The following is a 114,640-nucleotide window of genomic DNA, read 5'->3' as shown; positions in this document are numbered from 1 at the left end:
CCATCTTTATCATCGTCATCCCAAGGCCCATAAGCCTTGTAAATCACTGTAAATCAGTGACAATCACAGGTATCTGCTAGCTGGATGGGAGGATTGAGTGACAGAACCTGGTGTTGGGGACTCAGAGTTCTCTTGCTCCTCCCAGCCAATCAAAAATCCATGATGACAAAGACAGAAGGAGCCTGTAGGGTAGATCCGAGGGAGTTCTGTTTTTGATGTAGGTGGGTTGTGGAGGGTAGAATAACATTTTAGTCTGGTCAGGTTAAGAGACCATCTTCCCAGGAACATACCTGGATGTATCTTCAGGTGCTTGCACACACAACACGCACACATCTTCGTCAACAATTTCAGCAGTTTCTCAGGCGGTTTAAAGATCATCCACAGTGGTTCAAGAAGCCAAATTAAGAAACTCTAAATTAGGACATTTAGAAAAGGGCATTTGCTGTGTAGCAGCCAGAAATCTTCAGTGGATCCTGATCTCTGCTCTGCCACTGAATAGTTGTTCCCTTTGGACAAATCTCCTTTTCCTCTCTGAACTTCATTTTCTCACCTGTTTTAAAAAGCAAGGGTTGGGGCTGGTGCTGTGGAGTTGTGGGTAAAGCCGCCACCTGCAGTGCCGGCATCCCATATGGATACTGGTTCGAGTCCTGGCTGCTCAACTTCTGATCCAGCTCTCTGCTATGGCCTGGAAAAGCAATAGAAGATGGCCCAAGTCTTTGGACCTATGTACCCACATGGGAGACAAGAATGAAGCTCCTGGCTCCAGCCTAGCCCAGCCCTAGCCATTGCAGCCACTTGGGAGTGAACTAGCAGATGGAAGATATCTCTCTCTCTCCCCTCCTTCCCACTAGCCCCTCCCCTGAACTCTGCCTTTCAAATAAATAAATCTTGAAAAAGCAAATAAAAAGCAAGGGTTAGATAGATGGAGAACTGCCAAATGCAAGACAGCATGCCTGGTTAAATTTGAATTTCAGAGAAACAAGGCTTGTTTTTTAACATGAGTATATTCCAAACCCTGACTTTGTCATGAACTATAGTTAGCACAGGACATACTGCTATTAAGAAGGATTCATTATTTAGCTGAACTTCACACTGGATGGCCTGTATTTCTATTGCTTACACCTGGCAACCCTTTCCGATCTTGAGGCCTAAGATTTCTGGTGGTGGAGGAACCCTAACAGCAGGAGATTGGAAGTCAGAGAATCACTGAGGCTGTTTAAGGCAGACGCGCTGAGGTCCTGTGAGCAACTTTAGTCGGTTTGGATGATGCCGTTTTGAATTCCGGCTGGAAACAGCAAAACACTGGGTCCCAACTGGTCGAACTGCTCAGCTGTGACTGCCAGATTTCTAGCTTTTTCTGTCACTCTAAAACCTTCCATGGAATTCCCAATGACCTGGCCACATTACCCTGACGGCCTGCAACTCGCTAGCCACCTGCTGAGTTACAGTCCCTGTCACCTCTGTTTGGCCACAGCAGGTGTGAAGCGCATGACTGAAAGGCCTGTAAGGACGGCACAGCCCCTCGGGCCCTTGCTGCATTCTAGTTGCTTGTTTCTATCTCCTGAGCTTTGTTCCCACAGCACACGGTTTCACGAAACCCACATGTACACAGAGCCAGTCCCTCACAGGCAACTCTGGCCACTCAACCCCTTTTGCAGTGGAGCTCCCAGCGTGCACCTGGAATTTATCTCCAAGTGGGCATCCTGCCCATTTCTCCTTTAGGCCAAAGTTTCTTAAGTGCCCACCATGCACTTGGCACTGAGCTGGATTCTTCCCCTTAGCAGAAGGCTTTCACCTTTATCACCTTGGCCAATGAGTGGTTCTGTAGTCTGTGGTTTACAAAGGGAGATCACCACCCACTGTCAGAGTTACTTGGAAGGATTGCTGCTGTTGTTTGAAGATTTACTTATTTGAAAGGCAGAATGGCAGACAGAGAAGGGGAGACAGAGATCTTTCATCTGCTGTACACTTTGAAAACACCTACAATAGCCAGGGCTGGGTCAGGCTGAAGCCAGGAGCCCAGAACTCCATTAGGGTCTCCCACATGAGTGACAGGGACCCATGTCCTTGGGCCATCATCTGCTGCCTTCCCAGTACGTTAGCAGGGAGCTGGATCAGAAGTGGAAGAGTCAGTACTTAAACCAGCGCTCTGATAAATGATGTAGGTGTCCCAAGCAGTGGCTTAGCCATCTGCGCCGCAGCACCCAACCCAGGAGGAATGGTAAAGACGAGCTTTCTGAGTCGCCTCAGACCCGATGAGAAAAAAGTGCCCAGAGACTTCCTGAGGTGAGTCACAGCCTTCTGTTACTTTCCCAGAAGCGCCTGGGCATGGAAGATGTGGAGCAGATGGGTCTGTATCCCCCAGGGATTTTCAGACTCAAGGCTGCCTATCTTCTCTTCTGGGCTCAAGCTACTTGTGGACGCTTTGGAATGTTGAACTCTTGGTAATATGGCATCCAACCAGCCAAACTAATTAGGCTTAATGGTTAACTTCATAGGATGAAATACTTAAGGGAAAATGATTTCTCAGCTGGGGAAGGAAGAAGGTTCCAGGGATTGGCAGGACCTTGGACAAGTCACATCACTTCCTTGACTCTCCAGAGGAGGTGCCATTGCACCATTTCCATGTGAAATCTCTCCCTGCACCTCAGGGCACTCTTCAGGGTTCCTGACCGTCATTTTTATCTTTCCACTCTAGAAGGTAAAGACCCATGAAGGCCAGGAGGTTTACTCATCTAGGTATCTCCCAAGGTACCCACTTAACCTGGAAATCAGGGTGCATCATTCACTTTGTAGACCTCATAGCTTTGTGTAGTTATTACAAGTGTCCACAGATGGCAGTAGAGTGACTTGACAAGCCATCTTTTCCTAATTCAAGACAGGGGCACTGTATGGCTTGGAAGGAACTGGTATCCCCAATACTTGCAATATTTAGCACAAAGTAGATACTCAATAAACATCTACCAACTACACTTTAGCCATGAACAATATAAAATATTGAAATAATAATACAATTAAGATCTCTATATCCCTATTTAGATTGAGTAAATGTTAACATTTGCTGTATTTGTGTGTGTGTGTGTGTGCCTTTATTTTTGCTGAATCTTTTGAAAGGTACTTATGATCAATGGGACACTTAACCCCCAAATATTTCAGCAGGCATCCTCCAAGAATGAGGACACTCCCTTCCATAACTACAATACCTAAGGACAATTAACCATTACTTCCTAATATCATCTAATATCCAGTAATAGCACTTGCTATCTGTGCCCTGCCCACATCCCCTTGGCCTACATAGAAGTTACCAGCAAACAGTTGCCATAAAGCAGGTGATTTCCTGAGCGTCTTTGCCTGGTCGATCTTAGCCAGCCTGAGAGAATACACTCCTCCCTTACAGGGTGGGCTGGAAGTGCTGAGGAGACAACACTCCAAGAATATCCCCCAACCAATGGTGCAGAGAAGCTGGTGGGCCAATGCTCAAGCTTCCTCCCCCTCAGGAGTTGATTGTGAGGAGCATTCCACAGAACTTGCCAGAGGGGCCAGTCCTCAGCAACAGCTGCCCACAGCAGAGACCTGTTCATTAACGCATTCTTCATTAGTTTCCTCCCTTCCCAATCCTGCCTCCTTATTGTGGTTCTAGGGATCACCTTTAAATAAGTTTTGTCTCAAGATCTGCTTTGCAGGGACTCGGAGCCAAGACATGAATGCATTGATCAATCCATTTAGAAACAGTAACAGTAAAACACATTACTCACCCATAGGGGAGTAAACTCACAATCTATTTTGCAGATGTTTTGATCCAGCCAATAGGGGCTGCTCTTACTTATGATTCTTGCTTGAACAATGTTATGCCTGCCCAGCCTATATTAATAGTAACAGCTATTGCTTACTAAGAGCTGCCTGTGTGCAGCTTCCGTGCTTCATTTTAACCTCACAATGACTCTTTGGGGAGGGTGCTATCATCGTTCCATTGTATTGATGAAGCAGTTGATGCTCATAGAGGTTAAACAACTTTTCAACCACTTAGCTGGTAAGAAGCAGATCTCTTGCTATGCTTAACCAGTGTGTTCGTTAGGTGTGGATAACCCTAGCTACCCTTCTAGTCTAGTTTTGTATAAAGGAGAGTGATATTATTTGCTTGGAAATAAAATTTGCAGTTAACAGTAACACAAACGTTTTTTACCCATGAAAAGAAAAGGCTATCCTCAATGGCTTGTTCTTGAAAGTGTAATTCAAGGATTCTCCAATCAAGTGAGAGCCTTAAGGGGATCAAGTTCTCCCCTGCTGTGCCTGCTTGGCACAGTTTCACCCTGGGCTGTGTTGCAAGTGGTTGACCACACCTTTCCAGCATTGTTTAATTTGTGTGGAATCTTCTAGTGCTTTTGACTATTGTGAAAGGCAAACCCCTCCTTGGACGTGTCCTATCACAATCTGCAGACTATCAGATTATCACAGCACAGGCATCTAACTTGAGAACAGCAGGAGTCGATGAGACGTGCTACAAACTGCGGCACAAGTTGAGGCTTCCTTGCAACAACACATCCCTGTTCGTAATACCTGGCCCCACCTAGTGACCCAGGCAGTCATGAAAACTTAGATGGGAGGCAGATGTCCTCCTTGTTATGTCTTCCCTAAGAATCCATAAAGAGAAACAGACTTTGAACCCAGTTTATCTCAACGACATGACCCTACTGTCATAAAGTACTCAAATTCAAGTATTATAAAGGAAAGTACCAGGGAAAGGATTCAGGCCTCCTAGACCGAGGAACAGTGGGCCGAGGAACTCAGCTCCTCCAAGCTCTGCGGGTGAGTGTAAAACTGTCTCCTCTAGCAGGTAGAGAGTCAGGAAAACTATAAGCAAGTCAAGTGAGGGGCGTGCGTTTGGAAAAGTTACCGTCTTGGTGGAGTGGAAGGAAAGAGAAGAGCTCAATTCTCCCCATTAATAGGGTAGCAAGAGGCACACATTCTCTTTTTATTGAGCACCTACTGGGGAAAGTGTTTGAGAAAACTCTGTTAATGACCAAATTCTGAAATCATCCCCGTTTACAGTGCAATCTATGGAAATCTTTTTGACAAAAATTTAAAATTGTGAAAGAATCCATATTCATACTAATTGCACCTTACTTAAAAAATGATGTAAGCTTACCAGCCAGAAAGGCTGAGCCTGGCAGGAATGGAACTTGCTCTTGTCAGGACAGGCTTGGCACAGGAGAATAGGAGGAGGTATGTTCCAGCTCTTGAAAAGTGGCATTTGTGTTAAGGGGGAAAAAAATCTCCCAAGTTACTAAGATCTATGGAATGGCCAGGGACTAGAGGGATTACAGGAGCTTCTTTTTGTTATTGTTTAATTTTTATTTATTTATTTGATAGGCAGAGAGATGGAGAGAGAGAGAGAGAGGGAGAGTGCACCCTCATTCTCTGGTTCTCTCCTCCAGTGCAACAGTAGGGAGAGAGCCATGGCCAAAGCTGGGAACTGGGAATTCAATGTATATTTCCCACGTGGTGGCAGGAACCCAACAACTTGCATCCTGGAATCTGCATTAGCAAGGGAGCTGAAACCAGGAGCCAGAGCTGAGTATTGAACCCAGGTGCTCCAATAGAACCCAGGTGTCTGAACTGCTAAGCCAGATGTCTGCCCCAGCAGCTTCTGAAGAGGGAGAGTAGTAATCCAGGCTGTCGGGTGGTTGAGAGTCAGTCTTGGGAGTCCTGAATTCAAATCCTAGCCTTGACATTTGCTGTCTTTGTGATCCAGGGCAAATGACCTCATCTCTCTCAGCCTTTAGAGACCACCTCCGAGGGAGGTTGTGGAGGCTACTCGATTGAAAATCACAGTAAAGTGTTCAGCACGGTGGCTGCTGCCTAGAAAGCATCCTGCAAGCGTCTCTACAATATTTGTAACAGTTCTTTTGAAAAGCAGTAATGAATATGTTTTTTCCCCAGATGAAAGGAGAGTACCTTAGGGAGAGAGATGGTAGGAGACCTTTATCATTTACTGTTGTTAGTCCATACTGGGTCAGTGGAAGGAGTGCTATGAGGGGGAAAGCAAACAGATGAGCTTTTAAAACTAGAGGCTGCATTTCCACTGAATCTCAGTTCTAAGTATACATCATTTGAATCTGTGGGATTTGGAATAATCTCAAAAACTCTGTTATCGGAGGACAACATTACAAAAATGACCCAAGAGGCTTTCCAAACAAGAATTAAGTTTGTTCAGTAGGGACCATGAAGAAAGTTTCCTTTCTCTTTTTGGCTAAAACGACATTTTGTCAATTTCTCTAAGGAAGACTGCTTTTATCTTCTCTGGGGCTGCCCTAATGCTGCCCTATATCTCATAGCCTATTTCCTTGTGGTTTTCTTCTTGTTGACTTAAAAACACTCCTTAATGCTAAAGGTCCTTTGAACACCACCAGATGAAGGTTGTTTAATTAAAAACTAGAGGTAGCACCATCATAGCTGGGCTGATTCATCTGGGCTTTATTTTAAATGCATAAAGACAGGAGGAATGTTCGGAAACTCCTCGTAGACCAAAGTACAGAAGCAATTACACTCTTTTCCCTCGGTAGATCCATTTGAATTCATTAAAGATGGCCTGGATGAGCACCGGTCTGTTGCGAGTGTGCACTTTTCTCCTCTTACTGATCTTGTTTCTGCCATGTGAGATGATGAGTAAGTGAACATTCTTTTTTGGCCTCTTTTTAGATAAGCCTCAGATTAAAAACGTAATCAGGGGGCATTGGGTACATCCTTAAATTCCAAATTGGAGCAACAACACAGTTGGTAGGATTCAAGGATAGGGGTCAGAAAACAGAATACAAAATTTAGCGAGAAAATAGACGTTTCATGGTTCTGCATGTACAAGGCAGGGTTAAGTATTCTGTTTTCTCCAGAACCACAGCCAGACGTTTCCCACATTTTAATGTGTTCCATTACGAATCCCACCCCCACTCTTCTGTTGATTCGAACATACCACTTAGCTGGAAATTTTTCCTGCATTCGCTCCCACCCCAGCCTGGGAGTGGTTTCCTCTCCCCAGATTTGAAAAGTAATACACAGTCTTTGTGGAAGCAGACAATCTATAAAACAATAAGGAAAAGAGTAATCCCCTTCCAAGTCCCCTCATGCAGAGATAGCTACTCAACATTTCAGTGTGTATTCTTCCAGATTTTGAAGAAAATGCTAGGCAACAATTCCATTACTGATACTAGAAGTTTATGCTTTTAGAAAGAAAAGGTACTGGGATTACAGAATACACGAGTCTTAGCAAATGTCACCTGGGAGGCGGGTTTTTGTCAGCTAAAGTTCTTCTGTAGCTTTCATTACTTGAATCAGAAAAACAAAAACTGAAATTCCACTACACTACTATGAATGGATTTCTAAAAGTCAGAGGTAAGAAAAATTCTGCCACACCTCTTAACTATCCACTCCATAAAATGTTACCTTCTTGCAAACCACAGCTACTTAACATCTTTTTGTTTTACTACACTGGCAAAACTTCAGAAGGCAAGACACAATTTGTCTAAAATCCTATCATCTAACCAGAAAACTGTTTTCAAATCAGTTTTTGCCTATTGGATTATTATTGAATTTTATTATTATTAATCAATTCTGATCCATATTTAATTGATAGAGATGTAATTTATATTCTGCCTTTTCAGCTAATGTTATGTCTTAAATATTTTCCCTATTTGCTGTAGTCCTTTCTTTTTATTTCCCCTTTCCAATCCCTGGCTTTCCTACTTCCAACCTCTTAAAGAATATACATTCAGTCTGGTAAGTATTTTTCCACTTTTTTTCTCTATTTTTACATTTTTATTGATCTATCTACTTGAGAGGCAGACAGACAGAGAGAGCTCCCATTTCGTGGTTCATCCCCCAAAAGCCCACAACAGCCAGGGCTTGACCAGGCTGAAGCCAGGAGTCAATAAGTTAATCCAGATTTTCTGTGTGGGTGGCAAGGCTTCAACCATTCGAGCCATCACCTGCTGCCCAAGGGTGAACATTAGCAGGAATCTAATTGGAAATAGAAACAGGACTCAAACCCAGGTACCCCAATATGGGGTGCAAACATCCGAACCAGCAGGTGGGTCAAACGCCCACCTGTCTATTTTTATAAATCTTATTCTCTACATATAAGCTCAAGCCTTTCCCTCAGAATTTATATTTAAGCAACCTGGAAGCTTAAAAAACCAAAACAAAACAAAAAAAAAACACAAAAAACCCTGATGCCCAAGTTGCATTCATGTCAGCTAATGAATGTCTGGGGTCGAGAACCAGTCACCATTTCTTTTTGAAAGCTATCCAGGGGATTCCAGTGTACTGCGAAATTTGGTAACTAGTATTTTAACTTTTTTTAAAAAAGTTAATAATTTTGGGATATTTTCATTATAAAATCATATAGATCAATATGACTGTGGTTTGTTGTACTTACGTAGCATAACTCATTCAATCAATCCCCGCTAGGGAATGGACCTCTAGGTGATTCCCTCTGTGTTTTGTTTTGTTTTGTTTTTTGACAGGCAGAATGGACAGTGAGAGAGAGAGACAGAGAGAAAGGTCTTCCTTTTTGCCGTTGGTTCACCCTCCAATGGCTGCCGCGGCTGGCGCACAGCACTGATCCGAAGCCAGGAGCCAGGTGCTTCTCCTGGTCTCCCATGCAGGTGCAGGGCCCAAGCACTTGGGCCATCCTCCACTGCACTCCCAGGCCACAGCAGAGAGCTGGCCTGGAAGAGGGGCAACCGGGACAGAATCCAGTGCCCCGACCGGGACTAGAACCTGGTGTGCCGGCGCCACAAGGTGGAAGATTAGCCTGTTGAGCCACGGCGCCGGCCCTCTCTGTGTTTCTTAATAGTTTCTCCCCATCCTCCCAGGTTCTGTCTTAACCGTGAATGGTAAGACTGAGGACTTCACGCTGGACACTCAGCCTGGTGCCCTGGAATCTCTGGAATGTGCCGTGCAGAACCACATTGAGGCTGAAGAACTTCTCTGGTACCGAAACGAGGGGAGAGTGGATTTGCAAGCAGGAAACAAAATCAACTCTAGCTCTGTCTGCGTCTCTTCCATCACTGAAAACGACGACGGAGTCAGCTTCACCTGCAGGCTGCAGAGGAACCACACTGTGTCCGTCTCAGTGGTGCTGAACGTCACTTGTGAGTGAGGGGCGAGGAGCTGCTGCTCAGCCGGTTACATCCCACCACGGAAAGTCATTGTTCGCTTTTAGCTCTTGCTGTTGACACATTGCTCCGTAGGTGCTCCCACAACAAAGCACAGAAGTGCTTACTTATTTCCCCACACCGTGAGCACTGAATAGCCTCAAATTCTAAGAAGTCGCTATCCTCATCTGCAATTTTATTTTCATTTTTAAAGTTAAAAATGAAATGGTTCACATCTCCCTAAATGAATCGGCTATTCGTGTTTCTTTCTTTCTTGTAAAATATCTGCTCCTGCTCATGTCCTTTATCAAGTTTTCTATTGGGCTATTTGCTTTTTTTTTTTTTTTTGGTTCATTTGTAAGGATATTGTAAATTGAGGAAATTAGCTGTCATTTAGGATTCTAAGTATTTCTCGTATCTATGTTTTGATTTATTTTTTATTTAAAATTTCTTAAATGCTTGCTCAATTTTTATATATTCATTTATTTGAGAGGCAGACACAGAGAGAGAGAGAGTGTGTGTGTGTGTGCGTGCGTGTGTGTACTTCTATCTGCTGGTTCACCCCCTAAATGCCTACAATAGCCAGGGCTGTGGAAGCTCAAAGCCGGGAGCTGGGAACTCAGGCCAGGTCTTCTGCGTGGCTGCCAGAAATCCAGCTACTTGAGTGATCACTGTGGCATCCCAAGGTCTGCACCAGCGGAGAACTGAAATCAGGAGCCAGAGCTGTTTTGGAACTGGGTATTGTGATATGGGATCCAGCAAGTTAACAAGGCTAAATCTCTGCCCCTATTTCTGAAATTTTAAATTATTATTTTTGTCATACTGGAATTTTAAGCACTTTGATATTTTAAATTACAAATATTTTTTAAATAAATCTTTATTTTTTAAAAGATTTATTTATTTATTTGAAAGTCAATGTTACACAGAGAAAGAAGGAGAAAGAGAGAGAGAGGTCTTCCATCTGCTGGTTCACTCCCCAAATGGCCACAATGGCTGGAGTTGGGCCGATCTGAAGCCAGGAGCCAGGAGTTTCTTCTGGGTCTCCCACACAGATGCAGGGGCCCAAGGACTTGGGCCATCTTCCACTGCTTTCCTAGGCCATAGCAGAGAGCTGGACTGGAAGTGGAGCAGCCGGGACTCGAACCGGCGCCCATATGGGATGCTGGTGCTTCAGTCGGTGGCTTTACCTGCTATGTCACAGCATTGGCCCCGATATTTTAAATTACTATCTCTCCTTCTGTTTCCTAACTTTTGTGTTCTATTTAGAAGGTTCTTCATTAGATGATCTTTTAATTACCTGAAAATCAAAAAGGTGAAGTTCATCATTGACTGTGTTTTTTTTTTTTTAAGATTTTTATTTATTTATTTGACAGGTAGAGTTATAGACAGTGAGAAAGAGAAAGAGAAAGGTCTTCCTTCCGTTGGCTCACTCCCCAAATGGCGGCCATGGCTGGCACTGCACTGATCCGAAGCCAGTGCTTCTTCCTGGTTTCCCATGCGGGTGCAGGGGCCCAAGGACTTGGGCCATCCTCCACTGCCTTCCCGGGCCACAGCAGAGAGCTGGACTGGCAGAGGAGCAACCAGGACCGGAACCTGGCGCCCATATGGGATGCCGGCGCCACAGGTGGAGGATTAACATAGTGAGCCATGGCGCTGGCCCCTTGACTGGGTTCAAAGTATTGGTAGCTCATTGATGGGACTACATGGCATTTGCAGACCATCAGATGGTCCTGTGTCAAATGTCAAGTGATTGTGTGAGCTGTTTGGGTAGAAACCTGGTTCTGTACCAGGGAGGTGTGCACGGTGTGGTGAGGGGTGAGGTGGGGTAGGATGGTGGTGTGGTATGATTTGGTATACAGAGCTCTTGGCTTGGAACCTGGTCCTAAAAGTCGAAACCATTTGACCCCAGGGAGCTCAGCCAACTTCCCTGTGAAGACTTGAGGCTGTTGCTCCTGAGACACGGCATGGAGAAGCTGCTGAGGAGCCCAGCTCTGCAGAACACTGAACCCTGCAGGCCAAGCTTCTAGAGGGAATTATTTGCGTGTTCCCAAGCAAAGGAGCTTTGTGCTTCATTTTCAATGACTTTATTTTATTTTATTTTATTTTTTTAACAGTCAGAGTGGATAGTGAGAGAGAGACAGAGAGAAAGGTCTTCCTTTTTGCCATTTATTCACCCTCCAATGGCCGCTGCGGCCGGCGCATCTCGCTGATCCAAAGCCAGGAGCCAGGTACTTCTCCTGGTCTCCCATGCAGGTGCAGGGCCCAAGCACTTGGGCCATCCTCCACTGCCTTCCCGGGCCATAGCAGAGAGCTGGCCTGGAAGAGGGGCAACCAGGATAGAATCCAGCGCCCCAACCGGGACTAGAACCCGGTGTGCTGGCGCCACAAGGCAGAGGATTAGCCTGTTAAGCCACGGCGCCGGCCTCAATGACTTTATAAAATGTGAGTTTTAGCAAGTTCCCTTTGACTACCCTGGTAGAATACAGACTATCAGAGGGCCACAGAGGTCTTGTACGAAGGCAGATGAGGAGACTGAGGCCCACACTTGGAGCTGAAACAGAGCCCAAGCTCCCAGGCTCCTGGTTTAGTGCTCTTCCCACAGTACCTTCTTAAGGGAGATATGGCAGAAACACCAATAATGTGATTGGGTGGCTTAAAGGAATTGTTTTGTTTTCCAGCCTCAATCTACTGTGGAAATCACCTTTATAGCAAGCTCTTAAACATCATTCTTGCTAAGCACATAGAAGGGTATACATACTCATATGGAACCAATTGGTCAGTAATTCACAGTAATGATAACTGACAGCAACACATCAATTAATAGACAAGAATGAGCTTATAAACGGGATGAGTATCATGTACAATCCAAGTGAAGTATTATTCATGTTGTAAAGAACAAAGCAAAAATAAACTTAATGGGAGCTTGATGCTATGCTGCTTGGGGGAGGGCATAGACAAGCAGGTTCTCTTGTTGACTGTTGCTAAAGGTAGAAACTAGACCATCTGTTTCATATCCTATCAAAGTCCAAAGTGTGCCTACTCCATGACCCTCATTTCTCCTAGATGTTAACCTTGGAGAAATGCATGCCATGTCATGTGTATGCAAGGATGTGTATTTTAGCAGTGTGTGATATTTTTTAAATAAAACAGCCTAATGCTCATCAAACTAAAATGATCAAAGAGTCATATATTAAATGATCGCACTCTAGACAATGGGATAGATATTTATGGTTCAATGTAGGTACATCTCAAAAATAGCCAGAATATTGAGGGAATGAGGTCTTTTATGTAAACCCTTCCTGTGCTCCTCAAACAATACCATATATTTCTGATCGAGAACATATACTCTAGGTATAGAAAGCTTAAACAAAGTAAAAGACCTGGAAGAATTAGCTGCAGTCTCATAGCAGTGTCAATCACCGGAAAGTCAGGAAGTAGCCAGGCTGCAGCCAAAGAACCTGATTTGAACTTTACTGATTTTTTAAAAAGGGAATATTCAAGTACACCTGCTGCAATTAAACATCAATTTTAAATGGTTAAAGGGAGCAATGAGTAGGATCTGTCCATAAGTGTAACTGTCTATTGGTTACTGTGTCCTCTCTTCCAGCAGCTTCCTACATATCTGAATGCCATAGAGCATCCTCGGTGGGAATGGGTGCAGAATTCAAGCTCATTCCAAAGAGCAACAAAATGTCACTCTTCTGGGAAAGTTATTAATAGCGCAGCCTACTCAGGGTCTAATTATTCAGTGTGTAGATTACACAAACTCCTCTCTTCCTCCGTCTCCACCTCTCCCTCCCTCTCCCTCCCCACTCTGCAACCATTTTATTACTCTTCTGCACCTTTGCAGGCAAACACAAAGGACGTAGAGAAGAGGGGAAGCCAGCTCAGCCATTTCTCCCCTGCCATGTTGGAAAGTGTTGGTGGAGGCTGAGGGTTGTAATTATTTGGTGAGGATCAGTGTGTTTGACTATCCATGGGTCTACCACTGTCCGTATCGTGGAGGGAGTGGGTAGCTGTTTGCATGAAGGGGAGCAAGGGACCCACTCACCTTCAAAGATGAAAGTTGCCACGGTTAGGAAACCTTGTGCAAGGGGGAAATCATTCACTGATGAAACCTTAGTGTGCCTTGGTAAGTAGGCGGCCAGGGAAAATGTGACTGGATAAAATGCCAAAATAGAGTGTGTGAGTGACCCTCCACCACCACAGGGATAATAGTAGTTGGCACCATGGTGGATTCTCTACCAGGATTTTCTGGTTTAATCTTCAGGTATTACCCCATTTTTTAGATCAGGATACTGAGCACGTGGCAAGTAGAGAACTGTCTCAAAGGCATCGTAAGTGGTGTAGATGAAATTAGGCTAACGGCAATGCCTGCTTTCCTGTTATTGTGCTCTTATGTTTAATTTTACTTTATTAATTCTCAGAGATCAAGGACCCCAGGCTCATAGTCTTGGGAAGTATTACAAATTGCCTCCTTGGGTGTTAATTGTTAAATTAACAACAGGAAGCTGGCGCCGCGGCTCAATAGGCTAACCCTTCGCCTGTGGTGCTGGCACAACGGGTTCTAGTCCCAGTTGGGGCACTGGATTCTATCCCGGTTGCCCCTCTTCCAGTCCAGCTCTCTGCTATGGCCCGGGAGTGCAGTGGAGGATGGCCCAAGTGCTTGGGCCCTGCACCTGCATGGGAGACCAGGAGAAGCACCTGGCTCCTGGCTTCGGGTTGGCGCGGTGCGGTAAAGGAAGACCTTTCTCTCTGTCTCTCTCTCTCTCTCTCTGTCCACTCTGCCTGTCCAAAAAAAAAAAAAAAATTAACAACAGGAGTCACTATGCACTTACTTCCCATGCAGGACCTCTGTCCTCAATAAGTTGTATTATGAGAATTAACTGTAAAACTTGTTCTCAAATTGTGTGTGTGTGTATGTGTGTGTAAATTGTTGAAATCTTTACTTAGTATAGAGTTGATAGAGTTGGTCTTCTGTGTATGAAGTTAACTGAAAATGAATCTTAATGGAGAATGGGACTGGGAATGGGAGAGGGAGGAGGAGGTAGGGTGGGAGTGGGCATGGGAGTGCGGGCATAGTGGGAAGAATCACTGTATCCTAAAAGTATCCTAAAGTACAACAATCCTAAAGTTGTACTTACGAAATTTGTACTCCTTAAATACAAAATGTTTCTTTAGGAAAAAACAAAAAAGCATAAAAAAACCAAAATTGTCTCCTTGGTACAGATTCATTGTCGTATCTATTATGTTCACAATCATGTGCTGCTTCCTGGTTTGTCTTTACCACACACTGAAAGTTCTAGGAGCTTTGGAATCAGATGTGCTATTTACCCTTGCCTGCCTAGCTCCCAGCCCAGGGCCTGGCACACAGTAGGCACTCAATACTTTCCTGTCCAATGAATGAAAGACTCGTGCCAATGGCAAATTAGTCAAATGAGCCATCCGAACGAGACGGGCCGGAGGCAGGTCTTGAACATGGACAGTGGACTGCCGCTGTGCTCTAACCCAGCCTGAACTTTTGCCTCTTGCAGTCGCTCCTCTCCTAAGTGGAAATGACTTCCAAACAGTGGAGGAAAACAGTGACGTGAACTTGGTCTGTAATGTGAAATCCAACCCCCAGGCCCAGATGATGTGGTACAAAGAAGACAGCATCATTAACCTAGAGAAAGACCATCACCGGATCCAACAGACGAGTGAGTTTCTTCAGCTGTCAATCAGCAAAGTCAAGAAATCTGACAATGGGACCTACCGCTGTGTTGCAACTTCCCCTCTGAAAATGGAGACCAAGGACTTTCACCTGGTTGTTAAAGGTAACTCTTTGATACTCAGTATAGTACAAAACTTAGAATAGATGTCCTGTGTATTTTCACTGACAACGAATGATGATGACCATTACGATTAGTAGCTAGGGTTTTCTTTAGATAATTATCCCTACCCCAAGAAGTTTCCACTAAGAATTCTACTTTTTGGATACATATGCCCAGTTCACATAGGATACTCCTTCTGTTCTTAAGATTTGTTTCCAATTTTAGTATATGTGTTACCGAAGCAAGCACAAGATTTGTTTTTTATTTGAAAAGTGGAGAGAGAAAGAAGTCTTCCATCCACTGGTTCATTCCCCAAATGGCTGCAATAGCCAGGACTGGGCCAGGCTGAAGCCAGACCAGGGACTCCCTTTGGGTCTCCCATATGGGTGAGAGGAGCTGAAGGACTTGGGCTGTCTGCTGCTGCTTTCCCAGGTGCATTTGCAGGAAGCTGGATTGGAAGCAGATGGACTGGGACTCCAGCTAGCACTCAGATATAGGATGTGGGTGTTGCAAATATCAACTTAACTTGCTGTAAGCAATGCCAGCCCCTGGACACTGCTCTTTGACCCAAGAACCTTTTCTAGAATCAAATGCAGAAAGCAACTCTGGTTGGCTTTTAGAGAACAATGCTTTCATGAATTTTCCTGGGTAATAAGGTGTGTAGGAACTGAACTTCTGAGTTCACAGCCTAACCACAAACAGAAGTCAGATGTTAGGGAAGAAAGATGCAGACTGAATACAAAAATAGATCTCTAAAATTGCTCTTAACTCTGAAATTCTAGCCTGTCACCTAATCAGATGAGGGCCTGGAAGAAACTAAGGAAAAAAAGATCTTTTTCTTGGCTTCAGATTTCCTCTCTCCAGGTTTACCACCTCTGTAATGACAGAAAACAAATGAGGCTCTGAGCGTTTTCCCCTTCTCATGTTTCCTGTTCATACAGAAAGAGAAAGGTGAGATACCTGGGGTAGCAGATGCAGAGTACACTCACGCACACATGGCCTGGGCCTGGGCCAGGGCCAGTACCGGCAGAGCAGCCAAAACAAGCTGCGGCTCTCATATCTTGTTAGAACAGTACTCACTTTGTCATTGCCTCCGGTACCCACTCATCGCCTTGCTTGCCAGTCCACAGGAAGCCAGCTGAACCCCTGTCAGAAGTGCTGGATGGTGGGACCCTGGGCCATCCTGTTTTCTCCCCTTTGGAGGGGTCTGGGACATGAAGAGAGCGTCTTATGGGGAAGAAGAGGCACTGTTGGTTGAATGCCCATCGCTGTGATTTCTAGCATGTTCTGTAACTCACCCTGCAGAGCAGTGACAGCTTGCCCAGGGGCTGCTTGCCTTAAACGCCAAACCCACAAATATCCCAAGTCCTTAGGGGACAGAGCAATGGATGGGGCACCCCGTGGAAGCCTGTGGCTTTTCACCTCTCCCAGGACCAGGAAAGTGTGATAAGGTAGCCTCTCCTGCCATGCCTCTTGATTGGCTGGAAGAGCGCACTTGGGGACTGGGGAGTCCTATCACCCCTCTTGGTTAAGGAGAAATCATAACTGCTCCATGTCACACACAAAAAAGCAATTGTGTGGCAATCAGCACATTGCCTTTTAGGTGGGCAGAAACTTGTTTTGGGTGGAGCTCTTCCAAACCAACTTGTTTTTCTGATTTCTCCTGGCTTTGTTACTTCCTGGACTGTTGGCTGCCTTCATGACATCAGCGCTCTCAGGCAGAGGGCCAAGCTTCCCACGAGCCTCTCCCAGCCTCACTGCTCAGTGGGATCGCCTCCAAATGAGGCCACGCAGAGCCGGAAATGACATCATGGATCTTTCCTGAGCATACAATTTAGCCCACGTGTTGAAATTAGTGAATAAGGTGGTCGGGGTCGGGGTGGCTACCAGGTCTGATTAAAAATAAGCACACCAAAGAGGACAAGAGGAGCCGTGCAGTTCGTTACATTTGGCAAAGTCACTTTCAACACAAACTTGGACTCCAGAGTGAGCCAGTGGCTCAGACAGCTTATTTCAGCTTGTTTATGGAAGGAGAGCTGTCACACGTGGCTTCATGGTATTCGGCTCGGTAAACATATTCCAGCGTGTGACTGAGTTCTGGTTTCCTTTCCTAATCATCCCACCTCGGCTCCGCTTTGTTTGACAGCTGTCCTTGGCGTGCAGGTGGAGAAGGCTCCCAGGATGGTGAAGACCCTGTAGTGTGTCCCAGAGCTCACAGCTACTGGAGATCCAGGGTTTAGCAAAAGAGGGCTCATGGAGCAAAACTTCTCCAAAGGGTTGGCATGACCCACTTCTTTGCAGGAATCACTTTGAGGAACAGCGTAGACAGAGAAGAAATGTAGGCTGTTCACTGTCTCCAACTATCCTGAGTAGGAGCTGGACACAAAATGATTTCATGACAATTGACTGGTGTGTTGTGTAGATATGGGGGATGAATTCTATTCCGTAATCTTGAGGCAGGGCTTGAGCTTTGAAGTTAGATTGATCTCAAAGAGGCTCCTCTTGGCCTTTTGTCCCTTGTATGACCCTGTCTTCGTCAAACAACTGATCTCGGTCTTTAGGTTTTGTATGTTTTATTTCTGTCCCCGACACCAGAATATGAACTCCACGAAGGCAGAGGAGGCTTCTGGGTCTGTCCTGTGGTTTGCAAGGCTGACCACAGTGCCTCACGCCCATTAGTCACTCAGTAAATATCTGTGTCTGTTCCTCAATCCACAAACTTGGTGGTTCACGCCTTATTTCCTTTAAATTCTCAAATGGTATCTAAGCCGTGATTGCAGCCCGTGGCCCCCTTCCTTCAGTGGCATCAGATCCCAGGTAAGGTCGTTGAAAAACTTGGACAGGTGTTGTGGCACAATGAGTGAAGCCTCCGCTGGGAGACCTGCATCCCACATCCTGGTGCCGGTTTTGGTCCAGGCTCCTCGGCTAGGCTGAGTGCCCGCCCACCAGGCAGCCCCCTTCCCTGATATCTTCTCATCTGCTTAAGGCACCATCACAACACAGGTGCCAGGGACTCCACTGCTCCCTCAGCCCTGGAGACGCCTCTCTCCTGCTTAGTTGAGAAAGCTCTGCCCCCTTTCTCTTGTTGCTTTCAAAGCCTTCCTCCCTCTCTTTCCCTATCTGGGACATCTCCTAATATCTTTCAGGCTTTTCGAAAGATAAGAAAAATACATTGACTCTGACCTACTTCTGGTTTCTGTGCCACAGAACTTGTGGATGAAGAAAACATCCATGGCCTGCTAACTTGCTTTGGGGGAGCTATTTGTATTAGAACTTAGTCTTCTGTAAAAGAGTGAATTGAAAAGCTGCCTCTGCCAGTGACTGGTTCTGTATCTTTGGACAAGTAGCCTAATCTCTCAGCCCCTAATTTCTCACCTGTAAAATGGGACAATAATACCTACCTTTGGGGGTTGTTGGGAGCACTTAGTTAAAGAAGATGACACAGGGGCCGGTGTCGTGACGCAGTAGGTTAATCCTCTGCCTGCAGCACTGGCATCCCATATGGGCGCCAGTTCCAGTCCCAGCTGCCCCTCTTCCAATCTATCTCTCTGCTATGGCCTAGGAAGGCAGTGGAGGATGGCCCAAGTCTTTGAGCCCCTGTACCTGCATGGGAGACCAGGAAGAAGCACCTGGCTCCTGGCTTCGGATCGGCGCAGCTCTGACCATTACGGCCATGTGGGGAGTGAACCAGCAGAAGGAAGACCTTTCTCTCTGTCTCTCCCTCTCACTGTCTGTAACTGTAACTCTCAGATAAATAAAATCTTTAAAAAAAGATGACACAAATACAGGTAGAGTGCAAGGTACTGTGTCTGGGACAGAGTAGAAACAAGGAAGTTAGAAGCATATACATATTTATTCTTGTTCTCTTGTTTGTCATTTCCAACAGATAAGACGGCGAGAGTACCAATAGAACCCATTATTGCTGCCTGTGTTGTGGTCTTTCTGACATTGTGCTTTGGAGTTATTGCTAGAAGAAACAAGATATTGAAGGTATCAGTATTCTAAGCTATTTAGGTTAAAAGTCACCCAAATGAAGGCAGAAACGTGCTGTATAAATAGCTTGCACTGGGAGTCATTCTCGGGCAAAGTTGAGCCTGATCTCTATGGTGGGAGCTAACATGGACTCACTCAAGGGAATAAAACTTGCACATATATGATGAGTATAGCTTCACAAAGAATAGAAGCACATATGGTCATGGCCTGAATGAAAACAGCTGTGGTGGTAGGGGTAGGGAGCTGGGGCTGGTGTGTAATTCCTTGTGCATTTCCCTTTATTGGTGCTGTGGTGCCTGTGGATCAACAAATAACTATAGGGCGGGCCCAACTGCTCTAAACTTGGACACCGGCATGCTCCGCTCCTGACGCGGCCACGCGCCCCAGCTGCAGTGGGCTGGTGTTTGGATTGCTGAGCGGCTAGCCTTGCTGGCCAGCATGATTCAGGATAGGGACATGCACAGGTTAACACCGTGCCCTTGACTCTGCCATTAGCCCGGGGCCAAAGGAAGGCAGAGATGGCAGGGAGCCTCACAGATGGCAGTGACAAAGATGTCCCAGGCTGAGCTCCCCATTCAGCAAAGGGCACTTGCTCTGAAACACATCACCCGATGTTATTCAGGGCAACAGCGTCTCCCGAGGAGAAACTCATCCTGCCTTCTTTTCCAGTACAGAGCCATGTTTTTCACATAAGAAGGAAATAGCCAACTGCCTACGAATCCTGGAAGCATCCTGACTCAGAGTTAAATCTTCCCTAAGATCAGTGAAAACTATTAATGTGGCCAAAGCAATGAGAGCTGAGCCAATGCCTGTCCCTCAGCCACCTCGGTGCATTTGGAATGTTTATCCACAGGCCTTGGAAGATCCAGCAAACTCATTGCCCTTGTTCTGCTTGTTTTCAGCTCTTCCTAAAGGAGAAAGACTCTCAGAAGGAAACAGCTCTGTGAGTACTCTGGGGCTGGCATCATTTCTATAATAGTGGGGCGCAGCGGTGTGCGGTGTGCGTTACCAAGCCTATTCCAGGCAAACTCCTCCAGAGATGGGAGGTGCTGGAAGGTGAAGGGGTTCAGAGGAGAACGCGAGGCAGAGGAAAATCGGTCTCCACTTTAGAGAAAGACAGGTTGGAAGGTTGCCCAGAACTGAGAACACCTTTGGTCTCACGCCCACTCTCTAAGCCAGTTTGTCCAATGCTTGTGCAACTGCATTGCCACACAATGCAAACAACTGAGAGGGCCTGCCCTGGGGGAAGCCGGGCATCCTCCCTCACAACAAGGTCAGGAGCCGCATTCCTCCTCTGGAATCCTGCCTGCTCTTTGCAGCTCTCTTTAATCTGTCTGCTCCAGCACAAGGGAAGTGTGCCCTGTTGGAGCCTCCAAGAAGACAGAGATCTGTAAACTACAGTGCCCAGCAGCAGCAAGAACAAAGGCGCTCTGTCAGAGAGTGTGGGTCTGGTCCTGAATTGTCTTCCTTATTGCTACAATCATCATGACAATTAATTTCTTGGTTCATTTCAGATGAGAAGGCTGAGCTGCCATCTAATACAAGAAGAGTATGACATCAAGACACACAATGTGTATAGTCCCATCTGTATTTGTTGCTATGATTAAATTCATCCCTGTCAAATTGTCAGAGGTTACGAAGAAGAAGCGTTCACTAATCACTTCCCAGTGGTTGTTATGACTAGCTTGGTATACGCATGGAACGTTTTTATGGAGACAGATGCTCGGAATGAAAAGATTTCTTTACCTCTTCTCCTTGAAGTATCTATTAATGAACTGAGATTGTTCCAAAGAGATTGGTAATCATTTACTATCTGGTATGGACTTTTCTAGGTAGAAGACTCACAGACATTGGGGTTTCACAAATCTGTGCCATTTCCTCCCAAAACAGAGGAGGGGACAACACAGAGTGATCAACTTTTTAAATTACCAAGAAGGCAAAAAAATAAATAAATCAACCAATTATCCTCCACTCCCACTGTCATTTCATAAAAGAAATGTTCTCGGACTAAAAAAAGAAGGTAGGATAGAAACTCCAGATATAAGGCACTTCTTTGGAATAAATTTAGAATCATGAAAAACTCCGCATATGTCCTTATTTTTCTCCTCTCATTGTGGTTGACGTGGTCAGGAGATTTGTGAGCTCTGTGCACGGTGAATGTGCGTGAGGCAGGGGAGGTGAGCTGGCCAGGGTGTTCCCCCTGAGTCGCCTTTGCCACTTTTTCAGTCGCTTGCACAGCTCTTTCTGTATTGATTATGAGTCAGCTTCCACTCTTGGGAAACTCGATGTTAAGCTGCAGCTCTCACCGTTCAGCAGTGACTTTCCCTCTCTCCCTTCTTTCTTCCTTCTTCCCCAATGAGAGCCCCCGCTTCTCTTTCCCACACAACTGGGATGAGTTGCGGGGAGAGGCAGCCCTGGCCAGAACTACCTCTGATGCTTTGCTCCTCCTCTGTCTTCTACTTTAGCAGTAGCTAAATGTGCCACAGCAAGCGAGAGCTCTGCTGCCAGACAGGTGGTTAAAAGCCTCTTATTGACAGAGAGGCAAAAAGAAGAAATGAGCAGAATGCATGAAACCTCAACAGACTTGTTTCTAAAAAGAACAGGCACAAAGCTCCGGGTAGGCTCCTGTTGCTTCCTTGGGAACTGCAGCATGGGATAGACAGAGATGGGGAGAGAGAACTCTCAAGAGTGGTTTTTCCGATTTCTCTGTCTTCCTAGGGGAAGATGGAGTTTTGTGGGGAAGCCTCCAGCCATAGCCCTGGATCCAGCGATCTCAAAGTAGAATCTGGGAACTCTGTGAAAATGCAGTGAGGATAAAGACTGCAAGAAATCTGGAAGCTTTGGCAATGAAGTAGAAGCTGGGAGACTGCAAAGGAAAAACAGATCTCAGGCAGTAGTGAGTCCAGGCAGTTTAAAATGGTAAGGAGACAGGAAAAATGCATGTCTCAAGGTGGGCTTGGGATCCAGGCACCTGAGTTCTGCTGTTGGCTGTGCTGCCTTGAGTGAGTCTCTTTCAGTCTCTTGGGCCTTGAGGTTGGATTAGGAGAGTTGTAAAGTACACGGTAGCTTGAAAAAGCTATGATTCTCAAAAGATTCTCCCATAGTTGAGTTGAATGCAGGAAGGTGTTGGCAAGACTGAAAATGTCCTATCTTTGCCCTGCCTAGCAGAATTGAGTCAGCTTTGTTCAAGGACTTAGAACAATCCTCGAGAATGACAGGTCATCAGTAGAGTTTCTTCACCCTTGCAAATTACAGTGGCCTTGGACATCAGTGCTGACAGATGATAACTGGTTTGAACAGAGCAAAGCCATGTCATAAATGGTCATTGCATTGCGTTTTGCCTGCTGGCTTAGAAAAAACAGAGCCTGTATTTAGAACTGTGCCTGCTATTTACATTAAAATCAGAAGTGAGCCTGCCTTAAAAGGACATGAAACTCTGGATCTCGGAAGAGGATCTTGTTGCCTTTCTCCACATGCCTTCTCCACTTACGAGACACCTAAAATTCCAAATTCGTTCTTCCCGATCTGACTTTAGGATGACAAACACCAGTGGAGGGCTCGTAAAGCTAGTGGCTCCATTCTCAATCTTTCCACTAATAAGGACACTTTCGATTATTTTTCTCCTTTTTGGGCCCCATTTTTTTCCCCAAGAAAACTTTTATTTAAGGAATACAAACTTCATTCATTTCATAAGTACAATTTTAGTGATTCTTCCCACCCCTCCTCCTCCTTCTCCCCTTCCCAGTCCCATTCTCCACTAAGATCCATTTCCAATTACCTTTATATACAGACCAACTCTATACTAATTTTCAGGCCCCATTTTTTTGGAAAGAACTGGTCTATTGAGCAAATTTTATTAAATTGTAATAATCTGTCTCCCAATTTTAAAACCACTTATCAATGATATCTACTTGATAATCTGAGCTTTTTTCTGACAATTTCCCAGTTGATATAACTCCATCTGAGAGAAAAGAAAGCAGGTGCTTTAATTAAGCTGTGCAGTCCTTTTTAGAGGTTATCATATAATCATGGCCATTGGCTTTCTGAATCAATGAAAACCACTAGCAAACTCCCTACCTCACCAGCTTCATCCCTGTCATCGCCATCATCACGACCGTGTTCTTGAATTGGCTGTCCAGGAATGATAAACTCAAATTCTTATGAGAGCCAAGCATATCTATAAGGGAAGTAGGCTGCTTGTAGGGTAACAAGGAGTGGTGGGGACTGGGGCAAACAGAGAGCCTATGTGTGTCTAGAAGAGAGCTGATCGTTACCAGCAGGCACAGTTTTCCAATTCTTTAAGAGAAGTCAGAAATCTGCATCTCGGTGTGTAATCCTCCTCCCTTTGAAATGGTGCGTGTTTGTTTGATTCTGTACATCTAGGAGCAGAAGAATCCTACCAACCCCTGAATATGCCCGACTGGCAGGTGCATTAAAAACCCAGCGTTGACTTCAGCTTTCATTGTCTCCTGCAGACTTCTGTGAAGGCGATCTTGTAATTTCCATCCCTCGTCTCCTCTCCCCCAGAGCTCAGGCCTGAGTCAGACAACAGTTATGCCACACTAAGGGCTTCACCTGCATGACCGTGAGAAGTGCTCATGCTTGTCCCGACTTGCAAGAGGAAGACACTTGGGTTCAGAGTGCTGGACTAATGATAGACAGCGGCTAAGCTGGGACTGGCGCTCAGGCTCTTCCCAAGCCTGGAGACTGGGCTGGGGAGAGGATACCCCAGAAGGGACAAGCACTGAGTAATGAAGAAAACCTTTGCCTGTCCCAAAATGTGCCAGGAGTGAGGTCAGTGTCAACTCTGCAGCTGATGATCTGTAGAGAATCTGCTTTAAAGAGTAAAGAGAGTTTACAGTAATCTTTGTCGGACTGCATTTGGAAGATGTTACAGAACTCCCTGAGGCAGAGGCCATATTCTGGAGTTTTGCAGCAATTTGCCCTAAATATTTGCTTGCCCTCCTGATAAAAAGGATCACCAACTACTACTCTTTGCCAAAGGGTTTGCATAGCTTATTTCTTATCCTTGCGACAACCTAAAGCTGTTGGAATCTCCATTTCACAGCTGAGGAAACTGGATGTTAGAAAAAAATGACGTGTTCCAAGTCTGATAACTAGAACGAGGAAGAGCTGGGACTCGAACCCAGGGTAGTCTGATGCTACAGTCTGCGCTCTTTGTCTACACAGCATGATTCCAGGGCGTGGGGCAAAGGGAAAGGTCATTGAACGTGACTGAGACCACCTCACTGCTGGAGGTTGCCTGGAGATTTGGTCAAGATGTTCACCCTTCACTGGATACTGTGCCCTTCACATGTTGCCCTCTTGCCGCCGGGGGTCCGTGGGATCTTCTAGTTCCAGGCACTGTGGATGGAATTAATGATGTTGCTGCTGGGCAGAACAAAGCAGAACAGGTGCCTGTTCCATGTTCTTCAGTTCTTTCTCCCCTTTACTTTCTTTCTCCCAGCTATGGGGGCAACATCAGCGCATCCGTCAGCCTGGGGTTGTGAAAGTAGTTTCCGGCTCGCAGGTAAGAGAAAAATAGACCCTGGATTTCAGAGTTAATTTGTTACTGCTGCATAACTTAACCTGTTCTAACAAAGGCAGGCATTGTGATTACAAGGAGAATTCAGGAGGAAGTTTCATCTAGCTTAATAAGGCTTAATTTAATGGGGCAACTTCCTTAATAACCCCCATCCCTCCCACCAGGGACCCTGAATCCTATACATAAAACGCTGATGAACCTGCTGCAAAATCATGTTTTCCCATTCGAATAGACTAACAGCTGTTGACAACACATTTTTGAGGAGATAGGGCAGCAACAGTGCAAGCAAGAATGAATTAATTGGTCTTATTTAAAAAAAATCCAAATAATACTTGATCTCATGCCAGTGACTACAGAGAACAAAATCTGTGTGCTAACTGCAAATTTTTTTTATCATTCAGGTAATTTTTTTTCAAGAGTTGATCTCTGCAATATCAAGGTTGTTAGTGACAAATAATTTACAAGCATATTGTTTTTACTTACATAATTCTGGAAAACATGGACACACGGCTGTGAATTCGCCCTGAAAAAGTGAGTTTTCAGAGAAAAAAAAAAATCTGGAGTTCCTGCCAACAGATTCCTAAAATGTTGCTGTGGAAACTCATGAATTATTTGTCCTCATCTCCTCTGACGTTCTAGATGGCAACAACAGTGTTATCCTCTGCTTAAATTAAAGGTAGTAGGGTGGCATCTGGTGCAGTGGTTAAGATAACATCTCTTGGCACACCCATTTCATGGGAGTGCCTGGGTTCGAGTCCCAGCACTGCTTCCAATTCCAGCTTCCTGCTAATGCACACCCAGGGATGAACAGGTGCTGGCTCAAGTAATTGGGTCCCTGAGGGATACTCTGATTTAGGACTCCTGGCTGTTGTGGTCTGGGAGTGAACCAGCAGGTGGGAGATCTCTGTGCCTTTCAAATAAATTAAATATATAAGTAATTTTAAAATAAGTTAACTAAAGTTAGCAATAGCAGTCTCCTCCGTTTTCATGTTACTTTATAGAAATATTTTCAAGTTACTTTATAGAAACATTTTACACGGATGTTGTTTAAGCCTCCCAACCCCTCTGTGAGATGGATAACACTACCATTGATGATGATTTGCAGCTGAATATACTAGCGTTCAGAAAGTTTAAGTGATCTCCCCAAGGTCACACAGGCAGTAAGAAAGGTCACTTCCCCTACCTTGCCTTTCAGCCCTGAGCAGCTCTCTGTTTGACACAGCACAATCACTCAAGCCTTTTGCCTTATAGGTGATGGTGGGATCATGGTGGGCATAGAGACAGGAGTAAGAAATTCAGCTGTTGTCACACACACCAGCTGTTTTCACTGGATACCATCAGGGGTCATCAGAATTGAGTTCTCTGAGTTACCTGAAGCAGAGAGGCATCAGTAACCATCATTGCACTCCTATAAGCACTTACCATGCTGCCCTAAGTGCTTTAAATATGTTACAACTCACTCAATCCTCATAACAATCACAGAACAGAGGCCCAATTTTTATAATACCCATTTAAAGGAGGATGAACCGGAGGTGCAGAGGATTTAAATCACGTGTCCTGGGTCATACAGCTGCGCCAGGGCAGTAGGGCTGCTGGTTTCTCCCTCCCTCCCTTCCTTCCTCTCTTAGATTTATTTATTTGAAAAGCAGAGTTACAGAGAGGCAGAGGCAGAGAGAGATCTTCCACCTGCTGGTTCACTCCCCAAATGGCCTCAATGGCTGGAGTTGGGCCGATCCAAAGCCAGGAACCAGGAGCTTCCTCCAGAAGGTCTCCCACATGGGTGCAGGGGCCCAAGCACTTGGGCCATCTTCTACTGCTTTCCCAGGCCATAGCAGAGAGTTGGATCGGAAGCTGAGCAGCTGGGACTCGAACTGGCACCCATATGGGATGCTGACACTGCAGGCGGTGGCTTTACCCACTTTGCTACAGCGCCAGCCCCATGGGGTGCTGGTTTCTTAATCTCTAGGCTAAAATGCTTGTTCCACAAGGAATTATTATTTAGGGGCAGTCATTGTGATGCAGTGGGTTAAGCCACTGCTTGCAACGCCCTCACGCATATTAGAGTGCTGATTTCAGTCCCAACTCCTCTGCTTCAAATCCAGCTTCCTGCTAATGCACCTTCGGAGGCAATGCATGATGGCTCAAGTGTTTAGGCCTTTGCTGCCCACATGGGAAACCCAGATGGTGTTCTAGGCTCCTGTTTTGGCCTGGCCCAGGTATCTGGGGAGTGAGCTAGTAGATGGAAGAAATCTCTCTCTGCCTTTCAAATAAATGAAAAACATTTTAAAAAAGAATATCAGGTACATTAAAAAGGAAATTAACATTCATATGGTCCTTCCCATATGCCAGGAACACACATATACAGACTTATTTAATCCTCATTTTTTTGCATATCCAAATGGAAAGCAGATAAAGGGAGATGGGTGGATGTAGGACAGAGAGATTGAAAGCGCCCTGAGGAGGCTGCTACTTCCTTCAAAGAACACACATCCTGAAGGAAGCCTGAGCAGCCCCGAATCAGCCCTCAGGCTGTCCCCTCGGCTCCCTGAGGATGAGTCTGGGCTTCAGAAACTTGCACTGTATTTTGATGGGGGGGGGTGGGGTGGGGGGGATAATCAATGATAACATACTTACAATGAACAGACTTAGAACCTTACTTTCATACTAAGTAGTCATGTTATATAACCAAATTCATATTCTCTTTTAATGGTTAAACTTGAGAGTTTGAAGAAAAATAAAAACTTGCATTTCTCTCACTACATGGCTCCTAAACACAAGGCACTTGCTTCCTTTGGTTCTCAATCCATCAGCCGTTTCTCCCCTTCCTCAACGAAAAGCAGCCTTGTTGCACTGACTACCAGAAGCCATTTGGTCTCTGGAGATGCCCTCATATTCAAGAAGAATTTTGACTATAATCAATCTGTGCATGGTTTTGGACTCTAACCCCTGAATAAGCCACACTCCGTTTACATGTTTGAACATGGTCAGAGTCGAAGGGAGTAGCCAGATTCCTGGGTTTGAATATGACTCAATGAATCATGGGAAAATTGCAGCTATTAGACATACATGGAATTGCTAGATGGATGAGGGCACTTCAAAACATTTGTAAAAAATGCAGTTAAAAGGTAAGTTTATTTTGGTGCAAAAAGTTCTGAAAGCCACGCATTTTTTATATGCAGTTTCCATGACCTTTTTGAAGCTCACATGTATAAACTGTTTAATAAAGAAAACAGGCTCAGCATTGTGGCTCAGCAGGTAAAGCCACCACCTACAAAAGCAGGCTTCCCACATGGGCACCAGTTTGAGTCCTGGCCACTTCACTTCCTATCAAGCTCCCTGCTAATATCCCTGGTGGGGGCCGGCGCTGTGGTGTACCAGGTAGGGCCGCCGCTTGCAGTGCCAGCATCCCATATGGGCACCGGTTCGAGTCCTGGATGCTCCACTTCCAATCCAGCTCTCTGCTATGGCCTGGGAAAGCAGTGGAGGACGGCCCAAGTCCTTGGGCCCCTGCACTCATGTGGGAGACCTGGAAGAAGCTCCCAGCTCCTGGCTTCAGATCAGCGCAGCTCTAGCCATGGTGGCCAATTGGGAAGTGAACCAGTGCATGGAAGACCTCTCTCTGCCTCTCCTTCTCTCTCTGTAACTCTGACTTTCAAATAAATAAATAAATCTTTTAAAAATGTCCCTGGAGGCCGGCGCCGCGGCTCACTAGGCTAATCCTCCGCCTTGCGGCGCCGGCACACCAGGTTCTAGTCCCGGTCGGGGCACCGATCCTGTCCCGGTTGCCCCTCTTCCAGGCCAGCTCTCTGCTGTGGCCCAGGAAGGCAGTGGAGGATGGCCCAAGTGCTTGGGCCCTGCACCCCAAGGGAGACCAGGAGAAGCACCTGGCTCCTGCCATCGGATCAGCGCGGTGCGCCGGCTGCAGCGCGCCTACCGCGGCAGCCATTGGAGGGTGAACCAACGGCAAAGGAAGACCTTTCTCTCTGTCTCTCTCTCACTGTCCACTCTGCCTGTCAAAAAAAAAAAAATGTAAAAAATGTCCCTGGAAAGCAGCAGAAGATGGCTCAAGTCCTTGGACCCCTGCACCCTTGTGGGAGACCTGGAAGAACCTCCTGACTCTTGGCTCTTGGCTCCCGGCTTCAGCCTGGCCCAGCCCAGGCTATTGCAGCCTTTTGGGGAGTGAACTAGCAGATGAAAGATCTCTCTCTCTCTCTCTCTCTCTCTCTTTCTCTGTGACTCAACCTTTCAAAAATTAAATAAATCTAAAAAAAAAAAAAAAAACTGAGCAGTAGTTTAGCCCACAATTGAGATGCTCATGTCCCATATCAGAGTGCCTGGGTTCAGTACTGGCTCCTGACTCCAGTTTCCTGCCATTGCAGACCCTGGGAGGCCACAGTGATGGCCCAAGTAAGGTTCCTGCTACCTATCTGGGAGTCCTAGATTGAGTTCCTAGCTCCTAGATTGAACCCAGCCAGGTCCTGGCCATTGCAGGTATTTGAAGAAGGAACCAGTGGATGGTAGCATTCTCTCTCTCTCTCTCTCTCTCTTTCCCCACCCCTCATCCCCCTTCTCAAAGAAACAAACACAAGTTAAAAAACTGTTCTCTCATCCCAGCTCAGCCACTAGTGAGCTGCTGACTAATGAACTACTCATACATTGATTCAAAAAACTCAGAAATTAGATCAGAAGACAATCTGTTAGATCCTGTGATCCTCATTTTAAATGATTGATATTAAAAAAGTCAACGATAATGAAACAACTGTTAGGAGATCTTATTAAGTCCTTGTGTGTTGTGTTGGAAACTGTTTCTTTTGAAACAAATTCTTAGCATCAGAAAGGTCTTTTTCACTCCAGCTATTATTTGTAGATTTTATAAGCAGTTCAAGGGCGTCATTAAACAGCTCCACCAAAGAGGATATAAACTTTGTTACTGAAATGGTTTTACAGTTATAGTACTTCATAAAAGTATTTAATAACAAACCTGGCTCACTTAGAAATTACCAGTCTGAAGGACTTTGCCCCAGTTTGAGATGTGAGTCATGGTGGATTTTCAGAAAATATTTAGTGATTTATTAACAAGTTTGTATTTCTGCTAAGGATTCACAATCTCTTGGAACACTCTAAATGTAGGGATAATGCTTTTATGATCCCACGGTGCTATTAATCATCTAATTAAGGCTCCTGTCATTGACTCCTTGTTTGTTGTGTTGAGTGGCTTTCGTTATTCTCTACCTATGTTCTAAAAACATTAAAATGGGCCAATGTGAAAACTTTGTTGCAAACATAGGTGCCAGAGAAAACCTTCATGGTTATGTTTCACTTGTCAAAGCCTAGGAGGAAGGCACCAGGACACAACCCACAAATGCTAGCTTTGTGTTGATTTAAAAAATGACACATGCCAACACTGTGCATTTTCTAAATCTGTAGACTTATTATTTAAACTGTCACGTCTAAAGAACTTGACTTTCAAAGTACTCTCACTTATGTTGTCTCCACTGGGGCCGAGGGAGCTGGAAGTCTCTGGAATCGGACTCCCTGGGTTTCTATCCTGACTACCACGTTCCGAGCTGTGTGATGTTGCACAGATTACCCAGCCTTGCTGTTCTTGCATCTCCTCAGCTGTAAAGAGGGGCTAATGACAGAATCTTTCTTTTGACTTAGTGTTATTGTGGGGATTAAGTGAGCTAATACTTGTACAGATCATAGGAAAATGCCTGTGGCATGATAAGCACTCACAGATTTTGGAGTTAGTATTTGGAATGCCATTTTTCGGAAGAGGCAACACTCAGAGGTTAAATGGCTATACACACCTATGACTAATAGAACTAAGACTTAAAACAAGGACTCATAAACTTCAAACTTTGGCCTCTTTTCCTAACTCCATGTTGCCTGTCTTATTTAATCGCATTTTCTAATTCAGGGTTTGTAGGGAACAAATTCTTTCTCTAAGTCCTAAAAAGAGAGACCAGCTTTGTCACCCACTTTCAGGGTGAGATGCGTGCTGTCCTTTTTTCTGGTTTCCATTAGCGACGTGACTGTGTCCTAGCCTATCTGATGAGTCACTCTCCTTGGAATGGGAAGGAAGAAAAAGAAAAAGAAAGTGAGAATAGAAAAATGCAAATTGAGGGGCAGGCATTTGGCTCAAGAGATAGGACAACAGCCTCCCATACCAGAGTGCCTGGGTTGGATCCCCAGCTCCATCTCCCAGTTCCAGCTTCCTGTCAGTGCCCACTCTAGAAGGCAGCAGGTAACGGCTCCAGTACTTGGATCCCTGCCATCATGCGGGAAGCCTGGTTGGAGTTCCGAGCTCCCAGCTTTGGCCCACCTGAGTTGGTACTGGCCCAGGGCTGGGGTTGGGGGGGGGCTGGGCGGGGAGTGAGCCAGTAGACTGGAGCGTTCTCTATCTGTGTCTCTTGAAAACAATTTTTTAATGTTTATAAAAAGCAGAAATTGATGAGGAAATATTGCAAAATATATTCATTGGAAAAAGTGGAATTAAATTACCAACTTCTATCTATTAACTTTATTTTTTTTGAGTTTTTTATACTTTGTCTAGAAAAGGACTTCAAAATGATGATAATAACTCCATAATCACTGTACTCAAATATTTGCTTCAGACAGTAAAGAATGTCGTCCCGAACAAACGAAGACATGTCGTCCCGAACAAACGAAGACGTAAAGAAAGCGCTGGTTTGCAGCTGGAAGTCAGCCAGTCCAGCAGCATTCCTAAGGGGAGAGCAGGGTCTGTGAGCGCCAGTGCTGTTTAGTTCTTATTATCTCTCAGGTCCACGCTCTGGCATTTTCTCTTCCATTCGCCCTTCTTCTTCCTTTATTGTTCCAACTTGTCTGTGTTTCAACAACATGCAATTTTTAGTGAGTACGGTGATTGTTGTATAAGAACCCTTAGCCAAGAGAAGTATTTTCCGAGTGGCCCAACCAGGATCTCCATATAACTACATCCAAAGAGGATCAGTTCCTTGTCTTGCTGTTTTTCAAATGGATCTTCTTTCCTTTCTGACAGAGTGTAAGAAAAATAGAGGCATTTCCTTCTTTCTTTCGGGATAAGGTCTCCGCTTTTCAGTGGGCATGGTTAGTCTTCCATGTTTGGCCTCTGACCTCTCTTTTATTTATTTGAAAGAATTATTTATTTATTTGAAAGGCTGAGTGATGAGGGGAGGGGAGAGAGAAATTTTCCATCTGTTGATTCACTCCCTAAATGCCTGTAACAGCCGGGTCTGGCCAGGTCCCCCAAGTAGGGACTTAACCCCCAATGCCACAATACCCGCGGCTCTGCTCTCTCTTCATTCCAGCTAAACACAAGTGTTCTGTTTCCAAACAGACTTGCAGCCTTAAGATCACTGTATAAGCCATGACTTACAACTGTATTCCTTTTGCCTAGCCATCATCACTGGACAAATTCCTAATTGTGCAAAACCTACATGATCTGTCACGTCTTCCAAGCTTGCCCTAAAGCTCCCAGCTCCCAGTCTGACGAAGATGGTCCTTCTCCATGTGACACATCACACTGCACAAACCTCCACCACAGCACAACAGGCAGGGCTAGGCTTGGGCTGATCCACCTACAAAACAGATCCCACATTTGTCCCTTTTTTTTCATTGCCACTACTGCCTTTTTGATCCAGGTGACAACTCACCTCCTTCTTGGACAAACGGGAGTCTCCTAAGAGGTCTTCTGCTTACATTTCTCTCTCTTTAGTGCATCATTTACACTGCAGTCACATAATTTTTTTTAAAAAAGATCTAGGCCGGCGCCGCGGCTCACTAGGCTAATCCTCCACCTTGTGGCGCCGGCACACCAGGTTCTAGTCCCGGTCAGGGCACCGATCCTGTCCCGGTTGCCCCTCTTCCAGGCCAGCTCTCTGCTGTGGCCAGGGAGTGCAGTGGAGGATGGCCCAAGTGCTTGGGCCCTGCACCCATGTGGGAGACCCGGAAGAAGCTCCTGGCTCCTGGCTTTGGATCAGTGCAGCTCCGGCCATTGCGGCCATCTGGGGAGTGAACCATTGGATGGAAGACCTCTCTCTCTCTCTCTCTCTCTCTCTCTCTCTGCCTCTCCTCTCTCTGTATAACTCTGACTTTCAAATAAATAAATAAATAAATAAAATCTTTAAAAAATGTCACAAGTATCTTCAAGGTATCCTTTAAAAACATAAATTGAATCATGTCCTTTCATCCCTTAAAACCCTACAATGCCTTCCTGTCATACTTAGAATAAAATCTGAACTTCTTGCTACGGTGCAGCAAACAGCAAGGCTAACTCTCAGTTCCTGCTCCTCCCCCGCAGGACTGGGAAGCAGCCGTGCAGGCTGGGGTACTGGCCAGCGCCCGCCCTCCCCACCCCCCGGAGAAGGCCTGGTTGGCATGAGAGTAATTGCATTCCCCTTGCCAATGACCAGAACAAGAAAAGTCTCATGACCTCATTTTGGACAATGAAATTCAGAGAGAGAGAGTGGCCAAGAGCTCCCAGGAAAGTTGTTCATAATCTTAGGAGAGACAGAGAAAAAATCAGACGTTTTCCCACTGGACTTGAAAAACCATGCATGAGGAGAGCCGGAGGTTGCTGCTTCCTCCACGCGAGGCTGATCCTGGAGCTGGGAAGAAGCCGGATCCTGTCCTTCCCTGGTGAGTGCTGCGTGCTGTGTGTTTCTGTTAAGGCCTCCACACGCTTTTCCTTCTGGCTGCTTTCTCTCATAGACCCTTGCGAGCCTGGGTCTTTTCTCTCTCTCTAAAAAAAATTAATGCTTTTTAACTTGAGAGGCACACACACAGACAGATCCTATCTGCTCTTCCGCCCTGCCAAATGCCTACGACGACTGGGACTTGGCCAGGCCAAAGCCAGGCACCAGAACCTGAACCTGGGAACTCAATTCAGGACTCCCAAGTGGGTGGCAGGAATCCAATTACTTGGGCCATTACCTGCTGCATCCCACGGTCTGCATTAGCAGGAAGCTGGTATCAGGAGCCAGAGGTGGGAATCAAACCCAGGGACTCTGACCTGGAACGCAGGGCGTCTCACCCGCGTTCGCCTCAGGCTGGCTCCTTACTGAATTCACTCTCAGCCCAAACAGTCCCCTCTTCTCAACGGCTTTTCGAGTGACCACGACCCCTGGCCAGTCACTGTCACGTGAACCTGTTTTATTTCCTGTAGGCCACTGATGTATTTGTTTATTGTTTGGGTCCCCTAGGATGTAAGCACCAGAATGTGGGGGACCTCGCCTCGCTGTTTTCCCTGTGTATTTCTCTACCCAGCATAGCTTAATCAATAATTTTAAAAATTGTCTGTTTATTTGAAGGTCAGAGTCACAGAGAGAGAGAGGGAGAGAGAGAGATCCTTGGTCTGTTGGTTCCCTCCCCAGATGGCTGCAACAGCTGGGGCTGAGCCAGGCCAGAGCCAGGAGCCAGGAACCTCATCCAGGTCTCCCACATGAGAGACAGGGGCCCAAACACTAGGGCCATCCTCCTGCACTCTTCCCAGGCCACCAGCAGGAGAGCTGGATGGGAAGTGGAGCAGCCAGGACACGAACCGGTGCCCACATGGAATGCTGGCATCACAGGCAGTGGCAGTGTTACCTGCTGTGCCACAATGCTGGCTCCCCAATCAATATTTTCATCTTATTTTTTTAAATGATGAATTTTGTTGCTTATTTTCTGCACTAGATTGGAGCTCCTTGAAGTCAGGGAGTACACCTTACTAGTCTTTGTGTCTCAAGTGTCTAGTTCACTTGCTGCCAGACAGTGGGTGTTCAGAAAGCATTTGAGTGAATGAATCAGTTGCAGGGGAGGGAGAGAGATTGGGGAGAAATAAATGCCAGTGTATTGCTTTTGGACAACATCCGCTGAATACAATTCTCTTTCATTTGTCTCACTCCCTGTAGGTATTCTAGTAGCCCCATAAATAAAGGATGCATGAATTTCAACATGCTTTGCTAGCTGGTAACCCTCTTCAACCTCATATCTCACCTCCTACATTTATGACATTTCTTTTTTTAAAAAAAATTATTTATTTATTTATTTATTTATTTTGGAAGTCAGAGTTGCAGAGAGTGAGGGATCTTCCATCTGCTGGTTCACTCCCCAGATGGTCTTAATAGCCAGGGCTGGACCAGGCCGAAGGTAAGAGCCAGGAGCTTCATCTGGGTCTTCCACGTGGGTGATAAGAACACAAACACTTTGACAATCTTCCACCGCTTTTCCCAAGCTATTAGCAGGGAGCTGGATTGGAAGTGGAGCATCCGGGATATGAACTGGAGCTCACATGGGATGCCAGCATTGCAGGTGGTGTCTTTACCCACTGTGCCACAATACTGGCCCCTGTATATAGCATTTCTCACCCCAAATGTTGCAGGCATTCGGGGAGTAAGCCAATGGATAGAAGATCTCTCTCCTTATCATTTATTCTACACTCCTACCACAGCAATGTCTAGAAAAATTGACTTTTTTGATAGGAATGCAATTCTGAAGCCTTCACACAAAATTAAAAACTTCTATAATTTAGTGCTATTTTTCTCATAACACACAATGTAGATTTACTGAGGGAAAGATATTATTTTTCTAGCTGAAATGGCTCCGCCATGTGGCAGTAACATAAACGGTTTCCAATTCACTTCAGTACCTCCAGCCCTGAAAGTATGCAATTCCTGAGAAACACTAACTCTTGTGAGGGCTGAACGTTGCTTCAAACGTGCTGCATATAGTGAGGCGTTAGTAATGGTTTATAACGAACCGTTTCAAGTGCGTGTACTGCCAATGCAGTTGTCTTTCCTCTCCATGAGTTCTGTATTTGCACATTCAATCAATTGCAGATCAAAAATAATGGAAAAGGGAGCAGGCATTGTGGCACTGCCAGGAAGCCCCTCCTTGGGATGCCCATGTCCCATTTCAGAGTGTCTAGGATCAGTTCTCACCTCTGCTTCCTATTGATGCTCCAGGAAGGCAGCAGATGATGGCCCAAGTACCTGATTTCCCACCACCCACATAAGAGATTCAGATGGAGTTCCTGGCTCCTGGCTTTGGCCTGGCCCAGCCCCAGCTGTTGCAGCCAATTGAGGAGTGAAACTGTGAATGGAAATCTCTCCATCTTTCTCTGTTTCTCCTTCTGTCTTTGTCACTCTGCTTTTCGAATAGAATAAATAAGTGAATAAGAAATGCAAGATGCTTTAAAAATACTAGGAGAAAATTGTATCCATACAGAACATACACAGCCTTTTTTCTTGTCATTACTCACTAAACAATATGGTATAACAACTGTTTATCTAGTACTTATATGTACTAGGCATTATAAGTAATCTAAAGACGATTTAAAATACACTGGGGGATGTGTGTAAGTTAGATGCAAAGACTATACCAGTTTGTACAAACAACGTGAACATCGTTGGAAGGCCCTGGAGCCACTCTCCCTTGGATACTGACAGAAGACTGTACTCAGAAAAGCTGACCATATTTTCTCATTGTTCCCAAAGCACACTTTCAAGCCTGTCCAATTCTCTGCCTTTGCACGTGCTGTGAACTGCCAGCACCTGGGAAGCCCAGGATGGGCAAAAATGCCACATCCGGAGGCGGGAGCTGCACTGTGGGTCCAACAACATCATGTGAGAACACTGCGTAAGTTTTTCTTTAAGAGTTTTTTACTTATTTATTTAGTTGAAAGGCAGAGTTACAGAGAGTGAGGGAGGGACTGAGAGAGAAAGGTCTTCCATCCACTGGTTCACTCCCCAAATGGCTATAATGGCCAGACTAGCCAAGAGCTTCTTCCAAGTCTCTCCATGTGCGATGACCCTCTTGGGCTATCCTCTACTGCTGTCTCAGGTGCATTAGCAGGGAGCTGGATCAGAAGTGGAGCAGCCAGGACTCGAACCAGTTCCCATATGGGATACTGGCACACAAGCATCCATGAAGCAATATAGGCTCCTGTGGGCTCAGAAAGTTCCAGGATCCAGTATCTGGAAGACTAGGCAATTCGACTCCTAATGGGGTTACTCATCCCAGGAAAGCAGGAATTAGGAGGGTAAGGGTAAGGATGAGGGTGGAAGGGGAGAGGTAATCTTCCCTGGGTTACTCTAAATCAGGGGTGGAAAAACTCAAAAAGCCACAGGCAGTAAATGTAAATGAGCAAAGCTAACTAGATACACAGTAGGCAGGCCCCTCTGGCCTAGCTGTTGTTTCTTCTCTTGATGGTAAAAAGACTATATCATGGGCAAACAACAATATTTTCCTTTTTTTAAAAAAAAATTATTTATTTTATTTGAAAGGCAGAATTACAGAGAGAGAGGGAGAGAGAGAGAGAGAGAGAAAGAGAGTCTTCCATCCACTGGTTCACTCCCCAATTGGCTGCAATGGCTGGAGCTGCGCCTATCCAACGCCAGGAGCCAGGAGCTTCTTCCAGGTCTCCCACGCGGGTGCAGGGGCCCAAGGATTTGGGCCATCTTCTACTGCTTCTTCTACCAGGCCATAGCACAGAGCTGGATTGGAAGTAGAGCAGGCAGGACTCAAACCAGTGCCCATATGGGATGCTAGCACTGCAGGTGGCTGCTTTACCAGCTACGCCACAGCACCGGCCCCAAACAACAATATGTTCAAGAGAAGCTAGCTACCCAGATTTGTGAGTAAAACTTCCTGATTCTAAATATTGGTTCAAAAAAGTTTAAATCACCGTGCAGGCACAATAGAACATTTAGCAGCAGAATGTTGTTCCATAGTCTGCCATTGTATGAACTCTGAAGTTTGCTGTCAGGTCTGATGAGATATCAGGAGGTCTTCCCAAAGCAAATTTCAGTTGGAGCAACATGTAAATGTGAATGAGTTCCATAGATTTGCAGAATGTTTATTGTAGATTCTAGACTTTGATCCAACATAAAAATCTGGTCTTATCCATCAATGCAGGAAGAGGTAGCCAACACATATGAAAGATGGATAACAAAGGAGGGCCCAAAGGATGAAGAGTTTGCTTTGAGACTGATCCTGTGTGCTTTAATTGGGTGGAGCTTCCTGGGCACAATAGGCAGAAGACATGTTTTCAATGGCAGATGGTGCCTCTTTGCAGAATTTATAAAGATTTTCTAATAGTATGGGTTTCACACTAAAATGCTGTTTCTGGTTGCTTTGTCCCACCAAGTGTCCCTGGGCCTTCTGGCTGGAGTTCAAGGAGCAGGTCCTAAGAATTCCATTCTTGGGGGACTGTCTTCCTGGGTGGATCATTTAGGATGGACCCCCTGGGAAATCAGTGCTTGCTCTTGTGCCCATATGGGGGTTGAGTGTGTGGGTGTGAATTGCTGGGTGGAAAGCTGGTACAAAGGGTGCCACCCTGACAATGAGGGCAGAGCAGGAGATGTGGCAAAGAGGTGCTGATAGGAATCTCTGGGCATGGGGTGGGGAAGTGCAATTCCTGGCATGAAAAGGGTGGCAGCAGTTGTAAAACTGGTCCCCTCCACCTTCCTCCTCCTGTTTTCCTGAGCTCTTGTTCAAACAATTATACCCTCTTTGACACACGTTTAATCTCTCATCTGTCCTGGCTCCTTCCTCTTATCTTCCGGTAGATGTAAATTTTCCCTTTCTCCCCAGAGAGCTTCTCTAGTGTGCACCTCCCTCCCAGCTTCCTGCAGCCTGGCTTCTGTGCACCCTGCCCCTCCACGGAAACCGCCCAGCTCAGGCTGCCTCTGGCCTTAATGGGCTTTTCTGTAGCTTGAAGTCCCATCCCCCACCTTCCCCTGTTCCCTGGGGATTCCAGGATGCATCTCCCCAGGTTTCCCCATACTTCTGTGGCTGCTCTTTGTCTCCTAGCTCCTCCATCTTCACCCATGTTTTAAATGTTATCATTTCCAGAGCTAAGGCTACCCACTTTAAGAAGCAGCAAAAGGGCTGGCGCCATGGTTTAACAGGCTAATCCTCCGCCTTGTGACGCCTGCACACCGGGTTCTAGTCCCGGCGGGGGCGCCGGATTCTGTCCCGGTTGCCCCTCTTCCAGGCCAGCTCTCTGCTATGGCAGTGAGTGCTTGGGCCCTGCACCCGTATGAGAGACCAGGAGCCAGGTGCTTCCCCTGGCTTCAGATCAGCACAATGCGCCATTGGAGGGTGAACCAACGGCAAAGGAAGACCTTTCTCTCTGTCTCTCTCTCACTATCCACTCTGCCTGTCAGGGGTGGGGGGGTGAGGAGGGGGGGAAAAGCAGCAAAAGGTACATCATACTCTGATTGGGCCAGGGGCCGAGGCTTAGTCTATGCCCTGTGCTGTGAACACCCCGCACAGGTGCCTGCTGCAGCCCCAGGTAGCATCCCTGGCTCTCACCAACTTCTTGCTCTGTCTTTCCTTCTGCAACATCCTGACTTTCATGGTTCCAGCTATAACCTATATGTTTACCTAATCTCCTTGCCATGGTTCAAATTGAACCCAGACCTGAACATCCCAAACTCCAAAATAATGATGTTAAGGACGTTCCATCCTCTCATTCAGTTAAACACTTATCTATGCCTCTTCCGTTTCCACAGTTGAAAGCTTTTGTCATCTCCCAAGTACACAACTGGAATAGCCTTCTTATTAGTTTCCTTATCTTCAGGGTCTATTTCCTCCTCATTGCCACCACATTTCTTCTAAAGATTTTTTAAAATATTTATCTATTTATTTGAAAGAAGAGAGAGAGAGAGAGAGAGATCTTCCATCTGTTCGTTCACTCTCCAAATAGCCTCAACAACCCAGGCTGGGTCAGGCCGAAGCCGGGAACTAGGAGCTTCTTTCAGGTCTCCCACAAGGGCTCAAGCACTTGGGCCATCTTTTGCTACTTTCCCAGGTATATTAGTGGGGAGCTGGATTGGAAGTGGAGCAGCTGAGACCAGAACCAGTGCCCGTATGGGATGCTGGCACTGCAGGCAGAGCCTTCATCTGCTACACCACAGCCCAGATTTCTTTCTTTACACAGATGTGAGCACATTGCTCCTTTATTTAAACATCTATTTTGGTTTCTAATTAATGATAAGATAAAGTCCAGATGCTCAGATGTAGCACATAAAACCCTTCATATCCTGGTCTAAACTTATTTTTCTAGACCTACACCTTGCCTCGGAACCCCACACAGCTCTTGCCCTTAACCACATCACACTATGATGCAGTTTCTTGAACATGACTTTGCTATATGCTTTCATGTCTTTGTGCCTTTGCTGGTGCAGCAAATACCTTGTAAAATCCCATCCACTCTTTAAGTTTATGCCAACTTTTCACCTCTTTTTTGAGGTGCCACTGGCCCTAGTTAACTCTCTTCATTGTTTCTACATATAACACTATCGGTATGCTAGTATGGATTGTCTAGAAGTTGCTTTGTGTCTTTTTCCTATTATATTACAAGTTTTTTAAGGGCAAGATTAGGCTTTGTGAGTCTCCATATTATCAGCAACTTGCCCCGTGCCAGGTACATTGTATATCTTGAAAAAAAAAAAAAACATGATTGGAATTGGGCAGGATGTTTGAACATTGTTTTGTGAAAGGATTGATAATTTCTTTCAGTGTAATTTCCAGCCTGCTCATTTCTTCAGGTATTGGAAGAAGCTCCCGGTAAAACAGTGGGTGAACCCTGTTGGAGGTAGTTTGTCACATTCCCAGTCCTTGGCTAAGTCTCCCTAGCGACATAAAGATTGCAACTTGTCTAAGGACTGATTGGTGTCTAAGTATGGATTTTCCCAGATGTCAGAGTTTCTTAGAACCACTGATGATTTTCGATCTCAGACCTACACTCCAGGTTCCACAGTAAACGGATGTACGACTCATCCTGGGCACTGCAGCATGGGATGCAGAGTTATGCAGCAGCTTAACCTGCGGTGCCCACTCCCACACACACACACACACACACACATATTTATATATATTTTTAATCACCTGTGGTTCCCATCCCACTCACTCACTAGGGTTGAGATTTCAGGGCACAAGAAATGATATAAATAAAAATGAAGTGTTCACTACCTCAAAACCTCGGAAAATCACAGAATTATCTTGTAAGCTTAGAGTGGGGAGTGTGGTAGGATCAGGGAAACCTTGCTTCCGCCAGGGGCCATTTGGATAGCTATCACATCATTCGGGGGCCACACAACAGTACCAACTTAAAAAGCAGCCTGCTGTATAAATTTATTGAATTTCCATTTCTGCTGCAGTTGCCTTGGTAAGGCCAGAACAAATGATTTCTCAGGCCGTATACCCCCGCGTGCCGGCCGGTGCCCACCAGTGAGCCTGCACTGAGGCCTGAGGCTGACCGTCGCCTTGCCCAGACTGAAGCCCCAGAGTTCGAGCTGGACTGTGCTGGAGGCACACCCACACTCGGTGACACCCGGAGTACGTCGTCTTCTTGAAATGAGCAGACACACGGGGTAGCAACTTCCTAGTGGGTGGCAGAGAGCGAACCATGCGTGGATTTCATTTTCATTTTTTTCTTGCACTAAAATAAACCTATCCTGGAATTGCATTTTCCACTGACTTTTAAAACTTAGCTCCGACGAGTTCGAGCAACACGTTGCGGCGGAAAAAACGCAGCCAGCGGTCAGCGAAGGATGCCCGCGGGGAGAGTCTCCGGGGCATCGCTGGTGGCTGTCAACCCACTCACTGTAAGCACTCGGCTTAATTTGGGAGCCGCTCCGCGCCTCCCTGGGGCCTGGCGTCTTAACGAGGTCAGTTCTCCGATGCCGGAGTTTTCCGGGTTCGGGCCCAGCACACAACCCCTCACGCTCCCTGCTCGGAGCGACGGCCCTGAGGCCACGAAGCGGGAGCACCTATGGCCGCGGGCGCCCGCGCCGCCCGAGCCGCCCGTGGGCAGCGCCGGGGCACGGGGCCGGGGCACGGGGGCCGGGGTGGCCTCTGGACCCGCCCGGGCGGGGGCGCCGGCCGCACGGAGCGCGTCAGCCCGGCCGCCCCCGTCGGCCCTCCCCCGGGCGGGGCCAGCCCCGACGGCGCTGAGTCAGCAACGCGAGGGGGGAGTTTTGTCCCTCCGCGGACCCCGTTTCTCAGGGCCTCAGCCTCCCCGCCGCCACCGAGCCGGTTTCCTTTTTCCGGCGCTCCGGGTGCGAGAGGCAGGTCCGGCCACTTAGGCGGCGAGAGCCACAGTGCAAGCCCGGCACTGGCCTGCGGACCCCGAGAGCTAGCGTGACCCCGCCGGGCAGCTTAGGCGCCATGAGCAACGCGGGTGAGGCGCCGCCGTTCCCCGCCGAGGGCTGGCCGGGGTCCTCCGAGGGGGCTCCGAGGGGGCTCCGCGGGGCCCGTGAGGGCCCGGCGGCGGGGAAGGCCGGGGCCAGGGGCGGTGGCGGGGATGGAGCGGCCTGCGGAGCGGGACCCTGCGGCGTTGCCCTCGCGAAGTTCGGCCCCGGGAGGTGGGAAGCCGGGAGCGGTCGTCTCCAGCGTCTTCTTGGCGTTGAAATCCCGTTTGGTCTTCCCGACAGGACTGAATGTGGAGAGGGTGGCCGCGCTCATTCAGAAGCTGAATGCCGACCCCCAGTTCGTGCTTGCCCAGAATGTGGGGACCACCCACGACCTGCTGGACATCTGCCTGCGGAGGGCCACGGTGCAGGGCGCGCAGCATGTGTTCCAGCACGTCGTGCCGCAGGAGGGCAAGCCGGTCACCAACCAGAAGAGCTCGGGTGAGCGCTGCCGGCCCCCGCTGGGGTGTCTTAGAGGAAGCGTGGGCTTAGGGGAGCCGAGGTTTGTACCGAAGGATCCTGTCCCTCCGCTTGGAGACTAGGTAAAGGCAGGTGTCGGACGGGACCCGTGTGGCTGCTTCTGGCGCTCTCCGTGACTAGTTAGCACATTTGGTCGGAGCCAAATGACAAGTTACAAGAGTGTAAACTCTTCTGTGGCTCGCCCATGGCAGTATGCTCTTGGTCACAAAACAGAGCGTGCCACCATTGTGCCTGCCCCACAGGACTCCCCAGAATTGCCCTGAGAGCCCTGCGCAGATGGATACAACAGAAGAGACACGATGTGATTACATAAAAATGTCACCAGATATTTTAAAGTACGCTTCTTGGTTACGACCCGAGCTCATGGGCTCAGTTCCCACCCGTAGACCAGGCCTTGCTGTTTGTTGACAGGCTCTCGTCCTGCCTTCTGTTATTGCACACTACTGTCAGAAAAAAGGCTACCGTCAAAGACTGGTTGTCCCAGAAGCTCGCTAAGGAGAACGTTATCACAACGAAAGTGTGGTAAAAGGGTTTTTAAAGACGTTTTTTAGCCATTTAGGAGCGCTGTTCTCAGTGTGTGGACAGAAAGCACACTGCGCTTTCTCAGAGCCAGTTGACACCCGTGTGCATCAAGCACGAGTATATTTTACTGTATGTCAGTTATGCCTCAGTAAAGTTGATTTTTAAATTTTAAGGAGAATCCTAACGTTATAGTAGTTAATATTTTGCCGTACTAGAGAGCCCGTGGCATGGTGTGGGCTGTCAGGCCACAAATGAGCCACTTAGTCCTGTCACAGTGGTCCTAGGTAGTTCAGAGTGCAGTGACCTCGGGAGAAGCCTGGAAACGATCGTCTGGAGCAGGTCAGGTCTTCTGCTGGTAATTCTGTAGCGTCACTTTTATTTACAGAAGATATAAATAGCAGATGAACTGTGGAGTTTCTTTTCGTATTAACAGTTCATCCAGATTCCCTCCACTAAAAATATGTAGTGTGTAGGAGAAACCAGGCACAAAGATAAAGATGTGCGACGCTAAGGCATTGATAACTTTGGGAAAACATTATTTTAAAATTGTTTTTCGTGTTACAAAATTATTCTTGTTCAGCACGGGAAATTTTCAAAATACCAGCACGAGAATATTTTTTCTGTGTATCTGTCAGGTCTTTATTCTATATGTATGCATGTTTCTGTATAGCTTACACATTACTGGGTAACCTACTTTTTTCACTTACCCTAATATATTGTGTATATTTCCATATCAATAAAAAAGTTATACCCAAATATAAGTCAAGGTTTTTCCCTCTGAATTTTCCTAGAAAAGAGAGAGTTACTGTATTCAAGGCCTTATTGAGACTTAAGAATGGTACTTTCTGTTAATTATTCTGAAGAAGAATACAATTTGGCAAAGACATTACTCTGAAATAACTTTGGTCCACACAGGTTTAGGAACTTATAGTGAGCATTTAATTGGATCATTTTTTAAAGGCAAAAACTGGACACAGTCTATTCATAGGATTTGACCTAATGTGGAAATGTTGTACATTATTATAAATAGGTCATTAAAAGATCACTTAAGTCTGTACGGGAAGTAGTGACATAGGGAGTTTGTGATTATACACATGTAGGACAAATGAAGAGTATAATTGTACAGTTGATTGTTGGCATCAGATTTTCAGGGACAACATCACGCGTGGACTGAAAACTTTTCTGTGACTGAAACACTAGATGGAGGAAGGATGATGTGTTCTGACTAAAAGAGTGGATCTAATGGTGGGAGAGGCACTGAGGCATGTGCAGAGTATGCATCTGTGTGAAAATGGGAATCTCCATCTGTTTATTATGTTAACATGATTGTAATGGGTGGATAATTTAGTTTCATCTATTTTTTTTTTTAAAGATTTATTTTATTTATTTGACAGAGTTACAGAGAGAGAGGGAGAGAGAGGTCTTCCATTGCTGGTTCACTCCACAGATGGCTGCAACGGCTGGAGTTGAGCCAATCTGAAGCCAGGAGCCAGGAGCTTCATCCAGGTCTCCCACACGGGTACAGGGGCCCAAGGACTTGGGCCATCTTCTACTGCTTTCCCAAGCCACAGCAGAGAGCTGTATTGGAAGTGGAGCAGTCAAGACTCGAACCAGCACCTATATGGGATGCAAGCCATTGCAGGCTGGGGCTTTAACCCTGCTGCACCACAGTGCCGGCTCCCATCTATATCTTTAAATGTGTACATAATCCAGTAGACTAAATACCTCCCTTTTTTTTTTTTAACTCATTGGGAAAATAGGAGATTGACTTATGTTAAGGTCATCTTACATTAATCCATATTAAAAGAGAGAGATTTTTAATATAATGTTTACCATTTCTATTTGAGAGGAAGAGAGAAAATCTTATCCACTGGTTGATTTCCCAAATGCTTTCAAGAAGCCAGGAACTTGAAATTCAGTTCAGGTCTCCCATGTCGGTGGCACAAACCCGGTTACTTAGGCCATCATCACTACCTCCCCAGAGATCTACATTAGCAGGAAGCTGGAATAGGAGCTGAAGCAGGGGTGGAACTCAGGCACTCCGAAGTGGAATGTGGGCATCCTAACCAGCAACTTAACCGCTAGGCCAGACACCCGACGTGGGTATGGACTTGTTAAAGCTTTAGCTAGCAGCTGCCAAACTGTGTCAGGTATTTTGCACCTATTTAGATCCTTATCCAGAGTGATAATACTTATTTCCCTTAGTCCTTGCCAATTTTGGGCATTATCAGTAAAAAAAAAAAAAAAAAAGAAATTCCCCACTTAGCAGGTACCTCATGATGAGCTTTTTAAAAAAACGTTTCTTTGGAGGCCAGCGCTTTTGTGTAGCAGGTTAAAGCCGCAGCCTGAAGCACTGGCATCCCATATGCTCTCCGGTTCAAGTCCCAGCTGGTCCACTTCTGATCCAGCTCTCAGCTGTGGCCTGGGAAAGCAGTAGAAGATGGCCCAAATGCTTGGGCCTCTGCACCTGTGTGGGAGACCTGGAAGAGGTTCCTGGCTCCTGACTTCAGATCGGCACAGCTCTGGCCATTGCAGCCATTTGGAGAGTGAACCAGCAGATGGAAGATCTCTCTCTGTCTCTGTCTCTGTCTCTGTCTCTGTCTCTACCCCTCTCTGTAACTCTGTCTTTTTTTTTTTTTTGACAGGCAGAGTGGACAGTGAGAGAGAGAGACAGAGAGAAAGGTCTTCCTTTTTGCCGTTGGTTCACCCTCCAATGGCTGCCGCGGTAGCGCGCTGTTCCGATGGCAGGAGCCAGGTGCTTCTCCTGGTCTCCCATGGGGTGCAGGACCCAAGGACTTGGGCCATCCTCCACTGCACTCCCTAGCCACAGCAGAGAGCTGGCCTGGAAGAGGGGCAACCGGGACAGGATCGGTGCCCCGACCGGGACTAGAACCTGGTGTGCCGGCGCCGCAAGGCGGAGGATTAGCCTAGTGAGCCGCGGCGCCGGCCTGTAACTCTGTCTTTCAAATAAATAAAAAAAATAAATCTTTAAACAAAAAAAGTTCGTCATCTGTATCTATTTTAGCCACTGGATGATCTGTTTGTGATTTCTGCTCATGTTTTTCTAGTGGTGCTTCCTTTTCTAGTATGATTTGTAATGGATTCTTTACATGATATGTAGAGTTTTTATATACATTAAAGGTATTGAGCCTTTACACATACATTGCAAACAGTGATTGCTACCTGTCTTTTGTTTTTAATGTTTCTGCTCTTTCTGATTTAGTCATAATTGTCCAATTTTCCAAATCTCCTCTTGGGATCAGTGTTGGGAAATACAGTTGGAATAGTGTAATCTCATGTGAGTGTGAACACTCATTATGATTTCTTGTTTTGCTTTCTTGTTTCAGGGCGATGCTGGATCTTTTCTTGTCTGAATGTTATGAGACTTCCATTCATGAAAAAATTGAATATTGAAGAATTTGAGTTTAGTCAATCTTATGTGTTTTTCTGGGACAAGGTACGGCACTGAGCTTGCATAACTTTATTTTCAGTAGCATTCTTGGTAGGGATGGCCTCTGTTTTTCTTGCTTTTTCATCTCTAGTCTACCCTTGCATTGTAGGTGGGACACCACTTATACTGAATTTCAAAACATCAGAAGTTGACTCTTTGCAAAGGTAGAACTGCTTTTAGTTAGCAGGTGGTTGCTCTTTGCAAGGAAATAAGATGTCTACTGACTCGCCTTGCTACTTGCTCATGTATATTTTAAATTTTGTTTTCTATAATTTACCTTTTAATCGTCTTCATTGAGGTTTTTTGGTTATTCTAGGATCTAATTTCCTTTCTATAATTTTGTAATTTCTGTAATTTACTTGTTCTTGAACAAGTGACTTTTTTACTTGTTCAAGAACAGTAATAACTTTACTCCATTTTAAATTCTGTAAGATATAAGTGTCCCTTTGATATTTGTTGGTTGAAAACTTGAAATACGTTTCACTTCATTATTGGGATGTGTAAACATACACACTGTGTAGGAACATGTACACAGGTGTAACAGACTTCAGCTGGTCCTACAAACTATTTGCTGATACTTATTCACCAATTTTAGTTTTAAAAAGCCTGTTATGTTGAGTCCATGGTAGTTCCAAGGCTCTCATTCCATTGATAATGCCAATAAAGTTATTGACTCTGTTTTCCATTCATTTTATTTAACTTCCTTTGTTCTAGGTTGAACGCTGTTATTTCTTCTTGAATGCTTTTGTGGACACAGCACAGAAAAAGGAACCTGAGGATGGGAGGCTGGTGCAGTATTTGCTTATGAACCCTACAAATGACGGTGGGCAGTGGGATATGCTTGTCAACATTATTGGTAAGAGCCTCTCACTAACAGAACTGGTACAGCACAGTTGAGCGTGGCTTGATAGTTAGGAATAGGCCATTTCTTTGGTAGGTAAGTACAGAGTTAATTGGTTTTCAAGAAATTGATATAGTTGGGTATAAGAACCTTTATTTCCCATTCTTACCAATAAATTGCCTTTCTCAAATGAGAGATCGGGAGATAGGTACTTTGATGGGTGAGTTGGAGAAGAAAATACAAACTAGAACTAATTTTTCGTGAAAAAGCTTATCTCTTGTATTATTGAAGCAATCAGGAAACATTAAAACAGCAACTGTTTAAAAATGTCCTCATCCAAAGCAGTATCTTTTGAGAAAACTTTATCATGCTAAGCACTTCACTACGTGAAGTAAAAAGAATAGAATTAATTCTAGGATAGGTGTATAAATATGCACATTTAAAATCTATTTAATAGTAAGAAGCAAAAGATTTTCTGAATTAAAGTCAGCAAAATATAACCTGTTTTTAAATATTTAGATATTTTTTTTTTTTTATTTTTTTTTATTTTTTTTTTTTTTTTTTTGACAGGCAGAGTGGATAGTGAGAGAGAGAGATAGAGAGAAAGGTCTTCCTTTTGCCGTTGGTTCACCCTCCAATGGCCGCCGCGGTAGCGCGCTGCGGCCGGCGCACCGCGCTGTTCCGATGGCAGGAGCCAGGTGCTTCTCCTGGTCTCCCATGGGGTGCAGGGCCCAAGCACTTGGGCCATCCTCCACTGCACTCCCTGGCCACAGCAGAGAGCTGGCCTGGAAGAGGGGCAACCGGGACAGGATCGGTGCCCCGACCGGGACTAGAACCCGGTGTGCCGGCGCCGCAAGGCGGAGGATTAGCCTAGTGAGCCGCAGCGCCGGCCAATATTTAGATATTTTTAGCAGAGATCCTAATACTGACATATACTTTTACCTTATTGAACGCTAACATTTGTTTTCTTCTAGAAAAATATGGTGTTGTGCCAAAGAAATGCTTCCCTGAATCACATACAACAGAGGCAAGCAGAAGGATGAATGACATTCTGAATCACAAGGTATATACATGGAACAGGGCGCAGCTGACTTTACAGTACTTGCCTGAAAATTTCTAATTGGGTTCTTAAAGGGAATGTACAAAGATTTATGTATGGAGTAGCTGTTGTTGCCAGTGTCTATCAAAAGCAGTGTAGCTACATATTAATTAAAAATAATTGAGGTTAGGGTTAGGTTTTTTTTCTTTTTAAACGCTTTCACTTAAAAAAAAAAAGTCTTTATTTTCATATACTTGAAACGCAGAGCAACAGAGAGAGAAAATGAGAGATCTTTCATCTGCTGGTTCCCCCCACTAAGGGCCCCACAGCAGCCAGGGCTGGGCCATGCCAAAGCCAGGAGCCTGGAACTCCATCCAGGTCTCCCATGTAGGTGGCAGGGGCGTAAGCACTTAAGACATCATTTGTTTGAGCAAGAGACTGGGTGGGAAGTTGAGTAGCCAGTATTTAAACCAGAACTCTTTTTTTTTTTTTTGACAGGTAGAGTTATAGACAGTAAGAAAGAGAGACAGAGAGAAAGGTCTTCCTTCCATTGGTTCACCCCCAAAAAAGGCCGCCATGGCCGGAGCTATGCTGATCCGAAGCCCGGAGCCAGGTGCTTTCTCCTGGTCTCCCATGCAGGTGCAGGCGCCCAAGTACTTGGGCCATCCTCCACTGCCTTCCTGGGCCACAACAGAGAGCTGGACTGGAAGAGGAGCAACCAGGACTAGAACCCGGCTAGAACCATATGGGTTGTGGGTGCTGCAGGGGGAGGATTAACCAAGTGAGCACTGGCCCCCCTAAACCGGCAGTCTTATGTGGGGTGTGGGTATCCCAGGAGATAGCTTAACCCATTATACCCCCAACACACATCCCTGAAATCTTCTTTTATTTCTGTTGATATTAATGTTTTCTTATGGGTACTTGCTCAATTAATATGGGCTGAAAGTATGAAAGTACACCAGGTGCTGTGCCTCTTGCTTGGTTATTGTAGTGATGGGCTGGGACAGCTTTATGTCTGAGGGAAACAAACCAGACAAAACTACTTCCGAGACATCCTTGAAGAGTATGCTGAGTTCTGAGACTTCCTGGACCACATCAATGGGCCTTACCCACCCGCTGGAGACTTGATTTAGTCACTGAGCTCTTTTTATTGCTTTAGTTGCCTTAATGAATCATTTTTTCTACATAATCTATTTTCCCAAAGAGGATTATAAATCCTGTAAGGATGCTGCTCTGCTACCCAGATAGCTTTCTGGGGGGAACTGGAAATTGGGAGAATCTGCTATGAGGCTGAAATGAAATCTTTCATCCCAGGGAGAAAAATTACATTTTAAAGTAGATATAGTTGTATTTCCACAATACTAGAAGTAGGTTATTTTCAACCCTGGGGATTCTTAACAAAGACTAAAAGATCACAGATAGTATAGCATTAGATTCCATTTTTAATGGGAGCAAATCTTCTTTAGCACCATAGTAAATTTCAGATTTGCCTGTATATTGAAATTGAAAGCAACAAAAGTAGAAACTGTTGGAGATTGACGTAGGCATGGTTATAGTGAGTTGGCAGAGAAAGTGCTGGGGACAGCTAATAGACTCTAAGTGAAAAATCTGGAGTGACTCAGTGTCACAGTCCCCTTGTCTTCTATGTTTTCTAAAGGTGACAGGCATTACGGAGTCAGGCGTTTTCCCCACACCCAGACACATAATGTCACAGAAGAAACTATCAGTTGGAGAGCAGTAACCATTCCATTTAGTGTTCTTTAGGAACAAGCCATGTCTCTTCTCTCTTCACGGACAGTATTTTGTGCTGTGTATTTAAGTGGACTGCTGGGGGAAATACATTTCCTTTTTTTTTTTTTTTTGACAGGCAGAGTTAGAAAGAGAGGGAGACAGAGAGAAAGGTCTTCCTTTTCCGTTGGTTCACCCCCAAATGGCTGCCACAGCCAGTGCGCTGCGCCAATCCAAGCCAGGAGCCAGGTGCTTCCTCCTGGTCTCCCATGCTGGTGCAGGGCCCAAGGACCTGGGCCATCCTCTACTGTACTCCCAGGCCACAGCAGAGAACTGGACTGGAAGAGGAGCAACCAGGACAGAATCTGGCACCCCAACCAGGACTAGAACCCGGGGTGCCGAGTTATAGACAGTGAGAGGGAAAGACAGAGAAAGGTCTACCATCCACTGGTCCACTCCCCAGTTGGCTGCAATGGCTGGATCTAAGCCGATCCAAAGCCAGGAGCTTCTTCCAGGTCTCCGATGTGGGTGTAGAGGCCTATGCACTTGGGCCATCTTCTGCTTTCCTAGGCCACAACAAAGAGCTGGATTGGAAGAGGAGCAGCCAGGACTCAAACTGGCATCCATACAGGATGCTGATGCTGCAGGCAGAGGACTAACCTACTGTACCACACTGCCAGCCCCCACATTTGCTTTTATAAACTTTGCCCTGGGTCTCGGTGGAGTTATCTGCAGAATGGTACTAGCATTGGTCTGTTAGGTTCGTTTACAGTTTGTGCAACTGTTGGAGTGCTGAATACATTTCTCCCGTAGATGAGAGAATTCTGCATACGACTGCGGAACATGGTGCACAGCGGAGCCACCAAAGCAGAAATCTCAGCCACGCAGGATACCATGATGGAGGAGGTAATGACAATTAACTGGATTTGTGTGTGAGACCTTTCTAAAACACTCTCAGAATACTCCATTGATTAAACTTATTAGGAAGCATAGTCATTGTAATGAATGTTAAATTGAATGAAAACTACTTAACAGTGCAAGTGAAAAAGCTGAGGCTTAAACTTACTTTGCATTTTAATATGGGACTTAGGCTTGAGTTTCTGTTTCTAATTCCTGGTTTAGTGGTCCATACATAATTTATTCTTTTATTTCTTTCTTAAATACTGAGTAGTTTCTGTGAGTTTCCCACCTAGGGCCACCACAGAGAAAAAGTCTCTGCTGTCAAGGAGCTCAGTGTCTGGGAAAAAGAAAACATGTGAATAATTACAGTAAATCCTACACTACGTGTGGGACAAAGGATTTGGTGATCACAGAGAATAATGAATTCAGTGAGCTGATAGTTGCACAGGGAAGAAATCTGGACGAGCTCCTGAAAGAACAGTAGGACTTTATTCAGTAGATAACAGAAAACCATTCCAGGCAAAGGGAATTGCATGTGCAGTGGCATGAACGAAGGAAGAACCTTCAGAGAATAGGGTGGCTGCAACGAGCTTTTTGTGGGTGTGATTGGTAGCCAGTGGAGCTAGAAAGGCAGAGATGTGAGGGATCGGGGGTGGATGCCAGAACTTTAGGCTTCATCTTGTAGGAATAAAGATGGGAAGCTATTGATAGTTATATCAGTCAAAATAATGGATTTGAAAAATTTTGGAATGCTTAAGAAGTGCTGAACAAATACGAGGTGGTAACAGTATTTATTATCCAAAGCAGTTTAGAATCTAATACTATCCAAATCCAGAATGAGTGTGCAGAAAACTGTGACGTTGCTTTAGAAGAGAACAAGCAGTGTCCTCTTTCAGCCAGTGGGCCCATTACTAGGCCTCCTGTGGATTGTGGAGTGAAACTGGCCTAAATTTTGTGTGTTTACTATAATGGAGAACACTAATGTTTCATGTTTTCCTTTAAATTGCAGAGGCAGCATTGTGGGGGAGTCGAGAGCACGGTCTGTGGAGTCAGACTGAGCTTTAGTCTTCTTACTTAGGGGTCGTGTGACCTGGGACAAGTCCCTGGAGTTCTCAAGTTTCCGTTTGTTCATGTGTGACATGTCTGGCTCAGTACTTGACACAATAGCTGTTTCTTAAATACTTGTTGAGTAAATGATTTTATTTGGATTATCTCATATTTACCTTGTGTTGAAGAGACTTAGTGTAGCAGGAAAAATAGACTTCGGAGTCAGAGGTACCTGGGTTTAAATTCTGCCTGTGTCAGTAAATAGCCTGTGGTCTTGGGTAGGTTACTTAACCTGAAGTTTAGTTTGGGATTTAAAATACCTTCCTCATTGGGATGAGGACTGAATAAGGTAGTAAATACAAAAATGCAAGGCATAGTGCCTGGCATTAGTGGGAATCCCGTAAATGTTAGTTCCTCTCCCTTCCTGCTCGCAGAGACCTTTCTCCTACATAATTTGCCTTTATTTATGATTAGATAAAGATGGTGTGGTGTAGAGGTGAAGGTCCTGCAGTGGTGCATAAGTTTCCAGATAATACTTCTAACGGATTACAGGCATCCTATTGGCCTCTGATGTTTGCTTTAATGATCCTGGGATTAATGGTGTGTCTAAAATCCAAGTCCTGACCATGAGGTTGGTAGAGGGTGTTGAGTGGCTGGTAAGAATTAAGGCAGATCTATGGCCGGCACTGTGGCTTAACAGGCTAATCCTCTGCCTTGTGGCGCCGGCACACTGGGTTCTAGTCCCGGTCGGGGCGCCGGATTCTATCCCGGTTGCCCCTCTTCCAGGCCAGCTCTCTGCTATGGCCCGGGAAGGCAGTGGAGGATGGCCCAAGTGCTTGGGCCCTGCACCCCCGCATGGGAGACCAGGAAAAACACCTGGCTCCTGGCTTCGGATCAGCACGATGTGCCGGCCGCAGCGGCCATTGGAGGGTGAACCAATGGCAAAAAGGAAGACCTTTCTCTCTGTCTCTCTCTCACTATCCACTCTGCCTGTCCAAAAAAAAAAAAAAAAAAATTAAGGCAGATCTAGTTTATGTTTTTTTTTTTTTTTTTCCTCTTGTACCCCTACCTTGGAGAAATAGTAAGATACTACCAAGTCGTTAGTATGGATGTTTTACAGGATTATTTACTTAATGACTGTGCCTAAGTTGCTCACTGCAGATTTCTGTGTGGTAGGTTTTTAAAGTTTTACAATCTCCCGAATGACTCCTCTTTATTGGACCTGACTCTTTGGTAATGAAGAGTCTAGCTGTGGTTTGAAAACCACAAATTAGTACCTATGCTTTGCCTAGCCTTGTAGGCAAGATAAATGATGACTGAAATGCACAGCCATGAAGCTCAGGTGGCTTTGAATGAAATGTGTTTATGCTAAAGGCGTTCTTTTTTTAAAAAAAGACTTATTTATTTATTTGAGAAGTAGAGTTAGTTACAGACAGAGGGAGAGAAAGAGAAAAGTCTTCCATCCAATGGTTCACTCCCCAAATGGCCGCAACTGCCAGAGCTGGACTGATCTGAAGCCAGGAGCCAGGAGCTTCTTGTGGGTCTCCCATGCTAGTACAGGGGCCCAAGGACTTGGGCCATCTTTCACTGCTTTCCCAGACCATAGCAGAGAGCTGGATCAGAAGAGGCATCTGGGACTCCAACCGGTGTCCATAGGGGATGCCGGTGCTGCAGGTGGAGACTTAGCCCACAATGCCATAGCACCAGCCTCCAAGGCATTCTTTTTGAAAGAAGAGAATTGTAGGTTGTGTTTTGGGTTGAAAGTTGAGGCAGATCTGTTTTGAAAATGTGTAGTCACCTCTGTTGCAGTGCTTTCTCAATGTGTCCCCTCTACTTTTAGCCTACAGATCCTCTTAGAAATAATGTATTCTCTACTAAAACAAAAAGGAAAACCAGTATTTTTCAGTGCTGTGAAACGGATAGGAAGCTGTTGCGATTGGCTTAGGAAATTATTACAGTGGCCCTCAGCTGAAAAAAAATATATAGGCCTAGGCGCACCCCTACATAATCAGTTTCCCTGGAAATGGAAACTAGTTATCTGTATTTTTATTTTTTATTTTAAAGACTCCTTTGATTACCTGGTTGCCCCTCATCCAGGCCAGCTCTCTGCTGTGGCCAGGGAGTGCAGTGGAGGATGGCCCAAGTACTTGGGTCCTGCACCCCATGGGAGACCAGGATAGGCACCTGGCTCCTGCCATCGGATCAGCGCGGTGCGCCGGCTGCAACACGCCAGCCGCAGCGGCCATTGGAGGGTGAACCAACGGCAAAGGAAGACCTTTCTCTCTGTCTCTCTCACTGTCCACTCTGTCTGTCAAAAAAAAAAAAAAAAAAAAAGACTCCTTTGATTAAAAAAATTTAACATCAAAAATATAACAAAGTATACAGTAAAATGTAGCTTTTCCACCCTGTGCTTCTTCCTTCCGGTTCCTACCACACTACCAAAGGATTAGTTTCTGTTAGTAGTAGTAGCTGCTGGTTATCCCTCCACAGATCTTTTTTTTTAAATCCAGTGCAACTACATACTCTCTTCCCATCTGTGTTTGTACAGATGTTAGTATATTAGTCACGTTATTCTGTACTATATTTTAAAAGTTTTTTTTTTTTTTAATTTTTTTTTTTTTTTTGACAGGCAGAGTGGACAGTGAGAGAGAGAGAGACAGAGAGAAAGGTCTTCCTTTGCCGTTGGTTCACCCTCCAATGGCCGCCGCGGTAGCGCGCTGCCGCCGGCGCACCGCGCTGTTCCGATGGCAGGAGCCAGGTGCTTATCCTGGTCTCCCATGGGGTGCAGAGCCCAAACACTTGGGCTATCCTCCACTGCACTCCCTGGCCACAGCAGAGAGCTGGCCTGGAAGAGGGGCAACCGGGACAGGATCGGTGCCCCGACCGGGACTAGAACCCGGTGTGCCGGCGCCGCAAGGCGGAGGATTAGCCTGTTGAGCCACGGCGCCGGCTTATATTTTAAAAGTTTTTATTAATATGTTTTGAAAATCTTTCCATGTTGGTACATCATGAGTTTCTAGATTTAAAAACTATTTTCAGACTTTTGCATTGTCTAGAGGTTCTGAAATTTATTCAAAAGACTTATTTTTTTTTACTTTTTCTATTAAAAAACACTGGAATACATAATTTATGTCATGTACATATGCACATTATAAGTATATACCTGTTAAATTTCTAAAAATAGAATTTTGAGTCAGAAATATTATGCATTTGTAATTTTTTTTTTTTTTTTGACAGGCAAAGTGGATAGTGAGAGAGAGAAACAGAGAGAAAGGTCTTCCTTTTTGCCGTTGGTTCACCCTCCAATGGCCGCCGTGGCTGGCACGCTGCGGCCGGCGCACCGCGCTGATCCAAAGCCAGGAGCCAGGTGCTTCTCCTGGTCTCCCATGCGGGTGCAGGGCCCAAGCACTTGGGCCATCCTCCACTGCCTTCCCGGGCCATAGCAGAGAGCTGGCTGGCCTGGAAGAGGGGCAACCGGGACAGAATCCAGCACCCCGACCCGGACTAGAACCTGGTGTGTGGGCACCGCAAGGCGGAGGATTAGCCTGTTAAGCCACGGCGCCGGCCACATTTGTAATTTTGATATATAATGCTAGATTATTCTAGAGATTGTTATTTATACCATGATCGTCAGTGTTTGATAGAGCCTTTTTCCCTTTAGCTTTATCAAGATAAAGTATTTATCAGGCAGTTAGATTTTTGCCATTATGGTAAGTAAACACGGCTCTCTCACAGTAGTTTCAATTTGTATTTTTCTAGTTGTAAGGCTGAGCATCATTTCTCTGAACTATATTAACATCAGTTACAAGTTTTTTCCCAGTTTGTTGTTTATGACACATTTTTTTAACCTATGAAAAGTTTTTACTTCTAGTTGTATTTGAAGTCTTTTAGAGTTTTTAATTAGACTCTTCCTACTCTAATTACTAAAGTTGTCTTCTATTGGAATTTAGGGTTTTGGTTTTTAGATTTGATCTGATTCATCCTGGCCTAGAGTATATGGTATGGATCTGACATTTTTCCCAGTTGGCCTCCTAGTTGACGCATACCTTTCCTGAATAGTCCCTCCTCTCCCTGCCCCTCAGTCTGATAGGCCATGCATAGCATGTCCAGAGCCTTTGGATTTCCAGTTCTTTTCTATTAGCCTGTTCATTCTTGTGCCAATAACCCTATTTTAATCATTGAGGCTTTTTATAATGTTCAATATTTGTAGGACTTGTCTCTCATTGTTTTCCTGAGTTATTTTATATTGACATTTGTCTGAGTTACTGCATCTATACTTCTACAAACATCTGTTTGAGATGTGGCTAAAATTGTGGTAAAGACACACCGTTGCTAAGAAATAACATTTTCTCTTTTTTTAAATTAATTTATTTATTTGAAAGAGTTACACAGAGAGGAGAGGCAGAGAGAGATAAAGGTCTTCCATCCAATGGTTCACTCCCCAGTTGGCCACAATAGCCGGAGCTGCGCCAGTCTGGAGCCAGGAGCTTCTTCGGGTCTCTGACGCGGATGTAGGGGCCCAAGGACTTGGGCCATCTTCGACTGCCTTCCCAGGCCACAGCAGAGAGCTGGATCGGAAGAGGAGCAGCCAGGACTAGAACCGGCATCCATATGGGATGCCGACGCTTCAGGCTGCTGTGCCATAGCACCGGCCCCAGAAAGAACATTTTCTAGTGTGATCTTCTCTGTTGTCTTCCATGAGAGAAGAGGATCATCCTTGACACCGCATCTGCTTTGAGAAGGTCCAGCTTATGTTCAGGGTGGGTGCCAAGGCAACATAAAGTTGTAGGAATTCTCTGCAAGATCCAGGCAGCCCAGGGTTCTGTTGCTGGTGGTGGCACCCAAGGGGCATGCTGTGTAAAGCATTCTGGACCTCTGCAGCGTTAACTCAAATAGTTCTCCATGTCTGGTATGCAGGAGGAGTCGCAAGGTAACACACGGCAAGTGGCTTTTGTCCAGCAGGGCAATAAAATAGATAATACAGACAGAAGTAAAGTGTCTTCAGAGATGTACAAGCAAAATATCTAACTTCAAAGGTGGGGTTGCTTCCTGGAATCAAGGCTTCCTGGAGTGATTTGCATTTGAGATGAACTTGAGATGAAGGGAGGTTGCAGTGGGAGGCATTCTAGATGTGCTCCAGGCAGATTTGGTGTTCAGTGAGTAATTTACCTGGAGCGAATCTTGGGAGGCTGATTTCTCAGAAAGAGGTCTGAAGTCTGTGTACATTAGAGTCGCCAGGTGCTTGTTAAGATCGCAGATTCCTGGCCGGTGCTGTCGTAGCTCCGCCTGCGGCGCCGGCACCCCGGGTTCTAGTCCCGGTCGGGGCGCCAGGGTCTAGTCCTGGTTGCTCCTCTTCCAGGCCAGCTCTCTGCTGTGGCCTGGGAGTGCAGTGGAGGATGGCCCAAGTCCCTGGGCCCTGCACCCGCGTAGGAGACCAGGAGAAGCACCTGGCTTCTGGCTTTGGATCAGTGCGGTGTGCCAGCTGTAGTGCACCAGCCTCAGCGGCCATTGGGCTGTGAACCAACGGCAAAGGAAGACCTTTCTCTCTGTCTCTCTCTCTCACTGTCCACTCTGCCTGTCAAAAAAATAAAAATAAAAAGATCGCAGATTCCTGATCTCACTCCAGATGTCCTGAATCTGGGTCTCTGGGTGAAGTCTCTATAATCTGCATTTAAATTAGTGATCCTGAGGAGTAAGGTTTAAAACTAGAAGAAAGTGGCCGGCGCCATGGCTCACTAGGCTAATCCTCCGCCTTGCAGCGCCGGCACACCGGGTTCTAGTCCCGGTCGGGGCACCGATCCTGTCCCGGTTGCCCCTCTTCCAGTCCAGCTCTCTGCTGTGGCCAGGGAGTGCAGTGGAGGATGGCTCAAGTGCTTGGGCCCTGCACCCCATGGGAGACCAGGAGAAGCACCTGGCTCCTGCCATCAGAACAGCGCAGTGCGCCGGCCGCAGCGCACTACCGCGGCGGCCATTGGAGGGTGAACCAACGGCAAAGGAAGACCTTTCTCTCTGTCTCTCTCTCTCTCACTGTCCACTCTGCCTGTCAAAAATTTAAAAAAAAAAAAAAAAAAAAACTAGAAGAAAGTTAGAATTACTCATACAGAAGAAGAGTTTTAGGCCGGCGCTGTGGCTCAATAGGCTAATCCTCCGCCTTGCGGCGCCGGCACACCGGGTTCTAGTCCCGGTTGGGGCGCCGGATTCTGTCCCGGTTGCTCCTCTTCCAGTCCAGCTCTCTGCTATGGCCCGGGAGTGCAGTGGAGGATGGCCCAAGTGCTTGGGCCCTGCACCCCATGGGAGACCAGGAGAAGCACCTGGCTCCTGGCTTCAGATCAGCGAGACGCGCCGGCTGCAGCGTGCCAGCCACAACGGCCATTGGAGGGTGAATCAACGGCAAAGGAAGACCTTTCTCTCTGTCTCTCTCACTGTCCACTCTGCCTGTCAAAAAAAAAAAAAAAAAAAAAGAGTTTTACCAGCACCATAGTTTGTCCTAATTCAGTGTACAATAAGCAGTTAAGGTTTTTGAGCAGAGGGGTCACATGAAGCAAAGCTGCCCTGTGGGAGCTTATTTTATTTTCTTAAAAATGATTTTTTTTAGTCCCACTGTTTTATTTTGAGAGGCAGAGACAAAGCTGCCATCTGCTAGTTTGCCCCCACCTGCCAGCAGCCAGGATTAAATAAACAGGTGAAACTAGAGGAGCGAAGGTGGGAGGACCAGTTGTGAAGTTGTGGTAGTTTAGGTGGTACTCACATGGCCTGGAGAACGATGGTGCCAACAGAAATGGAAGAGGGAAGAAGTGTGAGAGACATCTTAGAGGGAAAAAAACCTGTCAGACGTCACAGCTTGTTATCTGTAGGGTACAAAAGCGGATTCATCCTGAAACAGAGCTGAACGCTTTCAGCTTGGGACCTGGCAAGTCAGAGAAGCTCTCTTCAGAGGCCACTGTGAGGAGGAGGAACCCTGGCTTCAAAGTGAAGTCCCAAGCCACTGTCCAGCTGGAAGTGGGTTTCAGGGGCATGGCCACAGTTCTGGGACCCCGGAAAGAGAATGATGTAGAAATACCGTAAGAGTGAGCGTACGGATGGCTGGAGCCTCAGGGAGAATGGAAGGGAGGCCGTGAGTCTGGGCACAGAATTCTGGGAACCATCTGTTGTGATGCAGAGGTTGGTCGTCAGTGTCAGGTGCTGCACAGGCCAGAGAACATGAAGACAGGGTAGCTGCTGGGGTTCCTGAGCAGGAGTTTGTAGAATCATGTTGGTGGAGTGGAGGATGGAAAGGAAGGTGGATTCACTTGACTTGGCATTGAAGAAAAGGAGGGGGAAAAAATGATAGTTGAGTATTTACTGAGTACATCCTAGACATTGAGCATTGTTCCAAACACTGGGGATACAGTGTTGACCAAGACAGACAGACATGGTCCCAGCTTTCGGATTTTACATATTCATGGAGGGAGTAATATGTGTTCTGAAGAACATAATAAAGTAGGATGATTGGTAGCGTGGTCAGGAAAGGCCTTTCTGAGGTCAGATCTGAGCTGAAACATGAATAACAAGAGGAATCCAGCCTTACAAAGATCTGGGTGCAGGGCCTACCATGTAGAGAGACAGCAAATGTAAATAAATGCCCTAAGACAGGAGAGAGCTGGATTTTGTTGTTTTAACATAAAGGGAAGCACTGTGTAGGACTTCGTGGGTTGTTGGGTTTTTCTTTCTTTTTTAAAAATTTTTTATTTACTTGTATTATTTGAAAGGCAGAATGATAGATCTTCCATCTGATGGCTTATTCCCCAAATGCCCACAACAGTTAGGGCTGGGCTAGGCTAAAACCAGGAGTCTAGAACTGCAGCTGAGTCTCCCACATGGATGGCAGGGACTCAAGTACTTGAGCCATTATCTACTGCCTCTTAGGGTGCACATTGGCAACAAACTGGATTGGAAGCAGAGGAGCCAAGAATCAAACCCAGGCACTCTGATATGGGATGCAAGCAGCCCAAGGTGTGGCTTAAGTGCTGTGCACTATGCCTGCCTCACAGTGGTATCTTGCAGGGGCAGAAAGAAGGTAGTGTGGTTTGAGCTTGGAATGCAAGGATGAGCATGATTTAAACAGATCTTGTAGGGGAAGTAGGAAGCAGGTTATGTATGCCTATATGCTATCGTAAGGAGTTTGCCTTGTATTCTAAATAAGATAACCATTGTTTTTTTTGTTGTTGTTGTTTTTTGTTTTTTTTTTTTTGTTTTTTGTTTTTTGACAGGCAGTGTTAGACAGTGAGAGAGAGAGAGACAGAGAGAAAGGTCTTCTTTCCGTTGGTTCATCCCCCAGATGGCCACTACAGCCAGTACGCTGTGCCGATCTGAAGCCAGGAGCCAGGTGCTTCCTCCTGGTCTCCCATGCAGGTGCAGGGGCCCAAGCACTTGGGCCATCCTCCACTGCACTCCCGGGCCACAGCAGAGAGCTGGACTGGAAGAGGAGCGACCGGGACAGAATCTGGCGCCCCAACCAGGACTAGAACCTGGGGTGCTGGCGCTGCAGGCGGAGGATTAGCCAAGTGAGCCGCGGCGCTGGCTGGGTTTTAAGCTGAAGAGTGACATGGTTTTAATTTTTGTTTTCAAAACCTTCACTCTGGGAATTTTGAGAATGGATTGTAAAGCAGTAGGAAAGGAAGCAGGGAGAGTGGGTAGGAGCCCTTTGATCAGTTGATGATTGTCGTTTGGGCCAGGTCAATGAGAGGGAAGATGGGGAAATGTGAATGCAGTTCAGATGTATTTTGGAAGTGAAGCTCTCAGGATGCGCCAATGAACTGGATGTAGAAGACATGGAAAAGGGACTATGGGCTGATCTTGTGGCACCTTGAAAGTGGGACGTGGCAGATGTGTGAGGAGCTTTTTGGCAGGTAGGAACCAGTGTTTGGAAAAGAACAGCAAATGTGAGAGAAATTATTAAAGAAGCATGATTTTGGAAGATAGCAAAAACAGATGTGCTCTGCTTTCAGGCGTTAGTGGGTGTGGGATCCCTGGGAGGTCTTGTTGGAAAGCAGACTGACCCCACAGGTCTGAGGTGCAGCAGTCTGCATTCCTGTTTCTTTGATTCAAACACCTCTCCAAGAGCCGGCGCCACGGCTCACTAGGCTAATCCTCCACCTGCAGTGCAGGCACACTGGGTTCTAATCCCGGTCAGGGCGCCGGGTTCTCTGTCCCAGTTGCTCCTCTCCAAGTCTAGCTCTCTGCTGTGGCCCGGGAGTGCAGTGGAGGATGGCCCAAGTGTTTGGGCCCTGCACCCGCATGGGAGACCAGGAGGAAGCACAGGCTCCTGGCCCTTTCTCTCTCTCACTGTCTAACACTGCCTATCAAAAAAAAAAAAAAAAAAAAAAAAAGATCATTATTGACTATTAGTTATCATATATACGAGCTCATTCCTTTTAACATCACAGAAGGGCACATACCTTATAAGTGTACCTTTTATGTCCTTCTCTTCTAGAAAATATATTTAATACTCCTTGAAGTTGTTTACTTCTCTGCCTGCTTTTGCAGGCTCAGATGACTTTAAGACAGATTCTTGTCCTTTTGGTCTCCAGTAGAGAGCAGTAGAGAGCTGTCTTCTCCCCTTCTGCTGATGAGCAGTCACCCAGGTCTCCTGCTCCTCCTCGCTTAGCCCTGAGCTTTCTTTGAGGTTCAGCTCTTTTCCTTGATCACTTTAGTGATCTCACAGCCACCTTTTTTTTTTTTTTAATATTTATTTATTTATTTGAAGAGTTACACAGAGAGAGAAGGAGAGACAGAGAGTTCTCCTATCCACTGGTTCACTCCCCAATTGACTGCAATGGCTGGAGCTGTGCCGATCTGATGCCAGGAGTTTCTTCTGGGTCTCCCATGCGGGTGCAGGGGCCCAAGGACTTGGGCCATCCTCAGCTGCTTTCCCAGGCCATAGCAGAGAGCTGGATTGGTAGTGAAGCAGCCGAGTCTCGAACCGGTGCTCATATGGGGTGACGGAGCTGCAGGTGGTGGCTTTACCCACTACGCCACAGCGTCTCATGGCCACTCTTTTTTTTTTTTTTGACAGGCAGAGTGGACAGTGAGAGAGAGACAGAGAGAAAGGTCTTCCTTTTGCCGTTGGTTCACCCTCCAATGGCCGCCGCGGTTGGCGCGCTGCGGCCGGCGCACCGCGCTGATCCGATGGCAGGAGCCAGGTGCTTCTCCTGGTCTCCCATGGGGTGCAGGGCCCAAGCACTTGGGCCATCCTCCACTGCACTCCCTGGCCACAGCAGAGAGCTGGCCTGGAAGAGGGGCAACCGGGACAGGATTGGTGCCCCGACTGGGACTAGAACCCGGTGTGCCAGCGCTGCAAGGCGGAGGATTAGCCTAGTGAGCCACAGCGCCGGCCTTTTTTTTTTTTTTTTTTTTTTTAATGATTTTATTTACTTATTTGAGAGGTAGAGTTACAGACAATGAGAGGGAGAGAGAGAGAGAAAGGTCTCCCTTCCATTGGTTCACTCCCCATATGGAAATAACAACTGGAACTGCGCCAACCTGAAGCCAGGAGCCAGGAGCTTCTTCCAGGTCTCCCATGTGAGTGCAGGGGCCCAAGGACTTGGGCCGTCTTCTACTGCTTTCTCAGGCCACAGCAGAGAGCTGGATCGGAAGAGGAGCTGCTGGGACTCGAACCAGCGCCCATATGGGATGCTGGTGCCACAGGTGGAGGATTAATCTGCACCATGGCTCCGGCCCCCAGGGCTACTCTTCTTGATAATTTTACCTTTGGGCCTAGTTTTCTTCTTCAGTAAAACTGAAAAGTGGGGGTAAATTATTTCTTAAGGGCATTGCAGCTTTCTATTTTTGTGAGAATAGAAGTAACTAATATTTTTATATTGTATTAGACTTTACCACACATTCTCTCAGCAGTTCAGGATTGCAAATACTTGTATGTACACATGAAGATTCTAAGATTGTTTCAGTCCTGCAGTAGCTTGGTTGTTATCTTTGAACTGCCTTCCATTCAATAACCTTTCTTCCATTCTGTGACTGCCTATTAGCTGACTTTAAACTTTTTTTTTAATGAAACAGTTGAAACTTTTATTAAGTTTCTTATTTTGCTGCAGAGCTGTAGCTTCACTGTATAAAATAGCACAGGCAAATGCATTGTATTGCAGAATTTAAGATACTGTTGTTCTTTATCTGTCACTATACAACTAACAAAAACTATTCTGTATTCCCAGTTATTTCCAATGGAAAGATCATTACATATTTTGATGCCAATCCAGGGACGGATGTAAGCAAGTTACAAGATTGCATAAGGCTTAAGATAACAATGTTATCCTTGAATTACATTATTTATATAACTTGTTTTTACCACAGATAATTTCATGCGTCCTGAATACTAGCACCTAGAGCCTAGTGTAAAAATCACAAGGGATTTTCTTAGGGTAATCGGGTTCAAAGTAGGGTCTTTTCCCACCCACATTGCTAACAGTTCCTCTTTAAGTCATCTGTCACTCACTTAACTTTATTTATTTATTTATTTATTTATTTTTGACAAGCAGAGTGGACAGTGAGAGAGAGAGAGACAGAGAAAAAGGTCTTCCTTTTGCCGTTGGCTCACCCTCCAATGGCCGCCGTGGCTGGCACGCTGCGGCCGGCGCACCGCGCTGATCCAAAGGCAGGAGCCAGGTGCTTCTCCTGGTCTCCCATGGGGTGCAGGGCCCAAGCACTTGGGTCATCCTCCACTGCACTCCCGGGCCACAGCAGAGAGCTGGCCTGGAAGAGGGGCAACCGGGACAGAATCCGGCACCTCAACCGGGACTAGAACCCGGTGTTCCGGCGCTGCAAAGCGGAGGATTAGCCTGTTGATCCACGGTGCCGGCCTTGTCACTCACTTAAGATACCTGTGCTGGATTAAGTTATTCTATACCAGTTCATGTAGAGGTTGCACTTTCACTGCTCGGCAGATCTTGTGTATTTTTCACAGGCGGCTTCGCTCATTAGCTCATCTAGTTCTGCAGGGCTACTCAGGGTCATCCTGATGAGCCAGCTGTCTTCACAGCAAGATGTGTGATGAGTCCTGGATTCTCTACAAGGGCTTCATTGATTTCAGTTGCTTCTCTTGAGAGAGATCAAAGTTCTCTAGCAGCTTTCACACTTTGCAAAGCGCCAGACTCCTCTTGTTTTTTCAGTTTTGTCCCAACTTCAGGCAGGGTACAATAAACAACATCTCCCCAAGCCTCCTGTGTAAAATTGTGGATTCCCACTGTTCCAGTGCCATTTCTGTTGTTATCCGTTCGTGTTCCCTGAATGTACAGTGAGGGAAGAGCGGTCCTGACGCTGCCAGTGTGAGGCAGCAGGGCGGGGCAGGCGTGAGGCTGCGCACAGATGCAGCCAGTTGCAGCAGCCTGTGTGCAGGGCCGGCCTTACGCTTCCGAGTCTCACCTTGGGAGTGCTTGTGGCAGGCTTTCACTGCTGCAGCCTTCCTCCCCTCTCTTACTGTCTCCGCACTGAGCTGAGCGTATGGGAATTGACTCAGCTCCACGTCGTTGGTCGTTAAGTCGTGAGCCACACGTTCTGTCCCCGTGTTAAGTGTCTCATGCTGGGTCGTTTTTCCTTTCCTTGTTCTGATTCCATTATTTACTGCTTTAGGCCTGAGAAAATCACTTAAAACAAACAAATCTCTTTGCTAGAGGACAGTATCTTTAGAGACCAGTTACAGTGGAGCTCCTTTGAAAAAGTAGGCCTGAGAGACAGAACCGTCTTTGTAAATCACACTTTTCCTTCTTACACATGTATTTAAACTGGAAACAGGAAAAGAAACTTTCTGACACCACTTGCAGCTTTTCTTTTTTTAAGATCTTTATTTGAAAGAGTTATAGAGAGTGAGAGACAGAGAGGTCTTCCTCTCTGATTCACTCTCATTGCTGATTCACTCCCCAAATGGCCACAGTGGCTGGGACTGGGCCAGGCTGAAGCCAGAAGCTTCTTCTCGGTCTCCCACATGGGTACAAGGGCCCAAGCAGTTGGGCCAACTTCCACTGCTTTCCCAGGTGCATTAGCAGGGAGCTGAATTGGAAGTGGAGGAGCTGGGACAATAATGCTGGCCCCCACTTGCAGCTCTTCTGATGCATTATAAATGAGTAGAAAGGGTCTGCACAAATCTATATTGAAAGGTTGGTTTGGCCAGCGCCGCAGCTCACTAGGCTAATCCTCCGCCTTGCGGCACCGGCACACCGGGTTCTAGTCCCGGTCGGGGCACCGATCCTGTCCCGGTTGCCCCTCTTCCAGGCCAGCTCTCTGCTGTGGCCAGGGAGTGCAGTGGAGGATGACCCAAGTGCTTGGGCCCTGCACCCCATGGGGGGCCAGGAGAAGCACCTGGCTCCTGCCATCGGATCGGCGCGGTGCGCCGGCCGCAGCGCACCAGCCGCGGCGGCCATTGGAGGGTGAACCAACGGCAAAAGGAAGACCTTTCTCTCTGTCTCTCTCTCACTGTCCACTCTGCCTGTCAAAAAAAAAAAAGAAAGGTTGGTTTAAATTCCTGATTTATGGGGCCAGCACTGTAGCTTAGCAAGTAAGGCAACTGCCTGCAATGTCGGCATCACATATTGGCTGGTTGGAGTCCCAGCTGTTCCAGTTCCCATCCAGCTCTCTGCTATAGCCTGGGACAGCAGCAGAAGATGGCCCAAGTCCTTGGGCCCCTGCACCCATTGTGGGAGACCCAGAAGAAGCTCTTGGCTCCTGGCTTCAGATCGGCCCAGCTCCAGTCATTGTAGCCACCTGGGGAGTGAACCAGCAAATGGAAGACCTCTCACTCACTCTCTGCCTCTGCCTCTCTGTAGCTCTGCCTTTCAAATAAATAAATCTTTAAAAAAAAAAAATCCAAATTTAATTAGGTCCATAAAATCACAGTCAGAGGCCGGCGCTGTGGCTCACTTGGCTAATCCTCCACCTGTGGCGCTGGCACCCCGGGTTCTAGTCCTGGTTGCTCCTCTTCAAGTCCAGCTCTCTGCTGTGGCCCAGGAGAGCAGCGGAGGATGGCCCAGGTGCTTGGGTCCCTGCACCCACATGGGAGACCAGGAGGAAGCATCTGGCTCCTGGTTTCAGATCGGCACAGCGCCGGCCGTAGCAGCCATTAGGGGAGTAAAGCAATGGAAGGAAGACCTTTCTCTCTGTCTCTCTCTCACTGTCTATAACTCTCTTTCTGTCTCTCTCTCCTCTCTCACTGTCTAATTCTGCCTGGCCCAAAAAAAAAAAAAAAAAAAATCACAGTCAGAAGCCACATTACCCCAAGAAGCTGGTGCAGATGCAGCTTCCCTTGGCAGCCCTCCCACAAAGGGAACAAGGGAAGGGTCTCAGTGGGCCAAATTGTTGAGCTCAGTTTTGGGCAGTGCTACTTGAGGCTTGTATCACAATTTTAGGACAGCTTTCTCTAATGATCTATATTTAAGGGAATAATTACAAACATTGGCTTCTGCTATTTTTTTTTTTAAGATTTATTTATTTGTTTAAAAGGCAGAGTTAGAGTAGAAGAGTCAGAGAGAGAGTGCTTCTACCCACTGGTTCACTCCCCATATGGCTGCAACAGCCAGGGCTAGGCCAGGCTGGGTCTCTGACACGAGTGCAGGGTGCCCAGGCGCATAGCCGGGAGCTGGATGGAAAGTGGAGAGCTGGAACTCAAACTGGCACCATATGGTGCCCAGACCTGCATCACAGCTCTGGCTGCAGCTTCTACTGTTTTTAAAAAATCAAATGGCTGTAGTAGCAGAAGCAGGTCTCAGGTGTCACTGTGTTGTGTGTGTCTCTGTCTTTAGGTTTCTAGTGTTTTGGAAAGCCCATATCTGTGAGTCTACCTTCTTGACTTTATTTTAATACCTTTTAACCGGCTGTGCCAGAGTGCTGGCTCCAATTTTAGTAACTTTTAAATCAGATTGGTTCTGACACTTAAGTTTGGTCTGAAATCACAATTTCAACTTGTGTGTTGAATAAATATTTCTTTAATATATATAAACCTGGCACTGTTCTAGACTTTAATAATTCAGCAATGAATAAAATAGATAAGGATCCCTACTTTAATATAGTTCACTAATAGGGAGAGACATTAAAAATATGTAAGAAGTATTACATGCCACAAGGTAAATGCTATGGAAAGAAATAAAGGAGAGAAAGATCAGAAGAACTAGAATGAGAGTGAACAATTTTTTTTTTTTTTTGACAGGCAGAGGCAGAGTGGACAGTGAGAGAGACAGACAGAGAAAGGTCTTCCCTTTGCCGTTGGTTCACCCCCCCCAATGGCCGCCGTGGCCGGCATGCCGCGCTAATCCGAAGGCAGGAGCCAGGTGCTTATCCTGGTCTCCCATGGGGTGCAGGGCCCAAGCACCTGGGCCATCCTCCACTGCACTCCCGGGCCACAGCAGAGAGCTGGCCTGGAAGAGGGGCAACTGGGACAGAATCCGGCGCCTGGACCGGGACTAGAACCCGGTGTGCTGGTGCCGCTAGGCAGAGGATTAGCCTGTTGAGCCACGGCACCGGCCGAGAATGAACAATTTCAAGTCAGAAATACATTTTACTGAAAAAACTGTGTTCTACTAGGTGATTATATTCTGAGGATTATGATTGTACTGTTATCTTATTCAGTTCTGAATGACATGTGTACAATGTCCAGCATCTTTTTCTGTCCTGAATGCTGAGTGCATCCTGTAAGAATCAGGTGACACTCCCACCTTGCCCACCAGAGAGCAGGCTGGGCTATCCAAAGCTTGCTGCTGCTTTTGTACCTCTGGGAACAGGGACTGCTATTTCAGAACGTCAGTCTCTCATCAAAAAAAACATACTAGCAGGGACCCTTAGAGATTATGCTTTGGAGAATTTTTTTCAATTAGAGCTCATTTAACTAACTTTAATTATTTGGCTTAGAGCCAAATACTCCTTCCAAAGTGTTGCAGACTGACTTAAATGTGACTGACTTTGGATAATTTATAATCATGGTAAACAAATAGCATAAAACATGCCTCAAATGATAGTTTTATTAAAATCTAAGATAAAAGAGATGTCACCTTTACCCTCATTTATGTCTTAAATGTGTATTTGATAAAATTCAAATTTATAAAACATGAGCAAGAGGGCTTAAGTATTGTTTTGCAAAAAAGATTCATCACAGAATTCATTTAGATAACAGAAATGCAGATTTCCTCTAGTGTATTTTTTGGGAGAAGGAGGGAATAGTTTAACACTTTTTACTTCAGATAGAGTCAAATGTACAGTTAGGTACTATGCAACGTGTAGCATAAAACATTCATGTTTATCTCTAGACTATGCTTAAAAGTAATCCAAAATTCCTCTTGTTATCTTAATGTTCATTGGACCCAGCTGCCTCCTTTTTTGTTCTGGGCCTTCCTGTGCTGGATTCACCACCTCTGGGTAACTGAGAGTTGATCAGCATGGATCCACTGGTGTATGTACAGACACACGTGATAACAGTTACTAGTTGAAAATACACATTACTCAAATCTGTAAACCTTCCTAATCTCAGTATCCTGTGGCTTCACTGTGATTGTCTTGCCCATGATCACCAGTGGCAGTATCCTTCTGATAATGGCAGATTCCTGGAGTTACCAGTTGTAGCCTTGGTGCTAAGCAAACAAAAAATGCCTCTGGTTCATGTGAATCTCAGACTCATTCATCTATGCCCATAATCAAAGCTCATTAATCTATGACCAGAGTAACTCAATTAAGATCTCTTCTGTGTTGTCTTGCCTTTTTCTGTGCTAGACACAAACCTGCCAGTGATACATCATCAGTAGAGAGGTGGTTTAAGGACCAGCTCTTCAGGCTTATAAAATAAATAGTAAATCCAAGTGAAGAGAGATTCTCTCCTAGAAAACAACAAAGCAAGAAATTAAAGGCAAGCATAACCTGTTTTGTAACTTAACCTACTTCTGTTAAATAGTTGAATCACAGCAATAAAGAAAAAAATTGTTCATACCCACAGCAATGAAAATGAATCTCATGGATTTTGTGTCAGCCAAAGGCAGCCAGACACAAAAGAGAGTATGCTCGATGAATCCATTTATATGAAGTTAAAGAATAGGCAGAACTGATCAATGGTTTTAGAAGTGAAAATGGTGGTTACCTTGGGGAGATTGTAGGTTATTCTCCTAAGGGGCCAAGGAACCTCTGGAGTCCAGGAAGTATTCTGTATGGTGATCTAAATGGTATTAATTATGTGGATCTATACTTATATATTTTTTAAAGATTTTATTTATTTATTTGAGAGGTAGAGTTACAGACAGTGAGAGAGAGAGAGAGACAGAAAGGTCTTTCTTCCGTTGGTTCACTCCCCAAGTGGCTGCAATGGCTGGAGCTGCACCAATCTGAAGCCAGGAGCCAAGAGCTTCTTCCCGGTCTCCCATGCGGGTGCAGGGGCCCAAGCACTTGGGCCATCCTCCACTGCCTTCCAAGGCCATCCTCCACTGCTTTTCAAGGCCACAGCAGAGAGCTGGATCGGAAGAGGAGCAACCTGGACTAGAACCAGTGCCCATATGGGATGCCGGCACCGCAGACAGAGGATTAACTTATTGCGCCACTGCGCCAGCCCCCTGTACTTATATTTTTAAAAGTTGAATTGAGCACTTAGGATTAGTGCATTAGTGCATAACAAATGTTATGCCTAAGTAAGAAAACGGAAATTAGGTCATGAGATTGGGTTTATTGTAGGAGATAATGGGGGAGAATTAATGATCTTCAACGGGGGAATCACTTGAAGAAAGTGGTGCTACTAGAATGATCCTGTGATAATGTGGAGAATAGAAAATGTTCAGATCAGTTGGTATATCTAGGGCCTGTGCCCAGAACTGTGCAGATCCCATAGAGGAAACAAAATAATCCATAAGGTCCTTATCCTTAAAAAGTTTAGAATCTCTTGTAGAGGACAAGCTATATGAAACCCCAAAATCCAGAAAATACATGATATTTTGGAAGCAGCGTGGAAGTCAAGCCTGAATTAAAATCTTTATTTTTCATTTACTGGCTTTGTGACTTCAGACAGGTTATTTGTTTCCCTGATTGTTGGTTTTCTTGTCTGTTAAATGGGTATAATATGTATCACAATTTGTAACAGGATTAGCACATGATACAGCTTTTAGTACAGCACAGTAGGCATTCAGTAAATGTTTCCTTTTAAAAACCTGTAGCCAAGGGCACACTTTTTTTTTTTTCAGTATGTGACCTCAGTTCAGATCCCATTCTGCCAGTTACTGGCATGTGATCTTAAGTAGATTATTTAATTTCTTTGGGTCTTGACCTCTTCTGAAAAAGAAAAGGGTGGAGGATGGGGACTGTACCTCGAGGGCGTGTTTTGAGAGGTAAACCTAGCAGACTTACAGTATCTAGCACAAAATAAGTGCCTTAATACATTTAAGATACATTTGTCTTGAATGTAATAGAGTATCCAAACGTGTGGTACAAATAATGCAGGTACTAAGTGATGAGATTAAGTCAGGGTAGTGACTGTGGAGGGGAGAAAAAGATTAGAATATTACATCTTTTCAAAGACACAAGGAAATTTAATATAGAAGAGAAATACTTTATTTTTTCTGATCTCATATAAAGTATATCTCTTTATACTTCTATTTTTCTTTGTATAAGATGAAAATACTATAAAAGATATTCTTGGAATGTAATGATGGTAACCTGAAAGTATTGTGACTTCATTAGAAAAACAGGTTGTTTTTGTCTGACAACCTAAGAATTAGTACCTTATTACCAAAAATTACTCCTCTTCTAATAGTACTTTTTCTCTAATAATAATCTACATAAAAAACATTTTACATAAAGACTCTTGTCACAATAGAAGGAAAACCTCAATGCATAAAGGGAAGGAAATCCATTTATAAAATATGTCATCCTTTGTCACTTGAAAAATAACCAGCCAGGCACAACCCAGATCTTGTTGGATATCAGTGGTGGGCAGTTTCTTGCCTGAGGAAGTTTAATTTGCAGGACAGGTGCTAAGGACTAAATATTAATAGATTTGCATTGTTCAGTGTTTATTTGAGAACTCACAGCTGATTGGTGTCAGACCCTGCACAACTTTCTGATTTTTGGAGCCATATTAGATTTCTTGTAAAATTTCTGGATTGAGTTCAGCCGCTCATTTCTTAGGTTTCCCAAGCTTGAGAAAAATGAAGAGGTACAACAGAACACGTCCCTTAACCATTGCTCATCTGTCTCTCTGCAGATATTCCGAGTGGTGTGCATCTGTTTGGGCAATCCACCAGAGACATTCACCTGGGAGTATCGAGACAAAGATAAAAACTATCAGAAGATTGGCCCCATAACACCCTTGGAGTTTTACAGGCAACACGTGAAACCACTCTTCAACATGGAAGATAAGGTTGGAGACTGGCGTTGTCAGCCACTGTTTACTTTCAAATGCCTCTAGATTGTATGGAAGGGTATCAGATTCCTGGGTTAACACGCATGATCATCAAACTAGACACTAAACAAACTTTTATTTTCCCCTCCTCTCAACTATTTTCTGTACCTAATGAACAGTTGATCATGCCAGGATCAACCTTCTCCTAGTGTTCCCCTTTGGAGACTTCTGACTGTAGGCCAGCAATCTTTTTTTTTTTTTTCTTTAAAGATGTATTTATTTTTGAAAGAGCTACAGAGAGAGAGAGAGAGAGAGAGAGAGAGAGATCCTCTGGTTTACTCCCCAAATGGTTGTAGCAGCCAGGGCTGAGCCAGGAGCATCATTCAGGTCTCCCATGTGGGTGCAGGGGCCCAAGCACTTGGGCCATCTTCTGTTTTCTCACGCCACTAGCAGGGAGCTGGATCAAAAGTAGAGCAGCTGGGATTCAAACCAGTGTGCATATGGGATGCCAGCATTGCAGGCAGTGGTTTACCCACTGTGTCATAATGCCGGCCTCCAGCACTCCTCTGCAGACTTGCTTGTGTCCCCTCTGGCTTTTCCTATTCCCTTTGAGTCTCCCATCTGCTGAGCCAGTTAACGAGAGCTTCTTCTTTTGATTGGCTTAGTGACTCTTCCATTGTCAGGTGTTGAGACTATGTTGTAACAGGGTTCTTACAGTGATGGCACTCCTCTTGTCTTACTCAGTGAATGCAGTTTTTCAGAATTAGTTTTGGAGCAGCTCTTACCTGTGGGAAAAACAGGTAGGTACAGCAGCCAAAGGTATCCCTCTTGCTAATTAGGGTATGAAAGGACCTCTCTCGGGGACATTTTGCCACATCTTGTTTCTTTTTTATTTAACAGTGTGGCTGTAGTGCTCCTTTTCTTAGGCAGAGGTGAGAAGCTAGACACAAACATGAACCTAGAGGAGAGGTGTGTACCTTGTTTGACATTCGTGGTTTTGTGTTGTAACCAGCATGTTCTTGATCTCAACAGATTTGTTTTGTGAATGACCCTCGGCCCCAGCACAAGTATAACAGACTTTACACGGTAGACTACCTAAGCAATATGGTAGGAGGGAGAAAAACTCTATATAACAACCAACCCATTGACTTCTTGAAAAAGATGGTTGCTGCTTCCATCAAAGATGGAGAGGTTGGTTGGTTTTTGTATCTTCCACATTGGGGTTAAAATGCCTTTTTTTTTTTTTGCTTCTTTGGTGTAATAGGAAAATAGGGTTTATGTTGACTTTCTTTTTTCCTCTTTCCTTTATTTCTAGGCTGTGTGGTTTGGCTGTGATGTTGGAAAACACTTCAATGGCAAGCTGGGCCTCAGTGACATGAATGTGTGAGTGTGAGAAATTTGAAATAGACGTCATTTGTGGGTTGTTGCTGTTGGAGCTCACTCTTGGTATGAAATTATTCTTCTGGGAGTCATCCAAAGATTAAGGGTGGATTTTTTTCTTTGCATACTGTAGAGTTTGCTCTAACCCAAGAAATCAAGATCATACTTTGTATCTGAATAGAAATTGTTGGATATTCCTAAAAAGCATCCTGTGTGAGAAAGGTGCTTTAAAATATAATTGATTACTGTGTAAATTTACTTAGTGCATTTGAGAATGCCATGGAATGTTTTCCAGAATTCTTGTTTGCTATTTGACCTTTCTTAAACTGCTTTCTTAAACCCTCCAATGGCTGCCGCGGCCAGTGCGCTACAGCCAGTGCACCGCACTGATCCGGAGCCAGGAGTCAGGTGCTTCTCCTGGTCTCCCATGCGGTGCAGGGCCCAAACACTTGGGCCATCCTCCACTGCACTCCCGGGCCACACCAGAGAGCTGGACAGGAAGAGGAGCAACCGGGACAGAATCCGGTGCCCCGACCGGGACTAGAATCTGGTGTGTCGGCGCCGCAGGCGGAGGATTAGCCTGGTGTGCCGCGGCGCCGGCCTTTTTCTTCTTCTTTAAAGTTAGCAAAATGACAGGACAAACTCATCAACTTCTAATACTATAAATTTATGTTTAGTCATTTCATATTTCCCTGCATACTCTTGCGACACATAGAGAACAGAGCCCCATTGAGAGACTAAATTCTCCACAAACCATATTCTCCTTTAAGAGCCACAGCTACAGCCCATATTTATTTGGAGTTGTTGAGCCACTTCATTTTCTTCTGTGTTCCTTTTATAACCAGGATTCAGTTTTCTTCCTTGATTGTGTTCCTTTATTTTGTGCTGTAATTCTTTTTACAGGTATGACCATGAGTTAGTGTTTGGTGTCTCCTTGAAGAACATGAATAAAGCTGAGAGACTGACTTTTGGTGAGTCGCTTATGACGCACGCCATGACCTTCACTGCCGTCTCGGAGAAGGTATGACCCTCTGCATGCCTGCCGCAGTGTTTGCACAGGTGGACCTCCATTCTTCTGCAGGCTGTTCACCCAGCAGAGCTTCACGCCTGGTGTGCATGCTTTCTGTTCAAACTTAGCTTCCCATAAGACACTGTAGTGCATCACTGGGGCGTAGCTGCATGTTCAGAGGAAGTGAAAACAGGAACTTCTCATGAGGAGCAGAATTTGGGTTAGCAGAGAGACTGATTTTCTGTTAACTTTGGAAGGTCTTGGTGAGAAGAGAGGTCAGCAAAGGCACTTCAGAGGAGATAACTTCTGTTTTATAAAGAAAGAAAATGCACCCTAAGAGTGCTCACGTCTTGATGACCCATGTTCGGGCTTCCCTTCCTTTATTATCAGCTTTTTTCTATAATAAAATGGCAGTACTTTGCAGATTGAATGTGCATTACTGGATTTATGCAGAACTTCTGGAAACTGGATGTAAAAGGTATTTTGAATTTGCTATGAAATACTCTGAATATAAAGATCACAAGTTAGGACCCAGTGTTGGATACAACAACTGAAATTTTATCTTTCACAAATAAGTGTCCCACCTCCAGGCTGTAGAAAGGGTAGCCAAGCAAACCCTCTACTCGGAGGTCTTAAGAAAGAGGAACTTCTTAAATTCTTTACCACCACAGGCTTCCTGCCTAAGTAACTACCTTGTGTAGATTGTTTTAGGAAATAATTTGTTAGAAAATTGTTTTTGCTATGTTACCTACTAGATTTATGATCATTAAAATGTTTAGGAATATCTTAGCATGTCATTGTGCCAAATTTTAGGCAGAGAGAGAGCAGAGAGCTCCCATGTCCTGGTTTGCTTTCCAGATGCCTGCAATGACCAGGGCTGGACTGGAGCCAGGAGCTGGAAACCCAATCCAGGTTTCCTACATGGGTGGCAGAGACCCAGCTGCTTGAACCATCACCTGCTGCCTCCCAGGATCTTCACTGTCAGAAAGCTCGAATCAAGAGCCAGAGCTAGGGTTGAATCCAGGCACTCCAGTATGGGACACAGATGTCTTAACTGCTAACCCAACTGCTCATCCCAAGGCTAGGTCTTTAGTAGAACTTGGAGAAATTCTGTTTGATGGGGAATCAAACACAGGACAACATTAAAAGTACTCTGAACTAATAAGGCCTCCTGTGCTGATATTCCTGATGGTGAGGTAATTTTCGTATATAAATAGAAAGACTGAAATCTTGGAAGTGAGCTGCTTTCCTCATTCCTTGGCAGTCTCAGCTCTATAGTTAGTGAGAGTCCCACACCAAGAAACAAAAGAATATGTGAAGTTTTATTGGTATTACCTGGGTAGAATAGGAAACACCATTGCATGATTGCACAAGATGATTTAAGTTTTGGGACCAGTTTTGTAGCACAGCAGCTTAAGCCACTGCTTGTGATGCTGGCATCTCATTTAGGAAGGTTGGTTTCAGTCCTGTCTGTTCTGCTTTTGATCCAGCTTCCTGTTAATGTCCCTGGGAAGGCAGTGGTAGATGGCCCAAGTACGTGGGCCCCTGCCACCCACATAGGAGACCAGGATGGAGTTTCTTGCTCCTGACTTCAGCCTGGCTATTGTAGCCATTTGAAGAGTAAACCAGCCGGCGCCGCGGCTCAATAGGCTAATCCTCTGGCATGTGGCACCGGCACACCGGGTTCTAGTCCCGGTCGGGGCGCCGGGGTCTAGTCCTGGTTGCCCCTCTTCCAGGCCAGCTCTCTGCTGTGGCCTGGGAGTACAGTGGAGGATGGCCCAAGTGCTTGGGCCCTGCATCCCATGGGAGACCAGGAGAAGCACCTGGCTCCTGCCTTTGGATCAGTGCGGTGCGCCGGCCATTGGAGGGTGACCCAACAGCAAAGGAAGACCTTTCTCTCTGTCTCTCTCTCTCACTGTCCATTCTGCCTGTCAAAAAAAAAAAAAAAAAAAAAAAAGAGTAAGCCAGCAGATGGAAGATCTTTCTTTGTCTCCCTCTCTCTCCATTACTCTGCCTTTCAAATAAATAAATCATCTTTATAAAAGAAAATTTTTGTTACCTTACAGGTGGACCTTGTGGTGCAGTGGGTCAAACCCCCATGTGGGACATCCACATCTTAGAGTGCCTGGTATCTAGTCCCACCTCTGCTTCTGATCCAGTTTTTGCTAATGCTCCTGGGAGGCAGTAGATGATAGCCCAAGTACTTAGATTCCTGCCACCCATGTGTGAGACATGGGGGGAGTTCCTGACTCCTGGCTTCAGCTTGACCCAGTCCTGGCTGTTTGGGGCATTTGTGGAGTAAACCAGTGGTTGGAAAATCTCAATATGTCTCTTACTGTGTCATTCTGCCTATCGAATAAATGAAAAATTTTTTTATCACTTTAATTCTCATGCTTGAATAAACAAAACATAAAATTAAGTGATAAGATATTTTAAATGAGAGTGCCTTTTTGACATTAGAAGCAAAACACTGGGAGGAGTTTTTCATGAGTAAGCGGAAAAATTTGTTCATATTTATGTTTGGGCCAGCTATATTGTAAAATTCAGTGGATTTATAATTATAGGTCTTTAAAGTTAAACTTTTAAACTATATTTAAGGCTGTTTAAAAAAAAGATTGATTTATATATTTGAAAGATAGTTACGGAGAGAGGAAGACATGTGGAGTGAGATCTTCCAGCCACTGGTTCGCTTCCCAGATAGCCACAAAGGCTAGAGCTGGGCCAGGCCAGAGTCAGAAGCTCTTTCAGTTCCCCCATGTGGGTGGTAAGGGCCCATCTTTGACTGCTTTCCCAGGCCGTTAACAGGGGGCTCGATGGGAAGTGGAGCAGCCAAGGTACAGACCAGTGCCCTTATGGGACGCTGGCATCGCAGGCAGCAGCTTCACCTGCTGTTTCACAGCACTGGCCCCTGAAGGCTAATTTTTTAAAAAGATTTGTTTTATTTATTTGCAAGTCAGAGTTACACAGAGAGGCAGAGAAAGAAAGAGAGAGAGGTCTTCCATCCACTGGTTCACTCCCCAGTTGGCCGTAATGGCTGGAGCTGCACCCATCCGGAGCCAGGAGCCAGGAGCTTCCTCTGGGTCTCCCTTGCGATTGCAGGAGCCCAAGGACCTGGGCCATCTTCTGCTGCTTTCCTAGGCCATAACAGAGAGCTGGATCGAAAGTGGAACAGCTAGGACTCTAACCAGTGCCCATATGGAATGCTGGTGCTGCAGGTGGCAGCTTTATCCACTACACTACAGTGCCGGCTCCCCAGAGGGCTATTTTTAAAAAAGCAAAATGACCTCTTGTGATTTGCAGAAGACATTCAGCTTTTTGCTATTTTCCATCTCTGTTGTAGAGTATTCCTATTTTTCAGAAATAAAAGTCATGAATACTTTCTGTGATTTTTTTCTGGAACTTCCATTCTTTGGCACAATTTATTTCCTCAGGGAAGTAGAATGACTTTACATGCTAATAATATAAAGCAGAATTTATATCATAGCTAGGATTTTGTATTGAAATCATTCCCCAAGAGTTTTGACCACTAAAACTAGTTTGAGCTACGTTTGAATAATAATATAAACATATACTAGTAGCTGTATTTCTACAGTGTTCTTTCTTGTTGCTGATTTCATGAAGTACCTGCAAAGAGGTCTGGTATTGTCATTCCTAACTAGTGGATGACTCAGAGAACAATTTGATCCAGATCATGCAGGAATTCACTGGCCAGGGCAAGAATAAGAAGCATTTTCAGACTTCTTAACTATAACAAGTAAATGACTTTAGGTGATATAGATTATAACAGTGATAGTAAAAAGGGATAATAAAGACAGACTACAATGAAGGGCATGAAAAAACCAGACATCTAATATGCCAGCCCTAGAATGTATAGTTCAAGGTTGTTTGTAGAGTTAAGAGTGTTTGAAACTTGGGACTAGGTTTGTTGACTATTTCCAAGACTGAAGATTGCTGAGATCCTAAGAAACTGCCCAGAGTAGAGTGTTCTGGTCAGCAGAGCCAAAGGGAGTCAAAGCCCATGCAGAAGAGACTCGTCAGGCAGTGATATGCAAGTGGGAGTTGACAGATGAAATCATTAGGAGATAATACAAGGGTCAGCACTCTCTCATGCTACAAAGATTTAAGTTGTTTTGACATCAGCCACTGTCCTGGGTAGACATGAAGGAGGGGAGTCTTTTCCCAAATGGAGCTTCCTCTTGTAACTCTCTGTGCTGCTGTAGTAAAGGCTGTAAGTGAAAGCCATCACGATAAACAGCACTCTTTTTAAAAGACAGTGAGCTTCCATTTGCTAGCTTACTCCCCAAATGCTCTCAACACTTCAGGCTGTCCTGGACCAAAGCCCAGAGCCAGTTCTCCCACATGGGTGATAGGAACCCAGTTATTTGAACCATCACTGCTGCATTTCAGAGTCTGCATTAGCAGGAGTGGAGCCAAGTATAAAATCAAAGTACTATGTGACATGGGTGTCCTAAATACTGGGCCAAATGCCTGCACCTCACTGTCTCTTTAAGGAGATGAAAATTGAGCTTATTTTATGAATGAAGATAGAAGAGGGAGAACAAAACTGCCTGTGCTTTGTTTTGAAATGCTCTTTTTACTTTTGCTTTGCCATTCAGTCTCTTTTATATTAAATTCAGTATTTGTGTAACTGAGTTAAGTAAAGGAACACATTTGGAGGGTATTATACTTGGTTTCCCTAAGTAGAAAGTAAGGCACGGCCGGCGCTGTGGCTCACTAGGCTAATCCTCCGCCTGTGGTGCCGGCACCCCGGGTTCTAGTCACAGTTGGGGCGCTGGATTTCGTCCCAGTTGCTCCTCTTCCAGTCCAGCTCTCTGCTGTGGCTCGGGAGTGCAGTGGAGGATGGCCCAAGTCCTTGGGCCCTGAACCCACATGGGAGACGAGGAGAAGCACCTGGCTCCTGGCTTCAGATTAGTGCAGTACACCGGCTGCAGCAGCCATTGTGGGGTGAACCAACGGAAAAGAAAGACTTTTCTCTCTGTCTCTCTTTCTCACTGTCCACTCTGCCTGTCAAAAAAAAAAAAAAGTAAGGCACTATGATGAGAAGGTGTTTGCTTTGTTTTTTTTGTTTGTTTTTTAAAGATTTATTTATTTATTTGAAAGGCAAGTTACCCAGAGTCAGAGAGAGAGAGACAGAAGTCTTCCATCCACTGGTTCACTCCCCAAATAGCTGCAATTGTCGGAGCTGTGCCGATCCAAAGAGGAGCCTCCTCTGGGTTTCCCATGCAGATGCAGGGGCCCAAGGACCTAGATCATCTTCCACTACTTTCCCAGGCCATAGCAGAGAGCTGGATTGGAAGTAGAGCAGCCAGGACTCGAACTGGTGCCCATATGGGATGCCGGCACTGCAGGCAGTGGCTTTACCCACTATGCCACAGTGCTGGCCCCTTGCTTTGCTTTTAAAAAGTCAGACTAGATCTTTGACTCATACCTAAAATAAATACATTGGGATGCCTTTGCAAAAAGTACCAAATGATGAAAAGTGGGTCCTTGGCTTCAAATGGCATTCAGTGCCTTTGGTAATTTCAAAGATTTCATTTTCCTTTGCTAAGTAGCATTTTTACTTGCTTATTTTCTGTGTAGGTTAGAGTGTAAGGAAAACATGTTATTTCCTGCTGTGTTGTATTTTACCCCAGGAGATTCAAACTCTGCTTTATTGAAGGATCCCTTCATGGTGGTAGGGGATGGAAGGCCTCCTCCTGTGCATGAGGGCCGTGCGGAGCAGGCTGTGTATTCTGAGTCGCTGCAGACGAGCTGGTTACATGATGGCCCTCAGGGGCACTGTAGCTTCAGACTGTACCCTGTCGTCCACTCTCTTGCAGGATGATCGGGATGGTGTATTTGTGAAATGGAGAGTGGAGAATTCATGGGGTGAAGACCATGGCCACAAAGGTGAGCTTGATGTGGTAATACCAACTTCAGCTGACTTGGGTCAGCTCCACCACCTGCCTCTCTGAGTAGAAGCCGCTCCAGCTTGGAGAACTTCTCACTAATTGATGCCTTTCACTAGATTATTTGACAGGAAAAAAAAGTGAGTATCTGGGTTGCCCCAGGATTCCTGTGGCAGTATGGCATGCCCGAACCCCTGGGTTGACTCTGGGACCAGTACATGCTTGCATTTGTTCCAAACCGTACTGACCCTACTATACCTCCTGTACCAGAGCCACTCGGCTGTGATAAGGTTGAGGGCCCTTTGCCAGGAAACTTGCTCAATGCCGTTGAGTGCGTTTTTAACTATTGCACCAGAGCTCTGGAGAATCAGAACCCTTGTGAGCAAGAGAATGGAATTTGTCAGAAACATTCTTTAGACATTTGTTAGAGACCTTTTAGAAGTTGTGAAACCTGAAGAGAAGAATGCTCTGGTTACTATTTAGAACGTTTTTATGCTGGTAAGACAAGCCCTTGGCAGAAATTATGAATAAATAATAGTAACACAGGCAAGTGTTACGGCACAAGTGAGTTAAGCCATGGCCTGCAATGCTGTCATCCAATTTCAGATGACAGGTTCTAGTCCCGGCTGCTCCGATTCTGATCAAGCTCCCTCTTATTGTACCTAGGAAAGCAGTGGAAAATTACCTAACTGCTTGGGCCCTTGCCACCCACGTGGGAAACCAGGATGGAGTTCCTGGCTTCTGGCTTTGTCCTGGCCCAGCCCTGGTTGTTGTGGTCATTTGGGGAGTGAATCAGTGGATGGAAGAACCCTTTTTCCCCCTCCTCTCTCTAACTGCCTTTCAAATAAGTAAGTCTTTTTGAAAAATTATAGTAATTAGGTTAACTAAAGTGGCACAGGTAATATGTGAATTGTAGAAAAATTTATAGATAGCAAAAATTCTAAAAATCTAAGAATCTGACATCCTGAGATCACTGTTGATTTAACAGTTTAAGGTAAATATTCTTGAATTTTTTTTAGACCTTTTAGGCTGTTTTTAGTAGTAGGTAGAAGCCTTTTATTTTCTTCCGATGTTTGCTTTTTTTTTTAAGATTTATTTTATTTATTTGAAAGGTAGAGTTAGAGAGAGAGAGAGAGAGAGAGAGAGAAAGAGAGAGGTCTTCCATCTGCTGGTTCACTCCCCAAATGGCTACAGCAGCCAGAGCTGGGCCAGGCTGAAGCCAGGATCCAGGAGCTTCATCTAGAGCTCCCAGGTAGGTACAGGTACCTAAGCACTTGGGCCATTTTCCCTTGCTTTTCCAAGGCACATTAACAGGGAGCTAGATCAGAACTGGAGCAGCCAGGACTCAACTGGTGCTCATTTGGGATGCTGGTACTTCAGGCGGTAGCCTAACCCACTGCACCACAGTACAAGCCCCATTAGAAGCCTTTTAAAGGAGCTTTTATGCTTTAATTTTTAAGATTTCCAACCAAAAGTGGCAGCTACCTTGGTGTATGTGTCCATGTGAGTTTGTTTATGTGCAGGTGCTATGTGCTGTTGGCATCTGCAAGGTATTTTGTAACCAGCTGTTTCCTAGAGTCTTTTAGGAAAAACACAGTAACCACAGTTTACAAGGCTAGTTAAAACAATGGGAGGGAGTAGATGGGGAAGCCAGAGAGGTGAGATGCACAGTCACTTGTAACCAAACTTCAGCATACGTCTCAGCATCAGGAATCAGCACCTGTTTGAAAAGAAAGAGAAAGAGAGAAAGAAAGAAGGTAGAGATCTTTGCTCTTTGCTCTTGCCTCTCTGTGTCTGGAGTAGAGATTTTCCACCCATGCTCCTCAGAGCATCAGGATTTACAGGGGTAAAAGGTAGAAGTGGTGGTGTGTAGGTACAGATGGGGCTTCTGTCACTCGTGTTTAGAAACTCATGTCTTAGAAGAGCCTGAGTTTTGAACTTGACTTGCTGACTGAGCAGCCCAGGCTCTTAAATGAGGGCCAGAATCTGAAGGCCACTTAGTCCGTCATTGCAGGTCTCTTCATCTCCCCATGAAGTGGTCACAGGTGCTGCTGGCGAGCAGAGCAGCTCCATGTCTGCAGGCAAACACCAGTGCCCTTTGTGCCTTTTCTTTGTCGCCACGTGCTTGCATGTCCCCGTCTATCATTTCTGAACTTGTGGGGTTAAAGAGCTGCCTGTTACATGAACTGTTCTGAAGTTAGAGGATAACGTCTTTAAATTAGTGATTTCTTAGAGGCGGATTTCATTTTAAGACAAACACGTTGGAATCTGGTGGAGAGGGATTTAAATCTCAACAAAGCTAGCAGAAAGATTAAAAGTAACTTACAGTTTAGTTAGACCTGAGAAAGATGGATTATTTATAGTAAACATAAGATACCGAATGAAAGTTGTTTTCCTGTTGCTTCAGATGAATCTGAGGCTTCTGTTTATTTTCTGGTCAGTTTCAGTCCCTGTAATTGGCTGTATTGTACAGGTTAGCCTCTAGTAGGAGGGCGGGCTAAGATTATGGTGTATTTAGACAAGCGCGGATCTATCCGCTTGCTTTTTTTTTTTTTTTATGTTTTTCCCTCTGTAACAGCTGCTGAGTGTGTAAATGTTGTAAGGATGAACACTTGTAAAGGTAGGAAAATGCTCTGTTTTATGTACCCTTATTACTCTGAACCTTTTTACCTGCTCTTTAGGAGGGTTCTGGGCCACTTTGCTGTTTTTTCTCTCTCTTTACTTATACTCAGCAGAAGGCTTTCTCATTCCATTATTGTGTTGAAAGGACTGGGGCCTTGGTCCTTGTAATCTGCCTGTACTCCTTCCTGGTGAAATCCACAGCTCTTTAGTCAAGGTTAGACTGACATTTTTTGTTGTTCTCAAATTGCTGAAATGCCTGAGATTATACAGAGCAGAGTGGTTCAGTAGAGAGCCAAAAGATAAAGACGCTGAACTGGATTAGGGGTGGGGAATAGTCCATTCAAAGCCAAAATAAATTATTCTCATGCATATCTTGGTAATGGTCAGAAAGACCATTACCAAGAAAGAAGGAAAGAAAACATGATCTAATTTAACTGGCTCAGCTGTCCTACCTTAGGAGAGCAGGTAGTGTGCTGTTAGGTTGGGATCTGTGTCTCCCCTAGTGGGGCCTCATCCTGGTGGGTGTCACCTGGCATGGCTGAGGCAGGACCTCTCTGTGTGCTCTCTCAGGAAACAGGACAACCTTAAACAGCATGCTGGCATTTTGCTTCCGTAGATAACATTGTTTACAGTTTGTTACTATTCTCTTTGGGATTTCTGCCTGTTAAGATGGACATTTCTGGAAAAGCAATGTTAATGTTACAGGCTGGAGGTAAATGTAAACAGAGAAGGGATAACCTGGGCAAGCTGCCCTTGCCCTCTACCCTGTCCTGGTTCTGGTCTTCCCCCTGAGTCATGTTCACGGCCCTTCCTGCCCAGAGACTGTTAGGTAAGTCAAGTAACCTATTCCATAAAATGGACAGAGGTTGCTTCTGACAAGGAGAGACGTAAAAGGGAAAATAAGTTCTTTATTTTACCAGTTAAGTTACCTCATGTTGGTGAATTCTGGGACTCATAGTTAGATGTACTGAAAATCAAATGTGTATCTAACATGTATAATTACATGGCTTTCTCTTTGCCCCTAAATATTTTTTTTTTTAAGATTTATTTATTTATTTGAAAGAGTTACACAGAGAGAGGAGAGGTCTTACATTAGCTGATTCACTACCCAATTGGCCACAATGGCCAGAACTGTGCCGATCCGAAGCCAGGAGCCAGGAGCTTTTTCTAGATCTCCCGTGCGGGTGCAGGGGCCCAAGGAGTTGGGCCATCTTCTACTGCTTTCTCAAGCCATAGCAGAGAGCTGGATCGGAAGTGGAGCAGCCAGGTCTTGAACCGGTGCCCATATGGGATGCGCGTGCTTCAGGCCAGAGTGTTAACCCTCTGCGCCACAGTGCCAGCCCCCTTCCTTTTTAAGATATATGTATGTATGTATGTATGTATGTATTTGAAAGCCAGTTATGCAGAGAGGAGAAGCAGAGAAAGAGAGAGAGAGAAAGAGAGGCCTCCTTCTTGAAATACTTGAATTTTGTGCCTTGTTTATAGATCATATCAGAAGTGGATTACATGGGTAGATGAGAGGGACACCTTGGGACTCCTTAGACTATTTGTCATTTTGAAAAGGCCAAGTGTACCTTTCATCCTTAGTTAGAAATGAATTTGAAAAGATCATAATCTTTAAGTCAAAGCTACCTGCATGCTTGCTACCGAAGTGACAGAGTCACAGTTACCGTCTGGGTAGTCTGACACCGGAGCCAGTCTTCTTAACCCCTGCATTGTGTTTCACTCAGCCTTTCTGTTCTTTCTTTCTTTCTTTTTTTTTTTTTAAGATTTATTTATTTATTTGAGAGTCAAAATTAGAGAGAAGTCTTCCATCTGCTGGTTCACTCCCCTGTGGCCACAATGGCCAGAGCTATGCCGATCTGAAGCCAGGAGCCAGGAGCTGCTTCTGGGTCTCCCATGCGGGTGCAGGGGCCCAAGGACTTGGGCCATCTTCTGCTGCTTTCCCAGGCCGTAGCAGAGAGCTGGATCAGAAGTGGAGCAGCCAGGACATGAACAGGGCTGCAGGCAGCAGCTTTACCCACTACGCCAGAGTACCGGCCCCAGCCTTTCTGTTTTTTTTTTTTTTTTTTGACAGGCAGAGTGGATAGTGAGAGAGAGACAGAGAGAAAGGTCTTCCTTTTTGCCGTTGGTTCACCCTCCAGTGGCCGCTGCGGCCGACTCATCGCGCTGATCCGAAGCCAGGAGCCAGGTGCTTCTCCTGGTCTCCCATGCGGGTGCAGGGCCCAAGGACTTGGGCCATCCTCCACTGCCTTCCCGGGCCACAGCAGAGAGCTGGCCTGGAAGAGGGGCAACCGGGATAGAATCCGGCGCCCCAACCGGGACTAGAACCCGGTATGCCGGCACCGCAAGGTGGAGGATTAGCCTGTTAAGCCACGGCGCTGGCCTCAGCCTTTCTGTTTTAATAACATCCACTCCACTCACAGAAATAACGGGTCCAATTGTGATCATTGTGACCAGAAGTAGTGACTGGAGGACGTTAGACCATACGAAAAATCAAGGCATCATGTAGATGTCTGATGTCAGGAGAAAAGGCTCTGAGAGCATCACTGTGACTGGGAATCTGTTCAGGGAGTGGCCTGTGGTGAGAGTTTGTGTCTAACAAGAGCACATAGTGAAGGGGCACATAAGAAACTGCAGCCACCCAGATTTCCCTGAATTTATTTCATCCATGCTACATTATAACAAGATGTTTTGGTTTTCCCTAACTTTTTATCATGAGTGAATTCAAACCTATGCAAAATGAACAGAGTAGTGTTAAGGAATCCACTCCACCGTGTGCCTATCACCCAGAATTAGTAGTTACTGACATCCTGCAATGCATAAATCAAAGTGTTTTTCATAGTTAATAAATTAAGTTCTTGGGGCCGGTGCTGTGGCATGGCAGGTGAGACCACCTCCTGCAGTGCCGGCATCCCATACGGACGCCGGTTCAAGTCTCGGCTGCTCCACTTCTGATCCGGCTCTCTGCTATGGGAAGGCAGTGGAGATGGCCCAAGTGCTTGGGCCCCTGCACCCATGTGGGAGACCTGGAGGAGGCTCCTGGCTTCGGATCGGTGCAGCTCCGCTGTTGCAGCCATCTGGGGAGTCAACCAGTGAGCGGATGGAGGACTTCTCTCTCTCTGCCTCTCCTGCTCTCTGTAACTATGACTTTCAAATAAATAAATAAATAAATATTTGAAAAAAAAATAATTTAAGTTCTTGGAATTATACTTACTTGTGATTGGTACACTTAGTAATGAGATTGTCTTTTCATTGTGAAGCTTGCAGGGCAGATCTCTGAATGTGGGATTATCATAACAGTTATTTCTAAGATTTGATTAATTAATTAATTTGAAAGGCAGAACAATGGGCTGGGGGAGAGACAGGGAATTCCTGTCTGCTGACTCACTCCCCAGATGGCTTCAACAGCCAGTGCTGGGCCAGGCTGAAGCCAGGAGCCAGGAACCCAAGTCTCCCATGTAGGTTGTCAGGACCCAAGTACTTCAGCTATCATCACTGCCTTCCTAGGCACAATAGCAGGAGACTAGATTAGAAGCAGAATAGCTGGGACTTGATCGGACACTCCAGCGTGGAATGCAGGTTTCCCAGCCAGCAGTGGCCCCGACACCAGTTCCCTCAGCACATATCTTAATGCTGTTGAGTTTCTCAGTATTTTCAATAACACGACTTTTAAGTGAGGGTGGAGGGTGATAATGTTTTCCACTTCTGAAGTATTCACTGAAGAAAATCTTTATCTTTGAAGAAGTCTCTCTGTTGGTTTTCATTTTGAACTGAGCTGAGTTTTTCATTTTTCAAATTGGCTTTGTACCTTTCAGAAACACGAACATTTGAAATTCTTTTTAACCCATATTTTTTGTCTTTTCTTACAAGTTACCCTTTCTATTCCTGATTTCATTTTAGTAAAATTTCCAGACTTCTTCCTAAACATGGGCCTCTTGATGATTTCAAAGAGACTTTGGCACATTAGATATTAATCTAGAAAGAAATTTAGTGGTCAGTTCATGTTACATCTGGGTTTCTGCTGCTTCCTAAACACCAGCATTGTGGCCTTTGATTGCTTCACCACGTGTGATTTGGAAGGAGATAATGTACAGAGCTCAGCGAGAGACTCATTATATGGGCAGGTGTTTAGCCTAGCAGTTAAGATGCCTGTACCCCACATCAGAGCACCTGGCTTCCTCACCCCAGCTTCCTGCCGGTGCAGACCCTGAGGAGCAGCAGTGATGCTCAAGTCACTGGGTTTCTGCCATCCGTTGTGGGAGTCCTGGGTTGAGCTCCTGACTCCCAGCTTCAACCCTGGCTGTTGTAGGCATTTGGGGAGTTAATTGACAGCTAGGCGCTTTCTGTCTCTTTCTTTCTCTCTTTCTCTGTCTCCTTTTCTCTCTCCCCTTCTCTGTCTCAGATAAACAGACTCATCATATTTTTTGTTACATTGCAAAATTAAGTGAGTTGAGAGACAGTTCGTACTTGCTCTTGGTTACATATCTTGGATAGTAATTTATTCCTTGTGGTGTCACATTTCTGTGTATTAGTAATATGGATAATTACTGTTTTCCTTTTGAGATCCCACAGTTTTGTCTATATATAGCTGTCAAATATATGGAAGCATTTTCAAACTGTATGCTGTTCTACAAATCAAAGAATTTTATGTTTTTTTGCTCTATATTTGAAAGGCAAAGAGAAAGATGGAAAGAAAACTTCCATCGTTGATTCACCACCACCACCACCACCCCCCAAATGCCTGTAACAGCCAGCACTGGGCCAGGTCGCACTTAGTCTGGGTCTCAGGTGTGCAATTAGCAGGAAGCTGTTTTGGACATGGTGCAGCCAGAATTTAAACCAGGAAATCTGATATGGTGTGGGTGTCCCAGGCTGGAACTTAACTGCTGTACCAAACATCCACTCCAAATCAGAGTTCATTGAATATTCCATGTTTCTGTCAGAGGTGCTCAAGACATAGAGTTAGTTACACAGCATCTTGTTTCATAAAAATTCAGTGTTTGCTAGTGTATTTGTGTTTACTTCGCCTGCCTTCATGATGGTAGAATAACTCCGGATGTGCACTTGGTAATTATACCCCTGCTTTGTGTGAAGAAACTCAAACTTGGGGGGTTTTGCTTACTCAGTTGTACAGTAGCAGGGATGGGATAGGAATTCAGATTTCTTAATTTGACACAGGCAGCTTCCTTAAAGTCTCTACTGTAAAAGACAGTCACTTATTTGCAAATCTGTGTGAGGTTCAGGTCTGGATTTGCAGCAAAATATCAATTACAGGCAGTATTGAGCTGAACTTGCTGAAGCAGGAGTAAACTTACGAGCTAACAGCAGAGGTTTCTGATTTCCTGGAAAAGGACAAGATACAAATTTGTTGTCACCTCTGAGGGCTGCAGGACTTTCTAGGCTTGGGGAAAGCGCTGCTGCCGTCACACGAGGAGGTCGGAGTTTTTTCAGGAGGACTCTGCGTTGTCCATCGTTGTTGACTGAATAGCCTGCATGACGCTGGTGAGAACACGGTGCCTGGGAGTGGACTAGAGGAAGAAGCCTGTGTGCTCCAGTTCCACAGCATTTCCTTAGCAGACTGTGATGGGGGGATGGTTACCACTGTGAGAGTGGGGACAGACTGTGGCTCAGAGACTGCTAACCACAAGCAGGCTTGGTTAGAGGGAGGCAGCCCCTCATCTCTGGTGTAGCAGGACGTGTGAGTGCATGTGTGTATGTGTGTGTGCATCACCCACCCACACTTTCTTCTGTGGAGAGGACCCGCAGTTTTCACCAAGTTATTCCCCATGTGTGTTTGCACTGGTCTGCTAAGGGTGCAAGTTAAGCACTGAATCTGGAATCTGCTTCCTGCCTGTCCTACAGTTGACTGTAGCCCTCAACATAGCATGTAACTCTCTTTGCTTAGCTTTCTCATCTGTAACATAGGGGTAAAATGTTTATCTACCTACTAGGAGTGTTGTGAAAATCGTGCCAGGTGTGTAAGATACTCAGAAGTAGTAGCCATCATCGCTCTGCTGTTAATGTTGTGTGTAGACTGATGTGAGCAAGGACATAAGAGCGTGAGGAGCCCCAGCCTTCCCTCCTGCAGAGGAGCTGCCTCTCTCGCCCCGTTGTTCCAGCCTAGATCGCTAAGCATTCAGTCCCCTCGTGTGTACTGGGTGGATGACCTGGAGTGTGGACTTAGTTCTGTGAGAGAAGGCAGTGGAGGTGAATGGACCCAGTGCTGAGGAAAAACCATTAGCAGGAGCGTCCACTCCCATTTATTGACGGGATGCAGGGGACCGTGCGCAGGCCGTGGAGGAGTGAGTGTCTCTGACCCTCAGAGGGATTTACACTAACTCACCTGGGACACAGGAAGGGGATTTGAGGAGGGCTGGGATGTGACCGAAATGGCATTCATGGTGTGCTCCTCAGACTGTAAGATACAGGATAAATAGACTGAGAAAAGCAAGGAAGGCAGATGATGGAGAAAGAGGAAAAACAAAACCAGGGAGGGCCCTGAGTAGGGGAGACAGCAGGAAGACATTGAAGGTGGGGGTGGAGAGAGCACCCCCAAAGCCAGGGGCTGGACGGTGTTGGGGAGGAAGCTTTGGAGCTGGACCTGCAGGTGGTTTGGGAACCTTGGGAAGGGGGAGGGGTGTGGCTGTATGGCATCAGCAGCTTGCTGGGTGCCCGGGGGTGGGGGTGGGGGGCGCTGTAATGCTGCCGCCTGTGGTGACTATGATACATTGCAGGAGCCAACCGAGAGTTTAAGTGCAGAATGATACAGGGGAAAACTACCCGAGCGATTTGGAGCCGTGAATGTTCCTTAGGGGTTCTTCAAGAGGGAGTGGAGTTGGAGGAAGGGTTCTGGGGCTGTGGCATTTTTCGGAATGAGAGAAGGAGGACACCAGGGATGTGGTCGTGGAGAAGAGCATTTGGAACGTGCTTTGGAGAATTCAGAGAAGGGAGGCCAAGAGGGACTGTGGCCTCCATCCATGGGGCTCTTGTGGGATGACCCCAAAGCAGGCTTGGCCTGAAACAAATAGAAATGGTGACAGTTTGGGGGTGAGAGAGAGGTCACTGGGTTTGAGTGGGAAGACAGACCCTTGGGTGACATCCCAGGTGTGCTTTCCTCCCCTGCTCCCATGTCAGAGGCGTGTCTCGGGCTTCCCGGGTCTGCTCACTGGCCCAGGCAAAGGAGAAGGCAGCCCGAGGGTACAGGTTTCTTCTTGGCTCCTTAGTAGGAGGCGCACCCTTGGAACAGGTTTCTTTCTGTCTGAACTTTTTTGTGGTTTTGATGGTGGAAAAGAATACAAGCCACAGATCCAGACAGCTCCTTTCCCTCCCACATTTCCACCCTGCGTTTTGCCTGGCGTATTGACCAGGGAGACAGTACCTTCGCTAGCCTTTGTTTCTGAAAGAGGCCACAAGTAATATCCGGCTCCAGAAGTATCTCTTATCAGCACACAGTTCACGATCATAGACGTGCCCTCACCACAGAGCCAGGCTTTTATCTGTACTCTGCGAGGGAGAAGCAGCCTCTCAGGTCTCTGTCCCAGCAGCAGTATGGTCACAGGAGGGTGCTTTGGCCCCTTCCCCTGGCGTTTTTACACACTGCTCATGCTGTCACCCATCCTTTGAAATCCGCACACATACTTAGGACACTTGGCATCTCTTGAATTCAGGATACAAAATACCCCATAAATGGACCTTGCAAAAGCTGGGTACCTGGGCCTGTGTGGCATTGTGAGTGCATGTGGTTAGGTCCAGACACAGAGGCACCGGAGCTAGGCACCGCGTTTACCTGTTGCCACCATCACTCCCTGCCAAGGCTCTGCTGCCTGGCAGCCGAGCCCTATGGGAAACTCCAAACTTGAAGTTAAGAACAGCGTTTGATGTGGCTGCCTGACCTTGGCTGGTGACACCCAATCCAGCCTTCCTCAGAGTGTTGTGAGGATTAAGATCTAAGCAAGGGTAGAGCATGGGAAATTGCATTGTGGAGTATAAGCTCCTGACCGGATCAGTGGATCCTTGTATATGGGTGAGTGGTGTTTTTTATTTTAATTTTCTGAAGTGTCATTCTTTTAATAAATAATAAAGTTACATTGTTCAGAGAGGGATCTTGTTTCCACCCTCCTCTGCCAGGTTCCGTTTCTGTTGGTTTCTGGGTCTCTCTCCCGTTTAGTAGCCTCCTTACACCAGGTAGCACACAGCTCGTGCCTTACTCTGCAGCTTCCTCTTAGCTCGCTCTTGGAGGCGCTTCCTTGTCAGGACATTTCTGCATCTGTCCAGCCTCACTGTCTTCCATTGTCTGGACGCACCGTAGTTTATTTAACCAGTTCCCTTGCTAACAGAACTTGGGTTGTTTCCAGTGTTTTGCTGTTACAGTGTTGCAGTGAGTTAATATCTACAGTGCTTAGAACATCCTGTTATCCATCCTTCTGAACATGCAGGCCTGGGGGGGAGGGGGGGTTGGCCCCGGGGAGTTGAGTTGCCACTGAGGATTCCCAGCGTCCTCTGTCAGAGTGCCTGGGATCAAGTCCTGCCTCCACCCCCGACCCAGCTTCCTGCTAGTGTCCCTGGCAGGCAGTACTTGATGGCCAGTGTAGCTGAGTTCCTCTCACCCATGTGGGAGACCCAGATAGAGCTTCAGGCTCCTGGCTTTGGCCTGGTGCAGCCCTGGCTGTTGGTGGTCATCTGGGGAGTGAATCAGCAGGTGGAAGATCTGTCTCTTTCTCTTTCTCTCTCCCTTCCTTATCGTCCCCCGTTGTCTTCTGTCACTCTGCCGTTCAGTTAAATAAATAACTTTTAAAAAGAGACCAGCATTGGGCTGCAGTGGGTTAATAAGCAACTGAGGTTTACTTGCAGAAATGTCTATAACAGCTTAATTTTTTTTTTAAGATTTATCCATTTTATTTGAAAGGCAGAGTTATAGAGAGACAGAGGAAGTAAGAGGTCTTCCATTTGTTGGTTTACTCCCCAAATGGCTGCAACAACCAGAGCTGGGCTCTTCCAAAGCCAGGAGCCTGGAGCTTCTCCCGGGTCTCCCATGCAGGTGCAGGACTTGGGCCATCTTCCACTGCTTTCCCAGGCCACAGCAGAGAGCTGGATCAGAAGTAGAGCAGGGGCTAGCACTGTGGCGCAGCGGGTTAACACCCTGGCCTGAAGCGCCAGCATCCCATATGAGCACCGGTTCGAGACCCAGCTGCTCCACTTCCAATCCAGCCCTCTGCTGTGGCCTGAGAAAACAGTGGAGGATGGCCCAAGTCCTTGGGACCCTGTACCCGTGTGGGAGACCCAGAGAAGGCTCCTGGCTTCGGATCAGTGCAGCTCTGGCCGTTGCGGCCAATTAGGGAGTGAACCATCAGATGGAAGACTCTCTCTCTGCCTCTCCTCTCTCTGTGTAACTCTTTCAAATAAATAAAAACTCGAACTGGCGCTCAGTTGGGATGCCGGCACTGCAGGTAGTAGCTTTTCTTCTATGCCACAGTGCTGGCCCCAACAACTTAAATGTTTATAACTGAAAAAACAATCCAGATTTCAATAAACAACTGATCAAATATATCTTGGTTTAATCATGCAGATTTGGCACTTAAAATTATAAATTTAGATACACATATTTCTTTATCAATATGGAGAGAGAGTAACTGGGAAAGCAGCACATGCTGTACTTTGTAACAAACGAATGTTCTGATGTCTCATTTTTATGAAATATATGGAATCTATGTAGACACTTGATCAAGTAATATATGTAAATTTGAACAGAGCTTACCCCAAGGTGGTGGAATTGTAATCAGTTTTAAAAGTTTCTTTGTATCCTCCTATGTTTGCAGAGTTTTTAGAATGAGCATGAATTATTTGGGTAGTTTTTAAGGGGTTCAGAAAGCAATATAAGGGTGGGTGTTGTGTGCAGCAGATGAAGTCAACCACCACTTGTCTGCATCCCATATTGAAGTACCTGGGATCAAGTTCCATGCCTGCTACCCATCCAGCATCCTGCTGTGCACATCATGGGAGGCATCAGTACGGGCTGAAATACTAGGGACCCTACCACCTGCATAGGAGACCAGAATGGAGCTCTGGGCTCCTGGCTTTGGCATGGCCTAGCCCTGGCTGTTGCAGCCATTTGGAGAGTGAACCAGAGGATGGAAGATATTCTCTCTGTCTCTGTCTCTCTCTTTCTCCCCCCACCCCCACCTTTTAAACAAATAAAAATAATCCATTTTTAAAAAGCAGTACAACAAGGGGCTGGCATTATGGCTTAGTGGATAAAGCTGCCATCTGCAGTGCTGGCATCCCACATGGGCACTGGTTCGAGTCACCACTGTGCCACTTTGATCAACTCCCTGCTAATGCACTTGGGAAAGCAGTGGAAGATGGCCCAAGTGCTTGGGCCCCAGCACCCACGTGGGAGACCTGGAAGAAGCTCCTGGCTCCTGGCTTCAGTCCTGCCCTGTCCTGGCTGTTGTAGCCATTTGGAGAGTGAACCAGCAGATGGAAGATCTCTGTCTCTTCTGTTTCTCTCTCCCTCCCTCTCTCTGTAACTGTATCTTTCAAATAAATCTTTAAAAAAAAATTTTTCAGAAATTTGAGGGGAAAAAATTACCTACCCATAAAATTATCATTATTGCTTTTTATGTCTTTTTAAGTTCATCTATAGTAGTAATGTAGTTGTAATTATACAGGATATTGTCAGTTAAACATTTTTCCATGTTGCTACACAGGCTTGGCAATTTTATTTACATGACTGACTAATGAGTGCCCTGTGAGTGGTTTCTCTTTATTTGGGAGGTGAAGACATGAGACAAGTGCCAGGAGGTTTTTGCTGTCTTTTCTGGGAGCCGTTTGCATCCTTGATCCGTGGCCGTCAGGTGAAAGATCGGCAGTGACTTAATGAGGTCTTGGGAGCCCAGCTGCCTCAGGACCACGCTGCAAGGCAGGTGCATCCGAGCAGAACACACAGCTTGTTTTGTAGGACCTTTTTACAAATACTACACACACACACACAGTAACCTCGAATAGTTTGTTAGGTAAAACACTTCACAGAGCAAAGACAACAAAAATACAAACTGTTTCTAATTCATGAATAAGTACATTTGTCACCTGAATCTGGTCTGAGAGGTTTACATCTTAGCTCTGTAGGGTTTCAGAAAACCATTTTCACCAGTGAAGACCTTCCTTCCCTGAACTAACTGTCGGAAGCTCACCAGGCTCTCTCCAGCCACATTCCACAGACACTGCTTTTCCCTTTGCAGTGGCCCTGCTCTGCCTTCCAGCTGCAGAGGTGTTGCCATGTGCTTTAAGGGTCTGTTTGCTTACTTTATTTCTTCCTCATTGCATGTAAACGAGGCATTAAAATTCAAGCAAAATTTAACATCACCTTAGGTTTTCTAGAGTTGACTTTCTTTATCCATTTTTCTGTTTCCCTGAGTGTAACCCAGGGTCCCTGGAGCAGGTTTTCATTTTGTTTCTTTCGCCTTTGCCTACGGGGGATGCCTGTGTTGGCCTGGGCCAGGGGCTGCAGCTCTCCTCAGATCCCAGTGGCCACGGGTCCTGCCTGAACTTCTCCCTCAGACTCCCCGATGCTAATCTTCACAAACTCCATCTCTCCCGGAGTCAACAGTTACAGCAGCCGCAAGTCCGTTATCTGCTCTGGGTGCAATTACTTGGCCGCCACCTGGACTGGGAGGTTTTCGTGAGCCCAAAGAACTCATATCCTGAAGAGAGAGACTAATCAAGGCAGGTCTCCTGGCAGGGACATTGAAAGAATGGATTACAACTGATAGGGGTTTTAATTTGTGAGGACTTAATCTGATCTGCCTTGGGAACAAGATCGTGTAGATGCACTTACTGTCCATTTTCTCGGGACAGTCTTTGAAGATTCATTTGATTGCTTGGTGATAGTATTGTGAGAAGGACACAGAACTTTATTACACGACGCTGCCTCTCCCCTTTACCTGCCTGATGCCCAGAGCCGCTGAAGGACCCGGTCAGCCTGCAGTGTGGGAAGGGCAAGGATGACTAATGTCTCAGAGGGTGCCGTGTGTGGCAGTCTGGTCTCCTGCTCCCTGAAGGCTCCTTTTGAGATGGCAAATGCTGAGTTCCCCAGAAGCACTTAGGGAGCAGCGGGAAGTGGTACTGGTTGGCCGTTCAGCTGACAAGAACCTGGTGATGCTAGAGTGGATTCTGCCTGGCCAACACCTGTGCAGCCAGGGGCTTAAGTGGATAATCAGGACAGAGCAGAAGAGCGCAGGCCCCAGGATCAGCTGTGCCTTCCCTGCCTGTGTCCCCCACTGAGAAGAGGCCGTGGGATCAGTCCCCTGCAGGCTGCATTTCCTGTCTAGCATCTTTTCAGGGCATCTTCTTTTTGAACATAAACACGCTGCGCCACCCTAGGGTGGGCTGTCCTTGGCTGCAGGCAGAGGTGAGAAGCTGAATTGGGTACAGGTGACCTTACCCAAGCAGTTGTGTCTTTAGGTTAAGTAGTGTCCTCTGCCACACCATTTAGATTGCAAAATTGGATGTACCACTGTGTTGCCTTTTAATTATTTTAATCAATCTTGTCCTAAAAGCAGCAGGTGTCAAAGTATAGACTGGGGACCCCCAGAAGTCCCTAGGGCCCTTTTAAAGGGTCTACAAGATCTTGCCTTCAATAGAGGGTCTGTGTGACACCAGGTTGTCTTTATGTACTTCAGCCAGAACAATGTACTGCAATGGCGTGTACACAGATATGAGAATCCCACTATCTCCTACAAAGCCAGACACTGAACGTAAGCCAGTGTCACTTTCCTAACTTAAAACAAGTTTTTGTTTTAGAAAATACATTTTCCTTAAAATATACTGTTTATATTCATATTTTTAATTCTTATTTTTAAATGGGTTTTTAAATTATTTATTTATTTATTTATTTAATTTGAAAGGCAGAGCTATCCACTGGTTCACTCCCTAAATGCCCACAACAGCCAGGGCCGGGCCAGACCAAAGCCAGGAGCCAGGAACTCAGCCTGGGTCTCTCAGGGGGTGGCAGGGACCCGAGTACGTGAGTCATCACCTGCTGCCTCCCAGGTTACTAGCAGGAAGCTGGAATGGAGAGCCAGAGCTGGGACTTGGACCCAGGGACTCCAGAGTGGGATCCTAAGTGATAGCTGAACCACCACACCAAATGCCCCCCCTGAGGTAACATGTTTAACTTTCTTTTGTAATTTCCAACGTAGTGTCAGTAGACACAACCTACCTTTTTATTTTCCTAAGATTTATTTATGTATTTGAAAGGCAGAGTTACAAAGAGGCAGAGAGAGAGAGAGAAGGAGGGAGAGGGAGAGAGAGATGTCTTCCATCTGCTGGCTCACTCCCCAGTTGGCCACAATGGCCAGAGCTGGGCCGATCTGAAGCCAGGAGCCCAAAGACCTGGGCCATCTTCCACTGCTTTCCCAGGTCATAGCAGAGAGCTGGATTGGAAGTGGAGCAGCTGGGACTCGAACTGGTGCTCATATGGGTTGCTGGCACCACAGGTGGTGGGTTTACCTGCTACGCCACAGCGCCAGCCCCGATACGGCCTACCTTAACAACGTTTAGGGTTCCTCAGTACTTTCAAGACCCTTAAGGGACCTTCAGTCAAGAAGTTGGAGGATGCTGCGCTGTCGGACCCTCTGGAGAGAAACAGCTACATCCTCTACCTTTCCCTCGGTCTTCCCCGGTGGGACGTGGTAGTAGAACACAGGCCTAGATTTACACAGACACTGGGAGAGAAAACGGGCTGCAGTGTCTCATAGACGCAGCAGGTGCCAGACATGGTAAGACGGTGGTGGCTGCGGGGTCCTGTGAGTCCTCGGGTGTCTGCACGGTGCTCCTTGTACACTTTTCTGGCTCCGTGTCCCCGCCCTGGCCCAGTGACCCATTCTGCTTCACACAGCTCACTTTATTTAGTCTCGCATGTTGATTTGGCTCTTCATGTTAGCAGCGGCTTAGGTGAAGTATTTTCACCGTGTGAGTTTTTCAAAGTGTTCCTGAAGGGAGCCTGTGTGGCTGGCGTGGCACCGGGGACACCGGTGATTCTTGCTGATGAGAAGAGGCGGTACTCAGATGGCGACCTGACGATGCTGCACTTCTCTCTTAGCCCAGTTCTCCCCGTGGCGTTAGCACAGGGCTACTGTGGACAGCTCTGCCCACTGGAGAAATCCCTAAATCCTAAGTCCTAGGGCCGTACTGAAAGGACAGCGTGCGCAGCTCTCTGCGTCTCTGGTTCTGCCTGATCCTTGTCACATTTCCTCCTGGGAGAGCAAGCACTGGTGATCATTTGGCCCACACAGTCTCATCTGAACAAAAGTGTTTACCTAGGAATGATGACGTGGCCCCATCTAGATGGCTCTAGCAGCTTAGCCAGTTGCCACGGGAACATAGGATAGAGAGGGAGGGAGGAGAACAGCCAGTGTCTCTGGGAGCAGGGGAGAAGATCCCGTGTGCTTGCCCTTGTCACGCTCAGGATGCACCCGCAGGTGTGGCTGTGTGAACAAGAAGCATTTGCACCTGCCTGCTGGCACTGGGTCCTGTCTGCCTCACAGACTTGCAGCTTAGTTTTGATGAGATTACAGATGGACAAGCTGACAAACACTACAAATGCTGGTTTTGTAAAAGGTTTAGTTTTTGAAAATTTTTTTCCCACATCTTAATTTATTTGAAAAGCTGAGAAAGAGCTCTCCCATGCATTGCACCCCCGAAATGTCTTCAGCAGGGGCTGGTCCAGGCTGAATCCAGGAGCCAAGAACTCAGTCTTGGTCTCCTGTATGAGTGACAGGGACCCAGGTACGTGGGCCAGCACCTCCTACCTCCCGGGGTGCACATTTAGCAGGAGCCAGGGTTGGGAGCAGAGCTGAACTCCGATATGTGGGCACCCGCGCATCGTCTCAGCCCCTGCACCGAACACCACCCCCGATAGAGGTTTCTTCGTAGCAGCAACAGGATCCTGCTCTCTGTCCGTTTCCCTCTGGACTCACGCGGCTTCTGTTCTTTCCTCCAGGTTACCTGTGCATGACAGACGAGTGGTTCTCTGAGTACGTCTACGAAGTGGTGGTGGACAGGAAGCATGTCCCTGAAGAGGTGCTAGCCGTGTTAGAGCAGGAGCCCATTGTCCTGCCAGCATGGGACCCGATGGGGGCTTTGGCCGAGTGATGCTGCCTCTGACTCTTGCCTCCTCCCTTGGGACCTGAAGTTGCTGCAAAGGACAGATCCAGGGGCTGACGCCAAAGTAACCTAGGTGACTGTGTTCCCACAGGACACGTCAGACTTTTGGATTTCCAGTCTCCTCCAGGAGCCTCTTCGGGGAAGTGTGCTTTATGCTGAAACAGAATATTCATAAAGAAAAAAAAGGGAAAGATCAGGTCATTCTATCTTCTCTCTTCACCTGCAACAGCTCAGGATCTCTTAGCATTTTAATCAGATGTGAGCGTTTGTCTTCACTACGGTGAAAGGGTTTGATTCAGTGTCTGTGTTTTAATAAGACAGGCGAGGGTGAGAGTGAGGTGTCTGGAGAGGAAACAGACCTCATGCTTCTTCTTAGAGTACAGCAGGGGAGGGTCACCTGCGGTTTGAGCTCACAGCACTGCACGCTGCCTGGCAGTAGCACTGTCCCCCCTAGAAGGCAGTCACTGAATTCGGTTTCTTCAAGGTAACTTCATGTGCCTCTAACAGCCCAAGAGCGGGAGGTTCATCAGGCCTGACACGATTCCTTCCTGTGTTCTGAACTGTGGGGAGCTCAGCTCGACTTGGGTTTAAGCAGAAGCTTAGAGAACGCTGGGTGAGAGAACAACCCAGACCTTATCATGATCTCAGTTATAATCCTTAGGGGAGCTCTAGCCGAGCGGTTTAACTCTGCCTCTGAATCGGGGGGCGGGTGGGCAGGAAAAGGTGGTATCCATTCTTTCTGACAACTAGATGGTGCTGAAAAGCTTTTGAATAAAACACTTTACTAAATGAGAATACGCTGGCTTGATCTGAGAAGGGTTTGTTAGCTGTGAATGGAAGCAACCAGGTGGCTCCTGATCGTCAAAGGGGAGATACAGAGGGCCCGGGGCTTGCCTGCCTCAGCCTCTCCGCAGGGCATTCGCTCCCCAGCCTGCAGGTGTCCTCGCAGCTCCCACAGAGGGCTTCCCAGCACCGTGTCTCAGGCCTGTGCCTTGCCACCTCGTCATTCTGCCCAGGTCCAGGGTCCCTGCAGGGGTGGAAGCAAGACTCCGTTGGGCCTGGCCCTCGTTAACCTGGGGCCAGAGAACACGTGTGGTGTGAGACTGGGTCTCCTTTCACTGAAAGCAATAGAGCACCCCGGTCTGCATCTCGCAGCAGCACCTGTGCCCCTACCGTTCTGAATCTAGCCCAGCTGGAGATGCTGTCCATCCCAGCACTTTCTGAGACAACGTTAGATAAAGGCTCAAGCTTCAACCAAAGAGCTTATAATATCCAAGTAATTTTGTTCCATTTCTGAACACATTATAGTAAAACTGCAAAACATATCCTAAAAGCATTCAAGAAGGAAAGAGTGTCTTGTGTTGTGGCACAGCAAGTTAAGTGGCTGCCTGTGATGCCAGCTTCCCACATGGGTGCCACTCCAAGTCCCAGCTGCTCCACTTCCAATCCAGCTTCCTGCAATGCACCTAGGAAAGCAGTAGAGGATGGCCCAAGTACCTGGGTTCCTGCCACCTATTGGGAGACCCCCGTGGAGTTCCAGGCTTCTGGCTTCAGCCTGACCCAGCCTCAGCTATTGAGGCCTTTTGGGGAGTGAATCAGCAGATGGAAGTTCTCTCCTCTAACTCTGCCTTTCGAATAAATAAATAACTCTTGAAAACAAATGATATAAAGAAAAGACAATTAGATTGATAGCTAACTTATCATCAGTAGTATGTGCTAGAAGATGGTGAAATATCCTCAAAGCACGATGAGAACTTAACTATAAATCTAGAATTCTGTACTCAATAAATTATCTTCTAGGAACAGAGCGAGATAAAGAACATCTTCAGGAAAAAACTGAGTGTGGGTGGGTGTTTGGTGCAGAAGTTGGGATCTTTACATCTGACTCTGCTTCTGATTCCATCTTCCTGCTGGTGTAGACCCTGGAAGGTATCAGTGATGGCTCAAGAAGTTGAGTCCCTGCCACCCACACTGGGGGCCCAGATTAGATCTGGACTCCCGGCTTCAGCCTGGCCCAGCTCTGGCTATTTCAGGAATTGGAGGAATGGTAGAGGATCTTCCTTTGTGTCTTTCTGTCTCTGTGCCTTCCAAATAATATGAAAAATAAAGTGTTTTTTTTTTTAAACCAACTTGAGGTGCTGCAAAGACTACTTATTCTACAAGCAGCACCCTGAATGACCTCCCACTAAGTAATACCTATTTTTTTTTTTTTTTGACAGGCAGTGTGGACAGTGAGAGAGAGATAGAAAGGTCTTACTTTACTGTTGGTTCACCCCCCAATGGCTGCTGCAGCTGGCACACCGTGCTGATCCGAAGCCAGGAGCCAGGTGCTTCTCCTGGTCTCCCATGGGGTGCAGGGCCCAAGCACTTGGGCCATCCTCCACTGCACTCCCGGGCCACAGCAGAGAGCTGGATTGGAAGAGGAGCAACCCGGACAGAATCCGGCGCCCCAACCAGGACTAGAACCCAGTGTGCTGGCGCCGCAGGCAGAAGATTTGCCTATTGAGCCATGGTGCCGGCCTATTTTTTAAAAAGATTTATTTATTTGAAAGAGAGGAGAGACAGAGATCTTCCATCTTCTGGTTCACTCCCCAAATGGCTGCAATGTCCAGAGCTGGGCCAGAAGCCAGGAGCCAGGAGCTTCTTTTGGGTCTCCTATGTGGGTGCAAGGACCCAAGGACTTAGGCCATCCTCTACTGCTTTCCTAGGCCCTTAGCAGGGAGCTGGATTGAAAGAGGAGCAGCCAAGACTTGAACGTTTGCCCATATGGGATGCCGACTCTGCAGATGAGAGACTAACCTTCTGCACCACAGTGCCAGCCCCAGTGTTTTTTTTTTTTTTTTTGACAGGCATAGTGGACAGTGATAGAGACAGAGAGAAAGGTCTTCCTTTGCCGTTGGGTCATCCTCCAATGGCCGCCACGGCCAGCACACTGCAGCCGGCGCACCGCGCTGATCCAAAGGCAGGAGCCAGGTGCTTCTGGTCTCCCATGGGGTGCAGGTCCCAAGCACTTGGGCCATCCTCCACTGCACTCCCTGGCCACAGCAGAGAGCTGGCCTGGAAGAGGGGCAACCGGGACAGAATCCGGCGCCCTGACTGGGACTAGAACCCGGTGTGCTGGCGCCGCAAGGCGGAGGATTAGCCTATTGAGCTGCAGCGCCAGCCCCCAGTGGTTGTTTTTTAAACTGGGTTTCTGCCGAAAGAGGTGAAGTGATCCAACATGGAAGGTCTGAAATATGTCAAAGACTGTGGAGCAAATAAAGTGACTAACACGTGGCTGACCTAAGCAGGCAGTGACTACAAGTCTTGCAGGGTTCAGAAAAGGAGAAAATGAAGACATGAAAGTAGCAGAAGACAAGGGAAGGCAGTGATTGGAGTGAGCATATTCTGAGGACCTTGGTGTGGACTTAGGCATGTTTACATGTGTTAATTTCTAGATTAACTGCTGCAAAACAAGCAGATAATAATAACTTCCAATCAAGAATAAATAGAACAAGGAAATATAATCAATCTTTAAGAAGATAAGATAGGGAAAATAGAGGCAGGACAAACACAATATCCAAAATAAGATTGTAGAAGTACACTTAAAGGTGTCAATAATTATTAGATGTGTAAATATGTAACACCAAGGATGTCTCTCTCTCTCTCTCTCCCCTTGGGTTGATTCTAGGACCCTCTGAGGATTCCGGAATCCGTGAATGTTCAAATCGCCTGCATTAAGTGGCACAGTGTTTGCGTGTGACCTGTGCAGGCCTCTCATGTCACCTCTTAAGTACTTCCACTACCTGCCTTGTAAGTGTTAAGTAGTTGTACTGCCTTGTGTTGGAAGGAACATGCAGGGGGAAGTCTGTTCACTCTGAGTACAGATGCAGCTTTCTTTCACATTGTTTGAAGATTTATTTATTTGAAAGGCAGAGCAACAGAGGAAGAGAGAGAGAGAGAGCTTCCACCCTCTGATTTGGTCTTCAAACGGCTGGGCCAGGCCAAAGCCAGGAGTAAGGAACTCCATCCGCGTCTCCCACATGGGCGGCAGGGACCCAAACACTTGCGTCATCATTGACTGCCTTCCCAGGCGCGTTAGCAGGAAGCTGGCTTGGAAGCAGAGGAACTGCTACTTAAACTGCACTGCAGTATGAGATGCAGGTGTTGCTAGTGGCACCTTAAGCCGATGTGCTACAACGTCCACCCCAAAATGAATTTTCTGAAAGAAGCAAATTAAATCTCTGGCAAGACAGAAAAAAAAAAAAAAAAAAAGGAAAAAAGCTCACAGAATTATAGATGCTTGCAGATATTTGAAAAATAGAAGCTACTAAGAACTTCATCAAAAGCACCAGTAGAGGACTGTTTAGGAGATACCAGTCCACAGGTGCAGGAAGAACCAAAGAGGCAAACACAGTGTTTGAAGCTGGAAAGCAGAGGGGGTAACAAAGACTTAGCAGAGATGGGAAAGTTGAATGATGAGCCAGTCGTGGCGAAGACCAGCAGTAAGAAGTCAAGTTAACATTGCATAAAACCCCTCAAATTCAGCTGTGGTCATGCCAGATAGTGTTGCCTATGTGTTTGGGGAAGAGAAGGGTGACTACAAGGGCGCCCGTCTCTGGGATTCTCCTGTGCCAGGCAGCTGGTGAGCAGGGCAGAGCCTGTGTGGTCTGGAGCATGGGGGCCAGTACCCGGTGGAAGGACCTCAGGAAGACTGAGCACTCTCACTGCAAATGTCCCCGCCAGCCCGGGCTCCTAGGACCCCGGTACCCAGGAGATGCCAGCTCTTCTCTGGACAGTCTTGATTGGTCCAAAAGGAAAGGCAGAATAATTTTGCAGCCTAAAGAATTATGTTATGAGACTGATGTAACTTTGAGGATAGGTTAAAAAAAAAAAAAAAAAAAAGATGAAAAAGTCCTCAACCAGATCCAGCACAGTAACATTTAAAAACAGTCTGGGGCCAGCACTGTGGCTTAAAGGGAGATTAGGGTTAAGTCTCCGCCTTCGTGTCCCGGCGGCCCAGCTTCCGATCCAGTTCCCTGCTAATGCACCTGGGAAAGCAGCAGAAGATGCCCATGTGGGAGACCCAGAGGAAGCTCCTGGCTTTAGTCTGACCCAGCCCCGGTCATTGGCGGCCATCTGCGGAGTGAACCTGCAGATGGAGGATTGTTCTGTCTATGCCTTTCAAATATGTAAGTCTTGGCGGGGGGATGATAATCTTTATAATCAAATAAATTTTTTTAAAGATTTATTTTATTTATTTGAAAGAGTCACAGAGGTAGAGACAGAGAGGTCTTCCATTCGATGGTTCACTTCCCAGTTGGCCGCAACGGCCGGAGCTGCGCTGATCCGAAGCCAAGAACCAGGAGCTTCTTCCGGGTCTCCCATGCGGGTGCAGGGGCCCAAGGACTTGGGCCATCCTCCACTGCCTTCCCAGGCCACAGCAGAGAGCTGGATCAGAAGAGGAGCAGCTGGGACTAGAACCAGCGCCCATATGGGATGCTGGCGATTTGGGCCAAGGCATTAACCTGCTACAGCACAGCGCCAACCCCTGTAATCAAATACTTAACAAAAGCCATTTTCAAACCAAGTCAGGATCCAGGGAGGACAAACAGGTGGGTAAGCTCTGCTGATGGGCAGAGGTTCTCCCCAGAGATCTGAACTGGAAAAGTGTGGGACTATCTGGGTGAGCACGGAGCTGCCCTCCCCTGTAACTCCGGATGACTCTCCGGAAGGCAGGGCCGATGACTCTGGCCTCTGGTAGGTCCTGGCCAGCCCCAGGCCTGCTCCGAGACGGGAGAGTCATGCTGAGCCCGCGTCCCAGAAGCCGAGCTCAGATAAGAAGACATGCCTCCAGGATGTGGTCACGGCCCGTCCGCTCGCCTCGGCCTCCCCCCAGAACAGAACAGCTCAGTCTGCTGCTGGCAGCGCCAGGGCCTTGCACTGTAATTCCCATTCCCGCAGCGTGGTGGGGGTGAGCACGCCACCGCCGCCGGCTGTGGTTGGTCACTGGTGAACTCGCCGATTCCAGGTGAGCCTCTAGGACACAGCTGACTCAGAACCATGAGCTGCTTGCGTGGATAACGCTTCCTCCCTTGGCTTCCGTGACACAAACGGGTTGGAGTCCACTGGTCCTCGTCCTGTACACGTTATCGCGGAGGAGAGCATGAAGGCCAAGGAGACAAGGCTCGGTTCATTCCAGCTGCGCTTCTGGCCCTCACAGCCTCCTCCTGGCGCCGTCTGCATGCGTGTCGCTTCCTCTCTCACCGGCTCCTCCAGAGAGCTCTAGTTCAGTAGCCATCCCTGCAGCCAACTCTTGAGCCAGGGCAGAGCCACGAAGAATACACCAGGGTGTGCTTGCCCTGGGATTGTACCCCCCCCCCATCTCACCTGGCTGGCATCCTGTGGGTCACCCCATCCAGACTCCTCCAGAACAGATAACGAGTCCTTGGACATCTGGGACACGGGCAATGGTGGAACACGTGGCCTCCAGCCTGGGCCCTGCCCGCCTCTCCAGAGTCAGCCCCCTTCGTGTGCACGCGTCCCTCAAGCACACCCTGCCCGTTGCTGCCTCCCTTGCTCTTCCTCCTCAGGACTGGGCATGGCTGGCTTCTCGCTGTTCTGGTGGTGGCTCCAGTGTCAAGGCCATGCCCAGTCGCCTCCTGGTAGCCAGCTTCCCCTGCCCCCGCTCCCTCTACCACCCCCACACCTGCCACTGTCCATACTGTTACCAGAATCTGTTTTCTTCACAGAGCTTAGCACATTCTGAGATTATCCCATTTATTTATTTATATGTTTACTGTCTGTTTTTCCCAAAGTCAATACTCTGTCAGCTTCCCCAGAGCAGGAGCTTGGTCTTGCCCACCAGGCTCCCTGCGAGCACTGCCGGGCTGACTGATTGAACCTGCCGACTCCCTGACAGCTGTCATCAGTTACGGGTGTATACACAGGTCAGAAGTCTGCCTCCCTAAACTCGGAGGGGCCAGTGGAGCCCTGCCGATCCTCCCACTTCAGTGCTTATCCCAGGCGCAAGGCCACGCCGGTGGCTGGTGCTGGGGAAGCAGGTGCCGTGGAGAGAACTCACTTTCTCACAGCTGGACCCTTCCCTGCTTCAGATCAGCCCCCGCCGTGGTGAGAAGTGGGGGTTGTGGGCTCAGAGCTGCACGCTGGAAGCATACAGAAGTCACTTAACCCCGCTGAGCCTGTCTATATGCTGCCATTATTGAAATACTATTGCTGAATTAAGCCAGCATTTGGCCTAGCAGCAAAGATACCAGTTAAAACACCAGTGGGAGGTGGCCAAGTGCTCGGACCCCTGCCACCCGCATGGTAGACCGGGGTGAAGCTCCCGGCTCCTGGCTTCGGCTTGGCCCAGCCCCAGCCCCTGCTGTTGCAGCCACATGGGGGTGAGCCAGCGGATGAAAGATCTCCTCTGTCTCAGTCTCTCCCTCTCTGTATATAACTCTGCCTTTCGAATAAATAAATCTTAAAAAAATACATAACCTGTGTCCCAGAGTGGCGTACCTGGTTTGATGCCTCCTCTAGCTTCTGACTCCCGCTTCCTGACCCCAGGAGGCAAGGGTGATGACTCAGTTCATTGGGTTCCTGCCTCTCACATGGGAGACCTGGACTGAGTTCCTGGCTCCTGGCTCCCGGCTCCCGGCTCCCAGCTTTGGCCTGTTCAGGGTCTTTGCAGGCCTTTGGGGAATGAATGAGCAATGAGACTCTCACCCTCATTCTCTCCCGCACCCCACCCTTCCTCTCAAATACACTTTATAAAGGAAAACTCACAGCTCGAAAAGGAGGAAAATGATTTTATTTTTAATAACATATATAGCAAACTGTGGCCCAAGGGTTTCTTGGCACATTAGCCATGTGGTATTAAAAGGACAGATGAAAATACCCGGGATGTGCCAGGCAGAAGCTCAGTCAATGGCGCTGTTAGCACAGAGCCATTCTCCTCTGTCTCCCCGTGGCCCCTGCCATGCTGGGCCATGGGGGGCTGTAGTTGGGAAAACAGGATGCATATAACACCAGTCAGGGGACGAAGCCAGGGCCTGGGCTGAGCGAGGTCCTCCCCCGGCTGCTGTGCCGGCTTGGCAAGGGCTCAGAGCTGGAGAAGGAGGCCAACTGCCAGCATCTCCAGACCGAGCACCAGCTGCAGGGGCTGGGGCGGAGGGTTCTGTCTCCACTTCCCAAAAAGCCTTGGCTCAGGGTATGCTTGCTGCAGCGTCAGAACAAGTGCCTGCCACCTTCCTAAGTGAACCACAACAAAACCACCCTGGTCACTCTCAGCCACTCATGATCCCGCCTGGCTGGGAGCAGCCATGTCTCGGGGAAGCGGGGCTGTGCTCCACGCAAGTCCCAGGGTTCTAGACCTGGACAGCGCATTGCCCATTCCAGTGTCTTTCCTACACTTTTCTTTCTTTTTTTCTTTCCTTCTTTCTCTTTCACTTTTATAATTTCAAAGGTTGTTTTCTGGAAAACCTCTGCAGGTGTCTGGCCTTCACAGGACAAATACAGAAGGAGTGGGGAGGGGCTTCCTTCCTTCCCACCTGCTGCTCCCCATCCCCCCACCCCGGCTTCATGCACCCGCAGAGACGGCCATGCACACAGCAGCACCCAGGCTCCACCCTTGCACCTCACAGTGGCACCTGCCCCGCACCCCGATCCACTGCAACAGTAAATCTTGCCATCTCCCTCAGTCGGCCTGTATGAAACCACCTTACCCTCGGCTACTGTGTGCGACTCCAACTCACTTTCCTGTCTCTGGGGCCCTGGCTTACTTTGTTGTTTTTTTGTTTTTGTTTGTTTTTTGTTTTTTTTTTTGACAGGCAGAGTGGACAGTGAGAGAGACAGAGAGAAAGGTCTTCCTTTGCCATTGGTTTACCCTCCAATGGCCGCCGCGGCCAGTGTGCAGTGGCCAGCGCACCACGTTGATTCAAAGGAAGGAGCCAGGTGCTTCTCCTGGTCTCCCATGGGGTGCAGGGCCCAAGCACTTGAGCCATCCTCCACTGCACTCCCGGGCCACAGCAGAGAGCTGGCCTGGAAGAGGGGCAACTGGGACAGAATCTGGCGCCCCGACTGGGACTAGAACCTGGTGTGCAGGCGCCGCAAGGCGGAGGATTAGCCTGTTGAGCCATGGTGCCGGCCACTTTGCTGTGTTTTGATAGGACAATGGCTGTTGCCAGTGAGAGGCGTCTCCCATCAGTCATTGACAGCCTATGTGTTCCGGAGCCTTCTGTGTGCTGACATAGCAGAGAGAGGCAGCCCTGTCCATTGGGAGCCAGAGCCGGGAGGAGGACAACAGCATTCATAGGGGTAAGTGCACGGGGAAGGGTGTGGGCGGTGTCTGGGAGGTCCCGGCTTCTCCAGTCCTCAACTCCTCTGCCAGGTTGGGTGGTGAAAAGGCTGCCCTCCAGAAGGGGCCCCGCCTAGGGGTGGTTAGTGAGGGAGAGTCCCGCAGGAAGGAAGGAAGGAAGTATGTGGGTGTGTGTGTATGATGTTGACCCGAGGCTGGGATGTCCACAGCCCATAGCCTAGTGCTGTTTGAGTCCCGGCTGCTCCACTTCCACTCCAGCTCCCTGCTAATGCACCTGGGAGGCAGCCAGTCCTCAGGTCCTTGCACCCAACGTGGGAGACCTGGATGCTCCTGCCTCCCGGTGTCCTGCTTCCACCTGACCCAGCCCTGGCTGTTGTGGGCGTTTGGGGAGTGAACCATTGGATGGAAGATATATTTCTTTCTCTCTCTTCTCTTCTCTCCTCTCCTCTCCTCTTCTCTTTCTCTCTCTCTTCCAAATGAAAAGTTAGAAAGTTACTGCTCCTTCAGCGATGGTAGACAGAGCCTGGGCAGGGTGAGCCACGCCCGCTGAGCCCTCCACTCTGGGCATCCTGCAGGCTGGGCCTCCCCGCCTCCCCCTCTTGAAGAAAAGCTGCCCGTGGAGTCTGCAGAGCCTTGCGCTCAGGGAGGGCAGCACCCAGAGCTGTACCCACCCCCCTCCGACGAGTGTCCCGTGACCTCACACAGGTGCCACGGGTGTTCTGGCACGCGTGGGGAAGCAGCGGGGGCTGCACCGAGAACGGAGTGCGTAGGTACCCCCACCCAGCATGAGCTGCTGTTGGGGCACAAGGCTCTGCCCGACCACTGCCCACTAGGGCTTGGGGGCCGGCCCTGGGGGGGGGTCGGTGATGAGACTGCTAACATAGGACCTGAGAGAGACCGAGGGGTGAGGAGGAGAGCAGGTGGGAGCGGGGGACATATTCGTGAAGGAGTGGGGGAGAAGCAGCCCCCAGGACAATGCCCAGCCACTTCCACGTGCTTGGGGGGGTGGTGGTGGCTGCACCTCCCCTCTGCCACCACACCCACAGCAGAATCACCCCCGCACCCCCCAGGGCCCTCCCTGGATTTCCCTCCTTGCGGGTTGAGTGGGCGGCTGCGGGACGGGAACCTGAACGCAGTGGCCACGCCAGGTCCCAGGGCAAGCGAGGGAGGGGAGCGACAGGGAAAACCGGGGGTCTTTCCCTGGACCTGAGAGGAAGCCCAAAGAAGAGGCGGGCCTCTGCGTTCCCTCCGGTGTAAACAGGGCAGTGGTGGGGCGGACAGACCGACAGACGGCAGTGGGGGGGGGGGGGCACCTGCAGTCCCAGCCTGGAGTCACACAGCTTCGTCCAAGGCTGGAGGGGGCGGGGCTGGGGAGGTGTAGGTCAGCATTTAAATGTGCTCCTTACTCCCTAAGGGAACCGTGCACAGCAGGCCCCGAGCCCGGCTATTTCCAGGCCGGATTTAACCCAGGTCCGTGGGCTGTCCAGCGACCGAACACCCGCACAAACGGGGCGGTGGGAGGAGGGGCTGCGAGGCCGGGCAGGACTGCACGTGAGAGGCTAGAAAGTTCGTGGAGGACGCTGAAGAGCCGCACGGGGCGGCGTGGACGGCAGCCTGGGCAGGGGCAGGGGCTGAAGCCGCCCCCACTGCCCCTGCAGCCTCCGTCCCCGGGCTCCCCTCCTGGAGCCCGCGTCTCTCCCCGGGCGGCCCCCAGTCTACACAGCCCTTGCGCCATCACGCAGGAGGGAAGAGGGATGCAGCGTCCAAGCGCGCGGATCTGAAAGGAGGGGACGCCCGAAGCGGGCCGTGGCGCCAGGGCCCCGGGTCGGGACGCGGGGCGCCCGAGCTCGCCCAGGATTGTCGGCCAGGGCTCCCCCCCCCCCTCGGAAGCCAGCCGGCTCTCCGCGGAGCGCGCCGGCCGCCTGCAGTCTCCGCTGTGGCCTCGAGGGGGCACCCGAGCCCCACACGCTGCCTCCCAGAGCGGCGACCCTCACCTGCCACACCTGCGCGCGCGAGTTCACCTCCGCCCCTCGTGGGCCTGCTCGGCTCTCTGGGGCCCGCTCCTTCACGTACAAAAGGGCTGCAGCTGCCCTGGAGCCGCAGTCTCCCGGTGCTGTCTCCTCCACGTCTTCCATGTTGCCCCCGCCCCTGGCGGCCCACCCGCAGAGGTAGGTCGGTGACCCCCTAGTCCGCAGGTCTCCGCCCCAGGACAGTGCAAAGCGAGGGGTGCCCCTGCCCTTTGGAACCTTTCAATGTAACTTGAGTGAAAAGACGAGGTCACAGTGAATTCATTTTTAAAACTAAGTTTTAGAAATTAGGAAAGCCACGTTTGCCTGGTCCGAAACAGCAGGCTCCTGCGTGGCGGCGGCGGCACGGCGCGCTCCGAGTGGGGGAGAAGGGGGTCCTCCAGTCCCGCGGGTTCGCTCGGGCCGAGTCTCCCCAGCGGCCGAGGCGCACAACACGCAGGAGAGCCCGGCGCCGTCGGTGCCCGGAGGAAAGCCGCGCAGGTGTGGGTGGTGGGGAAGCCAAGTCCCACGACGGTGGGGGCGCCTGGCGTGGGAGCACACGGAGCTCCCCTTGGCGGTGCGGCTGTGAGCGGCTGTGAGCCAGTGTGCATGAGTGTGAGTTGTGGGCGTGGGGCTGATTGTGTGGACAAGTGTGCGCGTGTGACTGGGAGTGCGAGTGTGTGAGCGGCGAGGGCGTGCAGGACGGTGGCATGTGCGGCTGTGCGCCCGGGGGTGCGGGTGGGGAGAGCAGTTGCGTGTGCAGGCGTGCGGCTGTGTATGCGAGTGCGGGGTCCCTCCCGCGCCAGCGCCGGGCCGGGCCGGGCGCGCCAGCCCCCGCCCCGCACTAAGGGCGCGGCGCGCGGCGGTGCCGCTGGAACTCAAGTTTCTCGGCCCGCACGTGACCCGCAGCGCGGCGGCGGCTATCGGGCGATCAGACCATGTGAGGGGCCGCGAGTACAAATAAATAGGGCGGCGCGGGGCAGCGCGGCACAGGCGGCGGCCGCCCGGGTGCCTCGAGGCTCCCGGCGCGCGGGACCGGCCTCCACACGCCCTCCCGCAGGTGGGTGCGCTCTGCTCGCCGCCTCCCGCCCAGCTTCTCGTGGGCCCCGAGGGCGGCCGTCGGCGCCGCGCAGCCTCGCCCAGCCGGCGCCCGGCTCCGGAGCGCGCCGCCCGCACCCTCCACTCCCCGCGAGAGCAGGTGCCGGGCACGGGGAAGAGGGACGCGAGGAGAGGCCGGGGTCTGGCGGGGACCGGTGGCGCGCAGGGGCCGTCCGACGTCTCCGAGTGCGAAAAGTTACTTTAGTTGCGGCGCGTGCTTTGGGCTGGGTCTTGGCTGCCGTGGCTTGCGGGTGGCTCCAGGCAGAGGCGCTGCGGGGCGAGCTGCTGTCCCCAGGAACGTCTGTTCCTGAAGTCCCTGAGGCTCGCTTGGGGGGCGAGGCGCGCGCAGACACCTGCCGGGCCGCAGCTGTGCGGGGCGCACGGGGCGGGTACTGAGGAACGCACGCTCTCCCCTGCCCTGGGAGCGCATCTCCTTTGGCGCCGGGGCTTGTGAATCTTGAGTAGTTCTCTTTCCAGTGGGAGTTTTGAGGCATTGGGGAGTGGAGTGTCTGAGGGTCAGACTGCAAAGGGTTTGTGTGTATGTGTAGTTTTGATCAGTTGTATCCAGAGAAATGAACCAGGTCAATGGATTATTTATGAACCTGCTAGCTCTCATCATAGTAAGACGAGATCAAATATTTAATGTGTTTTGCCTTCAGTCACCCAGGAAAAATGCCTAAGGAAGGCAGCGCTGGGATTCGTGCTTAGCGGAACTCGGGAGAGCTACCTTCGGACCGGCCGCATCTGCGTTTGGGTTTTGAGGAGGGAGGGCCCCGCTGCCAGAGCTCTTTGTCCAGTGGCCGGGCTGTGAGGTGCAGGGTGGGGTGGGCACGGCCGTGGGCCCCGCTGAAAGGCTGGTCCTTTGTGGTTTGTGCGAACTGGGCAAGCCCTTGTGGGCGTGGCACTCTCTTCACTGAACCTGAATAGAGCAGATTGGGGGACCGCTTCACAGCTGACCAGAGGCCCTGTCACCACGCTGGTCAGCTGCAGGAGACGTGCAGCCTGGGTCTCAAGCTCACTCCTGTCTCCTGTTGAAGAAATACCTAGGCTGGGGTGGGGTTGAGTTTTCGCGGAATTGGCACGGTCTCTGAGAGTCCTCTGGTGGATTCTGGAATCATCTGAGCATCTTGATGAAGGCTCTGGCACAGGGCGTGTGCCTGTAGGGTGGTGATGCAGGTGGGCGGGGTTGAGGGGCGAGCTGGGCTCTGGCTTCCAGCTGGCTGGCCAGGCATCCCGGTGCCCCCCCCCCCCCGGGGGACAGGCAGGTGATCCCCGCAGCAAGCCAGGGTGTGGCCGTTCTCTCTGCTCCTCCACTGGTATCCTTGGCGAGAACGCAGAGGCAGGGCTGCCTGAAGGAGGTTAATTTTACTTGGGCTGAATGAATCAACAGGATATGGTCATGACTTGACTTTTCCCCCATAGATGGCTCCAGGGCCAAGGGCGAAAATGACGTCACTTTTTGCTGGTGTAGAAAAGGTAACTCAGAACTTGGGTATGCCCGGTGAGACATCACCCCCCAGGGGGTCTCACAGTCCCTGGCCAGGAGGACCTGTGTATCTGACAGCCAAGCCCCTGGCCATGTGTTCTGCAGCCGCCACTCTAAGCTCTGTGTTAAGAAAGCACGAGTTGAAACGATGGTGCCCTGTGCCTGGCAGCTGGGCCCTCCGCCAGGATTGCGGCCAGCGAATCAGGGTCTTGCCGCTTTCACACCAAGCCAAACGGCAGCGAGTTCCATCCTGTGCCTCCCCCGTGTCCAGCCAGCACGGGCCCAGGCCTTTGCAAGGTGCCCGGGGCGTGTGCTGGTGGGAACAGCCTCCATGCGGTGCACTGAGCTGTTGCCAGCGGGTTGCAAGGCCCGGAGACTTCAGTGTTCACAGAGCGGGCATGGGTGTGGCTTCCATCAGCAGCCCAGCTGCCTGTCTCTGCGTGCCCCTGGCAAGGGACAGGGCTCTACCTGCTCTCCTGAGGAATCCGTTTCTGGGCTTAACTGTCACTATCAGGAATTTTTGAAAACTGTCATCTCTGTAGGAGGTAACAGTAGATGGGAGGAGCCTTTCAAAGAAACCTGGCATAAATGGTTTCTCCTGAGTCCAGGGGTGAGCTGCTTTTCTAGGGCAAGCACGAGACCCACCCGGGACCAGTGCAGCCCCCTTACTTGTGGGCAGTGCTGAGCTGTCGCCGTCGGGCTCCTGTGAGGAACAGCGCTTCTGGCAGCCTGGCCTCTGGCAGCCTTGGTGCTGTGAAGATGCGCGCCCAGGTAGTGACTGTGCACACCGTGCTTTTACATGGAGCAAGCATTCCCCTGGCCCTATGTGCAACGAGGGGACACGAGTAGATGGAAGGCCTGGGGAGGCCACTGGTAGCCACAGTGTTTGCTCCTTCCTCGGGCCCCTCGGAACCTCACTGCAGCCCCCTAGCTCCCACCCAACCCGGGCCCAGGGCAGCTGTTCCTGGCTGGAGACCCAGGGCTGCAGACCCAGAGACACGGAGGTGATGGCCCCGGGCCCCAGGCACTGAGGAGCAACAGAGGGCAACTGGAGATCTCCCTGGTCTACACACCATCGTTTGCGGCAGGGAGGGTAGAAGTGAGACAGGTTGCGTCGTGTGCTCTGGGAGAATGCAGAGTCCCAGGCCATGGCACTGGCAGGAGGCACAAGTCAGTGGTTCCTGTGTTCTTGTGTGGTCTTTCTGGGCAGATTCAAGGGACAAAGTGTTTCTGTCCTTTGTCGTTGAGCTGCTGAAAAAAATGAAGTAATTTTTCCCCCCCTCTAAGGAAATATTGTCCCTTCGAACTGGAGTTAACCAAGGGACCTAGGATTAGGGAGCGGGAGAGCCACAGGGCCTGGGAGGCGCTCTGCCCAGCTCCCTAGCTTGGCGGGGCTTGCCCACGCCCCCCTCCCCCTCCCCAGGCCACAGCGGGCCTGAAATTTGAGTCTTGCACTTGGATCATTTGCTATCTCTGCTAAGTGTGTTGTCTTCAAAACACCAGTCGCATCAGCTGGCCCTGTCACTTAGCTCAGAGGAAGGGGGCTGGGAAGGGACCGGAGGGGACAGAGAGATAAGCTATTCTGGGCGCTCTCCCCGGGGAGGCTGAGCTGACCGTCTGGAGGTCTCCCCGCACCCATCCGAGGGCTGGGAGTTCTTTCTTCCTCCAGTTTTTGCTTTTGAAAAACTTGGATGGAACGTCAGAGACGCAGTTAGGCTTCAGCGGTTGTTCAGGTTTTGTTCCATTTGTGCCCAAGGTGCTGTCTCTATACCTGTCTAGTCTTTGTATATGGATGCACATGGACTTCAACATTCTTGACAGCAAAACAGCTTTTCTTTGCGTTTCATTTAGGGTACTTCAGAAAGTTCATGGACAATGAAATTAAAAGAGAAATTTATTTTGGTGCAAACATTTTTTGAAATCCTTGCATAGTTTTTTTTTTTCCTAATGCTCATTCCCATGAGCCTTTTGTAGATCTCTCATCCATAGCTGGGCATACCGTGTACCATACATGAACACTGATGCAGTGATATGCTTATGTATCTGTGTATAACTTTTCTGTGGAATCTTTGCAAACAGCCAGATAGTGCACCCCTAAACACTTCCTTAGGTTTTCCCCAGGAAGAAGGACTTTGGCCTACAGACCACAACCCCATTATCCCACTGGGGAAACTTTACATAGAAACAATGCTGCTGTCTGATACATAACTCTGTTCAAATCAACCCTACTGCCTCAGAATTGCCTTTTTAGCTCATGGGACTACTGTTTGTTTTGTTTTTTTAAAGGAGGACAGACAAACAGAGATATCTTCTATCTGTCTATTCGCTCCCCAAAGGCCCACAACATCCAGGGGTAGGTGAGGCTAAAGCCTCAGTCCACTGGGTTGCAGGGGCCAAGCACTTGAGCCACTGCCTGTTGCCTCCCGGTACACGTTAGCAGGAAGCTGGAGTCAGAGGTGGATCTGAGACTTGAACCCAGACACCAGTATGGGATGTGAGCGTCCTGAATGGCCTCTTTTTTTTTTTTTAAATTTTTACTTTTTTTTTTTTGACAGGCAGAGTGGACAGTGAGAGAGAGAGACAGAGAGAAAGGTCTTCCTTTTGCTGTTGGTTCACCCTCCAATGGCCGCCACGGCCGGCGCACTGCGCTGATCCAAAGGCAGGAGCCAGGTGCTTCTCCTGGTCTCCCATGGGGTGCAGGGCCCAAGCACTTGGGCCATCCTCCACTGCACTTCCGGGCCACAGCAGAGAGCTGGCCTGGAAGAGGGGCAACCAGGACAGAATCCGGTGCTCCGACCAGGACTAGAACCCAGTGTGCCGGCACCGCAAGGCGGAGGATTAGCCTGTTGAGACACGGCGCCGGCCTTAATTTTTACTTTAATATTTTGAAAGGTAGAGTGACAGGGAGAGACAGAGGCTTTCCATCAGTTGGCTTGCTCCCCAAATGGCTGCAACAACCGGGGGGGCCGGGCCAAGCTGAAGGCAGGAGCCTGGAGCTCCATCCAGGTCTCCCATGTGGGAGACAGGGGTGCAAGCACTTGGGCCATCATTGGCTGCCTTCCCAGACTCCTTAGCAGGAAGTTGGGTTGGAAGTGGAGCGGCTGGACCTGGGACCAGTACTCCCATGCGGGTCGCCAGCACCCCAGCAGCATCTTGACTGGTGTGCCAAGCACACGTCCCGGAGTCACCTTTGACACTGTAAACTCTGAGATTCCCAAGTGCCCCGTGACTCATCCGAGTGCAGCTGTGAGCCCTGGGCCTGTGCGGTCTGCGAGGAGCTGCTCTGCCAGGCCTGGTGTTCCATCTCCTCAGGACTTGCTGACCCAGGGCGGCGTGGGGAACATCTGGCCCGCAGGCACTTGGTCTGGCCCCGCTGAGGCACCCATAAGTGGGACTCAAATTCAAACCATCTACAGCAGGCCGGTTTTGAAGCTGATCCCTTGTGTGTGGCCTGAGCGTGCTGTTAGTAACACCCCAGTGGCCCTGGGCGGGAAAAGGCTCCCCAGCCTGGCCCGAGAGCATGAGCATCTTCAGGCCACCCCACCACTGGCTGCCATCTCGCCCTCCTCACCCTGCCCACGGCCGCAGACCCAGTGCCCGCTTTCCTTCTTTTTACCATTCGTCCTGTATGATT

General features: G+C 47.6%; 2 protein-coding genes across 3 annotated transcripts; both read left to right on the top strand.

The window, feature by feature from the left end:
* Nucleotides 1-6,569: 6,569 nt before the first annotated feature.
* Nucleotides 6,570-21,020, top strand: TMIGD1 (transmembrane and immunoglobulin domain containing 1). Its single transcript, XM_062216883.1, has 6 exons — nucleotides 6,570-6,666; nucleotides 8,868-9,146; nucleotides 14,684-14,962; nucleotides 18,846-18,949; nucleotides 19,855-19,895; nucleotides 20,467-21,020. The coding sequence occupies exons 1-6, from the start codon at nucleotides 6,585-6,587 to the stop codon at nucleotides 20,468-20,470; spliced, it is 789 nt and encodes a 262-aa protein (XP_062072867.1). The 5' UTR covers nucleotides 6,570-6,584; the 3' UTR covers nucleotides 20,471-21,020.
* Nucleotides 21,021-32,922: 11,902 nt separating this feature from the next.
* On the top strand, nucleotides 32,923-97,910 carry BLMH (bleomycin hydrolase). Of its 2 annotated transcripts, XM_062215989.1 has the most exons (13): nucleotides 32,923-33,137; nucleotides 35,975-36,116; nucleotides 41,921-42,118; nucleotides 46,027-46,136; nucleotides 46,845-46,986; nucleotides 47,946-48,034; nucleotides 50,552-50,644; nucleotides 70,893-71,048; nucleotides 72,063-72,221; nucleotides 72,346-72,413; nucleotides 73,314-73,431; nucleotides 79,260-79,329; nucleotides 96,952-97,910. In XM_062215989.1, the coding sequence occupies exons 2-13, from the start codon at nucleotides 36,056-36,058 to the stop codon at nucleotides 97,101-97,103; spliced, it is 1,416 nt and encodes a 471-aa protein (XP_062071973.1). In that variant the 5' UTR covers nucleotides 32,923-33,137; nucleotides 35,975-36,055; the 3' UTR covers nucleotides 97,104-97,910. The 2 variants fall into 2 exon arrangements, with proteins under 2 accessions (XP_062071973.1, XP_062071974.1); XM_062215990.1 differs by lacking the exons at nucleotides 32,923-33,137; nucleotides 35,975-36,116 and adding an exon at nucleotides 41,470-41,667.
* The last annotated feature ends 16,730 nt before the right edge of the window (nucleotides 97,911-114,640 follow it).

This window comes from Lepus europaeus, chromosome 18 (assembly GCF_033115175.1).
Source record: "Lepus europaeus isolate LE1 chromosome 18, mLepTim1.pri, whole genome shotgun sequence".
NCBI lineage: Eukaryota > Metazoa > Chordata > Mammalia > Lagomorpha > Leporidae > Lepus > Lepus europaeus.
The sequence above is the reverse complement of the archived record's forward strand: the minus strand, read 5'-3'. Positions and strand labels throughout refer to the sequence as shown.

Coding starts and splice junctions, on each gene's coding strand:
- TMIGD1 (XM_062216883.1), top strand. CDS start 6,585: ATGGCCTGGATGAGCACCGGTCTGTTGCGAGTGTGCACTTTTCTCCTC. Junction 6,667..8,867: donor TCTGCCATGTGAGATGATGA/GTAAGTGAACAT, acceptor CCATCCTCCCAG/GTTCTGTCTTAACCGTGAAT. Junction 18,950..19,854: donor GAAGAAACAAGATATTGAAG/GTATCAGTATTC, acceptor GCTTGTTTTCAG/CTCTTCCTAAAGGAGAAAGA.
- BLMH (XM_062215989.1), top strand. CDS start 36,056: ATGCCACATCCGGAGGCGGGAGCTGCACTGTGGGTCCAACAACATCAT. Junction 42,119..46,026: donor CACCAACCAGAAGAGCTCGG/GTGAGCGCTGCC, acceptor TTCTTGTTTCAG/GGCGATGCTGGATCTTTTCT. Junction 71,049..72,062: donor TCTTCAACATGGAAGATAAG/GTTGGAGACTGG, acceptor TGATCTCAACAG/ATTTGTTTTGTGAATGACCC.